This window comes from Netta rufina (genome assembly GCF_964035555.1).
Source record: "Netta rufina genome assembly, chromosome: 29".
NCBI lineage: Eukaryota > Metazoa > Chordata > Aves > Anseriformes > Anatidae > Netta > Netta rufina.
The window spans coordinates 1,519,440-1,635,332 of NC_140153.1; the positions used below are offsets into that span (position 1 = coordinate 1,519,440).

The 115,893-nt window shown below is 50.8% G+C and overlaps 32 protein-coding genes across 32 annotated transcripts; 20 read left to right on the forward strand and 12 right to left on the reverse strand.

The window, feature by feature from the left end:
* Positions 1-8,793: 8,793 nt before the first annotated feature.
* LOC311219747 (claw keratin-like) lies at positions 8,794-9,210 on the reverse strand (the record flags this gene model as incomplete). The annotated part of the gene is made up of 1 exon (XM_084303025.1): positions 8,794-9,210. One exon carries the CDS (start codon positions 9,208-9,210, stop codon positions 8,794-8,796), a length of 417 nt encoding a protein of 138 aa, XP_084159151.1.
* A 1,584-nt stretch (positions 9,211-10,794) lies between these two features.
* LOC311219729 (claw keratin-like) lies at positions 10,795-11,211 on the forward strand (the record flags this gene model as incomplete). The annotated part of the gene is made up of 1 exon (XM_084303006.1): positions 10,795-11,211. The coding sequence occupies one exon, from the start codon at positions 10,795-10,797 to the stop codon at positions 11,209-11,211; it is 417 nt and encodes a 138-aa protein (XP_084159132.1).
* Positions 11,212-13,346: 2,135 nt separating this feature from the next.
* LOC311219731 (claw keratin-like) lies at positions 13,347-13,763 on the reverse strand (the record flags this gene model as incomplete). The annotated part of the gene is made up of 1 exon (XM_084303008.1): positions 13,347-13,763. One exon carries the CDS (start codon positions 13,761-13,763, stop codon positions 13,347-13,349), a length of 417 nt encoding a protein of 138 aa, XP_084159134.1.
* A 1,253-nt stretch (positions 13,764-15,016) lies between these two features.
* LOC311219732 (claw keratin-like) lies at positions 15,017-15,433 on the forward strand (the record flags this gene model as incomplete). Its single annotated transcript, XM_084303009.1, has 1 exon — positions 15,017-15,433. The coding sequence occupies one exon, from the start codon at positions 15,017-15,019 to the stop codon at positions 15,431-15,433; it is 417 nt and encodes a 138-aa protein (XP_084159135.1).
* Positions 15,434-17,569: 2,136 nt separating this feature from the next.
* Positions 17,570-17,986, reverse strand: LOC311219733 (claw keratin-like; the record flags this gene model as incomplete). Its single annotated transcript, XM_084303010.1, has 1 exon — positions 17,570-17,986. The coding sequence occupies one exon, from the start codon at positions 17,984-17,986 to the stop codon at positions 17,570-17,572; it is 417 nt and encodes a 138-aa protein (XP_084159136.1).
* Positions 17,987-19,239: 1,253 nt separating this feature from the next.
* On the forward strand, positions 19,240-19,656 carry LOC311219734 (claw keratin-like; the record flags this gene model as incomplete). The annotated part of the gene is made up of 1 exon (XM_084303011.1): positions 19,240-19,656. The coding sequence occupies one exon, from the start codon at positions 19,240-19,242 to the stop codon at positions 19,654-19,656; it is 417 nt and encodes a 138-aa protein (XP_084159137.1).
* Positions 19,657-21,792: 2,136 nt separating this feature from the next.
* Positions 21,793-22,209, reverse strand: LOC311219735 (claw keratin-like; the record flags this gene model as incomplete). The annotated part of the gene is made up of 1 exon (XM_084303012.1): positions 21,793-22,209. The coding sequence occupies one exon, from the start codon at positions 22,207-22,209 to the stop codon at positions 21,793-21,795; it is 417 nt and encodes a 138-aa protein (XP_084159138.1).
* A 1,253-nt stretch (positions 22,210-23,462) lies between these two features.
* Positions 23,463-23,879, forward strand: LOC311219742 (claw keratin-like; the record flags this gene model as incomplete). Its single annotated transcript, XM_084303020.1, has 1 exon — positions 23,463-23,879. The coding sequence occupies one exon, from the start codon at positions 23,463-23,465 to the stop codon at positions 23,877-23,879; it is 417 nt and encodes a 138-aa protein (XP_084159146.1).
* A 2,135-nt stretch (positions 23,880-26,014) lies between these two features.
* LOC311219736 (claw keratin-like) lies at positions 26,015-26,431 on the reverse strand (the record flags this gene model as incomplete). Its single annotated transcript, XM_084303013.1, has 1 exon — positions 26,015-26,431. The coding sequence occupies one exon, from the start codon at positions 26,429-26,431 to the stop codon at positions 26,015-26,017; it is 417 nt and encodes a 138-aa protein (XP_084159139.1).
* Positions 26,432-27,684: 1,253 nt separating this feature from the next.
* LOC311219749 (claw keratin-like) lies at positions 27,685-28,101 on the forward strand (the record flags this gene model as incomplete). The annotated part of the gene is made up of 1 exon (XM_084303027.1): positions 27,685-28,101. One exon carries the CDS (start codon positions 27,685-27,687, stop codon positions 28,099-28,101), a length of 417 nt encoding a protein of 138 aa, XP_084159153.1.
* A 2,135-nt stretch (positions 28,102-30,236) lies between these two features.
* Positions 30,237-30,653, reverse strand: LOC311219738 (claw keratin-like; the record flags this gene model as incomplete). The annotated part of the gene is made up of 1 exon (XM_084303016.1): positions 30,237-30,653. One exon carries the CDS (start codon positions 30,651-30,653, stop codon positions 30,237-30,239), a length of 417 nt encoding a protein of 138 aa, XP_084159142.1.
* Positions 30,654-31,906: 1,253 nt separating this feature from the next.
* LOC311219739 (claw keratin-like) lies at positions 31,907-32,323 on the forward strand (the record flags this gene model as incomplete). The annotated part of the gene is made up of 1 exon (XM_084303017.1): positions 31,907-32,323. One exon carries the CDS (start codon positions 31,907-31,909, stop codon positions 32,321-32,323), a length of 417 nt encoding a protein of 138 aa, XP_084159143.1.
* Positions 32,324-34,458: 2,135 nt separating this feature from the next.
* Positions 34,459-34,875, reverse strand: LOC311219740 (claw keratin-like; the record flags this gene model as incomplete). Its single annotated transcript, XM_084303018.1, has 1 exon — positions 34,459-34,875. One exon carries the CDS (start codon positions 34,873-34,875, stop codon positions 34,459-34,461), a length of 417 nt encoding a protein of 138 aa, XP_084159144.1.
* A 1,253-nt stretch (positions 34,876-36,128) lies between these two features.
* LOC311219743 (claw keratin-like) lies at positions 36,129-36,545 on the forward strand (the record flags this gene model as incomplete). The annotated part of the gene is made up of 1 exon (XM_084303021.1): positions 36,129-36,545. One exon carries the CDS (start codon positions 36,129-36,131, stop codon positions 36,543-36,545), a length of 417 nt encoding a protein of 138 aa, XP_084159147.1.
* A 2,135-nt stretch (positions 36,546-38,680) lies between these two features.
* On the reverse strand, positions 38,681-39,097 carry LOC311219741 (claw keratin-like; the record flags this gene model as incomplete). Its single annotated transcript, XM_084303019.1, has 1 exon — positions 38,681-39,097. One exon carries the CDS (start codon positions 39,095-39,097, stop codon positions 38,681-38,683), a length of 417 nt encoding a protein of 138 aa, XP_084159145.1.
* Positions 39,098-40,350: 1,253 nt separating this feature from the next.
* Positions 40,351-40,767, forward strand: LOC311219744 (claw keratin-like; the record flags this gene model as incomplete). Its single annotated transcript, XM_084303022.1, has 1 exon — positions 40,351-40,767. The coding sequence occupies one exon, from the start codon at positions 40,351-40,353 to the stop codon at positions 40,765-40,767; it is 417 nt and encodes a 138-aa protein (XP_084159148.1).
* Positions 40,768-42,902: 2,135 nt separating this feature from the next.
* LOC311219941 (uncharacterized protein) lies at positions 42,903-48,572 on the reverse strand (the record flags this gene model as incomplete). Its single annotated transcript, XM_084303297.1, has 7 exons — positions 42,903-43,340; positions 43,439-43,447; positions 43,726-43,772; positions 45,317-45,617; positions 46,419-46,544; positions 47,659-47,716; positions 48,187-48,572. The coding sequence occupies 7 exons, from the start codon at positions 48,570-48,572 to the stop codon at positions 42,903-42,905; spliced, it is 1,365 nt and encodes a 454-aa protein (XP_084159423.1).
* LOC311219748 (claw keratin-like) lies at positions 45,180-45,596 on the forward strand (the record flags this gene model as incomplete). The annotated part of the gene is made up of 1 exon (XM_084303026.1): positions 45,180-45,596. One exon carries the CDS (start codon positions 45,180-45,182, stop codon positions 45,594-45,596), a length of 417 nt encoding a protein of 138 aa, XP_084159152.1.
* A 1,261-nt stretch (positions 48,573-49,833) lies between the features above and the next one.
* Positions 49,834-50,250, forward strand: LOC311219746 (claw keratin-like; the record flags this gene model as incomplete). The annotated part of the gene is made up of 1 exon (XM_084303024.1): positions 49,834-50,250. One exon carries the CDS (start codon positions 49,834-49,836, stop codon positions 50,248-50,250), a length of 417 nt encoding a protein of 138 aa, XP_084159150.1.
* A 2,560-nt stretch (positions 50,251-52,810) lies between these two features.
* Positions 52,811-57,667, reverse strand: LOC311219942 (uncharacterized protein; the record flags this gene model as incomplete). The annotated part of the gene is made up of 6 exons (XM_084303298.1): positions 52,811-53,248; positions 53,347-53,355; positions 53,562-53,566; positions 54,607-54,822; positions 55,922-56,031; positions 57,282-57,667. 6 exons carry the CDS (start codon positions 57,665-57,667, stop codon positions 52,811-52,813), a joined length of 1,164 nt encoding a protein of 387 aa, XP_084159424.1.
* On the forward strand, positions 54,470-54,886 carry LOC311219745 (claw keratin-like; the record flags this gene model as incomplete). Its single annotated transcript, XM_084303023.1, has 1 exon — positions 54,470-54,886. One exon carries the CDS (start codon positions 54,470-54,472, stop codon positions 54,884-54,886), a length of 417 nt encoding a protein of 138 aa, XP_084159149.1.
* A 1,346-nt stretch (positions 57,668-59,013) lies between the features above and the next one.
* Positions 59,014-59,466, forward strand: LOC311219727 (claw keratin-like; the record flags this gene model as incomplete). Its single annotated transcript, XM_084303004.1, has 1 exon — positions 59,014-59,466. The coding sequence occupies one exon, from the start codon at positions 59,014-59,016 to the stop codon at positions 59,464-59,466; it is 453 nt and encodes a 150-aa protein (XP_084159130.1).
* Positions 59,467-61,600: 2,134 nt separating this feature from the next.
* On the reverse strand, positions 61,601-61,945 carry LOC311219761 (claw keratin-like; the record flags this gene model as incomplete). Its single annotated transcript, XM_084303041.1, has 1 exon — positions 61,601-61,945. One exon carries the CDS (start codon positions 61,943-61,945, stop codon positions 61,601-61,603), a length of 345 nt encoding a protein of 114 aa, XP_084159167.1.
* Positions 61,946-63,531: 1,586 nt separating this feature from the next.
* LOC311219730 (claw keratin-like) lies at positions 63,532-63,948 on the forward strand (the record flags this gene model as incomplete). The annotated part of the gene is made up of 1 exon (XM_084303007.1): positions 63,532-63,948. The coding sequence occupies one exon, from the start codon at positions 63,532-63,534 to the stop codon at positions 63,946-63,948; it is 417 nt and encodes a 138-aa protein (XP_084159133.1).
* Positions 63,949-65,814: 1,866 nt separating this feature from the next.
* LOC311219750 (uncharacterized protein) lies at positions 65,815-66,222 on the reverse strand (the record flags this gene model as incomplete). The annotated part of the gene is made up of 1 exon (XM_084303028.1): positions 65,815-66,222. One exon carries the CDS (start codon positions 66,220-66,222, stop codon positions 65,815-65,817), a length of 408 nt encoding a protein of 135 aa, XP_084159154.1.
* Positions 66,223-89,018: 22,796 nt separating this feature from the next.
* Positions 89,019-89,315, forward strand: LOC311219788 (feather beta keratin-like; the record flags this gene model as incomplete). The annotated part of the gene is made up of 1 exon (XM_084303070.1): positions 89,019-89,315. The coding sequence occupies one exon, from the start codon at positions 89,019-89,021 to the stop codon at positions 89,313-89,315; it is 297 nt and encodes a 98-aa protein (XP_084159196.1).
* Positions 89,316-92,455: 3,140 nt separating this feature from the next.
* On the forward strand, positions 92,456-92,752 carry LOC311219772 (feather beta keratin-like; the record flags this gene model as incomplete). The annotated part of the gene is made up of 1 exon (XM_084303052.1): positions 92,456-92,752. One exon carries the CDS (start codon positions 92,456-92,458, stop codon positions 92,750-92,752), a length of 297 nt encoding a protein of 98 aa, XP_084159178.1.
* A 3,062-nt stretch (positions 92,753-95,814) lies between these two features.
* On the forward strand, positions 95,815-96,111 carry LOC311219773 (feather beta keratin-like; the record flags this gene model as incomplete). Its single annotated transcript, XM_084303053.1, has 1 exon — positions 95,815-96,111. The coding sequence occupies one exon, from the start codon at positions 95,815-95,817 to the stop codon at positions 96,109-96,111; it is 297 nt and encodes a 98-aa protein (XP_084159179.1).
* A 3,908-nt stretch (positions 96,112-100,019) lies between these two features.
* On the forward strand, positions 100,020-100,316 carry LOC311219781 (feather beta keratin-like; the record flags this gene model as incomplete). The annotated part of the gene is made up of 1 exon (XM_084303061.1): positions 100,020-100,316. The coding sequence occupies one exon, from the start codon at positions 100,020-100,022 to the stop codon at positions 100,314-100,316; it is 297 nt and encodes a 98-aa protein (XP_084159187.1).
* Positions 100,317-104,051: 3,735 nt separating this feature from the next.
* LOC311219770 (feather beta keratin-like) lies at positions 104,052-104,348 on the forward strand (the record flags this gene model as incomplete). Its single annotated transcript, XM_084303050.1, has 1 exon — positions 104,052-104,348. One exon carries the CDS (start codon positions 104,052-104,054, stop codon positions 104,346-104,348), a length of 297 nt encoding a protein of 98 aa, XP_084159176.1.
* Positions 104,349-108,083: 3,735 nt separating this feature from the next.
* On the forward strand, positions 108,084-108,380 carry LOC311219776 (feather beta keratin-like; the record flags this gene model as incomplete). Its single annotated transcript, XM_084303056.1, has 1 exon — positions 108,084-108,380. One exon carries the CDS (start codon positions 108,084-108,086, stop codon positions 108,378-108,380), a length of 297 nt encoding a protein of 98 aa, XP_084159182.1.
* A 3,735-nt stretch (positions 108,381-112,115) lies between these two features.
* On the forward strand, positions 112,116-112,412 carry LOC311219784 (feather beta keratin-like; the record flags this gene model as incomplete). The annotated part of the gene is made up of 1 exon (XM_084303064.1): positions 112,116-112,412. One exon carries the CDS (start codon positions 112,116-112,118, stop codon positions 112,410-112,412), a length of 297 nt encoding a protein of 98 aa, XP_084159190.1.
* Between the last annotated feature and the right edge of the window lie 3,481 nt (positions 112,413-115,893).

Genomic DNA, 115,893 nt, shown 5'->3' on the forward strand with positions numbered 1-115,893 from the left:
TCAGCACAGTGACCATGAAAAGCCTTTGCTAGTAGGTTATTTGTCTGAAACCATTTGCTTGAAGTACACAGCGTACTCCTGTAGCCCAGGCTGGTGAATTTTCAAACCAGTGTTCGCTGGATGTTTTGGCAGCTCACTCTTGGACTTGTGGGCTTGTTTTCTTCATATTTCTCTTCTGCAGTGTCCTCTGCTGACCTGTTGAATAAGTGTAGGTTCTGATGCATTTCTATGCTCTGCTTTTACGTGGATGCAAATTCACATGAGTCTCACTTCTGCTGGAATCAGTCGCACCTGGCGCTTAAGGGATGAGGCAAGGAACCTGACAGGAGTCCCTTCCCTGAGCGTCTACCCTCCAGGGAACATCAGCACCAAAGTCCCTAAATCTGCCTCCCACACACAGACTGGCGTTGGCTGGAGAGATGAAGTTCCTGCAGATTGGGAGGAAAAATGCCTTCTGTTGGAAATATTTCTTGCTGTCTTTTCATGGCTGCAGGTGGCTCCAGCCTGGGAACCATCCCGGTACGTTCATCCCTTTGTCATCAAGCTGACAGTCACTTTTACTTGAGGGAGCTCTTCTCCCTCCCTGTCACGTGCCCTCCTGTTAATTATGGGGAAGGATGACTTCCCATTGTAGCCTTGTGTTATCGTGGGAATCTGCCTTCTTGTCCTCGCGCGTAAAACAGTTCTTCCCAAAGGTGCGGGCTGGCAGGCAGATGTGTGCCTAAACCCAGCCCAGGCAGGGAAGTGTGCCAGCCTAGGTTGCACAAGTGACATTGGCCATGCAAAATAGTCTCTGATGGAAAAATGGTAATTTTTAAACCTCGTTGTGCACTGGGAACAGGTGAATGTGAGCTCCTACATGGTCTTGTATCAGACATCTGTTTTGGGAGCTGCAGAAAGCTAAGGGAGTCTCTGCGTCTATTTGATTGCTTTTTGAATCCTTAAATGTAGCATAGCTTGGGCTGGATGTAATCAGCAAACACTTATTTAATTTTTGTAAGTTTCCACATTTCTAAGGTAGTGTTTTGGAAGGAAACGGCATTTTGGTGTGTTTTGTGGAAGAGGGGCAGAGTTAAGATGAGATGGATGTGACTTTTCAGGACCGTCTTGAAGGAGACAGAAGTTGAGTTGTCCAATATGTCCTCTGTCACCTCAGACTCCACAGCTGCTTAAAACTGCTGACCTTGAAAGCTAGTGGCTCCTTTTTGCCAAATCTCAGGTAAATAATTAAAAATGCCAAGTATAAAAGAAAAAATAGTTAAAATATGACAGAAAGCAGTAGTGTGATGCAAGATCTTTTAATGAGAATAAGAAGCACTGTATACAGCAGTTACAGCTTGTAGTGAAGCAGACAAGGAGGAGTATCCAGAGATTCATACATTCTAGAAGTAAAGAGTTTCTACATCTCGCAACAGATGCTTTGCTCTGGGGCTGCAGTGGTTCAGTGGACCAGAGCTGTCAGCACAGTGTGTGGCAAGGATCGGCTGCTCTGGTCTGCATCTCCTGACACAAAGCTGCACATCAAACACACAGTATGTCCACAGAGATAGACTATGAAGGAAGAGCTGACCCTAGAAGCAGGTTATTCGAAGCAGAAGAAGACATTATAGAGAGTTGCTAAGTGCTCCAGGACATTCCTGACTGCAGTCGTTGTCATGGGAATATTTTGCAGGTAGAATTCATACAGGAGCCATAAATGACTATTTTGCCTTTAGCAGGGGTAGCAGGGGTAGCAGCTCCCATAGCTGTACCTCCGGGTGTAGCGAGTGGAGCAGGGGTAGTAGCGGGAGCTGTAGCTGGGGTAGCAGTCGCGATACCCGTACAGGCCCCCGTAGCCACGGTAGCCACAGGGGCTCCCACAGTCATAGGTGCGGTAGCTGTACACGGTGCCGTAGCTGCACGGGGAGTAGCAGGAATCCTCACACTGGTTCTGGTAGTAGTAAGTCATCTTGGTGCGATGGAGGGAGGCAAGCCTGGAACACAGCAGAAGGGAAGAGGGTAAGGTCTGCCCCAGAGACCAAGCAGCAGCTTTTGTCTTGTAGCAAACCCCACAGAAGCTACAAGAGGAGACGAGAGCAAGGAGAACACGGGAACCAACCAGACATCACCACTCAGTGCTACACTCTGGTTCCTGCTCACCCAGCTCACTCCTGTCTGCTTCCCTTCTTTTCCTCCTTAATAACATTTCATATTGCTTTTTCTTGTTGCCTTTGCCTTGGAATCAGCAGTCTGATTTAAAACAGCGCTGTACAACTGTTTGGTAGGATTAGGTTCTCTGTGAGGATTTAGCTGTTTCTGCCTCTACCAGTGTCTGACCTTTCCCTGAGGACTGGAAGAGAACAGCCCCCAGTTCAGTAGTGGATCCCACCAGCTCCTGGGGGCAAGAAAAGATGCCAGGGAAGGAATCTTCCCTTTGTGCAAGTTGGCGGCAGGTTCTTTGTTCAGACCTGCATCAATGCATCAATTATGAGTTGAATATATACCTGGCTTTTTGACTGAAATAATTGGAATAAAGTTATACCTTGTCCACTTGAAAATAAAGAAGACAGATGCTTCTGTATAGCATAAAGTAAGGACATTTCTGAGAGCATAGCTAGATGCAACAATCTTGTAAGCTTATACAGCTGTACTGATATGCCATTTTTAACAAAAAGAATTGCACTGGCACAGCTCTGAAATCACAGCCTTTTTTTAACTACCCCTTTACTACAATATAACAAAAAGACAGCATCAATACAGCAATAAAGTTGTTCTAGTAAGTCTCACTTACCAAGCTCAGTGAGAACGTAAGTCCGGAGATGCGAGTAGAGAGCCCTGAATTTCTCTCCCTTTTATATGTTTATCTGACCAAGCCTACTATGCTTTAAACTCGTATTCATCACAAAACAAATTTTCTTGTGCACGTCATTCCTTCAGTTGATGTAATTGTTTTTCTTGGTTTGTGATTATTAGTCAGTTCTTGGCTTCCAAAAGCATGACATCGCATTGTAGTTTCTTTCATGTTCAGACTTCCTGAGTCAATTATATTTCTAGAATTGGTGTGGTGAAATCTGAGCTATAACAGGAAAGGGAAGGAAGGATATTGAGAGCAGAAGTGATTGACACTAGCAATCCCAGTTTTGGAGGAATGGATGGATTTCAGTATATGAAATCTGCAATGATTCTGGATTTTTTTAAGAAGAAATTTCTTTCTTTCTTTCTTTCTTTCTTTCTTTCTTTCTTTCTTTCTTTCTTTCTTTCTTTCTTTCTTTCTTTCTCTCTCTCTCTCTCTCTCTCTTTCTCTTTCTTTCTTTCTTTCTTTCTTTCTTTCTTTCTTTCTTTCTTTCTTTCTTTCTTTCTTTCTTTCTTTCTTTCTTTCAAAAGTAATAGTCCATAGAAAACATTTTTCTTGTTTGTTTGCTTTTGTTTCACAATTGCATTTTTTAGGTCAGAATATTACAATTTTTATTTATTACTTGTTTGTATTATTTCTAGCTCAAAAATAGAAGTACAAGAAAGATGTTTGGAATAGAGGAGAGATCTGAAATGTTTTTGAATAATAATAATTATAAGTAGGAGACAAGGCTTTATGAGAACAGTAAAATGAAGGCTGTAGAAATCTTTAATAAATATAAAGGCTTTCAACCAGAAATACTGATATTTGAAATTTCCAGGCTTTGCACCTTGTACAAAACAAAACAAAACAACAACAACAAAATCTCACAGGCTCAGTCTACCGGAGATCATTTCCTAGCAAGGTAAATGCAAATGTAATTGGATTCAAAAATAATGTCTTTTTTTTTTTTTTTTTTATTGTTTACACCTAGATCAGAAAAATGATTCATGCGTTAAAAGGAACAAGATAAAACACACCGGAACATATCTGTGTAATAACTGTATTTTTCCTGAGAAGTCCCCCAGATGCCAAATATTGTTTAATGGGACAACTTTGTAATGTTGAGGTGTTTAACTTAATGTTGTTAATGACGGTGAATAATGCTGAGCCCTGTGAGCACAATATGACCTGGTAAGCAGCACATCCCAGTCTTTCCCAGTGACCTTCACCTCAAAACTGCTGTTTACTCGCATCTAAAGGTTGGATAATAACAGGCATGACAGATGTTCTGGGCCTTTCTCTAAATTTTGAATATCAAAGCCTTCATTAATACTTATTAAAGATTTCCATGTACAAAGAGATTTATTATTTAAATATTAATGTTATGTTACTGGAAAACGCCCCAGTATTATGTAACACAGTTAACTAAAAACGTATATCGGGTTATCCTATTTCTGTGCGTTATTAAGGTTGTAATTTATAGCTTTGGAATTGGGTCTCTGAAAGATTTTTTCTTCCTAAAAAGACGTCATACACATACCATTTTAAAATTTATAGGCCAATTTTCTAGCTGAATCAATCAGCACAGCAATATCCTATTGCATGATGGCATCAAATCAAAGAGATGGTCTTTTCCCCTTTGCTAGTCACAGGAAATGGTGGAAGGGTTTGGTAGGAACGCGCTGTTTCACAGGTGATTAAAGTTACGAAATACTTGAAATGGAGAGGTCATGTCTTCTACAGGAATTTCAGGAAAAAAATGCACAGGAAGGTGCATTGGGCAAAATGCACAGTGAGGCTGGGCCTCCAGAAAAATGGCATATTTGACAATTCGTATGCCTTTGCGTATTCTTTTGACTTATTGCTGTACGGTACAGGTGAATTCAGCGCGATGATACCAAAGCTTAATTGCTCTATTTTTGAGATGAAAGAAGGAAACCCGCAGGGTGTAGCCTGCATGTCACAGCACCGGACCAATAATCAAAAACCTTGGTGAGAACCGGTATATCAATGAGAGGAGTCATGAAGGAAGCAAAATGTGTTCGGTAATTGGAGCCGACCCAGGCGCAAGCATGCCCTTCATGCGCTGGGCGGGACTGGGTGCTCTATAAAAGCCCGTGCTGCTGACAGCACTGCATTCACTTCTCCTGCCTTAGCCTCTTTGCAGAAGTGGGTAAGTCAGAATAAATTTAAAAAACCTAGTGTCAAATGGATAGATGAGTTCATTACTTTTTTGCCCTCTCCTTTCCCCCATCCCTCTTTAAGCTGCAGATGCTATAAATTAATGCATTGGAAAATAGGGTTGTGATTTGATGAGCATTGTTTACACATAATATTCTTTTCTCCCTGTGTCTTGATAAATATTTTAGTGTTTCAGTCCTGTACATATCTTTCTTTTCCCTTAAAGTCTTTATTTCGGTATGTCTATGAAGGACTTTCCTATTTATTCCCTGACAGCTCCCATCCAATGCAGGCAACATTGTTTGTAATTCCACCTTGCATCAGGATGCTGCAGTCAGTGGGGCTGGGCAGGAGAACTCAGAAAGGCTGACGGGGATGGAGCATTATGGGGAAGACTCAATTAAAATTCAGGATAGAACAATAGACAAGCACAGAGAGTGTCAGGAAGCATGCCTGGGATTGCTGGCTTTTTCTTCTTCTGCGCATTCACAGCATTCATTTGAAATTTGCTGTTAGAAGCATCCCCTTATAGACTTTTTCTTTCCTGCTGTGTTCCAGGCTCGCCTCCCTCCATCGCACCAAGATGACTTACTACTACCAGAACCAGTGTGAGGATTCCTGCTACTCCCCGTGCAGCTACGGCACCGTGTACAGCTACCGCACCTATGACTGTGGGAGCCCCTGTGGCTACCGTGGCTACGGGGGCCTGTACGGGTATCGCGACTGCTACCCCAGCTACAGCTTCCGCTACTACCCCTGCTCCACTCGCTACACCCGGAGGTACAGCTATGGTAGCTGCTACCCCTGCTACCCCTGCTAAACCCAGAAGGATCTGATGGGAAATGAGGACTGAGACTTAATATCTGAATTCACGGACTCTGTTACAGGGATGGCTTGTGGGAGCTCTGAGTCCAGAACAGCAACTGAAAGCAGTAGTGTTTTGGAGAGCTCAGTGTTCCTGTAAAAATTCTTCAGTGTTCTTACAAAATGTTGTTTTGTCTTCTTCCTTTCCTACTGACTTCTTTACTCCTTGGGTTCTGGTAGTATAATGAAACAGGGCATAATGGGAGTGTAAACAACATCTTAACTTATTTATAATTCTTTCCAAGCTAACATTAATGAAAGCTGGAGTGTAGTGCCCTGGTCCTCCTTCGGATATGTTTCTCAGTTCCCTGCTTTTGAAACTATACCAAAAAGAAACTGAATCATTTGATTAATTGAACTAAAAAAAAAAAAAAAAAGGAATTGTTTGAAAATGGAAATTGATAGTAAAATGCTGCTGTAGCAGCTCAAGTGGCACCAATAAAAATAGGTGATTTTCTGCATAAATTCTTCTCTGTATGTATTCTTCCTGCTTCTGCTTTCTGTATCACATTGGATTTTGATTGTGAGCTTTATTCTTATTAAAAATGTTATAGCATCGTTACTTCTCCTTGTTTTTTCCTTTTCTGACTCACATGTATGCAGATTTTTGTCTCCAGCTCAATACATTTTGGTTGGTTTTCCTGAGATATAGTGAGTCCTCTAACTTTTATGTAGTTTTTCAGCTGAACCTGAGCTCACTTTTGTCAAACTAATAACCCCGTAGTACCTTATAAAATGAAGTGACCCATTATGGAATTTCCTAGAAAGGATTTGGAAAGATTTCTTTAAATTTGCCTTAGCATCACACTACATGCCCGGACGTTGAACATAACAGCTACCAGCACCACATCTTAGTGGCTTATAAATGCATAAGTCTGCCTGTGGGCAAACCCATTTTAACTGGTGAGTAAGCCAAAAATTTGGAAGAAAATCATTCTTTTCTCAGCTGCTCTTGTGGTGGCAGTATCTGGAACACTTTCTGGATTTAAAGATCTTACTTGTTATAGAATAGAAAATCGCACACTTTCTGTTCACCTTGCTAACTAATAAAGACAAGTGTTTGCAACTGTTACTGTAAGGCTTCTTTCGAATGACAATGAATTGGCGTGCATTTCCCTGTCTGCACAATCACACTGGTTATTAGGGCGAGATCCCTTGATGCATCCTGAAGTGACTCTATTATTCATGACTGAAGTACCTAACTGGCAGAAGTAGTAACCTCTTAATAGTATGATGCTGTAACAACGTCTAGCCATAAAATAGCCAGTGAAGTGCTTTGAAATCCCCATTAAACCCTAGAACCTGTATTGTGAATGTAATTGCCATTCTTTGAACACACACAGAGGCACTTTGATGGCAGTCTCAAAAGAGGAATAGAGCTCAATTGTGCTATGATACACCTGGGTGCATGAGTATAAATTACATTGAACACCTTTGCAAGAAAGCTGTGGGTTGTGCTTCCAGCAAGTTCCAGGACAGAGCTTTCTCATGGCTTCTGAGGAGCTTGTTTCTGAGAAGGTGCTCACTGACTTTGGTGCCTGACATGTTTGTTCCTGGAGCACAGTGCAGATTGCTGCTCAACCTGTATCTTGACATTAAGGCATATAAATTTAGCTGGTCATTATTCTGACATTATAACTGGCCATAATTTCAATTTTTCAATATCTAAAGCTACAAAATAAAATCTGGAAATTACTAAGTGTCTTACAGTGCAGAAGTAAGAGACTGAGAGCTTAAAATAATCACCATTACAGTATCACAGTGGTTCTACAGATTGTTTATGGACTTAACAGGGGACACAGGTAAAAGAAATGGTTAAAAATGCCCCAAATGCCACATAAGTATGTCTCTTTCTTCAGCTCCAGGAAATGTTAAGATAAGGCTAGAAAGAAATCCAGCTTTCTAAGATGAAAAGACAAAGATACTAATTGAAGGGTCTATTATGGTTGTTTGTACAGACCCACATTTTAATGAAAAATTTGAAGGCTATAAAATCCCATTCTGACTAAAGCATATATAGAAATGTCTCCGTATGCATGTTTGAAGTGACTATTATTCAGTAATGAAGCATGTAATGAGAACAGTAAGCATTCAATACAGTAATAATACACTATGAATGTATTAAATAGTTACAAGCATCTGAGAAGTGCTTTGAACTTCTCAGACTACTTAGCATGAAGAAATCTGGTGATATTGTACACTTCTTGGGAAAAGAATCTCTACATGATAAACAAGTTATATTTTTTCATTTGAAGTCTATCCCTTACAATAAGGATATTATCTTGTTTGCATCTATTGCATGCTACAGCTCAAGGGTCAGTATCACAAGCTGTTCAACCTCCCACAAACTATTTAATAACAAATTTGCCATCTGATTTCTGATAATATGGCTTGAGATTAATTATCAAAAAGTCTCTAACCAATATGGAAAATTAAAAGACAAATTTAGAAACACAAACACACCAAAAGCAAGTTGTTGCTGCAATGGAGATTCTTTAATATGGATGGAAAAGGCAATAGACACTGACAGCAGAAAACAAAACATCACAGAAACAATGAATTAGAATCATAAAAATCACAAGGCAAGACACAGTCCAGGACTTCACCTCAAAGATTTCCCCTTCTTAGCATCATTCAGGAACCCTTGATCTGGGCAGAGGGAAGACACTCACTCGAGGATGAGCGCTGCTCTGCTGTACTGCAGATAGAGGGGAGCTTTTGAAGGCATTGCTGGACACCCTGAAACCCCCAGATATACATCTGCAACGTTATTTTCTGCAAAAAAGCAAGGAGCAGTAGATTAAAGTAGCTGCTTTGTCACAGCTGAAAGAGGGACTGAAATATTTGTTCTGCATCTGGTGGTAGAAATCAAGGACAGCTGTTTGTAAAGGCTCAAGGCAGATGCAGCACTGCATTCCATGGGCCTTTGGAGTTTAGCAGGGCCCGCAGTTGCCACTGAGGTACCTGTGGCTTAGAGCCCAACCTCCGTATCCGCAGCTCCCAAAGGCTCCATAGCCCCCATAGCCGCCAAGGCCTCCATAACCCCCAAGGCCTCCGTAGCCCAAAAGGCCACCATAACCCCCAAGGCCTCCATAGCCCCCAAAGGCACCACGGCCTCCAAAAGTGCCGCCAAAGCCCCCTGCAACAGTCGGGACTCCTGCCGAGCCGACCACGGCGTGCTGAGGGAAGGAGCTGAGGATGGGCCCGGGCAAGGTGAGCACCGTGGCCGGGGGCTGGATCACCACGGTGGAGTCGGGGCACTGCCGCACGCAGGGCTCGTTGGCGCTGTCAGCCAGCGGGGCTGGGGCAGCCACCCCGCACACAGGGGCACACAGGCTGGAGCAGGACATCCTTTGATTTGCAGGCAAAGCTGTGAGAGAAGGCAGAGCTGGGGTCAGAACATAAACGCATTGCAAATACCCTGTGGCTCTCCTGTACTTGGAGCTTCTGCCCCAGGAAATACTCTGCATCATATCAGGCAGTCAGAGTATAAGGACAGTATTCATTTACAAAGCTGGTGTAGACCACTTACTCTCCCTGGCCCTAAGGACACAGGAAAAAACACATCATCCAAAGTACATGGAAAGAGACTGAGCACCCAAAGGACTTAGTTGTGTTGGGAAGCTCAAAGCACCATGCCTAAAAGTTTCAATATCCATCCTTCCCATAGCTGTGAAACACTACCATTACAACCAAGCCTATTCAACACTGCAAAAAGAATGGTAGAACAAACACCAACAGATGCAATTCATGAAATGACTGCTGAGGAATAGAAGAGGCACATAAGACATGGACTTACCCAAGTGATCTGCTAAGAGGCAAATGGAAGATGCAGGATAGAGGCCTGTGAAGCCCTCTGTGCTTTTATACCTGTTTCAGACAGCCTGTGGCATCAAACAGGTGTGGAAGTCCCAGATATTCATGCAATAAAGACAAGGCATGAATCATGACACACGTGGAAATGTGGAGCAATTTTATACCTCCCAACTGGGGACACTGAGGCTTAAACGTACCCTGGGGAAGATGAGCATGATGAAAGGGATAAGCTGTGACAGTCACTTAAAAGACCAGCCACTGCTGAAGCTGACCTCATGGCACCAATAAACCCCAATGAGTTCCAGAACCCCCAGGCAGATCTGGCTTCACCCAAAACACCAACGCAGCTACAGCTCTTTGCTTGGCCTTCAGGCGAATTGGAGAGTGAGGAGTAGCACATGTCCCACAGGGCAGAGAGAAGGTTAATGGTTAGGGATGCTCCTCAACTCCCCCCTGAGTGCCTTGCAGCCCTTGCCTGTACAGGGTGATGGTGAGTGTCTGGAAGCCTCTGCAAGTGGCTGTGATGGCTTCATGCCTTTACCCAAACTTCCACCACCTCTGTTTACCAGCCTGTAAAATGGAGGTAATGACAGGCAGGCTGGCTGTGTACAGGATTGCAAAGCAATTCTTCGACCAATAGCCCATGACTCTTCCACACAAAGTTTGGGATCAGGAAGAAATCAGGCTTTTGGTGTTCCAAGGTCACTTTCAGCAGTGGATGGCCTTTCATGAAGTTATGTGTAATGGCCTATTCATCCCATCAGCATCCTGTTCCCCAGAGCAGGTTTGCATTTCAGTGTCCCCGATGGGGAAGGATATATTTGCCCCAAATCTTCAGATTTGTCATGATTCATGCAGGCTTTTTTGCCTGAACATCTGGGGCTTTCACCTCCGCACGCAGCCTGAAGCTGCAGGCTCTCTGGGACAGGTATAAAAGGCCTGAAGGCTTTGCAGCCCTCTATCCTGCTTCCTCCGCTTGTCTCTAAACAGATCACCTGGGTAAGTCGTGCTCTTGGAGGCTTCTCGGGGCTCTCTCCCTGCCCCCATCAATACAGCCTCTCCCCAGACCCTTGCCTAACTCTGCCTGCCCTTTGCAGTACTCCTTGCCTCCGTGGAGGATGTCCTGCTCCAGCCTGTGTGCCCCTGCGTGCGGGGTGGCTGCCCCGGCCCCGCTGGCTGACAGCGCCAACGAGCCCTGCGTGCGGCAGTGCCCCGACTCCACCGTGGTGATCCAGCCCCCGGCCACGGTGCTCACCTTGCCCGGGCCCATCCTCAGCTCCTTCCCTCAGCACGCCGTGGTCGGCTCGGCGGGAGTCCCGGCTGTTGCAGGGGGCTTTGGCGGCACTTTTGGAGGCCGTGGTGCCTTTGGGGGCTATGGAGGCCTTGGGGGTTATGGTGGCCTTTTGGGCTACGGAGGCCTTGGGGGTTATGGAGGCCTTGGCGGCTATGGGGGCTATGGAGCCTTTGGGAGCTGCGGATACGGTGGCTGGCGTCGGGGCCTCAGGTACCTCAGTGGCAACTGCGGGCCCTGCTAAGCCCACCTCTGGCTCCACTCTGTGATGAAGGAGAGCTCTGGAATTGGCCTGCAATATTCCCACCTGATGTTGCCGTTAAAGGCTCCGCTGTAGCATCATCAAGTTGAAGAGCCTGGAGGTCTTGTGCCTGCATGGGGCTCCTCTGTGCTTCTCCTTCCCGTTTGAGCTTTGCTTTAGGAATCAGTGCCCCACAATGATGCAGCCAAGAATTGGACTCCTCCTGTTGCAAGACTGCTGCTCACCAACGCTCTGCCTTCTGCAAGGAGTCAGGGGCTGCCCTTCTGCCATCTCCCTGCTCCCCTGGACCTGAAATAAAAGCTCTGTTACAACACATTCTGGACCCTGTCTGTTCTGTGACACTTCCTGTGAGGCCTGGGAGCTGCCATCGGGGAGTCCTCAAGAGCACCACAGGCGCTCCCTCAGCTCCTCCAAAGGCCCTGCACACACGGCCATTACATGAGGGTCGTCACAGCCTCCCCAAGGGCAAACGCCTGGTTAGAGTCAACAGGGAGGCCAAGGGGCAGAGGAAGGAGTCTGAGGGTCCCCCACTAGCCTTTCCTCCACCCCCTCCAGTTTCCCTCCTCTTCCTCCCAAATCTCCATGGAGCACTGGCAAGCTTTTCCCCACCACTGGGCCAGAAGCTCTTCCCTGTATACACAGCTTGCCTACCTGTAGCCGGGGGACACAGCTCTGGCCAAGTAGGACAGCAGTGCTCCACACAGCTCCATGCTGCAGACATGCTGCCAGACCTTGGCTGCCCTTCCTCACACACCAGCACACAAAGCAATCTGCATGGCCAGGCCCCCAGAACACCTGGCCATAACAGCTGTGATGAGGCACACCGGCAGCCTCCCACCACTCTGCCCTCACCCAGCATGCATGGGATGCTATGTGAGGCAGCACCCTGTGGTTGGCTGGCGGTCCTTGCACTGGAGCCTAGGGAGTGGTGCGGATGGGCAGAATTGGAAAAGATGTCCCCAAGCACAAGAGGAGACACGCAAACTTCTGCGCAGGTGGTGGAGGAAAGCTGAGGCTGCTTTGACAGTTCACAGCCGTTTTCCCCTTCCCCTGCCTTGACAATTACGGGTTATGCGTGTTCTCCTGAGCCCCCACCACTGACCAACGTGCTGCCCCGCTGCTCTTCTTGATTTCCCTCGCAGGAACAGTCTCAAAGAAAGACCACTGTGCAGAGCCAGGATCACACGATCAGAAGACGTTTGGGAAACGAAGGGACATGAGGCGGGTACGGACACGAACCGCCTACTCAAGGCCTTTGTGCTCCCTGGCTCTGGATGGCTGCAATGGGTACATGGATGTGAGGGGAACCTGGGGCAGACTTGGTTGTGTCTCCTTCACCCCTTCCCAGTGCCACCACCTGCAGCTGTGCACATGGGCACAGTCAGCAGGTAGCAGCAGCCCTGACCATGCAGTGGCCATCTCTCTGTCTCCCCAGACCTCCACAGCTGACCATAGAAAAGGCAATATGAAGAGGTCAAACGTGCTGTGGTGGCTGTGCAAGACGTCCGTTTCTCTGTCATGTTCTCAAAGTAGTATTGGGGATGCGTTGCCTCTCTACCCGGTGAGAGAAGGGAGGAGGTTCAGGGGCCTGTCCTCTACAAGACCCACTGGGGCCTCTGATCTTCAGTCGCAATGCCCTGCCCCAGCAGCCCAAAGACCCCAGGAGCAAAGGCAGGAGTGCAGCCAGCAGCCCAACTGCCCTGGCTCTGAGTTTTGGGGGAAGTCTGGAAGAAGAATGATGAAGAAATACCATGGGTCAAGAATGTGGTGCAACAGAGCTTTTATTGAAGGTCCAGGGAAGCAAGGAGACGGCAGAAGGGCAGCCCCTGGGCAGAGGCAGCCTCCAACTCCTTGCAAGATGCAGAGAGGAGGAGAGCAGCAGCCAGCCACAGGAAAAGGCAGTTCCATGGGGTTGCATTGTCATGGGGCAGCAAGTCCTGAAGCAAAGCCCAACTAGGACATGATAAAGAGAGAGCTGGGCCCCATGAAGGCACAGGACCTCCAAGCTCTGGAGACGAGTGATGCCAAAGCGGAGCTTTTCCTGCTGGTGTCACGTCGGGACGTTCCAGGGCAGCTGAGGAGCTCTCCTTGTTCAGGGGCTGGAGCCAGAGGTGGGCTTAGCAGGGCCCGCAGTTGCCACTGAGGTACCTGAGGCCCCGACGCCAGCCACCGTATCCGCAGCTCCCAAAGGCTCCATAGCCCCCATAGCCGCCAAGGCCTCCATAACCCCCAAGGCCTCCGTAGCCCAAAAGGCCACCATAACCCCCAAGGCCTCCATAGCCCCCAAAGGCACCACGGCCTCCAAAAGTGCCGCCAAAGCCCCCTGCAACAGCCGGGACTCCCGCCGAGCCGACCACGGCGTGCTGAGGGAAGGAGCTGAGGATGGGCCCGGGCAAGGTGAGCACCGTGGCCGGGGGCTGGATCACCACGGTGGAGTCGGGGCACTGCCGCACGCAGGGCTCGTTGGCGCTGTCAGCCAGCGGGGCCGGGGCAGCCACCCCGCACGCAGGGGCACACAGGCTGGAGCAGGACATCCTCCACGGAGGCAAGGAGTACTGCAAAGGGCAGGCAGAGTTAGGCAAGGGTCTGGGGAGAGGCTGTATTGATGGAGGCAGGGAGAGAGCCCCGAGAAGCCTCCAAGAGCACGACTTACCCAGGTGATCTGTTTAGAGACAAGCGGAGGAAGCAGGATAGAGGGCTGCAAAGCCCTCAGCCCTTTTATACCTGTCTCAGAGAGCCCCTGGCATCAAACATAGGTGGAAGCCCTAGCTATTCATGCAATAAAGCTGACACCCTTGACGACACACGTGATGATGTGGGGAAATTATATCCTTCCCCATTGGGGACATCGAGGCGCAAACATACCCTGGGGAAGAGGAATGTGATGGAAGGGACAGACCGTGACATGCAACTACATGAAAGGCCTGTCACTCCTGAAGCTGACCTCATGGCACCAATAAACCCCAATGAATTCCTAATCCTAAACATTTTCTATGTGGAACAGTCACGTGCATTTTGCCGAAGAAGCACTTTGGTACCCTGTGCACAGCCAGCACACCTGTCATTATTCACCTTTTATGGGCTGGTAAACAGAGGTGTTGGAAGTTTGGGTAAAGGCATGAAGCCATCACAGCCACTTGCGGAAGCTTCCAAACACTCACTATCACCCTGTATAGGCAGGGGCTGTGAGTCACTTGGGTGGGAGTTGAGGAGCATCCCTACCATTGCCGTTCTCCCTGCCCCGTGGGACATGTGCTACTCCTTGCTCTCCAATTCACCTGAAGGCCAAGTAAAGAGCTGTGGCTATGTTGGCATTGTGGGTGCAGCCCAATCGGCCCGGAGGATTAGGAACTCATTGGGGTTTATTGGTGCCGTGAGGTCAGCTTCAGCAGTGGCTGGCCTTTCATGTAGGTGAGTGTCATCGTCTGTCCCTCCCATCACCTCCCTATTTCCCAGTGCAAGTTTGCACCTCCATGTCCCAAATGGGGAGGGATATAATTGCCCCACCTCACCACACTTTCATGCAGGCTGTCAGCTTTATTGCAGGAATATCTGGGGCTTCCACCTATGTTTGATGCCAGGGGCTCTCTGAGACAGGTATAAAAGGGCTGAGGGCTTTGCAGCCCTCTATCCTGCTTCCTCCGCTTGTCTCTAAACAGATCACCTGGGTAAGTCGTGCTCTTGGAGGCTTCTCGGGGCTCTCTCCCTGCCTCCATCAATACAGCCTCTCCCCAGACCCTTGCCTAACTCTGCCTGCCCTTTGCAGTACTCCTTGCCTCCGTGGAGGATGTCCTGCTCCAGCCTGTGTGCCCCTGCGTGCGGGGTGGCTGCCCCGGCCCCGCTGGCTGACAGCGCCAACGAGCCCTGCGTGCGGCAGTGCCCCGACTCCACCGTGGTGATCCAGCCCCCGGCCACGGTGCTCACCTTGCCCGGGCCCATCCTCAGCTCCTTCCCTCAGCACGCCGTGGTCGGCTCGGCGGGAGTCCCGGCTGTTGCAGGGGGCTTTGGCGGCACTTTTGGAGGCCGTGGTGCCTTTGGGGGCTATGGAGGCCTTGGGGGTTATGGTGGCCTTTTGGGCTACGGAGGCCTTGGGGGTTATGGAGGCCTTGGCGGCTATGGGGGCTATGGAGCCTTTGGGAGCTGCGGATACGGTGGCTGGCGTCGGGGCCTCAGGTACCTCAGTGGCAACTGCGGGCCCTGCTAAGCCCACCTCTGGCTCCACTCTGTGATGAAGGAGAGCTCTGGAATTGGCCTGCAATATTCCCACCTGATGTTGCCGTTAAAGGCTCCGCTGTAGCATCATCAAGTTGAAGAGCCTGGAGGTCTTGTGCCTGCATGGGGCTCCTCTGTGCTTCTCCTTCCCGTTTGAGCTTTGCTTTAGGAATCAGTGCCCCACAATGATGCAGCCAAGAATTGGACTCCTCCTGTTGCAAGACTGCTGCTCACCAACGCTCTGCCTTCTGCAAGGAGTCAGGGGCTGCCCTTCTGCCATCTCCCTGCTCCCCTGGACCTGAAATAAAAGCTCTGTTACAACACATTCTGGACCCTGTCTGTTCTGTGACACTTCCTGTGAGGCCTGGGAGCTGCCATCGGGGAGTCCTCAAGAGCACCACAGGCGCTCCCTCAGCTCCTCCAAAGGCCCTGCACACACGGCCATTACATGAGGGTCGTCACAGCCTCCCCAAGGGCAAACGCCTGGTTAGAGTCAACAGGGAGGCCAAGGGGCAGAGGAAGGAGTCTGAGGGTCCCCCACTAGCCTTTCCTCCACCCCCTCCAGTTTCCCTCCTCTTCCTCCCAAATCTCCATGGAGCACTGGCAAGCTTTTCCCCACCACTGGGCCAGAAGCTCTTCCCTGTATACACAGCTTGCCTACCTGTAGCCGGGGGACACAGCTCTGGCCAAGTAGGACAGCAGTGCTCCACACAGCTCCATGCTGCAGACATGCTGCCAGACCTTGGCTGCCCTTCCTCACACACCAGCACACAAAGCAATCTGCATGGCCAGGCCCCCAGAACACCTGGCCATAACAGCTGTGATGAGGCACACCGGCAGCCTCCCACCACTCTGCCCTCACCCAGCATGCATGGGATGCTATGTGAGGCAGCACCCTGTGGTTGGCTGGCGGTCCTTGCACTGGAGCCTAGGGAGTGGTGCGGATGGGCAGAATTGGAAAAGATGTCCCCAAGCACAAGAGGAGACACACAAACTTCTGCGCAGGTGGTGGAGGAAAGCTGAGGCTGCTTTGACAGTTCACAGCCGTTTTCCCCTTCCCCTGCCTTGACAATTACGGGTTATGCGTGTTCTCCTGAGCCCCCCACCACTGACCAACGTGCTGCCCCGCTGCTCTTCTTGATTTCCCTCGCAGGAACAGTCTCAAAGAAAGACCACTGTGCAGAGCCAGGATCACACGATCAGAAGACGTTTGGGAAACGAAGGGACATGAGGCGGGTACGGACACGAACCGCCTACTCAAGGCCTTTGTGCTCCCTGGCTCTGGATGGCTGCAATGGGTACATGGATGTGAGGGGAACCTGGGGCAGACTTGGTTGTGTCTCCTTCACCCCTTCCCAGTGCCACCACCTGCAGCTGTGCACATGGGCACAGTCAGCAGGTAGCAGCAGCCCTGACCATGCAGTGGCCATCTCTCTGTCTCCCCAGACCTCCACGGCTGACCATAGAAAAGGCAATATGAAGAGGTCAAACGTGCTGTGGTGGCTGTGCAAGACGTCCGTTTCTCTGTCATGTTCTCAAAGTAGTATTGGGGATGCGTTGCCTCTCTACCCGGTGAGAGAAGGGAGGAGGTTCAGGGGCCTGTCCTCTACAAGACCCACTGGGGCCTCTGATCTTCAGTCGCAATGCCCTGCCCCAGCGGCCCAAAGACCCCAGGAGCAAAGACAGGAGTGCAGCCAGCAGCCCAACTGCCCTGGCTCTGAGTTTTGGGGGAAGTCTGGAAGAAGAATGATGAAGAAATACCATGGGTCAAGAATGTGGTGCAACAGAGCTTTTATTGAAGGTCCAGGGAAGCAAGGAGACGGCAGAAGGGCAGCCCCTGGGCAGAGGCAGCCTCCAACTCCTTGCAAGATGCAGAGAGGAGGAGAGCAGCAGCCAGCCACAGGAAAAGGCAGTTCCATGGGGTTGCATTGTCATGGGGCAGCAAGTCCTGAAGCAAAGCCCAACTAGGACATGATAAAGAGAGAGCTGGGCCCCATGAAGGCACAGGACCTCCAAGCTCTGGAGACGAGTGATGCCAAAGCGGAGCTTTTCCTGCTGGTGTCACGTCGGGACGTTCCAGGGCAGCTGAGGAGCTCTCCTTGTTCAGGGGCTGGAGCCAGAGGTGGGCTTAGCAGGGCCCGCAGTTGCCACTGAGGTACCTGAGGCCCCGACGCCAGCCACCGTATCCGCAGCTCCCAAAGGCTCCATAGCCCCCATAGCCGCCAAGGCCTCCATAACCCCCAAGGCCTCCGTAGCCCAAAAGGCCACCATAACCCCCAAGGCCTCCATAGCCCCCAAAGGCACCACGGCCTCCAAAAGTGCCGCCAAAGCCCCCTGCAACAGCCGGGACTCCCGCCGAGCCGACCACGGCGTGCTGAGGGAAGGAGCTGAGGATGGGCCCGGGCAAGGTGAGCACCGTGGCCGGGGGCTGGATCACCACGGTGGAGTCGGGGCACTGCCGCACGCAGGGCTCGTTGGCGCTGTCAGCCAGCGGGGCCGGGGCAGCCACCCCGCACGCAGGGGCACACAGGCTGGAGCAGGACATCCTCCACGGAGGCAAGGAGTACTGCAAAGGGCAGGCAGAGTTAGGCAAGGGTCTGGGGAGAGGCTGTATTGATGGAGGCAGGGAGAGAGCCCCGAGAAGCCTCCAAGAGCACGACTTACCCAGGTGATCTGTTTAGAGACAAGCGGAGGAAGCAGGATAGAGGGCTGCAAAGCCCTCAGCCCTTTTATACCTGTCTCAGAGAGCCCCTGGCATCAAACATAGGTGGAAGCCCTAGCTATTCATGCAATAAAGCTGACACCCTTGACGACACACGTGATGATGTGGGGAAATTATATCCTTCCCCATTGGGGACATCGAGGCGCAAACATACCCTGGGGAAGAGGAATGTGATGGAAGGGACAGACCGTGACATGCAACTACATGAAAGGCCTGTCACTCCTGAAGCTGACCTCATGGCACCAATAAACCCCAATGAATTCCTAATCCTAAACATTTTCTATGTGGAACAGTCACGTGCATTTTGCCGAAGAAGCACTTTGGTACCCTGTGCACAGCCAGCACACCTGTCATTATTCACCTTTTATGGGCTGGTAAACAGAGGTGTTGGAAGTTTGGGTAAAGGCATGAAGCCATCACAGCCACTTGCGGAAGCTTCCAAACACTCACTATCACCCTGTATAGGCAGGGGCTGTGAGTCACTTGGGTGGGAGTTGAGGAGCATCCCTACCATTGCCGTTCTCCCTGCCCCGTGGGACATGTGCTACTCCTTGCTCTCCAATTCACCTGAAGGCCAAGTAAAGAGCTGTGGCTATGTTGGCATTGTGGGTGCAGCCCAATCGGCCCGGAGGATTAGGAACTCATTGGGGTTTATTGGTGCCGTGAGGTCAGCTTCAGCAGTGGCTGGCCTTTCATGTAGGTGAGTGTCATCGTCTGTCCCTCCCATCACCTCCCTATTTCCCAGTGCAAGTTTGCACCTCCATGTCCCAAATGGGGAGGGATATAATTGCCCCACCTCACCACACTTTCATGCAGGCTGTCAGCTTTATTGCAGGAATATCTGGGGCTTCCACCTATGTTTGATGCCAGGGGCTCTCTGAGACAGGTATAAAAGGGCTGAGGGCTTTGCAGCCCTCTATCCTGCTTCCTCCGCTTGTCTCTAAACAGATCACCTGGGTAAGTCGTGCTCTTGGAGGCTTCTCGGGGCTCTCTCCCTGCCTCCATCAATACAGCCTCTCCCCAGACCCTTGCCTAACTCTGCCTGCCCTTTGCAGTACTCCTTGCCTCCGTGGAGGATGTCCTGCTCCAGCCTGTGTGCCCCTGCGTGCGGGGTGGCTGCCCCGGCCCCGCTGGCTGACAGCGCCAACGAGCCCTGCGTGCGGCAGTGCCCCGACTCCACCGTGGTGATCCAGCCCCCGGCCACGGTGCTCACCTTGCCCGGGCCCATCCTCAGCTCCTTCCCTCAGCACGCCGTGGTCGGCTCGGCGGGAGTCCCGGCTGTTGCAGGGGGCTTTGGCGGCACTTTTGGAGGCCGTGGTGCCTTTGGGGGCTATGGAGGCCTTGGGGGTTATGGTGGCCTTTTGGGCTACGGAGGCCTTGGGGGTTATGGAGGCCTTGGCGGCTATGGGGGCTATGGAGCCTTTGGGAGCTGCGGATACGGTGGCTGGCGTCGGGGCCTCAGGTACCTCAGTGGCAACTGCGGGCCCTGCTAAGCCCACCTCTGGCTCCACTCTGTGATGAAGGAGAGCTCTGGAATTGGCCTGCAATATTCCCACCTGATGTTGCCGTTAAAGGCTCCGCTGTAGCATCATCAAGTTGAAGAGCCTGGAGGTCTTGTGCCTGCATGGGGCTCCTCTGTGCTTCTCCTTCCCGTTTGAGCTTTGCTTTAGGAATCAGTGCCCCACAATGATGCAGCCAAGAATTGGACTCCTCCTGTTGCAAGACTGCTGCTCACCAACGCTCTGCCTTCTGCAAGGAGTCAGGGGCTGCCCTTCTGCCATCTCCCTGCTCCCCTGGACCTGAAATAAAAGCTCTGTTACAACACATTCTGGACCCTGTCTGTTCTGTGACACTTCCTGTGAGGCCTGGGAGCTGCCATCGGGGAGTCCTCAAGAGCACCACAGGCGCTCCCTCAGCTCCTCCAAAGGCCCTGCACACACGGCCATTACAAGAGGATCGCCACAGCCTCCCCAAGGGCAAATGCCTGGTTAGAGTCAACAGGGAGGCCAAGGGGCAGAGGAAGGAGTCTGAGGGTCCCCCACTAGCCTTTCCTCCACCCCCTCCAGTTTCCCTCCTCTTCCTCCCAAATCTCCATGGAGCACTGGCAAGCTTTTCCCCACCACTGGGCCAGAAGCTCTTCCCTGTATACACAGCTTGCCTACCTGTAGCCGGGGGACACAGCTCTGGCCAAGTAGGACAGCAGTGCTCCACACAGCTCCATGCTGCAGACATGCTGCCAGACCTTGGCTGCCCTTCCTCACACACCAGCACACAAAGCAATCTGCATGGCCAGGCCCCCAGAACACCTGGCCATAACAGCTGTGATGAGGCACACCGGCTGCCTCCCACCACTCTGCCCTCACCCAGCATGCACGGGATGCTATGTGAGGCAGCACCCTGTGGTTGGCTGGTGGTCCTTGCACTGGAGCCTAGGGAGTGGTGCGGATGGGCAGAATTGGAAAAGATGTCCCCAAGCACAAGAGGAGACACACAAACTTCTGCGCAGGTGGTGGAGGAAAGCTGAGGCTGCTTTGACAGTTCACAGCCGTTTTCCCCTTCCCCTGCCTTGACAATTACGGGTTATGCGTGTTCTCCTGAGCCCCCCACCACTGACCAACGTGCTGCCCCGCTGCTCTTCTTGATTTCCCTCGCAGGAACAGTCTCAAAGAAAGACCACTGTGCAGAGCCAGGATCACACGATCAGAAGACGTTTGGGAAACGAAGGGACATGAGGCGGGTACGGACACGAACCGCCTACTCAAGGCCTTTGTGCTCCCTGGCTCTGGATGGCTGCAATGGGTACATGGATGTGAGGGGAACCTGGGGCAGACTTGGTTGTGTCTCCTTCACCCCTTCCCAGTGCCACCACCTGCAGCTGTGCACATGGGCACAGTCAGCAGGTAGCAGCAGCCCTGACCATGCAGTGGCCATCTCTCTGTCTCCCCAGACCTCCACGGCTGACCATAGAAAAGGCAATATGAAGAGGTCAAACGTGCTGTGGTGGCTGTGCAAGACGTCCGTTTCTCTGTCATGTTCTCAAAGTAGTATTGGGGATGCGTTGCCTCTCTACCCGGTGAGAGAAGGGAGGAGGTTCAGGGGCCTGTCCTCTACAAGACCCACTGGGGCCTCTGATCTTCAGTCGCAATGCCCTGCCCCAGCGGCCCAAAGACCCCAGGAGCAAAGACAGGAGTGCAGCCAGCAGCCCAACTGCCCTGGCTCTGAGTTTTGGGGGAAGTCTGGAAGAAGAATGATGAAGAAATACCATGGGTCAAGAATGTGGTGCAACAGAGCTTTTATTGAAGGTCCAGGGAAGCAAGGAGACGGCAGAAGGGCAGCCCCTGGGCAGAGGCAGCCTCCAACTCCTTGCAAGATGCAGAGAGGAGGAGAGCAGCAGCCAGCCACAGGAAAAGGCAGTTCCATGGGGTTGCATTGTCATGGGGCAGCAAGTCCTGAAGCAAAGCCCAACTAGGACATGATAAAGAGAGAGCTGGGCCCCATGAAGGCACAGGACCTCCAAGCTCTGGAGACGAGTGATGCCAAAGCGGAGCTTTTCCTGCTGGTGTCACGTCGGGACGTTCCAGGGCAGCTGAGGAGCTCTCCTTGTTCAGGGGCTGGAGCCAGAGGTGGGCTTAGCAGGGCCCGCAGTTGCCACTGAGGTACCTGAGGCCCCGACGCCAGCCACCGTATCCGCAGCTCCCAAAGGCTCCATAGCCCCCATAGCCGCCAAGGCCTCCATAACCCCCAAGGCCTCCGTAGCCCAAAAGGCCACCATAACCCCCAAGGCCTCCATAGCCCCCAAAGGCACCACGGCCTCCAAAAGTGCCGCCAAAGCCCCCTGCAACAGCCGGGACTCCTGCCGAGCCGACCACGGCGTGCTGAGGGAAGGAGCTGAGGATGGGCCCGGGCAAGGTGAGCACCGTGGCCGGGGGCTGGATCACCACGGTGGAGTCGGGGCACTGCCGCACGCAGGGCTCGTTGGCGCTGTCAGCCAGCGGGGCCGGGGCAGCCACCCCGCACGCAGGGGCACACAGGCTGGAGCAGGACATCCTCCACGGAGGCAAGGAGTACTGCAAAGGGCAGGCGGAGTTAGGCAAGGGTCTGGGGAGAGGCTGTATTGATGGAGGCAGGGAGAGAGCCCCGAGAAGCCTCCAAGAGCACGACTTACCCAGGTGATCTGTTTAGAGACAAGCGGAGGAAGCAGGATAGAGGGCTGCAAAGCCCTCAGCCCTTTTATACTTGTCTCAGAGAGCCCCTGGCATCAAACATAGGTGGAAGCCCCAGATATTCATGCAATAAAGCTGACACCCTTGACGACACACGTGATGATGTGGGGAAATTATATCCTTCCCCATTGGGGACATCGAGGCGCAAACATACCCTGGGGAAGAGGAATGTGATGGAAGGGACAGACCGTGACATGCAACTACATGAAAGGCCTGTCACTCCTGAAGCTGACCTCATGGCACCAATAAACCCCAATGAATTCCTAATCCTAAACATTTTCTATGTGGAACAGTCACGTGCATTTTGCCGAAGAAGCACTTTGGTACCCTGTGCACAGCCAGCACACCTGTCATTATTCACCTTTTATGGGCTGGTAAACAGAGGTGTTGGAAGTTTGGGTAAAGGCATGAAGCCATCACAGCCACTTGCGGAAGCTTCCAAACACTCACTATCACCCTGTATAGGCAGGGGCTGTGAGTCACTTGGGTGGGAGTTGAGGAGCATCCCTACCATTGCCGTTCTCCCTGCCCCGTGGGACATGTGCTACTCCTTGCTCTCCAATTCACCTGAAGGCCAAGTAAAGAGCTGTGGCTATGTTGGCATTGTGGGTGCAGCCCAATCGGCCCGGAGGATTAGGAACTCATTGGGGTTTATTGGTGCCGTGAGGTCAGCTTCAGCAGTGGCTGGCCTTTCATGTAGGTGAGTGTCATCGTCTGTCCCTCCCATCACCTCCCTATTTCCCAGTGCAAGTTTGCACCTCCATGTCCCAAATGGGGAGGGATATAATTGCCCCACCTCACCACACTTTCATGCAGGCTGTCAGCTTTATTGCAGGAATATCTGGGGCTTCCACCTATGTTTGATGCCAGGGGCTCTCTGAGACAGGTATAAAAGGGCTGAGGGCTTTGCAGCCCTCTATCCTGCTTCCTCCGCTTGTCTCTAAACAGATCACCTGGGTAAGTCGTGCTCTTGGAGGCTTCTCGGGGCTCTCTCCTTGCCTCCATCAACACAGCCTCTCCCCAGACTCTTGCCTAACTCTGCCTGCCCTTTGCAGTACTCCTTGCCTCCGTGGAGGATGTCCTGCTCCAGCCTGTGTGCCCCTGCGTGCGGGGTGGCTGCCCCGGCCCCGCTGGCTGACAGCGCCAACGAGCCCTGCGTGCGGCAGTGCCCCGACTCCACCGTGGTGATCCAGCCCCCGGCCACGGTGCTCACCTTGCCCGGGCCCATCCTCAGCTCCTTCCCTCAGCACGCCGTGGTCGGCTCGGCGGGAGTCCCGGCTGTTGCAGGGGGCTTTGGCGGCACTTTTGGAGGCCGTGGTGCCTTTAGGGGCTATGGAGGCCTTGGGGGTTATGGTGGCCTTTTGGGCTACGGAGGCCTTGGGGGTTATGGAGGCCTTGGCGGCTATGGGGGCTATGGAGCCTTTGGGAGCTGCGGATACGGTGGCTGGCGTCGGGGCCTCAGGTACCTCAGTGGCAACTGCGGGCCCTGCTAAGCCCACCTCTGGCTCCACTCTGTGGTGAAGGAGAGCTCTGGAATTGGCCTGCAATATTCCCACCTGATGTTGCCGTTAAAGGCTCCGCTGTAGCATCATCAAGTTGAAGAGCCTGGAGGTCTTGTGCCTGCATGGGGCTCCTCTGTGCTTCTCCTTCCCGTTTGAGCTTTGCTTTAGGAATCAGTGCCCCACAATGATGCAGCCAAGAATTGGACTCCTCCTGTTGCAAGACTGCTGCTCACCAACGCTCTGCCTTCTGCAAGGAGTCAGGGGCTGCCCTTCTGCCATCTCCCTGCTCCCCTGGACCTGAAATAAAAGCTCTGTTACAACACATTCTGGACCCTGTCTGTTCTGTGACACTTCCTGTGAGGCCTGGGAGCTGCCATCGGGGAGTCCTCAAGAGCACCACAGGCGCTCCCTCAGCTCCTCCAAAGGCCCTGCACACACGGCCATTACAAGAGGATCGCCACAGCCTCCCCAAGGGCAAATGCCTGGTTAGAGTCAACAGGGAGGCCAAGGGGCAGAGGAAGGAGTCTGAGGGTCCCCCACTAGCCTTTCCTCCACCCCCTCCAGTTTCCCTCCTCTTCCTCCCAAATCTCCATGGAGCACTGGCAAGCTTTTCCCCACCACTGGGCCAGAAGCTCTTCCCTGTATACACAGCTTGCCTACCTGTAGCCGGGGGACACAGCTCTGGCCAAGTAGGACAGCAGTGCTCCACACAGCTCCATGCTGCAGACATGCTGCCAGACCTTGGCTGCCCTTCCTCACACACCAGCACACAAAGCAATCTGCATGGCCAGGCCCCCAGAACACCTGGCCATAACAGCTGTGATGAGGCACACCGGCTGCCTCCCACCACTCTGCCCTCACCCAGCATGCACGGGATGCTATGTGAGGCAGCACCCTGTGGTTGGCTGGCGGTCCTTGCACTGGAGCCTAGGGAGTGGTGCGGATGGGCAGAATTGGAAAAGATGTCCCCAAGCACAAGAGGAGACACACAAACTTCTGCGCAGGTGGTGGAGGAAAGCTGAGGCTGCTTTGACAGTTCACAGCCGTTTTCCCCTTCCCCTGCCTTGACAATTACGGGTTATGCGTGTTCTCCTGAGCCCCCACCACTGACCAACGTGCTGCCCCGCTGCTCTTCTTGATTTCCCTCGCAGGAACAGTCTCAAAGAAAGACCACTGTGCAGAGCCAGGATCACACGATCAGAAGACGTTTGGGAAACGAAGGGACATGAGGCGGGTACGGACACGAACCGCCTACTCAAGGCCTTTGTGCTCCCTGGCTCTGGATGGCTGCAATGGGTACATGGATGTGAGGGGAACCTGGGGCAGACTTGGTTGTGTCTCCTTCACCCCTTCCCAGTGCCACCACCTGCAGCTGTGCACATGGGCACAGTCAGCAGGTAGCAGCAGCCCTGACCATGCAGTGGCCATCTCTCTGTCTCCCCAGACCTCCACGGCTGACCATAGAAAAGGCAATATGAAGAGGTCAAACGTGCTGTGGTGGCTGTGCAAGACGTCCGTTTCTCTGTCATGTTCTCAAAGTAGTATTGGGGATGCGTTGCCTCTCTACCCGGTGAGAGAAGGGAGGAGGTTCAGGGGCCTGTCCTCTACAAGACCCACTGGGGCCTCTGATCTTCAGTCGCAATGCCCTGCCCCAGCGGCCCAAAGACCCCAGGAGCAAAGACAGGAGTGCAGCCAGCAGCCCAACTGCCCTGGCTCTGAGGTTTGGGGGAAGTCTGGAAGAAGAATGATGAAGAAATACCATGGGTCAAGAATGTGGTGCAACAGAGCTTTTATTGAAGGTCCAGGGAAGCAAGGAGACGGCAGAAGGGCAGCCCCTGGGCAGAGGCAGCCTCCAACTCCTTGCAAGATGCAGAGAGGAGGAGAGCAGCAGCCAGCCACAGGAAAAGGCAGTTCCATGGGGTTGCATTGTCATGGGGCAGCAAGTCCTGAAGCAAAGCCCAACTAGGACATGATAAAGAGAGAGCTGGGCCCCATGAAGGCACAGGACCTCCAAGCTCTGGAGACGAGTGATGCCAAAGCGGAGCTTTTCCTGCTGGTGTCACGTCGGGACGTTCCAGGGCAGCTGAGGAGCTCTCCTTGTTCAGGGGCTGGAGCCAGAGGTGGGCTTAGCAGGGCCCGCAGTTGCCACTGAGGTACCTGAGGCCCCGACGCCAGCCACCGTATCCGCAGCTCCCAAAGGCTCCATAGCCCCCATAGCCGCCAAGGCCTCCATAACCCCCAAGGCCTCCATAGCCCAAAAGGCCACCATAACCCCCAAGGCCTCCATAGCCCCCAAAGGCACCACGGCCTCCAAAAGTGCCGCCAAAGCCCCCTGCAACAGCCGGGACTCCCGCCGAGCCGACCACGGCGTGCTGAGGGAAGGAGCTGAGGATGGGCCCGGGCAAGGTGAGCACCGTGGCCGGGGGCTGGATCACCACGGTGGAGTCGGGGCACTGCCGCACGCAGGGCTCGTTGGCGCTGTCAGCCAGCGGGGCCGGGGCAGCCACCCCGCACGCAGGGGCACACAGGCTGGAGCAGGACATCCTCCACGGAGGCAAGGAGTACTGCAAAGGGCAGGCGGAGTTAGGCAAGGGTCTGGGGAGAGGCTGTATTGATGGAGGCAGGGAGAGAGCCCCGAGAAGCCTCCAAGAGCACGACTTACCCAGGTGATCTGTTTAGAGACAAGCGGAGGAAGCAAGATAGAGGGCTGCAAAGCCCTCAGCCCTTTTATACCTGTCTCAGAGAGCCCCTGGCATCAAACATAGGTGGAAGCCCCAGATATTCATGCAATAAAGCTGACACCCTTGACGACACACGTGATGATGTGGGGAAATTATATCCTTCCCCATTGGGGACATCGAGGCGCAAACATACCCTGGGGAAGAGGAATGTGATGGAAGGGACAGACCGTGACATGCAACTACATGAAAGGCCTGTCACTCCTGAAGCTGACCTCATGGCACCAATAAACCCCAATGAATTCCTAATCCTAAACATTTTCTATGTGGAACAGTCACGTGCATTTTGCCGAAGAAGCACTTTGGTACCCTGTGCACAGCCAGCACACCTGTCATTATTCACCTTTTATGGGCTGGTAAACAGAGGTGTTGGAAGTTTGGGTAAAGGCATGAAGCCATCACAGCCACTTGCGGAAGCTTCCAAACACTCACTATCACCCTGTATAGGCAGGGGCTGTGAGTCACTTGGGTGGGAGTTGAGGAGCATCCCTACCATTGCCGTTCTCCCTGCCCCGTGGGACATGTGCTACTCCTTGCTCTCCAATTCACCTGAAGGCCAAGTAAAGAGCTGTGGCTATGTTGGCATTGTGGGTGCAGCCCAATCGGCCCGGAGGATTAGGAACTCATTGGGGTTTATTGGTGCCGTGAGGTCAGCTTCAGCAGTGGCTGGCCTTTCATGTAGGTGAGTGTCATCGTCTGTCCCTCCCATCACCTCCCTATTTCCCAGTGCAAGTTTGCACCTCCATGTCCCAAATGGGGAGGGATATAATTGCCCCACCTCACCACACTTTCATGCAGGCTGTCAGCTTTATTGCAGGAATATCTGGGGCTTCCACCTATGTTTGATGCCAGGGGCTCTCTGAGACAGGTATAAAAGGGCTGAGGGCTTTGCAGCCCTCTATCCTGCTTCCTCCGCTTGTCTCTAAACAGATCACCTGGGTAAGTCGTGCTCTTGGAGGCTTCTCGGGGCTCTCTCCTTGCCTCCATCAACACAGCCTCTCCCCAGACCCTTGCCTAACTCTGCCTGCCCTTTGCAGTACTCCTTGCCTCCGTGGAGGATGTCCTGCTCCAGCCTGTGTGCCCCTGCGTGCGGGGTGGCTGCCCCGGCCCCGCTGGCTGACAGCGCCAACGAGCCCTGCGTGCGGCAGTGCCCCGACTCCACCGTGGTGATCCAGCCCCCGGCCACGGTGCTCACCTTGCCCGGGCCCATCCTCAGCTCCTTCCCTCAGCACGCCGTGGTCGGCTCGGCGGGAGTCCCGGCTGTTGCAGGGGGCTTTGGCGGCACTTTTGGAGGCCGTGGTGCCTTTGGGGGCTATGGAGGCCTTGGGGGTTATGGTGGCCTTTTGGGCTACGGAGGCCTTGGGGGTTATGGAGGCCTTGGCGGCTATGGGGGCTATGGAGCCTTTGGGAGCTGCGGATACGGTGGCTGGCGTCGGGGCCTCAGGTACCTCAGTGGCAACTACGGGCCCTGCTAAGCCCACCTCTGGCTCCACTCTGTGATGAAGGAGAGCTCTGGAATTGGCCTGCAATATTCCCACCTGATGTTGCCGTTAAAGGCTCCGCTGTAGCATCATCAAGTTGAAGAGCCTGGAGGTCTTGTGCCTGCATGGGGCTCCTCTGTGCTTCTCCTTCCCGTTTGAGCTTTGCTTTAGGAATCAGTGCCCCACAATGATGCAGCCAAGAATTGGACTCCTCCTGTTGCAAGACTGCTGCTCACCAACGCTCTGCCTTCTGCAAGGAGTCAGGGGCTGCCCTTCTGCCATCTCCCTGCTCCCCTGGACCTGAAATAAAAGCTCTGTTACAACACATTCTGGACCCTGTCTGTTCTGTGACACTTCCTGTGAGGCCTGGGAGCTGCCATCGGGGAGTCCTCAAGAGCACCACAGGCGCTCCCTCAGCTCCTCCAAAGGCCCTGCACACACGGCCATTACAAGAGGATCGCCACAGCCTCCCCAAGGGCAAATGCCTGGTTAGAGTCAACAGGGAGGCCAAGGGGCAGAGGAAGGAGTCTGAGGGTCCCCCACTAGCCTTTCCTCCACCCCCTCCAGTTTCCCTCCTCTTCCTCCCAAATCTCCATGGAGCACTGGCAAGCTTTTCCCCACCACTGGGCCAGAAGCTCTTCCCTGTATACACAGCTTGCCTACCTGTAGCCGGGGGACACAGCTCTGGCCAAGTAGGACAGCAGTGCTCCACACAGCTCCATGCTGCAGACATGCTGCCAGACCTTGGCTGCCCTTCCTCACACACCAGCACACAAAGCAATCTGCATGGCCAGGCCCCCAGAACACCTGGCCATAACAGCTGTGATGAGGCACACCGGCTGCCTCCCACCACTCTGCCCTCACCCAGCATGCACGGGATGCTATGTGAGGCAGCACCCTGTGGTTGGCTGGCGGTCCTTGCACTGGAGCCTAGGGAGTGGTGCGGATGGGCAGAATTGGAAAAGATGTCCCCAAGCACAAGAGGAGACACACAAACTTCTGCGCAGGTGGTGGAGGAAAGCTGAGGCTGCTTTGACAGTTCACAGCCGTTTTCCCCTTCCCCTGCCTTGACAATTACGGGTTATGTGTGTTCTCCTGAGCCCCCACCACTGCCCAACGTGCTGCCCCGCTGCTCTTCTTGATTTCCCTCGCAGGAACAGTCTCAAAGAAAGACCACTGTGCAGAGCCAGGATCACACGATCAGAAGACGTTTGGGAAACGAAGGGACATGAGGCGGGTACGGACACGAACCGCCTACTCAAGGCCTTTGTGCTCCCTGGCTCTGGATGGCTGCAATGGGTACATGGATGTGAGGGGAACCTGGGGCAGACTTGGTTGTGTCTCCTTCACCCCTTCCCAGTGCCACCACCTGCAGCTGTGCACATGGGCACAGTCAGCAGGTGGCAGCAGCCCTGACCATGCAGTGGCCATCTCTCTGTCTCCCCAGACCTCCACGGCTGACCATAGAAAAGGCAATATGAAGAGGTCAAACGTGCTGTGGTGGCTGTGCAAGACGTCCGTTTCTCTGTCATGTTCTCAAAGTAGTATTGGGGATGCGTTGCCTCTCTACCCGGTGAGAGAAGGGAGGAGGTTCAGGGGCCTGTCCTCTACAAGACCCACTGGGGCCTCTGATCTTCAGTCGCAATGCCCTGCCCCAGCGGCCCAAAGACCCCAGGAGCAAAGACAGGAGTGCAGCCAGCAGCCCAACTGCCCTGGCTCTGAGTTTTGGGGGAAGTCTGGAAGAAGAATGATGAAGAAATACCATGGGTCAAGAATGTGGTGCAACAGAGCTTTTATTGAAGGTCCAGGGAAGCAAGGAGACGGCAGAAGGGCAGCCCCTGGGCAGAGGCAGCCTCCAACTCCTTGCAAGATGCAGAGAGGAGGAGAGCAGCAGCCAGCCACAGGAAAAGGCAGTTCCATGGGGTTGCATTGTCATGGGGCAGCAAGTCCTGAAGCAAAGCCCAACTAGGACATGATAAAGAGAGAGCTGGGCCCCATGAAGGCACAGGACCTCCAAGCTCTGGAGACGAGTGATGCCAAAGCGGAGCTTTTCCTGCTGGTGTCACGTCGGGACGTTCCAGGGCAGCTGAGGAGCTCTCCTTGTTCAGGGGCTGGAGCCAGAGGTGGGCTTAGCAGGGCCCGCAGTTGCCACTGAGGTACCTGAGGCCCCGACGCCAGCCACCGTATCCGCAGCTCCCAAAGGCTCCATAGCCCCCATAGCCGCCAAGGCCTCCATAACCCCCAAGGCCTCCGTAGCCCAAAAGGCCACCATAACCCCCAAGGCCTCCATAGCCCCCAAAGGCACCACGGCCTCCAAAAGTGCCGCCAAAGCCCCCTGCAACAGCCGGGACTCCCGCCGAGCCGACCACGGCGTGCTGAGGGAAGGAGCTGAGGATGGGCCCGGGCAAGGTGAGCACCGTGGCCGGGGGCTGGATCACCACGGTGGAGTCGGGGCACTGCCGCACGCAGGGCTCGTTGGCGCTGTCAGCCAGCGGGGCCGGGGCAGCCACCCCGCACGCAGGGGCACACAGGCTGGAGCAGGACATCCTCCACGGAGGCAAGGAGTACTGCAAAGGGCAGGCAGAGTTAGGCAAGGGTCTGGGGAGAGGCTGTATTGATGGAGGCAGGGAGAGAGCCCCGAGAAGCCTCCAAGAGCACGACTTACCCAGGTGATCTGTTTAGAGACAAGCGGAGGAAGCAGGATAGAGGGCTGCAAAGCCCTCAGCCCTTTTATACCTGTCTCAGAGAGCCCCTGGCATCAAACATAGGTGGAAGCCCCAGATATTCATGCAATAAAGCTGACACCCTTGACGACACACGTGATGATGTGGGGAAATTATATCCTTCCCCATTGGGGACATCGAGGCGCAAACATACCCTGGGGAAGAGGAATGTGATGGAAGGGACAGACCGTGACATGCAACTACATGAAAGGCCTGTCACTCCTGAAGCTGACCTCATGGCACCAATAAACCCCAATGAATTCCTAATCCTAAACATTTTCTATGTGGAACAGTCACGTGCATTTTGCCGAAGAAGCACTTTGGTACCCTGTGCACAGCCAGCACACCTGTCATTATTCACCTTTTATGGGCTGGTAAACAGAGGTGTTGGAAGTTTGGGTAAAGGCATGAAGCCATCACAGCCACTTGCGGAAGCTTCCAAACACTCACTATCACCCTGTATAGGCAGGGGCTGTGAGTCACTTGGGTGGGAGTTGAGGAGCATCCCTACCATTGCCGTTCTCCCTGCCCCGTGGGACATGTGCTACTCCTTGCTCTCCAATTCACCTGAAGGCCAAGTAAAGAGCTGTGGCTATGTTGGCATTGTGGGTGCAGCCCAATCGGCCCGGAGGATTAGGAACTCATTGGGGTTTATTGGTGCCGTGAGGTCAGCTTCAGCAGTGGCTGGCCTTTCATGTAGGTGAGTGTCATCGTCTGTCCCTCCCATCACCTCCCTATTTCCCAGTGCAAGTTTGCACCTCCATGTCCCAAATGGGGAGGGATATAATTGCCCCACCTCACCACACTTTCATGCAGGCTGTCAGCTTTATTGCAGGAATATCTGGGGCTTCCACCTATGTTTGATGCCAGGGGCTCTCTGAGACAGGTATAAAAGGGCTGAGGGCTTTGCAGCCCTCTATCCTGCTTCCTCCGCTTGTCTCTAAACAGATCACCTGGGTAAGTCGTGCTCTTGGAGGCTTCTCGGGGCTCTCTCCCTGCCTCCATCAATACAGCCTCTCCCCAGACCCTTGCCTAACTCTGCCTGCCCTTTGCAGTACTCCTTGCCTCCGTGGAGGATGTCCTGCTCCAGCCTGTGTGCCCCTGCGTGCGGGGTGGCTGCCCCGGCCCCGCTGGCTGACAGCGCCAACGAGCCCTGCGTGCGGCAGTGCCCCGACTCCACCGTGGTGATCCAGCCCCCGGCCACGGTGCTCACCTTGCCCGGGCCCATCCTCAGCTCCTTCCCTCAGCACGCCGTGGTCGGCTCGGCGGGAGTCCCGGCTGTTGCAGGGGGCTTTGGCGGCACTTTTGGAGGCCGTGGTGCCTTTGGGGGCTATGGAGGCCTTGGGGGTTATGGTGGCCTTTTGGGCTACGGAGGCCTTGGGGGTTATGGAGGCCTTGGCGGCTATGGGGGCTATGGAGCCTTTGGGAGCTGCGGATACGGTGGCTGGCGTCGGGGCCTCAGGTACCTCAGTGGCAACTGCGGGCCCTGCTAAGCCCACCTCTGGCTCCACTCTGTGGTGAAGGAGAGCTCTGGAATTGGCCTGCAATATTCCCACCTGATGTTGCCGTTAAAGGCTCCGCTGTAGCATCATCAAGTTGAAGAGCCTGGAGGTCTTGTGCCTGCATGGGGCTCCTCTGTGCTTCTCCTTCCCGTCTGAGCTTTGCTTTAGGAATCAGTGCCCCACAATGATGCAGCCAAGAATTGGACTCCTCCTGTTGCAAGACTGCTGCTCACCAACGCTCTGCCTTCTGCAAGGAGTCAGGGGCTGCCCTTCTGCCATCTCCCTGCTCCCCTGGACCTGAAATAAAAGCTCTGTTACAACACATTCTGGACCCTGTCTGTTCTGTGACACTTCCTGTGAGGCCTGGGAGCTGCCATCGGGGAGTCCTCAAGAGCACCACAGGCGCTCCCTCAGCTCCTCCAAAGGCCCTGCACACACGGCCATTACATGAGGGTCGTCACAGCCTCCCCAAGGGCAAACGCCTGGTTAGAGTCAACAGGGAGGCCAAGGGGCAGAGGAAGGAGTCTGAGGGTCCCCCACTAGCCTTTCCTCCACCCCCTCCAGTTTCCCTCCTCTTCCTCCCAAATCTCCATGGAGCACTGGCAAGCTTTTCCCCACCACTGGGCCAGAAGCTCTTCCCTGTATACACAGCTTGCCTACCTGTAGCCGGGGGACACAGCTCTGGCCAAGTAGGACAGCAGTGCTCCACACAGCTCCATGCTGCAGACATGCTGCCAGACCTTGGCTGCCCTTCCTCACACACCAGCACACAAAGCAATCTGCATGGCCAGGCCCCCAGAACACCTGGCCATAACAGCTGTGATGAGGCACACCGGCTGCCTCCCACCACTCTGCCCTCACCCAGCATGCACGGGATGCTATGTGAGGCAGCACCCTGTGGTTGGCTGGCGGTCCTTGCACTGGAGCCTAGGGAGTGGTGCGGATGGGCAGAATTGGAAAAGATGTCCCCAAGCACAAGAGGAGACACACAAACTTCTGCGCAGGTGGTGGAGGAAAGCTGAGGCTGCTTTGACAGTTCACAGCCGTTTTCCCCTTCCCCTGCCTTGACAATTACGGGTTATGCATGTTCTCCTGAGCCCCCACCACTGACCAACGTGCTGCCCCGCTGCTCTTCTTGATTTCCCTCGCAGGAACAGTCTCAAAGAAAGACCACTGTGCAGAGCCAGGATCACACGATCAGAAGACGTTTGGGAAACGAAGGGACATGAGGTGGGTACGGACACGAACCGCCTACTCAAGGCCTTTGTGCTCCCTGGCTCTGGATGGCTGCAGTGGGTACATGGATGTGAGGGGAACCTGGGGCAGACTTGGTTGTGTCTCCTTCACCCCTTCCCAGTGCCACCACCTGCAGCTGTGCACATGGGCACAGTCAGCAGGTAGCAGCAGCCCTGACCATGCAGTGGCCATCTCTCTGTCTCCCCAGACCTCCACGGCTGACCACAGAAAAGGCAATATGAAGAGGTCAAACGTGCTGTGGTGGCTGTGCAAGACGTCCGTTTCTCTGTCATGTTCTCAAAGTAGTATTGGGGATGCGTTGCCTTTCTACCCGGTGAGAGAAGGGAGGAGGTTCAGGGGCCTGTCCTCTACAAGACCCACTGGGGCCTCTGATCTTCAGTCGCAATGCCCTGCCCCAGCGGCCCAAAGACCCCAGGAGCAAAGGCAGGAGTGCAGCCAGCAGCCCAACTGCCCTGGCTCTGAGGTTTGGGGGAAGTCTGGAAGAAGAATGATGAAGAAATACCATGGGTCAAGAATGTGGTGCAACAGAGCTTTTATTGAAGGTCCAGGGAAGCAAGGAGACGGCAGAAGGGCAGCCCCTGGGCAGAGGCAGCCTCCAACTCCTTGCAAGATGCAGAGAGGAGGAGAGCAGCAGCCAGCCACAGGAAAAGGCAGTTCCATGGGGTTGCATTGTCATGGGGCAGCAAGTCCTGAAGCAAAGCCCAACTAGGACATGATAAAGAGAGAGCTGGGCCCCATGAAGGCACAGGACCTCCAAGCTCTGGAGACGAGTGATGCCAAAGCGGAGCTTTTCCTGCTGGTGTCACGTCGGGACGTTCCAGGGCAGCTGAGGAGCTCTCCTTGTTCAGGGGCTGGAGCCAGAGGTGGGCTTAGCAGGGCCCGCAGTTGCCACTGAGGTACCTGAGGCCCCGACGCCAGCCACCGTATCCGCAGCTCCCAAAGGCTCCATAGCCCCCATAGCCGCCAAGGCCTCCATAACCCCCAAGGCCTCCATAGCCCAAAAGGCCACCATAACCCCCAAGGCCTCCATAGCCCCCAAAGGCACCACGGCCTCCAAAAGTGCCGCCAAAGCCCCCTGCAACAGCCGGGACTCCCGCCGAGCCGACCACGGCGTGCTGAGGGAAGGAGCTGAGGATGGGCCCGGGCAAGGTGAGCACCGTGGCCGGGGGCTGGATCACCACGGTGGAGTCGGGGCACTGCCGCACGCAGGGCTCGTTGGCGCTGTCAGCCAGCGGGGCCGGGGCAGCCACCCCGCACGCAGGGGCACACAGGCTGGAGCAGGACATCCTCCACGGAGGCAAGGAGTACTGCAAAGGGCAGGCAGAGTTAGGCAAGGGTCTGGGGAGAGGCTGTATTGATGGAGGCAGGGAGAGAGCCCCGAGAAGCCTCCAAGAGCACGACTTACCCAGGTGATCTGTTTAGAGACAAGCGGAGGAAGCAGGATAGAGGGCTGCAAAGCCCTCAGCCCTTTTATACCTGTCTCAGAGAGCCCCTGGCATCAAACATAGGTGGAAGCCCCAGATATTCATGCAATAAAGCTGACACCCTTGACGACACACGTGATGATGTGGGGAAATTATATCCTTCCCCATTGGGGACATCGAGGCGCAAACATACCCTGGGGAAGAGGAATGTGATGGAAGGGACAGACCGTGACATGCAACTACATGAAAGGCCTGTCACTCCTGAAGCTGACCTCATGGCACCAATAAACCCCAATGAATTCCTAATCCTAAACATTTTCTATGTGGAACAGTCACGTGCATTTTGCCGAAGAAGCACTTTGGTACCCTGTGCACAGCCAGCACACCTGTCATTATTCACCTTTTATGGGCTGGTAAACAGAGGTGTTGGAAGTTTGGGTAAAGGCATGAAGCCATCACAGCCACTTGCGGAAGCTTCCAAACACTCACTATCACCCTGTATAGGCAGGGGCTGTGAGTCACTTGGGTGGGAGTTGAGGAGCATCCCTACCATTGCCGTTCTCCCTGCCCCGTGGGACATGTGCTACTCCTTGCTCTCCAATTCACCTGAAGGCCAAGTAAAGAGCTGTGGCTATGTTGGCATTGTGGGTGCAGCCCAATCGGCCCGGAGGATTAGGAACTCATTGGGGTTTATTGGTGCCGTGAGGTCAGCTTCAGCAGTGGCTGGCCTTTCATGTAGGTGAGTGTCATCGTCTGTCCCTCCCATCACCTCCCTATTTCCCAGTGCAAGTTTGCACCTCCATGTCCCAAATGGGGAGGGATATAATTGCCCCACCTCACCACACTTTCATGCAGGCTGTCAGCTTTATTGCAGGAATATCTGGGGCTTCCACCTATGTTTGATGCCAGGGGCTCTCTGAGACAGGTATAAAAGGGCTGAGGGCTTTGCAGCCCTCTATCCCGCTTCCTCCGCTTGTCTCTAAACAGATCACCTGGGTAAGTCGTGCTCTTGGAGGCTTCTCAGGGCTCTCTCCCTGCCTCCATCAATACAGCCTCTCCCCAGACCCTTGCCTAACTCTGCCTGCCCTTTGCAGTACTCCTTGCCTCCGTGGAAGATGTCCTGCTCCAGCCTGTCTGCCCCTGTGTGCGGGGTGGCTGCCCCGGCCCCGCTGGCTGACAGCGCCAACGAGCCCTGCGTGCGGCAGTGCCCCGACTCCACCGTGGTGATCCAGCCCCCGGCCACGGTGCTCACCTTGCCCGGGCCCATCCTCAGCTCCTTCCCTCAGCACGCCGTGGTCGGCTCGGCGGGAGTCCCGGCTGTTGCAGGGGGCTTTGGCGGCACTTTTGGAGGCCGTGGTGCCTTTGGGGGCTATGGAGGCCTTGGGGGTTATGGTGGCCTTTTGGGCTACGGAGGCCTTGGGGGTTATGGAGGCCTTGGCGGCTATGGGGGCTATGGAGCCTTTGGGAGCTGCGGATACGGTGGCTGGCGTCGGGGCCTCAGGTACCTCAGTGGCAACTGCGGGCCCTGCTAAGCCCACCTCTGGCTCCACTCTGTGGTGAAGGAGAGCTCTGGAATTGGCCTGCAATATTCCCACCTGATGTTGCCGTTAAAGGCTCCGCTGTAGCATCATCAAGTTGAAGAGCCTGGAGGTCTTGTGCCTGCATGGGGCTCCTCTGTGCTTCTCCTTCCCGTTTGAGCTTTGCTTTAGGAATCAGTGCCCCACAATGATGCAGCCAAGAATTGGACTCCTCCTGTTGCAAGACTGCTGCTCACCAACGCTCTGCCTTCTGCAAGGAGTCAGGGGCTGCCCTTCTGCCATCTCCCTGCTCCCCTGGACCTGAAATAAAAGCTCTGTTACAACACATTCTGGACCCTGTCTGTTCTGTGACACTTCCTGTGAGGCCTGGGAGCTGCCATCGGGGAGTCCTCAAGAGCACCACAGGCGCTCCCTCAGCTCCTCCAAAGGCCCTGCACACACGGCCATTACATGAGGGTCGTCACAGCCTCCCCAAGGGCAAACGCCTGGTTAGAGTCAACAGGGAGGCCAAGGGGCAGAGGAAGGAGTCTGAGGGTCCCCCACTAGCCTTTCCTCCACCCCCTCCAGTTTCCCTCCTCTTCCTCCCAAATCTCCATGGAGCACTGGCAAGCTTTTCCCCACCACTGGGCCAGAAGCTCTTCCCTGTATACACAGCTTGCCTACCTGTAGCCGGGGGACACAGCTCTGGCCAAGTAGGACAGCAGTGCTCCACACAGCTCCATGCTGCAGACATGCTGCCAGACCTTGGCTGCCCTTCCTCACACACCAGCACACAAAGCAATCTGCATGGCCAGGCCCCCAGAACACCTGGCCATAACAGCTGTGATGAGGCACACCGGCTGCCTCCCACCACTCTGCCCTCACCCAGCATGCACGGGATGCTATGTGAGGCAGCACCCTGTGGTTGGCTGGCGGTCCTTGCACTGGAGCCTAGGGAGTGGTGCGGATGGGCAGAATTGGAAAAGATGTCCCCAAGCACAAGAGGAGACACACAAACTTCTGCGCAGGTGGTGGAGGAAAGCTGAGGCTGCTTTGACAGTTCACAGCCGTTTTCCCCTTCCCCTGCCTTGACAATTACGGGTTATGCGTGTTCTCCTGAGCCCCCACCACTGACCAACGTGCTGCCCCGCTGCTCTTCTTGATTTCCCTCGCAGGAACAGTCTCAAAGAAAGACCACTGTGCAGAGCCAGGATCACACGATCAGAAGACGTTTGGGAAACGAAGGGACATGAGGCGGGTACGGACACGAACCGCCTACTCAAGGCCTTTGTGCTCCCTGGCTCTGGATGGCTGCAATGGGTACATGGATGTGAGGGGAACCTGGGGCAGACTTGGTTGTGTCTCCTTCACCCCTTCCCAGTGCCACCACCTGCAGCTGTGCACATGGGCACAGTCAGCAGGTAGCAGCAGCCCTGACCATGCAGTGGCCATCTCTCTGTCTCCCCAGACCTCCACGGCTGACCATAGAAAAGGCAATATGAAGAGGTCAAACGTGCTGTGGTGGCTGTGCAAGACGTCCGTTTCTCTGTCATGTTCTCAAAGTAGTATTGGGGATGCGTTGCCTCTCTACCCGGTGAGAGAAGGGAGGAGGTTCAGGGGCCTGTCCTCTACAAGACCCACTGGGGCCTCTGATCTTCAGTCGCAATGCCCTGCCCCAGCGGCCCAAAGACCCCAGGAGCAAAGGCAGGAGTGCAGCCAGCAGCCCAACTGCCCTGGCTCTGAGTTTTGGGGGAAGTCTGGAAGAAGAATGATGAAGAAATACCATGGGTCAAGAATGTGGTGCAACAGAGCTTTTATTGAAGGTCCAGGGAAGCAAGGAGACGGCAGAAGGGCAGCCCCTGGGCAGAGGCAGCCTCCAACTCCTTGCAAGATGCAGAGAGGAGGAGAGCAGCAGCCAGCCACAGGAAAAGGCAGTTCCATGGGGTTGCATTGTCATGGGGCAGCAAGTCCTGAAGCAAAGCCCAACTAGGACATGATAAAGAGAGAGCTGGGCCCCATGAAGGCACAGGACCTCCAAGCTCTGGAGACGAGTGATGCCAAAGCGGAGCTTTTCCTGCTGGTGTCACGTCGGGACGTTCCAGGGCAGCTGAGGAGCTCTCCTTGTTCAGGGGCTGGAGCCAGAGGTGGGCTTAGCAGGGCCCGCAGTTGCCACTGAGGTACCTGAGGCCCCGACGCCAGCCACCGTATCCGCAGCTCCCAAAGGCTCCATAGCCCCCATAGCCGCCAAGGCCTCCATAACCCCCAAGGCCTCCATAGCCCAAAAGGCCACCATAACCCCCAAGGCCTCCATAGCCCCCAAAGGCACCACGGCCTCCAAAAGTGCCGCCAAAGCCCCCTGCAACAGCCGGGACTCCCGCCGAGCCGACCACGGCGTGCTGAGGGAAGGAGCTGAGGATGGGCCCGGGCAAGGTGAGCACCGTGGCCGGGGGCTGGATCACCACGGTGGAGTCGGGGCACTGCCGCACGCAGGGCTCGTTGGCGCTGTCAGCCAGCGGGGCCGGGGCAGCCACCCCGCACGCAGGGGCACACAGGCTGGAGCAGGACATCCTCCACGGAGGCAAGGAGTACTGCAAAGGGCAGGCAGAGTTAGGCAAGGGTCTGGGGAGAGGCTGTATTGATGGAGGCAGGGAGAGAGCCCCGAGAAGCCTCCAAGAGCACGACTTACCCAGGTGATCTGTTTAGAGACAAGCGGAGGAAGCAGGATAGAGGGCTGCAAAGCCCTCAGCCCTTTTATACCTGTCTCAGAGAGCCCCTGGCATCAAACATAGGTGGAAGCCCCAGATATTCATGCAATAAAGCTGACACCCTTGACGACACACGTGATGATGTGGGGAAATTATATCCTTCCCCATTGGGGACATCGAGGCGCAAACATACCCTGGGGAAGAGGAATGTGATGGAAGGGACAGACCGTGACATGCAACTACATGAAAGGCCTGTCACTCCTGAAGCTGACCTCATGGCACCAATAAACCCCAATGAATTCCTAATCCTAAACATTTTCTATGTGGAACAGTCACGTGCATTTTGCCGAAGAAGCACTTTGGTACCCTGTGCACAGCCAGCACACCTGTCATTATTCACCTTTTATGGGCTGGTAAACAGAGGTGTTGGAAGTTTGGGTAAAGGCATGAAGCCATCACAGCCACTTGCGGAAGCTTCCAAACACTCACTATCACCCTGTATAGGCAGGGGCTGTGAGTCACTTGGGTGGGAGTTGAGGAGCATCCCTACCATTGCCGTTCTCCCTGCCCCGTGGGACATGTGCTACTCCTTGCTCTCCAATTCACCTGAAGGCCAAGTAAAGAGCTGTGGCTATGTTGGCATTGTGGGTGCAGCCCAATCGGCCCGGAGGATTAGGAACTCATTGGGGTTTATTGGTGCCGTGAGGTCAGCTTCAGCAGTGGCTGGCCTTTCATGTAGGTGGGTGTCATTGTCTGTCCCTCCCATCACCTCCCTATTTCCCAGTGCAAGTTTGCACCTCCATGTCCCAAATGGGGAGGGATATAATTGCCCCACCTCACCACACTTTCATGCAGGCTGTCAGCTTTATTGCAGGAATATCTGGGGCTTCCACCTATGTTTGATGCCAGGGGCTCTCTGAGACAGGTATAAAAGGGCTGAGGGCTTTGCAGCCCTCTATCCCGCTTCCTCCGCTTGTCTCTAAACAGATCACCTGGGTAAGTCGTGCTCTTGGAGGCTTCTCAGGGCTCTCTCCCTGCCTCCATCAATACAGCCTCTCCCCAGACCCTTGCCTAACTCTGCCTGCCCTTTGCAGTACTCCTTGCCTCCGTGGAAGATGTCCTGCTCCAGCCTGTCTGCCCCTGTGTGCGGGGTGGCTGCCCCGGCCCCGCTGGCTGACAGCGCCAACGAGCCCTGCGTGCGGCAGTGCCCCGACTCCACCGTGGTGATCCAGCCCCCGGCCACGGTGCTCACCTTGCCCGGGCCCATCCTCAGCTCCTTCCCTCAGCACGCCGTGGTCGGCTCGGCGGGAGTCCCGGCTGTTGCAGGGGGCTTTGGCGGCACTTTTGGAGGCCGTGGTGCCTTTGGGGGCTATGGAGGCCTTGGGGGTTATGGTGGCCTTTTGGGCTACGGAGGCCTTGGGGATTATGGAGGCCTTGGCGGCTATGGGGGCTATGGAGCCTTTGGGAGCTGCGGATACGGTGGCTGGCGTCGGGGCCTCAGGTACCTCAGTGGCAACTGCGGGCCCTGCTAAGCCCACCTCTGGCTCCACTCTGTGGTGAAGGAGAGCTCTGGAATTGGCCTGCAATATTCCCACCTGATGTTGCCGTTAAAGGCTCCGCTGTAGCATCATCAAGTTGAAGAGCCTGGAGGTCTTGTGCCTGCATGGGGCTCCTCTGTGCTTCTCCTTCCCGTTTGAGCTTTGCTTTAGGAATCAGTGCCCCACAATGATGCAGCCAAGAATTGGACTCCTCCTGTTGCAAGACTGCTGCTCACCAACGCTCTGCCTTCTGCAAGGAGTCAGGGGCTGCCCTTCTGCCATCTCCCTGCTCCCCTGGACCTGAAATAAAAGCTCTGTTACAACACATTCTGGACCCTGTCTGTTCTGTGACACTTCCTGTGAGGCCTGGGAGCTGCCATCGGGGAGTCCTCAAGAGCACCACAGGCGCTCCCTCAGCTCCTCCAAAGGCCCTGCACACACGGCCATTACATGAGGGTCGTCACAGCCTCCCCAAGGGCAAACGCCTGGTTAGAGTCAACAGGGAGGCCAAGGGGCAGAGGAAGGAGTCTGAGGGTCCCCCACTAGCCTTTCCTCCACCCCCTCCAGTTTCCCTCCTCTTCCTCCCAAATCTCCATGGAGCACTGGCAAGCTTTTCCCCACCACTGGGCCAGAAGCTCTTCCCTGTATACACAGCTTGCCTACCTGTAGCCGGGGGACACAGCTCTGGCCAAGTAGGACAGCAGTGCTCCACACAGCTCCATGCTGCAGACATGCTGCCAGACCTTGGCTGCCCTTCCTCACACACCAGCACACAAAGCAATCTGCATGGCCAGGCCCCCAGAACACCTGGCCATAACAGCTGTGATGAGGCACACCGGCTGCCTCCCACCACTCTGCCCTCACCCAGCATGCACGGGATGCTATGTGAGGCAGCACCCTGTGGTTGGCTGGCGGTCCTTGCACTGGAGCCTAGGGAGTGGTGCGGATGGGCAGAATTGGAAAAGATGTCCCCAAGCACAAGAGGAGACACACAAACTTCTGCGCAGGTGGTGGAGGAAAGCTGAGGCTGCTTTGACAGTTCACAGCCGTTTTCCCCTTCCCCTGCCTTGACAATTACGGGTTATGCGTGTTCTCCTGAGCCCCCACCACTGACCAACGTGCTGCCCCGCTGCTCTTCTTGATTTCCCTCGCAGGAACAGTCTCAAAGAAAGACCACTGTGCAGAGCCAGGATCACACGATCAGAAGACGTTTGGGAAACGAAGGGACATGAGGCGGGTACGGACACGAACCGCCTACTCAAGGCCTTTGTGCTCCCTGGCTCTGGATGGCTGCAATGGGTACATGGATGTGAGGGGAACCTGGGGCAGACTTGGTTGTGTCTCCTTCACCCCTTCCCAGTGCCACCACCTGCAGCTGTGCACATGGGCACAGTCAGCAGGTAGCAGCAGCCCTGACCATGCAGTGGCCATCTCTCTGTCTCCCCAGACCTCCACGGCTGACCATAGAAAAGGCAATATGAAGAGGTCAAACGTGCTGTGGTGGCTGTGCAAGACGTCCGTTTCTCTGTCATGTTCTCAAAGTAGTATTGGGGATGCGTTGCCTTTCTACCCGGTGAGAGAAGGGAGGAGGTTCAGGGGCCTGTCCTCTACAAGACCCACTGGGGCCTCTGATCTTCAGTCGCAATGCCCTGCCCCAGCGGCCCAAAGACCCCAGGAGCAAAGGCAGGAGTGCAGCCAGCAGCCCAACTGCCCTGGCTCTGAGGTTTGGGGGAAGTCTGGAAGAAGAATGATGAAGAAATACCATGGGTCAAGAATGTGGTGCAACAGAGCTTTTATTGAAGGTCCAGGGAAGCAAGGAGACGGCAGAAGGGCAGCCCCTGGGCAGAGGCAGCCTCCAACTCCTTGCAAGATGCAGAGAGGAGGAGAGCAGCAGCCAGCCACAGGAAAAGGCAGTTCCATGGGGTTGCATTGTCATGGGGCAGCAAGTCCTGAAGCAAAGCCCAACTAGGACATGATAAAGAGAGAGCTGGGCCCCATGAAGGCACAGGACCTCCAAGCTCTGGAGACGAGTGATGCCAAAGAGGAGCTTTTCCTGCTGGTGTCACGTCGGGACGTTCCAGGGCAGCTGAGGAGCTCTCCTTGTTCAGGGGCTGGAGCCAGAGGTGGGCTTAGCAGGGCCCGCAGTTGCCACTGAGGTACCTGAGACCCCGACGCCAGCCACCGTATCCGCAGCTCCCAAAGGCTCCATAGCCCCCATAGCCGCCAAGGCCTCCATAACCCCCAAGGCCTCCGTAGCCCAAAAGGCCACCATAACCCCCAAGGCCTCCATAGCCCCCAAAGGCACCACGGCCTCCAAAAGTGCCGCCAAAGCCCCCTGCAACAGCCGGGACTCCCGCCGAGCCGACCACGGCGTGCTGAGGGAAGGAGCTGAGGATGGGCCCGGGCAAGGTGAGCACCGTGGCCGGGGGCTGGATCACCACGGTGGAGTCGGGGCACTGCCGCACGCAGGGCTCGTTGGCGCTGTCAGCCAGCGGGGCCGGGGCAGCCACCCCGCACGCAGGGGCACACAGGCTGGAGCAGGACATCCTCCACGGAGGCAAGGAGTACTGCAAAGGGCAGGCAGAGTTAGGCAAGGGTCTGGGGAGAGGCTGTATTGATGGAGGCAGGGAGAGAGCCCCGAGAAGCCTCCAAGAGCACGACTTACCCAGGTGATCTGTTTAGAGACAAGCGGAGGAAGCAGGATAGAGGGCTGCAAAGCCCTCAGCCCTTTTATACCTGTCCCAGACAGCCTGCAGCATCGAACAGTTTGAAGCCTCAGATATTAATGCTTTAAAGCTAACAAGCAACATGACACGTGGAGATGTTGTGCAATTATGTCCTTCCCCATCACAGACATGAGTCGCTAAACATGTCCTGAGGAATAGGGCGGTGATGGGAGGGACAGACCATGATACTCACCTACATGAAAGGCTAGGAGCCGCTAAAGCTGACCTCATAGCACCAGTAAATCCCAATGTGTTCATAATCTGAAACTTTGTCTATGAGGAAGTATCAGGGGGTATTTTACGGAAGAAGCTCTTTGCAACTCTGCGCAAAGCCAGCACACCTGTCATTACCTCTCTTTTACGGGCTGGTAAACAGAGGTGTTGGATGTTTGGGTAAAGGCATGAAGCCATCCCACCCACTTGCAGAAGCTCCCTAACACTCACCATCACCCTGTACAGGCAAGGGCTGTGAGGCACTCAAGTGGGAGTTGAGGAGCATCCCTGCGATTGCCCTTTTCACTGCCCTGTGGAACATGTGCTACTCCTTGCTCTCCAATTTGCCTGAAGGCCAAGCAAAGAGCTGTGGCTATGTTGGAATTGTGGCTGAAGCCACATCTGCCTGGGGAATTAGGAATTCATTGGGGTTTCTTGGTGCCACAAGGTCAGTTTTGCAGCAGCTTGTCTTTCATGTAGAAGAGTGTCATGGTCTGTTCCTTCCAGCAACTCCCAGTTTCCCATGGAACATTTGTACCTCAGGGTCCACAATGGGGAGGGATATAATTGCCTCGCATCTCCACGTGTGTCATGATTTGTGCTGGCTTTATTGCATGAATATCTGACTCTTCCACCTCCGCCCCCTGCCTGATGCTGCAGGCTGTCTGGGACAAGTATAAAAGGGCTGAGGGCTTTGCAGCCCTCTATCCTGCTGTCGTGGTTTAACCCGACCGGCAGCTAAACACCACGCAGCCGTTCGCTCACCCTCCCCCCTCCCTCTCTGGGACGGGGGAGAGAAATGGAAAGTGAAGCCCGTGAGTTGAGATAAAGACAGTTTAATAAGACAGGAAAAAAAAATAACAAAAATAATAATAACAATAATAATAATGATGATACAATGGGGATAATACGAAAGTAATAATAGTATGTACAAACAAGTGATGCACAATGCAATTGCTCACCACCCGCTGACCGATGCCCAGCCTAACCCCGAGCAGTCCGGCCCCCCTCCCCCCGGCTAGCCACCCCTATATATTGTTTAGCATGACGTCAGATGGTATGGAATACCCCTTTGGCTAGTTTGGGTCACCTGTCCTGGGTCTGTCCCCTCCCAGCTCTTACTGCACCCCCCAGCCTGCCCGTTGGCAGGACAGAGCAAAGGCTGAGATGTCCTTGGCTTAGTATAAGCACTGCTCTGCAACAATTAAAGCATCGGGGTGTTATCAGCACTCTTCTCATTCTAAGCCAAAACACAGCATTCCACCAGCTACTAGGAAGAAAATTAATTCTGTGCTAACTGAAACCAGGACACCTGCTTCCTCCGCTTGTCTCTAAACAGATCACCTGGGTAAGTCGTGCTCTTGGAGGCTTCTCGGGGCTCTCTCCCTGCCTCCAACATTACAGCCTCTCCCCAGACCCTTGCCTAACTCTGCCTGCCCTTTGCAGTACTCCTTGCCTTCGTGGAAGATGTCCTGCTCCAGCCTGTGTGCCCCTGTGTGCGGGGTGGCTGCCCCGGCCCCGCTGGCTGACAGCGCCAACGAGCCCTGCGTGCGGCAGTGCCCCGACTCCACCGTGGTGATCCAGCCCCCGGCCACGGTGCTCACCTTGCCCGGGCCCATCCTCAGCTCCTTCCCTCAGCACGCCGTGGTCGGCTCGGCAGGAGTCCCGGCTGTTGCAGGGGGCTTTGGCGGCACTTTTGGAGGCCGTGGTGCCTTTGGGGGCTATGGAGGCCTTGGGGGTTATGGTGGCCTTTTGGGCTATGGAGGCCTTGGGGGTTACGGAGGCCTTGGCGGCTATGGGGGCTACGGAGCTTTTGGGAGCTGTGGATACGGCGGCTCGCGTCGGGGCCTCAGGTACCTCAGTGGCAACTGCGGGCCCTGCTAAGCCCACCTCTGGCTCCAGCCCCTGAACAAGGAGAGCTCCTCAGCTGCCCTGGAACGTCCCGACATGACACCAGCATGATAGGCTCCCCTTTGGCGTCACCTGTCTCCAGAGCTTGGAGGCCTCGTGCCTGCATGCGGCCCAATTCTGACTTTTACCTGCCCCAATTGAGATTCTTTTCAGGACTTGCTGCCCCGTGACAGGCAGCACAGTATCTTCCTCCTGTTCATGTAGCATGGTTACTGGTCACCTCCTCTGTGCCTTTTCCAAGGAGCTGATGGATGCCTCTGCCCAGGGGCTGCCCTTCTGTCAACTTCTTGCTCCCATGGACTTTTAATAAAAGCACTGTTGCACCACATTCTTGACCCATGGTATTTCTTCATTGTTCTTCTTCCAGACTTCCCCCAAAACTCAGAGCCAGGGCAGTTGGGCTGCTGGCTGCACTCCTGCCTTTGCTACTGGGACCCTTGCTCCTGCACGTTAAGCTGAAGCAGGGGAGGTTTAGCTTGCACATCAGGAAGAGGTTCTTCACCACGAGGGTGGTCACACACTGGAACAGGCTCCCCAGTGAATTAGTCACTGCACCGAGCCTGTCTGAATTTATGAAGGAACTGGACTGTGCAATTAGTCACATGGTCTAAAACTTTGGAAAGACCTGTGCAGTGTCAGGTTTTGGACTTGATGATCCTTATGGGTCCTTTCCAACTCGAGATACTCTATGATTCTATGATTCTTTGTGCAGCTGGGACAGGGCATTACGACTGAAGCAGAGGCCCCAGTGGGTCTTGTAGAGGACAGGCCCCTGAACCTCCTCCCTTCTCTCACCGGGTAGAAAGGCAACGCATCCCCAATACTACTTTGAGAACATGAAAAAGCAACAGCCATCTTGCACAGCCACCACAGCATGTTTGACCTCTTTATATTGCCTTTTCTATGGTCAGCTGTGGAGGTCTGGGGAGACAGAGAGATGGCCACTGCATGGTCAGGGCTGCTGCCACCTGCTGACTGTGCCCATGTGCACAGCTGCAGGAGGTGGCACTGGGAAGGGGTGAAGGAGACACAACCAAGTCTGCCCAAGGTCCTCCACATGGCCATGAACACATCACAGCCATCCAGAGCCAGGAAACACAAAGGCCTTGAGTAGATGGTGCGTGTCTGTACCCACCTCATGTCCCTTCATTCCCTAAGTGTCTTCTGATCGTGTGATCCTGGCTCTGCACAGTGGTCTTTCTTTGAGACTGTTCCTGCAAGGGAAATCAAGAAGAGGAGCGGGGCAGCACGTTGGTCAGTGGTGGGGGCTCAGGGGAACATGCATCACCCATAATTCTCAAGGTAGGGGAAGGGAAAATTGGCATTTCTGCCCATCCACACAACTCCCCAGCCTCCAGTGCGAGGGCCGCCAGCCAACCACTGGGTGCTGCCTCACATAGCATCCCGTGCATGCTGGGTGAGGGCAGAGTGGTGGGAGGCAGCTGGTGTGCCTCATCACAGCTGTTATGGCCAGGTGTTCTGGGGGCCTGGCCACGCAGGTTGCTTTGTGTGCTGGTGTGTGAGGAAGGGCAGCCAAGGCCTGGCAGCATGTCTGCAGCATGGAGCTGTGTGGAGCACTGCTGTCCTACTTGGCCAGAGCTGTGTCCCCCGGCTACAGGTAGGCAAGCTGTGTATACAGGGAAGAGCTTCTGGCCCAGTGGTGGGGAAAAGCCTGCCAGTGCTCCATGCAGATGTGGGAGGAAGGGAAACTGGAGGGGGTGGAGTAAAGGCTGGTGGGGTCCCTCAGCCTCCCTCCTCTGCCCAGTGGCCTCTCAGGTGGCTCTAACCAGGTCTTTGCCGTTGGGGAGGCTGTGACAGTTCCCAGAGACATAAAAGTCCAAGGCCTTCAGGAAGCCCCTAGGGAGCTGCCAGAGTAGACAAGAAGTGCTTTTCGTTACCAACCTCTCATCTTGGGCTGTAGCTGTTAATTGCCCAGGATGAGGGTGAGATGGTGTGAGCGCTGAGGGAGCAGTGGTTGGTGATGGTTCTGTGTGTGGCCCCACTGTGGTGACCCTTCACTGACGGCTGCTCTGACCATCAAGGTCATCTTCTGATGGTCATGGCCGTAGAGGTGAGGGAGTTCCTGAGGGCCTCTGAGAATGTCCCAGGATTGCAGCTCTCAGGAATGGACCCTGGGGGCCTGCATGGGCTCACAGCAAGGAGCAAATGCATTAAGGGTCATAGAAAAGACAGGATCAAGAATGTGGCAAAACAGAGCTTTTATTGCAGGTCTAGGGGAGAAGGGAGATGGCAGAAAGGCAGCCCCTGGCACGTGGCAGCCCCTGACTCCTTGCAGATGGCGGCAGAAGCAGTCACGATGCAGAAATAGGCAGACAGCTGTGGGCTACATCGTCACGGGGCAGCAAGTCCTGAAGCAAAGCTCAGTTAGAGCAGGAGAAGGAAGAATCTGGGGCCCCCAATCAGTGGAGACGAGTGATGATGAAGGGGAGCCTTTCCTGGCAATGAACGTTGGGAAGGTTCCAGGGCAGCTCCAGAGTTGTCCTTCATCAGGGGCAGGAGCCAGTGGTGGGCTTAGCAGGGCCCGCAGTTGCCACTGAGGTACCTGTGGCTCCGACGCCAGCCACCGTATCCGCAGCTCCCAAAGGCTCCATAGCCCCCATAGCCGCCAAGGCCTCCGTAACCCCCAAGGCCTCCATAGCCCAAAAGGCCACCATAACCCCCAAGGCCTCCATAGCCCCCAAAGGCACCACGGCCTCCAAAAGTGCCGCCAAAGCCCCCTGCAACAGCCGGGACTCCTGCCGAGCCGACCACGGTGTGCTGAGGGAAGGAGCTGAGGATGGGCCCGGGCAAGGTGAGCACCGTGGCCGGGGGCTGGATCACCACGGTGGAGTCGGGGCACTGCTGCACGCAGGGCTCGTTGGCGCTGTCAGCCAGCGGGGCCGGGGCAGCCACCCCGCACACAGGGGCACACAGGCTGGAGCAGGACATCTTCCACGAAGGCAAGGAGTACTGCAAAGGGCAGGCAGAGTTAGGCAAGGGTCTGGGGAGAGGCTGTATTGATGGAGGCAGGGAGAGAGCCCCGAGAAGCCTCCAAGAGCATGACTTACCCAGGTGATCTGTTTAGAGACAAGCGGAGGAAGCAGGATAGAGGGCTGCAAAGCCCTCAGCCCTTTTATACCTGTCCCAGACAGCCTGCAGCATCAGGCAGGGGGCGGAGGTGGAAGCGTCAGATATTCATGCAATAAAGCCAGCACAAATCATGACACACGTGGAGATGCGAGACAATTATATCCCTCCACACTGGGGACACTGCGGCTCATACGTGTCCTAAGGAACAGGGAGGTGATGGGAGGGACAGACCATGACACTCACATACATAAAAGGCTAGACACTGCTGGAACTGACCTCATGGCACCAATAAACCCCAATGAGTTCTAATCCCCCAGGTTGATTGGGCTTCACCCATGATACCAACACAGCCACAGCTCTTTGCTTGGCCTTCAGGCGAATTGGAGAACAAGGAGTAGCACATGTTCCACAGGGCAGGGAGAAGGGCAATGGTTAGGGATGCTCCTCAACTCCCACTTGAGTGCCTCACAGCCACTGCCTGTACAGGGTGATGGTGAGTGTTTGGGAGCTGCTTCACGTGGGTAGGATGGCTTCATCCCTTCACCCAATTTTCCACCACCTCTGTTTACCAGCCCATAAAAGGGAGGTAATGACAGGTATGCTGGTTGTGCACAGAGATAAAAAGGCACTTCTTCAACAAATTGCCCATGACACTTCTACATAGACAAAGTTTGGGATTAGGAAGAAATCAGGGTTTATTGGTGCCGTGAGGTCAGTTTAAAAAACAGCTGGCCTTTGATGTAGTTGCGTGTCATGGTCTGTTCCTCCCATGACCTCCTGTTCCTGAGGGCATGTATGCGTTTCGGTGTCCCCGATGGGGAGGGATATAATTGCCTTGCATCTCCACATTTGTCATGATTCATGCTGGCAACATTGCAGGAATATCTGGGGCTTTCACCTATGTTTGATGTCAGGGGCTCTCTGAGACAGGTATAAAAGGGCTGAGGGCTTTGCAGCCCTCTATCCTGCTTCCTCCGCTTGTCTCTAAACAGATCACCTGGGTAAGTCGTGCTCTTGGAGGCTTCTCGGGGCTCTCTCCCTGCCTCCATCAATACAGCCTCTCCCCAGACCCTTGCCTAACTCTGCCTGCCCTTTGCAGTACTCCTTGCCTTCGTAGAAGATGTCCTGCTCCAGCCTGTGTGCCCCTGTGTGCGGGGTGGCTGCCCCGGCCCCGCTGGCTGACAGCGCCAATGAGCCCTGCGTGCGGCAGTGCCCCGACTCCACCGTGGTGATCCAGCCCCCGGCCACGGTGCTCACCTTGCCCGGGCCCATCCTCAGCTCCTTCCCTCAGCACGCCGTGGTCGGCTCGGCAGGAGTCCCGGCTGTTGCAGGGGGCTTTGGCGGCACTTTTGGAGGCCGTGGTGCCTTTGGGGGCTATGGAGGCCTTGGGGGTTATGGTGGCCTTTTGGGCTATGGAGGCCTTGGGGGTTATGGAGGCCTTGGCGGCTATGGGGGCTACGGAGCTTTTGGGAGCTGTGGATACGGCGGCTCGCGTCGGGGCCTCAGGTACCTCAGTGGCAACTGCGGGCCCTGCTAAGCCCACCTCTGGCTCCAGCCCCTGAACAAGGAGAGCTCCTCAGCTGCCCTGGAACGTCCCGACATGACACCAGCATGATAGGCTCCCCTTTGGCGTCACCTGTCTCCAGAGCTTGGAGGCCTCGTGCCTGCATGCGGCCCAATTCTGACTTTTACCTGCCCCAATTGAGATTCTTTTCAGGACTTGCTGCCCCGTGACAGGCAGCACAGTATCTTCCTCCTGTTCATGTAGCATGGTTACTGGTCACCTCCTCTGTGCCTTTTCCAAGGAGCTGATGGATGCCTCTGCCCAGGGGCTGCCCTTCTGTCAACTTCCTGCTCCCATGGACTTTTAATAAAAGCACTGTTGCACCACATTCTTGACCCATGGTATTTCTTCATCGTTCTTCTTCCAGACTTCCCCCAAAACTCAGAGCCAGGGCAGTTGGGCTGCTGGCTGCACTCCTGCCTTTGCTACTGGGACCCTTGCTCCTGCACGTTAAGCTGAAGCAGGGGAGGTTTAGCTTGCACATCAGGAAGAGGTTCTTCACCACGAGGGTGGTCACACACTGGAACAGGCTCCCCAGTGAATTAGTCACTGCACCGAGCCTGTCTGAATTTATGAAGGAACTGGACTGTGCAATTAGTCACATGGTCTAAAACTTTGGAAAGACCTGTGCAGTGTCAGGTTTTGGACTTGATGATCCTTATGGGTCCTTTCCAACTCGAGATACTCTATGATTCTATGATTCTTTGTGCAGCTGGGACAGGGCATTACGACTGAAGCAGAGGCCCCAGTGGGTCTTGTAGAGGACAGGCCCCTGAACCTCCTCCCTTCTCTCACCGGGTAGAAAGGCAACGCATCCCCAATACTACTTTGAGAACATGAAAAAGCAACAGCCATCTTGCACAGCCACCACAGCATGTTTGACCTCTTTATATTGCCTTTTCTATGGTCAGCTGTGGAGGTCTGGGGAGACAGAGAGATGGCCACTGCATGGTCAGGGCTGCTGCCACCTGCTGACTGTGCCCATGTGCACAGCTGCAGGAGGTGGCACTGGGAAGGGGTGAAGGAGACACAACCAAGTCTGCCCAAGGTCCTCCACATGGCCATGAACACATCACAGCCATCCAGAGCCAGGAAACACAAAGGCCTTGAGTAGATGGTGCGTGTCTGTACCCACCTCATGTCCCTTCATTCCCTAAGTGTCTTCTGATCATGTGATCCTGGCTCTGCACAGTGGTCTTTCTTTGAGACTGTTCCTGCAAGGGAAATCAAGAAGAGGAGCGGGGCAGCATGTTGGTCAGTGGTGGGGGCTCAGGGGAACATGCATCACCCATAATTCTCAAGGTAGGGGAAGGGAAAATTGGCATTTCTGCCCATCCACACAACTCCCCAGCCTCCAGTGCGAGGGCCGCCAGCCAACCACTGGGTGCTGCCTCACATAGCATCCCGTGCATGCTGGGTGAGGGCAGAGTGGTGGGAGGCAGCTGGTGTGCCTCATCACAGCTGTTATGGCCAGGTGTTCTGGGGGCCTGGCCACGCAGGTTGCTTTGTGTGCTGGTGTGTGAGGAAGGGCAGCCAAGGCCTGGCAGCATGTCTGCAGCATGGAGCTGTGTGGAGCACTGCTGTCCTACTTGGCCAGAGCTGTGTCCCCCGGCTACAGGTAGGCAAGCTGTGTATACAGGGAAGAGCTTCTGGCCCAGTGGTGGGGAAAAGCCTGCCAGTGCTCCATGCAGATGTGGGAGGAAGGGAAACTGGAGGGGGTGGAGTAAAGGCTGGTGGGGTCCCTCAGCCTCCCTCCTCTGCCCAAGTGGCCTCTCAGGTGGCTCTAACCAGGTCTTTGCCGTTGGGGAGGCTGTGACAGTTCCCAGAGACATAAAAGTCCAAGGCCTTCAGGAAGCCCCTAGGGAGCTGCCAGAGTAGACAAGAAGTGCTTTTCGTTACCAACCTCTCATCTTGGGCTGTAGCTGTTAATTGCCCAGGATGAGGGTGAGATGGTGTGAGCGCTGAGGGAGCAGTGGTTGGTGATGGTTCTGTGTGTGGCCCCACTGTGGTGACCCTTCACTGACGGCTGCTCTGACCATCAAGGTCATCTTCTGATGGTCATGGCCGTAGAGGTGAGGGAGTTCCTGAGGGCCTCTGAGAATGTCCCAGGATTGCAGCTCTCAGGAATGGACCCTGGGGGCCTGCATGGGCTCACAGCAAGGAGCAAATGCATTAAGGGTCATAGAAAAGACAGGATCAAGAATGTGGCAAAACAGAGCTTTTATTGCAGGTCTAGGGGAGAAGGGAGATGGCAGAAAGGCAGCCCCTGGCACGTGGCAGCCCCTGACTCCTTGCAGATGGCGGCAGAAGCAGTCACGATGCAGAAATAGGCAGACAGCTGTGGGCTACATCGTCACGGGGCAGCAAGTCCTGAAGCAAAGCTCAGTTAGAGCAGGAGAAGGAAGAATCTGGGGCCCCCAATCAGTGGAGACGAGTGATGATGAAGGGGAGCCTTTCCTGGCAATGAACGTTGGGAAGGTTCCAGGGCAGCTCCAGAGTTGTCCTTCATCAGGGGCAGGAGCCAGTGGTGGGCTTAGCAGGGCCCGCAGTTGCCACTGAGGTACCTGTGGCTCCGACGCCAGCCACCGTATCCGCAGCTCCCAAAGGCTCCATAGCCCCCATAGCCGCCAAGGCCTCCGTAACCCCCAAGGCCTCCATAGCCCAAAAGGCCACCATAACCCCCAAGGCCTCCATAGCCCCCAAAGGCACCACGGCCTCCAAAAGTGCCGCCAAAGCCCCCTGCAACAGCCGGGACTCCTGCCGAGCCGACCACGGTGTGCTGAGGGAAGGAGCTGAGGATGGGCCCGGGCAAGGTGAGCACCGTGGCCGGGGGCTGGATCACCACGGTGGAGTCGGGGCACTGCTGCACGCAGGGCTCGTTGGCGCTGTCAGCCAGCGGGGCCGGGGCAGCCACCCCGCACACAGGGGCACACAGGCTGGAGCAGGACATCTTCCACGAAGGCAAGGAGTACTGCAAAGGGCAGGCAGAGTTAGGCAAGGGTCTGGGGAGAGGCTGTATTGATGGAGGCAGGGAGAGAGCCCCGAGAAGCCTCCAAGAGCATGACTTACCCAGGTGATCTGTTTAGAGACAAGCGGAGGAAGCAGGATAGAGGGCTGCAAAGCCCTCAGCCCTTTTATACCTGTCCCAGACAGCCTGCAGCATCAGGCAGGGGGCGGAGGTGGAAGCGTCAGATATTCATGCAATAAAGCCAGCACAAATCATGACACACGTGGAGATGCGAGACAATTATATCCCTCCACACTGGGGACACTGCGGCTCATACGTGTCCTAAGGAACAGGGAGGTGATGGGAGGGACAGACCATGACACTCACATACATAAAAGGCTAGACACTGCTGGAACTGACCTCATGGCACCAATAAACCCCAATGAGTTCTAATCCCCCAGGTTGATTGGGCTTCACCCATGATACCAACACAGCCACAGCTCTTTGCTTGGCCTTCAGGCGAATTGGAGAACAAGGAGTAGCACATGTTCCACAGGGCAGGGAGAAGGGCAATGGTTAGGGATGCTCCTCAACTCCCACTTGAGTGCCTCACAGCCACTGCCTGTACAGGGTGATGGTGAGTGTTTGGGAGCTGCTTCACGTGGGTAGGATGGCTTCATCCCTTCACCCAATTTTCCACCACCTCTGTTTACCAGCCCATAAAAGGGAGGTAATGACAGGTATGCTGGTTGTGCACAGAGATAAAAAGGCACTTCTTCAACAAATTGCCCATGACACTTCTACATAGACAAAGTTTGGGATTAGGAAGAAATCAGGGTTTATTGGTGCCGTGAGGTCAGTTTAAAAAACAGCTGGCCTTTGATGTAGTTGCGTGTCATGGTCTGTTCCTCCCATGACCTCCTGTTCCTGAGGGCATGTTTGCGTTTCGGTGTCCCCGATGGGGAGGGATATAATTGCCTTGCATCTCCACATTTGTCATGATTCATGCTGGCAACATTGCAGGAATATCTGGGGCTTTCACCTATGTTTGATGTCAGGAAAAGGGCTGAGGGCTTTGCAGCCCTCTATCCAGCTTCCTCCGCTTGTCTCTAAACAGATCACCTGGGTAAGTCGTGCTCTTGGAGGCTTCTCGGGGCTCTCTCCCTGCCTCCATCAATACAGCCTCTCCCCAGACCCTTGCCTAACTCTGCCTGCCCTTTGCAGTACTCCTTGCCTTCGTGGAAGATGTCCTGCTCCAGCCTGTGTGCCCCTGTGTGCGGGGTGGCTGCCCCGGCCCCGCTGGCTGACAGCGCCAACGAGCCCTGCGTGCGGCAGTGCCCCGACTCCACCGTGGTGATCCAGCCCCCGGCCACGGTGCTCACCTTGCCCGGGCCTATCCTCAGCTCCTTCCCTCAGCACGCCGTGGTCGGCTCGGCGGGAGTCCCGGCTGTTGCAGGGGGCTTTGGCGGCACTTTTGGAGGCCGTGGTGCCTTTGGGGGCTATGGAGGCCTTGGGGGTTATGGTGGCCTTTTGGGCTATGGAGGCCTTGGGGGTTACGGAGGCCTTGGTGGCTATGGGGGCTATGGAGCCTTTGGGAGCTGCGGATATGGTGGCTGGCGTCGGAGCCACAGGTACCTCAGTGGCAACTGCGGGCCCTGCTAAGCCCACCTCTGGCTCCTGCCCCTGACGAATGAGAGCTCTTCAGCTGCCCTGGAACATCCTGACATGACATCATTACGAAGAGCTCCCCTTCAGCGTCACCTGTCTCCAGAGCTTGGAGGTCTTGTGCCTGCATGGGGCCCCTCTGTCCTTCTCCTCCCTGTTTGAGCTTTGCTTCAGAACTCACTGCCGCACGGCGATGCAGCCAAGGAATGGACGCCTCCTGTGGCATGGCTGTTTCTCAGTACAGCTCTGCCTTCTGCAAGTAGACAGGAACTTCCTTCCTGCCGTCTCCCTGATTCCCTACAGTCCCCTACAGCAGTAATAAAAACTGTTATACCACATTCTTGAGCACAGTTTTTCCTTGACACTTCCTATTCTCCCCACTTGCCATATGGACGCACCATCTTTCTGGGTCCAACCCTACCAGTTGCCACCCGGGGCATTCTCAGAGGTCCTGCAGTCATTCCTTCACCTCCACGCCCTACCCCGAGCAGCACAGCTCTTAAAAGAGAGTTGACACAGCCTCCCCAGGTGAAAAGACCTGGTTGGAGCTGCTGGAGAGGCCATGGGGCATCCAAAAGAGGCTGAGGGTCCCACACCAGCCTTTCCTCCACCCCCTCCAGTTTCCCTCCTCTTCCTCCCAAATCTCCATGGAGCACTGACAAGCTTTTCCCCACCACTGAGCTAGAAGCTCTTCCCTGTATACACAGCTTGCCTACCTGTAGCCAGGGGACACAGCTCTGGCCAAGTAGGACAGCAGTGCTCCACACAGCTCCATGCTGCAGACATGCTGCCAGGCCTTGGCTGCCCTTCCTCACACACCAGCACACAAAGCAACCTGCATGGCCAGGACCCCAGAACACCTGGCCATAACAGCTGTGATGAGGTACGCCTGTTGCCTTCCACCACTCTGCCCTCACCCAGCATGCACGGGATGCTATGTGAGGCAGCACCCAGTGGTTGGCTGGCGGCCCTCGCACTGGAGGCTGGGGAGTTGTGTGGATGGGCAGAAATGCCAATTTTCCCTTCCCCTACCTTGAGAATTATGGGTGATGCATGTTCTCCTGAGCACCCACCACTGACCAACGTGCTGCCCCACTCCTCTTCTTGATTTCCCTTGCAGGAACAGTCTCAAAGAAAGACCACTGTGCAGAGCCAGGATCACACGATCAGAAGACACTTAGGGAATGAAGGGACATGAGGTGGGTACAGACACGCACCATCTACTCAAGGCCTTTGTGTTTCCTGGCTCTGGATGGCTGTGATGTGTTCATGGCCATGTGGAGGACCTTGGGCAGACTTGGTTGTGTCTCCTTCACCCCTTCCCAGTGCCACCTCCTGCAGCTGTGCACATGGGCACAGTCAGCAGGTGGCAGCAGCCCTGACCATGCAGTGGCCATCTCTCTGTCTCCCCAGACCTCCACAGCTGACCATAGAAAAGGCAATATAAAGAGGTCAAACATGCTGTGGTGGCTGTGCAAGATGGCTGTTGCTTTTTCATGTTCTCAAAATAGGATTGGGTACTCACTGCCATTCTACCTGGTGAGAGAAGGGAGGAGGTTCAGGGGCCTGTCCTCTACAAGACCCACTGAGGCCTCTGCTTCAGTCGTAATGCCCTGTCCCAGCTGCACAAAGAATCATAGAATCATAGAGTATCTCGAGTTGGAAAGGACCCATAAGGATCATCAAGTCCAAAACCTGACACCGCACAGGTCTTCCCAAAATTTTAGACCATGTGACTAATTGCACAGTCCAATTCCTTCATAAATTCAGACAGGCTCGGTGCAGTGACTAATTCACTGGGGAGCCTGTTCCAGTGTGCGACCACCCTCGTGGTGAAGAACCTCTTCCTGATGTGCAAGCTAAACCTCCCCTGCTTCAGCTTAACGTGCAGGAGCAAGGGTCCCAGTAGCAAAGGCAGGAGTGCAGCCAGCAGCCCAACTGCCCTGGCTCTGAGTTTTGGGGGAAGTCTGGAAGAAGAACGATGAAGAAATACCATGGGTCAAGAATGTGGTGCAACAGTGCTTTTATTAAAAGTCCATGGGAGCAGGAAGTTGACAGAAGGGCAGCCCCTGGGCAGAGGCATCCATCAGCTCCTTGGAAAAGGCACAGAGGAGGTGACCAGTAACCATGCTACATGAACAGGAGGAAGATACTGTGCTGCCTGTCACGGGGCAGCAAGTCCTGAAAAGAATCTCAATTGGGGCAGGTAAAAGTCAGAATTGGGCCGCATGCAGGCACGAGGCCTCCAAGCTCTGGAGACAGGTGACGCCAAAGGGGAGCCTATCATGCTGGTGTCATGTCGGGACGTTCCAGGGCAGCTGAGGAGCTCTCCTTGTTCAGGGGCTGGAGCCAGAGGTGGGCTTAGCAGGGCCCGCAGTTGCCACTGAGGTACCTGAGGCCCCGACGCGAGCCGCCATATCCACAGCTCCCAAAAGCTCCGTAGCCCCCATAGCCGCCAAGGCCTCCGTAACCCCCAAGGCCTCCATAGCCCAAAAGGCCACCATAACCCCCAAGGCCTCCATAGCCCCCAAAGGCACCACGGCCTCCAAAAGTGCCACCAAAGCCCCCTGCAACAGCCGGGACTCCTGCCGAGCCGACCACGGCGTGCTGAGGGAAGGAGCTGAGGATGGGCCCGGGCAAGGTGAGCACCGTGGCCGGGGGCTGGATCACCACGGTGGAGTCGGGGCACTGCTGCACGCAGGGCTCGTTGGCGCTGTCAGCCAGCGGGGCCGGGGCAGCCACCCCGCACACAGGGGCACACAGGCTGGAGCAGGACATCTTCCACGAAGGCAAGGAGTACTGCAAAGGGCAGGCAGAGTTAGGCAAGGGTCTGGGGAGAGGCTGTATTGATGGAGGCAGGGAGAGAGCCCCGAGAAGCCTCCAAGAGCACGACTTACCCAGGTGATCTGTTTAGAGACAAGCGGAGGAAGCGGGATAGAGGGCTGCAAAGCCGTCAGCCCTTTTATACCTGTCTCAGGGATCCTGTGGAATCAGGCAGGAGGTGGAAGCCCCAGATATTCATGCAATAAAGCAGACACCATTGATGACATGCATGTAAATGCAGGGCAATTATATCCGTCAGTTATTCATGCAATTATAAGCCTCAGACATTCATGTAGTAAAGCCAGCACTAATCATGGGAAACGTGGACTCAGGGCAATTGTATCCCTCCCCACCAAGGACACTGAGGCAAAAGCATGCCCACAGGAACAGGAGTTGATGGGAGGGACAGACTGTGACATGCAACTACGTGAAAGTCACCAACTGCTGAAGCTGACCTCACAACACCAATAAACCCTGATTTCTACCTAATCCCAAACTTTTCTATGTGGAAGAGTCAGAGGTATTTTGCTAAAGAACCACTTTGCTACACTGTGCACAGTCAGCACGCCTGTGATTACTTCCGTTTCAGAGGGTGGTAAACGGAGGTGGTAGAAGTTTGGGTAAACAGATGAAGCCATCCCACCCACTTGCAGAAGCTTCCAAACACTCACCATCACCCTGTACAGGCAAGGGCTGAAGGGCAGTTGGGTGGGAGTTGAGGAGCATCCCTAACCATTGCCCTTCTCCTTGCCCTGTGGGACATGTGCTACTCCTTGCTTTCCAATTCATCTGAAGGCCAAGTAAAGAGCTGTGGTTTTGTTGGTACTGAGGGTGAACCCCGATCAACCTGGGGGATTAGGAATTCTTTGGGATTTATTCATGACATGAGATCAGCTTCAGCAGTGGCTGGCCATTCATGTATGTGTATGTCATGGTCTGCTCCTCCTGTCACGGTCCTGTTCCCCAGGGCACATTTGTTCCTCAGTGTCCCCAATGGGGAGAGATATAATTGCCCTGCATCACCACGTGTGTCATGAGGGGTTGTCAGCATTGTTGTATGAACATCTGAGGCTTCCACCTCCTGCCTGATTCCACAGGCTCCCTGAGACAGATATAAAAGGGCTGAGGGCTTTGCAGCCCTCTATCCAGCTTCCTCCGCTTGTCTCTAAACAGATCACCTGGGTAAGTCGTGCTCTTGGAGGCTTCTCGGGGCTCTCTCCCTGCCTCCATCAATACAGCCTCTCCCCAGACCCATGCCTAACTCTGCCTGCCCTTTGCAGTACTCCTTGCCTCCGTGGAGGATGTCCTGCTCCAGCCTGTGTGCCCCTGTGTGCAGGGTGGCTGCCCCGGCCCCGCTGGCTGACAGCGCCAATGAGCCCTGCGTGCGGCAGTGCCCCGACTCCACCGTGGTGATCCAGCCCCCGGCCACGGTGCTCACCTTGCCCGGGCCCATCCTCAGCTCCTTCCCTCAGCACGCCGTGGTCGGCTCGGCAGGAGTCCCGGCTGTTGCAGGGGGCTTTGGCGGCACTTTTGGAGGCCGTGGTGCCTTTGGGGGCTATGGAGGCCTTGGGGGTTATGGTGGCCTTTTGGGCTATGGAGGCCGTGGGGGTTATGGAGGCCTTTTGGGCTACGGAGGCCTTGGGGGTTATGGAGGCCTTGGCGGCTATGGGGGCTATGGAGCCTTTGGGAGCTGCGGATACGGTGGCTGGCGTCGGGGCCTCAGGTACCTCAGTGGCAACTGCGGGCCCTGCTAAGCCCACCTCTGGCTCCAGCCCCTGAACAAGGAGGGCTCCTCAGCTGCCCTGGAACGTCCCGACGTGACACCAGCAGGAAAAGCTCCGCTTTGGCATCACTCGTCTCCAGAGCTTGGAGGTCCTGTGCCTTCATGGGGCCCAGCTCTCTCTTTATCATGTCCTAGTTGGGCTTTGCTTCAGGACTTGCTGCCCCATGACAATGCAACCCCATGGAACTGCCTTTTCCTGTGGCTGGCTGCTGCTCTCCTCCTCTCTGCATCTTGCAAGGAGTTGGAGGCTGCCTCTGCCCAGGGGCTGCCCTTCTGCCGTCTCCTTGCTTCCCTGGACCTTCAATAAAAGCTCTGTTGCACCACATTCTTGACCCATGGTATTTCTTCATCATTCTTCTTCCAGACTTCCCCCAAAACTCAGAGCCAGGGCAGTTGGGCTGCTGGCTGCACTCCTGCCTTTGCTCCTGGGGTCTTTGGGCCGCTGGGGCAGGGCATTGCGACTGAAGATCAGAGGCCCCAGTGGGTCTTGTAGAGGACATGCCCCTGAACCTCCTCCGTTCTCTCACCGGGTAGAAAGGCAACGCATCCCCAATACTACTTTGAGAATATGACAGAGAAACGGACGTCTTGCACAGCCACCACAGCACGTTTGACCTCTTCATATTGCCTTTTCTGTGGTCAGCCGTGGAGGTCTGGGGAGACAGAGAGATGGCCACTGCATGGTCAGGGCTGCTGCCACCTTCTGACTGTGCCCACTGGGAAGGGGTGAAGGAGACGCAACCAAATCTGCCCCAGGTTCCCCTCACATCCATGTACCCATTGCAGCCATCCATAGCCAGGGAGCACAAAGGCCTTGAGTAGGCGGTTCGTGTCCGTACCCGCCTCATGTCCCTTCGTTTCCCAAACGTCTTCTGATCGTGTGATCCTGGCTCTGCACAGTGGTCTTTCTTTGAGACTGTTCCTGCGAGGGAAATCAAGAAGAGCAGCGGGGCAGCACGTTGGTCAGTGGTGGGGGCTCAGGAGAACACGCATCACCCGTAATTGTCAAGCAGGGGAAGGGGAAAACGGCTGTGAACTGTCACAGCAGCCACAGCTTTCCTCCACCACCTGCGCAGAAGTTTGTGTGTCTCCTCTTGTGCTTGGGGACATCTTTTCCAATTCTGCCCATCCACACAACTCCCTAGGCTCCAGTGCAAGGACCGCCAGCCAACCACAGGGTGCTGCCTCACATAGCATCCCGTGCATGCTGGGTGAGGGCAGAGTGGTGGGAGGCAGCTGGTGTGCCTCATCACAGCTGTTATGGCCAGGTGTTCTGTGGGCCTGGCCATGCAGGTTGCTTTGTGTGCTGGTGTGTGAGGAAGTGCAGCCAAGGTCTGGCAGCATGTCTGCAGCATGGAGCTGTGTGGAGCACTGCTGTCCTACTTGGCCAGAGCTGTGTCCCCCGGCTACAGGTAGGCAAGCTGTGTATACAGGGAAGAGCTTCTGGCCCAGTGGTGGGGAAAAGCTTGATAGTGCTCCATGCAGATGTGGGAGGAAGTGGAGGGAAACAGAACAGGCTGGAGTAAAGGCTGGTGGGATCCCTCAAACTCCTTCCTCTGCCCCTTGGCCTCCCTGTTGTCGCTAACCAGTTGTTTGCCCTTGAGGAAGCTGTGGTGACCCTCTTGTAACGGCCGTGTGTGCAGGGCCTTTGGAGGAGCAGAGGGAGCGCCTGTGGTGCTCTTGAGGACTCCCCGATGGCAGCTCCCACACCTCACAGGATGAAACGAATGGAGGAAGTGTCACAGAAAAGACAGGGTCCAGAATGTGTTGTAACAGAGCTTTTTTTTTTTTTATTTCAGGTCCAGGGGAGTAGGGAGATAGCAGAAGTGTAGTCCCTGACTCCTTGCAGAAGGCAGAGCATTGGTGAGCAGCAGTCTTGCTACAGGAGGCATCCAATTCTTAGCTGTATCATCATGGGGCACTGATTCCTAAAGCAAAGCTCTAGCAGGGAGGAGAAGCACAGAGGAGCCCCATGCAGGCACGAGACCTCCAGGCTCTTCAACTTGATGATGCTACAGCAGAGCCTTTAACGGCAACATCAGGTGGGAATATTGCAGGCCAATTCCAGAGCTCTCCTTCATCACAGACTGGAGCCAGAGGTGGGCTTAGCAGGGCCCGCAGTTGCCACTGAGGTACCTGAGGCCCCGACGCCAGCCACCGTATCCGCAGCTCCCAAAGGCTCCATAGCCTCCATAGTCCCCAAAGGCACTACGGCCTCCAAAAGTGCCGCTAAAACCCCCTGCAACAGCCGGGACTCCTGCCGAGCCGACCACGGCGTGCTGAGGGAAGGAGCTGAGGATGGGCCCGGGCAAGGTGAGCACCGTGGCCGGGGGCTGGATCACCACAGTGGAGTCGGGGCACTGCTGCATGCAGGGCTCGTTGGCGCTGTCAGCCAGCGGGGCCGGGGCAGCCACCCCGCACACAGGGGCACACAGGCTGGAGCAGGACATCCTCCACGTAGGCAAGGAGTACTGCAAATTGCAGGCAGAGTTAGGCAAGGGTCTGGGGAGAGGCTGTATTGATGGAGGCAGGGAGAGAGCCCCGAGAAGCCTCCAAGAGCACGACTTACCCAGGTGATCTGTTTAGAGACAAGCGGAGGAAGCAGGATAGAGGGCAGCAAAGCCTTCAGCCCTTTTACACCTTTCCCATAGAGCCCATGGCATGGGGCACGATGACGTGGTGGAAGCCCCAGATATTCATACAATAAATCTGAAACTCTTTTTTAAACATGTGAAGATGTGAGGCAATTATATCCTTCACCACTGGGGATACTGAGGTACAAACCTGCCCTTGGGATCAGGGAGGTGATGATAAGAAGAAACCATGATTGCCGCTAATATGAAGGGTTATTGGCTTCTAAAGCTGACCTCACAGTAACAAGAAACATCAATGAATTTCTAATCCCCAGGTTGATTGGGCTTCAACCATAATGCCAACACTGCCAGAGTTCTTTGCTTGGTCTTTAGGTGAACTGGAGAACAAGGAGTACCGCATTCCCCATAGGGCAAGAAGAAGGGCAATGGTTAGGGATGCTCCTCAACTCCCACCCAAATGCTTTGCAGCCCTTGTCTGTACATTGTGATGGTGTTTGGTAGCTTCTTCAAGTGGGTGGGACAGCTTCATCCCTTTACCCAAACTTATACCACCTCTGTTTACCAGCTCATAAAAGGGAAGTAATGACAGGCATGCTTGCTGTGCAGAGGGTTTCAAAGCACTTCTTCTGCTAAATACCCATGACTCTTCCACATAGACAAAGTTTGGGATTAGGAAGAAATCAGAGTTTATTGTTGCCATGAGGTCAGGTTCAGGAGTGGCTGGCCTTTCATGTAGTTATGTGTCGCAGCCTGTTCCTCCCATCACCTCCCCATTCCCCAGGATGCGTTTGAGTCTCAAATTCCCCAATGTGGAGGGATATAATTGCCCTGCATCTCTACGTTTGTCATGATTCGTGATGGCTTTATTGCATGAATATCTGGGGCTTTGTCCAATGCCACCTGCCCGATGCTGCAGGCTGTTTCTAGCAGGTATAAAAGAGCTGAGGGCTTCACAGCCCTCTATCCTGTGTCCTCCACTTGTCTCTTACTGCATCACTCAGGTAAGTCCATGCTTTATGTGCCTCTTCTATTCCTCAGCAGTCACTTCATCAATTGGATGTATTGGTGTGGGTTCTGCCTTTGTTTTTGCAGTGTTGTATAGGCTTGGTTTTAATGTAGTGTTTCATAGCTACAGAAAGGATAGATATTGATTTTTTTAGGCATGGTGCTTTGAGCATTCCAATGCAATTGAGTCCTTTGGCTCTCTTTCTTTGTGCTTTGGATGATGTGGTTTTTCCTGTGTCCTCTGTGTCAGGGAAATCAAGTTGTTCACACCAGCTGTCCAAGTGAAAACTGTGCTTATGCTCTGACTGATTTACTTGGTGCAGAGCATTTCCTGGGGCAGAAGCTCCAAGTACAGGATGGCAACAGGGTATTTGCAATGTGATGATGTTCTGACCCCAGCTCTGCCTTCTCTCACAGCTTTGCCTTCAAATTGAAGGATGTCCTGCTCCAGCCTGTTTGCCCCTGTGTGCGGGGTGGCTGCCCCGGCCCCGCTGGTTGACAGCGCCAACGAGCCCTGCGTGCGGCAGTGCCCCGACTCCACCGTGGTGATCCAGCCCCCGGCCACGGTGCTCACCTTGCCCGGGCCCATCCTCAGCTCTTTCCCTCAGCACACTGTGGTCGGCTCGGCGGGAGTCCCGGCTGTTGCAGGGGGCTTTGGCGGCACTTTTGGAGGCCGTGGTGCCTTTGGGGGCTATGGAGGCCTTGGGGGTTATGGTGGCCTTTTGGGCTACGGAGGCCTTGGGGGTTACGGAGGCCTTGGTGGCTATGGGGGCTATGGAGCCTTTGGGAGCTGCGGATACGGTGGCTGGCGTCGGGGCCTCAGGTACCTCAGTGGCAACTGCGGGCCCTGCTAAACTCCAAAGGCCCATGGAATGCAGTGCTGCATCTGCCTTGAGCCTTTACAAAGAGCTGCCCTTGATTTCTACCACCAGATGCAGAACAAATCTTTCAGTCCCTCTTTCAGCTGTGTCAAAGCAGCTACTTTAATCTACTGCTCCTTGCTTTTTTGCAGAGAATAACCTTGCAGATATGTATCTGGGGGCTTCAGGATATTAACAATGCCTTTTTAAAGCTCCCCTCTATCTGCAATGCAGTAGAGCAGTGCTCATCCTCGGGTGAGTGTCTCCCCTCTCTGCCCTGATCAAGGGTTCCTGAATGGTGTTAAGAAGGGGAAATCTTTGAGGTGAAGTCCTGTGTTGTAACTTGCTGCAGCTTTAGTATTTCTGTGATTCCATTTCATTGTTTCTGTGTTTTCTCTTTTCTCTTGTTTTCTTGTTTTCTTTTTTTTTTTTTTTATTTCAATTTCTACTGCATTTTCCATTCATATTAAAGAATCTGTATTGCATCAATAAAATTTCTTGTCTGAATTTTGTCTTCACTTTGACGCGAGATATCTTTATACATTGGTGATGATGTGAAATACCAGATGGCAAGTGGGTTTGGTTATATTTTTGTGGAAGCACTGTTTTTCTCTTAGAAAACATTTTGAAATAAAATGTGGGAAAGTTTAAGGGCAAAATTCAGATTTATGCTTTTAATGATTAATAGAGGAATGGAAACTAAACTAGTTAAGCGTTTCTTTCTTGTTGATCCTGTGGGAAAATTATGCACATTTTCACATTAAAAACAATTTAGTATAGAGGAAATTGATACACTTTTCCTTTCCTCTCGATGGAAAGACAAAAGAAAATGTTTATTGGGACACAAAGCAATGTTTTTTCAGCTCATTGGAAACTTCTGCTTATCGTTGCCACCCACCAGTTGTGATGCACCAAGTTTTCACCCTGCAGCATGTCTACTGCCTTTGCTTTCCTCTGCAGGTATCTCTGGAGCTTCCTTTCAGTCTTATGGCCTCAGGGAAGCTTCTTGCTATGTGTTGGAAGGCTATGCCTAGGCCCTGGATTTCTCCACCTGGAGAGCTGCATCCAGCAAGGCATGCCTTGCTTGGGGCTTGGGTCCAAGTGTTGGAAAGTTGCTCTGTCCTGAGATGGACACGGGAAATTTGGCACAGATCATTACCTGAGAAGTGGCAACTGTCAGGGACTCAGGTTGGTCCTGGGGGCTGTCAAATATTAAGCTCATATCTAATGAGATCATGTAGAAAAGTGTGTGTGTGATTTTGTGATACTTGTGCACAAAGAGGAAACATGAAATACCTATGACAACGAATAAATATACTATAAATTCAATTGAGAAGTGAAAGAAAAAAGCAGCAATTATGTTGTAATGAAAACCAAAAGTCATAGTTTGGTATAGAAAATTTATTTGGAAGGAGACAGCTTTTCTACAATTCTGGAACAAAATTGTACATAATGTAAAGATTATCTTTCTGGGGGTTCACTGTAGTCTGGTTTATCACCAGGACCAAAGTGATGCAGCCTATATATATACATATATATTTTTTTTTCCTTCGGTGCAGTTGCTGTGTGCAATTTCTAGCATCCTAAGTCACCTCTCTAGACTCAGTGTCAATAACGTAACTGAAGTAAACAAAGCACAACGTAAGCAGATGACTAAACCAGAAAGCCAGAGGCTAACAAACCTAAGCTAAAGGCAAAAGGAGAAACTGCACATATGAGCTGCCTCTCACAGGTGCTGAGTGTTCACAGCTCTCCTTCAGCTGGAGCCAGGCAATGCCCAATGCTGAGCTCCTGCCTGGCCGCTCAGCCCTCCTGCATTGCCAGGGGCTTGAGCTACCTGAAGCCGCTCCACATCCCAGCTCAGTATGTCCACCGTTTTCCAGAGCGGTACAAGTTGCATGGATGTGTCCATTGGGAAGAATATGTGTAGGAGTATTTAGGAGCGCACCGAGGCTCTGGGCGAGCAATAACCTGCGGGGTGAGTTTCTCCACTGCAGCCTCCAGCCTCCCCTGGGCCTCTGCTGGCAGGGGGGCTGCAGCAGGGGGCTCCGCTAGGGCCACCTCGGAGGGCTCTGAGGCTCCCACCACTGTTTGCTGGGGGTAGGTGGTGAGGATGGGCCCTGGGAAGGTGACGACGACGGGTGGTGGGTAGATGATCACCCGGGAGTCGCCGCAGGCAACCACGCAGGGCTCGTTGCTGCTGGCAGCCAGGGGCTGAGGACACTTCGCCTCGCAGGGGTTGCTGCATGCCAGCTGCTCGGAAGCCATTGCCTGGCTGCGGAGGAGGGTCCTGCAATTTCATTGTGAAGTTAGAAGGGAGGAAAATAGGGGAAAAAAACCCCAAATATACCCCGTGTGCTTGGCTGCTGATACTTCTGTGCTTGACTCCAAGAGATCTTAAGAGAGATAATTTGAATAAAGAAAACAGCATAGCTTCTCTCCCCAGCTCAACAACATTTTACTTAGCCTGCATCTATTTATCTTTTCTAATTTGCTGCTTTAATCGTGCTCCCTCCTCATCCTCTAGGAGCGAAAATCTGGCCCTTTTCCTGTGTGCCAATTCCAAACCACACATGTGCTCTAAAAGCTCCCCGTCTCTTGCAGTATTTCCTGGAGACGGGTTGGGTCTTGTTCCAGCAGCCTCCCTCCTCCTCCCACAGGCAGCCTCTCAAGGCAGTGCCTACATTCTTTGTTTTACAGAGAGGGGTGCAAAGGGCGGGGAGAGCCAGGTTTTCAATAGAAAACCTGAGTACCGAGTGATCTGTTTAGCAGCCTGCTTAACGTCTTCTATTTTCCATGCAAATTTCTGGTATTACCGAGCATTGTTCCATTAAAGCACAGAAGAAATAAAGGCTAAGAATAAAAGGGGGATTAAAAATACCGTTTTAATAAGTAAAACACCACACTGACAATATTTAAATTGTGGATGAATGGTTTTGCCAACCCGAATGCAAAACTTGCAGCTCTAGATTGGGGCTTGGGTACAGACAAATTTAATAATGGTTATTTCTTTCTTCACATTAAATCTCTACACACAAGCTAGTTCTCCGTGGTATAGCATCACACTAATTTTTAAACTTGTAAATCAAAGACATGGTACAGTGAAGAATAAGGAAAAAGTATTAATTTGTTCTCAGTTAAGCCCTGTGTGTTGCAGTGTATTAAATTACTGTCCTTAAACGTTTGAAAATGAGGACTAGGGGATATGGCAGCTTTAAAGCACTCCTCACAGTAAGTAAATGCAGAATGCTTCTAAAGGTAGAGGGAGGATAATTTGGAGCTAATCTATAAAATCAGTAAGTCTTATGTATGGAGAAGTGATATACAGGTTCTTAAATTATGTAGCCAAAAACACTTTATAATAAACAATTAAACCACAAAGCATAAAATGAAAGTATCTTAAAAGCTACTTTCCCTGACTTCAGGAGCTCAGTGCTACCTTGTACAAGATGCTAGCACAGGGAATAGGCAGGGCAATGAGCTCCCATCTATTTACTTGTCTCAGCTGTATTCTCAAAAGTAATTTCAAATATACTCAAAAGGATTCTTAAATACATCATTCTTCAGGGAGAGGGGAAGCATGTCTGCTATTTTTCCCCAAATACCTTTAGGTTAGAATTTAGCTTTGACCCAAAAAAATGCTTACCTCCATCTTTGTAAGAGCACATTAAAATGCTAGCAAAGTCACATTTTATTAGTTAGAAATGAAAGCTTATTTTCCACAGTTACATTATGTAATAGTATCGAACCATCACCAGGTGTAATTTGTTGGGACTCCAAATAAATTAGCTAAGATTAGCTAAAACAGATTAAGAATAAAAGCAATGCTGCATCTCTGTAGTTACACCAAACTACCTTCAAACAATGAGGTTTTACTTCAACAGTTGTCTAGAAAATTCCCCCACTTAACAACTGACAAATTTCTTATGCATGGCATATATGTAAAAACAGAGCTAAAATCTATTCTTAGTACTTTTCTGAGAAATTTTCTAAATGGAGAGTAAAATTTCCCAATTCTCTCATAAAATTAGTAGCCCAAAGGAGTCTTGAAAAACTCTTCCTTTTATTTTACAGCCTTTATCCAGCAGACAAAAAAACATCTGTAGAAAGATGCTTACTAATGTCTCTGATAGAGGATTTAGTCCCAAGTTTAACAAAACTTACGCTAAAATAACATTAAACTCAAGATTTTTATAGTTGTCAAATCAGACTTACTCAGTGTACCGCAGAGAACAAGTCAAGAGAAGTAGTGAGAAGAACCTTGCACGGAAAGTGTATTTATATCCTTTCTCAGATTGCCTGGAGGATCTGAGACGCCCTTTGTGTAAAGGGCCTTAATTACTTATGAAGCAAACTTTGTTGCATGTATTACTCCTGTACTTGCTGTAATTGTTTTGCTCACTGTTTATGATTATCTAAAGCTAAGTTAGGTAATAATTCAAAATGCAGACTGTAGCCTGCAAGTTCCTTTCATCCTGAAATTTCCTTGTTTTACTCTACTGATTTCATTAGGAATTAAAAATACATGAATGAATAGGCTTCTAGTGACTTACCTTTGCTAAAAACAGGATTGCACCGGGAGTTTTAGAAATGTCAGTGACAAATTGTGTCAACACATGCAAGATTTATTTTCCATATTGGAAATACAAGTAACATCTCCTAACATTCTCCATGCCTAGATAAATCTCTAGAAGCACAGGGCTTCTTCCTCATCTGATATAATGTTAGTGAGGCTGATGGATGTGTTCTTACCCAAGCCAGAGGAGTTATCTGGTGCAAAAACTTTAAACAGCAGAACTATCACAAAACTATCTATTAAATAAAAATGAAGTCATCTCCAATTATGAAGTCTAAAATGAGGAGTTGATTAAATAAATGTTTTACACTTTTCATTCTGTATGAGGTCAGAGCAGTCCAAATCCACTAGGATATTATTACTATTAACATAAAATAACTTCCAAGTTTGGCATACTAACATGTTTGTGAAGTACTTTGAAATCTTGTTTCCCCATGTCTCCAGAATATTCCTGATAAGCTTTACAGCCTGGGGGATGTTTAGGGTGTCTTCATTAAAAAGAATTAAACCCACTGTCATGGTGTTTATGACATGAAATTCTTTTTTAATGTACTTGGTGTCTTTATGCACAAAGCTTCCCTCCAGAGGGAAGAGAGTGGACCGATTTCTCAGAAAATGGGTTTCCCACCCACGCCTGTCACTGAGGTCCTCCCCCGCCCTGGAGACTGCCTCCACCAGAGGGAGCCTCCATGTGTTTGGGAGCCTCCATGTATTCAGGAGCCTCCCCTCGTGCACTGCTCCTCTGTGCACATGAGGGCAGAGTTCAGGTATTGGGAATACTGGGGCAGTCTTTGAGCTGTGGATATAGGCCACAGCAGAGGTGGCCTCAGGTTTTCATGGTTTGGTTCTTGCGAGGTGGTGTCAATACGGAGTATGCATCAAAGGAACTCACAATTCAACTGCAAATAGTGTTTTTTTCTTTCTTTTTTTTTTTTTTTCTTTTTTTTCTTTTTTTTCCTTTTCCTTCTCCGATGTTCTCAAGGTTTCCTGGTTCTAAGTTATGCATAATTTGTAGCTAGAAGACTGCTGCCCCCCCCCCCCCCCCCCCCCCCCCCCCGTATTGCTATTTCAAAACATGACTTTTAAAGCACATGTAACAAGAGTGAAATTCATCCCAATAAAAGTATTCTAGCTAAGCATACTGGATTTTTGCTTCATCTCCACAGCATTTGGGAGATACCCATGAGTACAGGAAATAAGTAGGAACTGAATTCTGGCTGTCATATTAAGATGTAGTCCCTTTGCCCCACAGGAAAATGAACTCTTCAGAATTCCCTCATAATTTAGCAATATTCTACAGATTTATTTTTATTTTTTTTCCCTTCTGGTTTTCATGTTGTACTCTGGAGTGACTCATAAAGGCAACAAAAGGTAAAGAGGAAAGAAGACTGCATACACCACAATATACAATGTTAATATTGTGAGCATCTATTAATTTTAAAATTATTTTAGAAAATTACACCCTTGTGTAAGGCAGGGCCATCATTAATAATAGCTCTTGCCTAGCTAAGATATGATCTATGTGGTCAAACCTGTTCTGTTCAACTTCAGAGCACAGAAGTCTTCTTTGTAAAGCTGAGTCAGGGGCACTTGCTAATGAAGAAATAATCAAAGGAAAATGCTTGTGGATGGATGCTCTGCTGATGTAGATCTGCAACATTCATTCCGGGTACTTCAAAGAAGCTCTACATGCTTACATCATCTGTAAACACATTGTATCAGCAAAAATTCTGCCCATTAGGCATGTAAGAATTAAAATATAAGTTCAGATCATTAGCAAATGTTAATCAATTATGTATTAATGTATAGATCCAACATTTCTTATGCTAGCCGAATCTCTGGCTTTCTGGTTTTATACAAACTACAAGTGAAAGTTGAATAATTCAAAATTTGAGGCAGGGCATCAGAGTCTAATTAGGATAATGCCAGAAATGACCTTGATATCTCTCCTTTAAGGTGATACTATTGCCCAACACTAGGCGTCACCGATGGCTATTATTATTATAGACCTATTTGCATAAGCCACATATTCATAAATGATTATGAAACATTTGCAGTCCTCAGCATTCTCATGGCGCTAACTACATAGGGTGTTTCCAGAAACACCTCATAAATCCCAATGTATGGCAGAAGGAGAACAATTGAATAAAGGTGCACAGATACTGGAAAAGTCCACCAGGATGCGTATCAGGCTTCTCCAAGCATGTTTGTCAGTTCAGCAGAACAGGCACTTTTCTGAAGGTCTTTCAATAGCACTAGTGGATTAAAAAAGGGAAATTTTTCTTGTGTAATGGCCTTGTGACAAGTGGTTGCTTGCTGGCTCTCTGCTTTCCAGGCTTGTCAGGACCAGTGACGTGGGGTCCAGGGCTCCCTGGATATTCCATGTCTTCACCAATTCATTACTTGTGTTTAACAGCCCAGGAAACAGGGTACAAGAAGCAAAGACTTCTACTTTTTCTTCCCTGCTATGTGGGATTAACCTAGGTTTTGAGCATTGAAAAACAACAAAGAAATGTAAACAAATTGAAGTCTGTGTGAGAAACTCAGAGGAAATAGGTGTTCAAGGAACACAGAAGGAAGCAGAGGGAGCAGGGCAGATGAGACACCTCCTTCACTACGTGCTGACCAGAACAGTGTTGAAATGTATTGTAATACAAGAAAGTCTAAGTGCTAATTTATTAGGAGCAGGAAAGCAAAAGAAATCATTTAAATGATGTAAAATGCGTTTGGAGTTTATGCAGGTTGTGTGTTGTCTCTGATCCTACCATGGATCTTATTTATTTTTCCTGCTAATGCTGTGTTTTGTTATTTGTTTTGTTTTGTTATTTTTATTTTTAACATTTAGATAGAAACGTGAACCCTGCAGACAGGTTTAGAAGACACCGAGTCAACCCTGGTTTATTTAGCCTCCACAGCTCCCTCTAGTTGCCCTGTGTGTCATTACATAACCTGCCTCAGTTTCCCTTTGTTTTGAGTTTTCTTTATTTTTCTCATCTGCTTCCCAAACACTGGCCCCCAGCCCCTCATTGCACAGTGTCAGGCAGCAGCACAGATGGTACCTGGCAGAAAAGCAGCAAGCTGCTTTCCTTCTGCCACAGGTAAGGTGCACAGCCCTAGTCTTAAGTGACTTGTTGCCTTCAACACGACTATAAATATGGATGCTGAAGATGCTGTTTGGTTTCTTAGAATTAAAGAGCAGACCAGATTAAATTGTAACGGTGTACATCCAAATTTCACTACATGAAATGTCATAATCAAGCTGAAGCCTGCCTGGTGTTGACTATGAAATAGCAATGTAAGGGATGGTCCCTGAATGGGACCATATCTGGGATCATCAGACTGATCTGTCGAAAGGTTTAGAAGGAGCTACTGTTGCTATGTATTTGTCACTATAGATGAGCAGATGCACAAAAGTAAAAGGCTGAACTGCCATTCTAGGTGAGCACAAGTTATAGAGAAAATGGAGCCAGACCCTTTATGGAGACAGATTGCAGGTATATGAGGAGCAATATGTGTAAACAATGAGAGGTGTTCTGATAGGAGGAAAAAAATTCCTGAGAAAGAACAAGAGTTTGGATCAGAGACCTAAGAAAAATCTTATATTAACCAATAATTAGATCTGAGTCTGGTGCAATTTGGCTCTATCAAACTCTAACATCCCTCTGCTATTCTGAATGATGTTATATGAAATAACTGTACATATCTGAAACTTCACTTTAAAGCAGTTATTTCTCAATGAAAATTGAATGAAGAACATGCAGAATGGGTTTTGGCATATAGGAAGAGGGGGGGGGGGGGGTGTCAATCTTGTGGTAGTAGAGTTTACTGAAACACTGATTATTTCTAATAATGCAGTGTGGTGCATATAGAAGATTTTGTAGAGCCTTCACAAAATTCTTTGAAAGTATTTGCTCTCAGCATTCCGCAGGATATATTTAACAAGTGAGTTTCCCCTCAGGGACATCCCACATATTCACCTCAAAATTTAAGGACAATTTATGGTATGGAAACCTGAAGTTATTTAATCAGGATCAAACCACAGGAATGTAAACAAATTATACAGGAGAATGAAGAAAGTATTTTTAGCAATCTGTGGGTGTAGCAGCTTAATTCATTGCGAGTCATCCTATGTCCTCCCTGGCAGACCTCAGAGTTGGGATGGTTACAGGGTGAGAAATGCTGTCTGGCACACAGACCTCTGCTGCCACATCACAGCCTGGGGGTCTGGCCCTTAGTGGCAGTAAAAATAGTTAGAGCTCAGGGGCTGGAAGTGAGGATTACTTTGTCAGTAAAGTGCCACAAATGAAGTTTGTACATGTAATTTAAAGTGCTCTTTTTTACTTGATATTTTTGTGCAGAGCCTGATAAGGTAGGGTTCAATTTGTTTTGTTCCTGTGGTTGGTGCAGAAAAAGTAAAAACAAGTATGAGATGAGAATTTTGAACTTGTTTCTTCTAAAACAGCCATAGATAGGTGTTATTACTGAACAGTTCCTTTAGAGGGCAGACCAGAAATTAGGGATAAAGAATGTAGAAGTAGCAATTTAGGGAATAAAGAGAAGACAAGAATACGAATAGTATGAGTAGATTATTATGGTCCTGCGTGCACATAGAAGACCTCTGAAATGGAAGAGGGGTAGAAGAGAATGTTAGGGAGAATCAGGAACATAACCTACCTCATGGGAAAGTTTGAAGTGATGAACTTTTGCATACTCAGGGTTTATTATTGAATGCATCTGATCCAGATAAATAGCTACTTCTTAGTAAAGATCGGATCCCAGGGCATCAAAGTTGAGTTAAGTGATATTAACTTTATAATAGGCACTTTGCCTATGTAAATCAATACAAAGCACTTTGGAATTATTTTGAAACTCTTTCCCTGAGGGCATTTTGGAGATTTCCCAGTGAATGATTTTCTCTGAGACCCTCAGAGAAGCACCTCCCAAACTGCAGGGAGCAGTTGGGAGTATAAATCTGATTAAGCCAAAGCCCAGGTAGTACAGAAACAGTATGCAGCAATAGAAGCAGGCTTCTAGTACACAACCTGGACCCCAGCAGTCCTTCCCCTTCCTAGAGCGCATAGTTCCATGGAGCTTCCCAGTGCTGACATCAGTACTGTGCACACCTGCCCTCCTTTTTAGGATGGCTGTTTTTTGAGTGTTGGGACCACGTAGCAACTGACTGCATCAGCAGCAAAGTTACACCTATATGCCAGGTCACTTATGGGTCTGTGACCAACACAAGCCTTGCACAGATCCTTGGGAAAGGAATAGCAAGGAACATATACACTCTCCCCTTGTTGTGGGGTTTGGCCTGAAGGATCCGGGATCCTCCATCACCAATGCTAGGACAAGTGTCACAGCTAAATCTGTAGGACGTGTGGTGGTAGCAGGTTTGCAGGTGAGAAGTAGCTACTAGTGCCTGACTAGCTGATCTGCTATTACATAAACCACTATGTGAGATATGTTCATGGGGCTGGACTATTGCAGGGAGCAGATATTCAAAATACATGAATATTTTGTATTCATGCCCAATGTAAGCTGAGTATAACACATACTGGGTTGCTAAAGGGGAGAGAGAGGGAGATGCCTGGATTCCACTTTCTTGGTGTTTGTCCCATGCACTTCAAAAAGCCTTAGGGTATGCGAGAGGTGGTTTGTTTTAAATGGAGGGGAAAATAAAATAAAAAAAAGAAAAAAAAAAGCTTGTTTTCATGAAAAGCTGTAAAATAATGATCTCACCTGCAAAATACTTCTTGAAATCCTCACACATTTCTAAAGTGTGGATGTTACTCAACATCTGGATGTCTAAATCTGAAGGCATACACTTAGTTTTGTAACACTGCATGTGTACAAACATAATTAATGTTTATGAAATAACCTGGAAACTTCAGAGATACGTGCTATTACTGCAAGGATCACATAGAATCCATCAGAAGTGGGTCTAATTTATGGGAATAGAAGCTACGGCTTTAATTTGCAGACTCCAAGAGTTCGAGTAGATTAGTATGGAGAGGATGTCCTGGGGGATGGGGAGGGCTGTTGGAAATAGTCCTCTGGGAATTACAATGAGGGAAGAAGGTTTCCACTTGAAAAATCTTGTGAGGCATCAGCATTTGTCTCTGACTTCAGGGTACAAATTTTTATGTAATTTTTCATGGATTTACTCCTACAGGCCTAGCCTCAAATCCACCCCCTTCTACTTGTCTTTTTTTCCAAACATTTTGGAAACACAGGATAATGGGGTAGGGGAGAAGTAGATGATCCTTCCTAGTCACAGAATATAGACAATTTAAAAGCAGAATCACTCCCCTGCTTGGCTTCTTCAGCACATTAATACTTAGCCTAATAGCACATGAGTTCTAGCTGTTGTTGTCTGTTGGCCAATTGATGTTTGCTTTGCATTTTTAAGTTGCATGTATCCAGGTTGCAGGTGATTTTTGCACAAGTTGTCCCAACAGAGTGACCCAGAGACTGCCACAGTGCCCTGCTGTTGCGAGTGCTCAGCTGACGATTTTACGCAGTTTTGGGAGAATAGACTTGCTAGTTTGCTAGGAAACTCATGGTGGCACTCAAGACAATCTGAAAATCTGCATGTGTTGTGCATCTCTGAGCTCCTAACAACCGGGGAAGGAGTGTGGAGGGTACTTCATGGTGCTCTATGCTGCTGTAGCCAGGTGGATTCCAGTGAACCACTGTGCTGCTGTGCAGGGCATGGCCCCCTCTGAATACAACAGCATTTTTCTTCCACGCAAAAATGCAGTTGGGATGGATGCTTTAAAAAATGCAAAGGTTTCTAAACATCAGGTAGTGATTTAGTTAATGCTGGTGTGGGTGGTGCACCTCAGGCAGGTGACAGCACAGCTTGAGGTGGGACTCATAAGGGTTCAAAAATAGAGTGTAGGGGAAAAAAAGGAAAAACAAAAAGTGCATGCTGCATGATAATGTTTAATGCGAATGAAAAGCTGAATATACATGCACAAAATTAGATGGATAGGATATAATCAGAAGAGTTCCAGGACTTCATGAGGATCTACAGTGAATCTCCAGTTCCATGGTTCTGCATAGGTTGTTGTTTTTTTGCTCACAAATATTTCACAATGAAATCTGCTGTTACAAGTGCTTGAACGTTTTTTTTTTTGCCCTGGTTTGCATTAAATGAGATATAGGCAGAAAAATAAGCTGGTAAGCCAGTACATCATGGGTCTTAAGCAGAAATAAAGTATAACGAAGACTTACTAATGCCTAAGAGCTAACTTTTTTTTTTTTTTTTTTTTTTTGGGGGGGGGGGGGGAGGGGTGGTAAATGCTGGTTCAGCAAAGTATACACGTGAATGTCAATTTTGATTAAAAAAAATCTTTTGGGAACCCAAGATTTTCAGTCGTATAATTTTAAGAAATTGTGTTTTCAAGATGAATTGATAATAAAAAGTCAATGTTGGCATAAAATCTTTAATTTATTGAGAGATACAGTTTTGTCAAACCAAAAATATTTTTTTGAAAATCTTGTTTCTTGGAGAATTCTTTTTCATTTCATCCTAATTTTGGATAAAATCAATGGTGAAATTCCAATTTCTTGTAGTTTGGAAATTCTAGTCCTCATGCAGGTCTAGTGCCAGGAAGCCATGCTTTTATCGACTCCACTGGGAACTGTGGGAGCTCAGCACTTCTACAACCCATTATCCATAAACTTAGTCATGATCTGTCTTTTCAGTTCTCGTTTTTACTTAATCCAGCATGGATATCCATGGATTTAGGCTGGCCTGCAAGTTTTATAACAAAATGGCTTGGAGAAGTGAGGAGACAAAGTATTACAGTTTCCTGTATCAAAAAATGGTAATCCTGAGTTACATGCTGTCCCAGAACCACACATGCCCCTGAACCCAAGAGATCCCCTGGAACCAAGTAAATTCCCGATATCGAACAGTGCAGTAGATCCCACTATGGTTTGCTGAGGGAAAGTGGTGAGAGTTGGGCCTGGATAGATCACAGAATATGGTGGTGAGTCAGGTTCCACTATGTCCACTATCGTGTCGGGGTATTTTATGACACAGGTCTCATTGGAGGTGAGGGCAAATGGCTCAGGGCATACCACCCCCGGCGGCAGGCAACACTCGTCGTAGGGAGACATGTGATGGATCCAGACCTGAAACACAGCAAGAGGGGAGGAGAGAAAAGGCAGTTGTCAGTCCAGCAAGAAGATAACATATTGGATGTCAAGATTTTTGGAAGACAGGGTTGTGTGCTAGATATAGCAATTGGGAGTATTCCAAGTTGCAAGTATTTTAGGTGACTGGATGTCCAGTATCCTCTTTTTGCAATCGTTTGTCTCCCTCCCACTGCCTGTTCAAACCTTCCTGAGAGCTGTAACCAAAGCCCAACTCTGTGTTAAAACTCCAGTTTTAATCCCCAGCACTGGCAAAATCAAAATACAGGGATGAAGCAAGTTACCTCACCTCACCTGGTTAAAAGTGGAACAGTAAGAAATGGGATGGAGATCCACCCATCTTTTATTAGTCTCATTAGTTATCCTCCAGATTACAGATTCTTTTATTTGAAATCACACAGCTCTTTAAAACTGCTCCTGATATCAAGGTCAGGTTTTCTTGGGCATTGTTTAATTATAGATTAACAAGCAGTCCTTGCCCTGAATTGTGCCCACACTAATTAGGTGCGGCAAACACAGTGAGGGAGAAGTGATAATTTTCTTCACTTGATCAGTGTGGAACTGATGTGGAAGAGATTAAGGGTTGGCAGAAAGGGTGGGCCTAAACTGATTTCCCAAATGAATCCCAACATTTACTCCATGAGTCTACAGGAAAAAGAAAATTCAGGGGAGATTTCTTGTCTCCATCTAAATGTCTTGTTTTAGCCACGCGTCTGTGTTGTCCTCTCCCAACCTCAGGGCTGCATCTTCAGCTTTTGCCAATTGACCCCATGCCTTTGACTTGAAGGTAAGACAAAGGCAACAACAGGCTATTTTGTCAGCTGAAGTGCTGGATCTGGAATGGCTCGTTTTCCTCTGACCGGGTAAGAATCACTACCACAGATCAGTCTAAGGGCAGGGATCCCCAAGTGGTGTGAAGGAGACCAACAACTTGTGGAAGCTCACCCTAGAACCCATGAAGAGAGGTGAAGGAGAATTTGTATGATCCTTCTAGATTAGTAATTCAGCACTGCTTAAAATATATTTTAAACAAAACCAGCAGTAAAGTGACTCTTTAATAGGAAAAAAAATGAGCTCCAGTCACCGTAGGCTTTTAAAAATATTTAGGGCAGCTTCAGCTGTTAAAAGACACTACTTTCTGTGAAGACAGCTGAAGGTGAGAACATCAAAAAAAAAAAATATTTTTTTCCAATGTTAATTTGTTTAATGTGACATAGTCTTTATAGTATGAAAAGAATGCTTGCCAGTATGAAATTATTGAGACTTTCTAGAGTTCTGAGGGAATTTTATATACCATTCCTAGTCTAAATGAACAGTTGTCCTGAACACTAACATAGTTTGCAAATGCCAGCTTCCACCTCTGAAATATAAAACTTCAATTGACTTAAAACTAAAGGTCAATAGAAAGTATATTTCTGGAAGAATACCCCCTTAATATTTCCTAAGTTTAACCTATCATTTGATAATATTTAGATAGCAATAAGTAATTGATTCAAAATTGACTTACCCGGATCACCAAGGAGAAGAGTTTAAGAAAAGTGATTAGAAGAGTTCTACGTAGCAAATGCTTTTATACACTTAGTCAAATTGCCTGAAGGATGTGACACCCTTTTTGCATGCAGTCTTAATTAGTTGCAAAACAAAGTTTGCTGCATGCATAACTTCATGCAAGTAATGAAACTGTTTTGCTCGCTGTTTGTGTTTGCTAGCTATTGGACATTCACGTAGTGTGCTAACATGCTACTACACCCTGCAGGCAGGATTCACTAACATTTCATGGGTCAAAAAGAACTAGATATACTTCATTAGCCACATTTCAGTTATATCATAAGTTGACCACACATTCATGTATTTTCTCTATCTCCCTGCTGCCCCCCATCAAATTCAATTTGTGAAAGAAAATTAAGGGAGCACCAGCAGTACCATTTGCTGTCAGGGAATAGGATTTTATTGTTTTTTTTTCCCTAATTTGTGCTGGTGTGCAGCATGGAAAAGAAGAGTTTGCCCGTAAAATTCCTTACAGGGAGCTTAACCTGAAGCTGTTATGACTCTAAGTGAATATTCACATTTAAGGAGAACTAAATACATCTGTAGTCATCTTCCGAGTAAGACTGCCTTTGAATAGGATTGGTTTCTAGGGAGAGACCTCTGTTATTTAACATCCACTTTACAAATAGTGCTCGCATAGGATTTGAGTGGAGCATGTAGATTTATTTCAGCTTTCTTTGTAGGGTTTGACCATGTTACAATTAAAGACAGGCAGGTGTCACCCACGTTTTTTTGCCACTGACTCAAAGTGAAGTCATAGAGCATCATGGTAGTATGTTTTTAGGGTGTTTTTTTTTTTTTTTTTTTTTTTTTTTGACTGGGTTGAAAAGGGCAATACTACAGAAAAGGGAAGATTGCAACAGGGAAGATTGTACTGTACTATGAAACTGGTGTTTCCATCCAGCCTTTGTTTTTTTCAGTGACAGTACCAAGGTGATGACTGGAAAGAACATACACAAAAAATAGCTCTATCCTGATTAGAAATTAATTTAACACATGAGAGACATAAGCTTAATATAAGACTACTGAAGAATCAGAGAAAATGAGGGCTGTCAGTTTGTCAAGATTTTTATGAGTGAGACAAAGATGTGGAATTAAAAATGTTTTTCTAGTTACTTTAAAGAGAAAATCAGTATAACAGAAGCATGTTAAATGAGGAGAAGGAAACCGGGATTCACTGGGAGCAGACTTCTGGAGAAGTTAGTATAGATAGAAGAGTTTTTGATGTCAGTCACATGACACAGCAGCTCATAACTCAGAATGTTCTTAATTAAAATAGTTAAAATACATATAAGTTCTTAATTAAAATCTTTTAGCAATACTAAGGATATGGATCATTTACATGTTTGGAAACACACTTGGGTAGTACAATAGAACTTGCTGTGTTGCATTAGCATACCTGAAGCAAAGCATGATGTTTTATCTGCATAAATGACTGGGAATTGGACTGAAATCTTTTGTTCTGTTCACAAGTCTCTGTAAATGCTTTTGCCTTAGGACCCCTGTGAACATCCTCCCAAGCTACAGATAGCTTATGATATGAAGGAAAACTTTGGGTAGATAATTACAAACAAAAGAATCCTTCATCAAGTTTGTAAGGCAAGGGAGGCAGGCATGTCATCTTCCTAGCACCACACAATGGTTCCCTTTCACTTGGAATATAAATCTTGTGAAAGAGAAATAGTAGTTTTTGATAGCAGGGTCTTTGTTGTAGGGTTCCATAGCCTGACATCTACTTTAAAACAATGAAGTTTATTACAGGAATAAGAAGCTTTCTGGGACTGGAGTAACAAGAGAAGTGACCCAGTTGAGAGGACTCTAGGAAAGACCTCCCTGTCCAGATGAAAGGTAACATCACTGAACATCACTGCTTTATGAAGATATGTGAGGAGCCCTGACAGGTCCTCCTTTGAGAGAAGAGATGCACCAGCCGCGCTGGAGATAGTAAAGATCTAAAGCTGAAATACATTATTTCATTAGCACTTCACAGTCCTGAAGAAGGACTGAAGTCAAGGTTGGCGACCGGACGCTTCAAGTTTGCATAATGCAGTATATTTATTTGGAGACAATTTTCCCATTTTCGGTCCCCTTTTGCTTCTCTTCTTCATCCTTGTTAGGAAACTTTAAACTCCGACTGACTCCCTGCCAGATATATTGTGCTCTTGCATGTGCATCATCATGCCTTCAGTCTTTGCAGAGATTACCAGAGCATTTACCATGATTTGTCTAAAATATTTCAAAATCAAATGTCTGCTTGAAGCTACGGGGAAAAAAATTTGCCTATTCCTTCTGCATAACATATGTAAGATATAGCTTCTATTCACTGAAGGCAAATGTTTTATTGTACAGATTAAGAGCTAAATTTCTTGATCATCTTGTGTTGATCTTTATTGTATGAATAGGCATTTGTGGGGAATGCCACTGAGTGAAATGGGTGCTTCCCTTCTGCCAGAAGGTGGCAAGTTTGGAGTAAAAAGGTGGATTTGTGTTTAACCCTTAGAGCTGCCTTTATATTTATTTTTCCTCCCCAGCACAGTGTTGTTACCTCTTAGACAGGTTGTTTTTTAAGACCATGTTAAGAAATGAGAAACATAATTTTTCTGATTAAAAATAGGAAATAGGATTTCTGAGCACAGCAGGAAGAAGAGAGTAAAGGCAAATAAGAATGTCCTAAAATCTACCCATGTAATTAAACTGCCTGAGCACTCAGCTGAAGAGCTGCAGGTATGGTCACACACATATATGGAGAGTCATATATATTTTGAATGAATCTACTAAATAAATTATTTTAACAAAATTCTGTTTCTTGCAAGTTGACCACAATATAAAATTCACACAATGTGCTTCTCATATGCCAAGTCAGGATAAACCTGAAAAACTTTTTTTTTTTTTTAAAAAAAGACAGTTCTTAACGAACTATAACACACCACTGGTGCCATTCTTAGCAATGAAAGCTGTTGTATGCAGAAGATCCCTTAATTACTGGAAGTGCCCATTTATTTAGTTCTATAAGCAGAGAACAAGAATCCCTGTGATGGTCCAGACATGGAGCCCCCCGGTGAGAGACACTCATGTGGGTGCCATGCAGGAGCCCAAGAGCAGCAGTGGCTGTTCCTTCCCTGGGGCTGGGGTTCTGGTTATCCTTGGACCTTGCTTGAACCAGGGCAATGCCCTATGGAGGCTTTGCTGCAAGCGCTTCAGGCAAACTGGATATGGTCTTTAGTAAACAGTACAGGAAGATAACTGGAAGTATCCAGTAAACAAAAACACAAACACCTTAGCTGCCAACTATGCTCATCTTCTGTGGTTTCAGCACTTTGTGACATTAATCCAGGCTTAGCATAGCCACTACTCATTTTATGCATCTTCTGACTCCTTTCTAAATGCTGTCCCAGAGACTGGTCAATGCTTTGTGCTCATTGCATCCTCTTTTTCCAGTGCCTTGTCACATTATGTCGTGGGGCTCCTTGAGACTTTTACTTTCTTTGCAATTTTGGGCACTATATTGAATGCTACTTGACATCCCTCACAGCTTAATTTTTCATTGCCTTGAGCAAATTTTAATTCTAGTTATTATCTAGATTTAATAAAGTGAAGCACAGAGGCTAAATGAATCACCAGAGGTCACTTGGTGAGCAAATGGAACAGCCTGGAGTAAAACAGGCTTTCTTCCTTGGCATTTATCGTATTTATAATTTGAATTCCAGCAACTGTTTGAAGTCTTCACTAAGATTGTGTTGTATCAGGCAAACAAAGAACAAGTCCATGCACTGAACAGCAAGTATTGGAACTGATTAGACCTGGGAAACAAAAGAGAAGGGATTATTATCTCTTACAAATGCAACTTTAATGCACAGGGATTAAGGGAGGGGCCGTCAGTTGAGAAAAGCACAGTGAGCAATTTTTGACATGTCCTGAAATGACACAGGAAATCTGTGGCAGTCAGGAAGTAAACACAGACCTGAGTTTTAATAAATGATTGAACTCCAAGAGTACCCATTATAGTCATATTTTCCCAGTGCTGTTTCTACAATAAAACTGAGGATTTGGTGCAAAAGCTCAGTCCCTAAGATGTCAGAAGTGTGTGTGACCGTGACTAGGCCAGTGTTTTGGGTAACGGAGTGTCCTTCTCTCTGGGGTAACTACTTCTAGAGAAAAGAGACCTGAATTTGAATCTGAGGGAATAAGCATCCAAAGGGATTATAAATACTAGCTTTGTGGAGACATTCTTGGTCTGGACAAAACGTAACTTTTCAAGAAGGCTGCAGACTCAAAACTGCTTCTTTTTCCTTTGCTTGGAAAAAATAGTGAGCACTGCTTTTTTTCATAAAACAGAAAAAAATTCCAAGTTTTTCAAAGCTAAAGTATTGTTACCATCCGTGTAACAGTAGTTAAAATCCGTGGCTTCCTTTATGTTTTTTGAAACCTAAGTTGTCATTTAACAAATCTGCAATTATCAATGCATGCAAATTAATGCCTATGGAATAAAATGATCTTTATTAAAAAGAAATCCCCTTAAAGAAAAATATACATTCAAAATCATCCTTTAATAGTTGGTTACCAGGGAACAATTTCTTTAAGGTGGATTTATATGCTTTTCTGAGCAGAATAGCTAAAGAGAAACAAATCAAGGAAACAAGTAAAGGAAACAATAAGTTGAGAATAAGTTGGGAAATAGGAAGCCTCTGTTTTGGGGACTTTCTTAAATTAACTGAAGGATTACAATTTTTATTTTATTTTATTTTATTTTATTTTATTTTATTTTATTTTATTTTATTTTATTTTATTTTATTTTATTTTATTTTATTTTGTGTGTGTGTGAGTTATTTACCTACCCAGAATTTTATTTCTACAAGTAAGCTCTTCATGCACATTTTCTGACCTTCATATTCTGCCTTTAGGTTTCTTTCATTTGAAATTCAGAAGAACCTAGAATATCACTTGAATCATTCTCCTAACTCCGAAAACAGCCTCTGGAATTGAAAGGTGTTTATTTTGTCACTCATTTTTCAATCTGAGTCTATGAATGTTTCAGATTTTTCTGAGACTCTCCCTGCAAATGCAAACAAAACTAAACTATACGTGCAAATCATGTACTCTTACACAATTCTTATTCTTTCTTGTTTGCACATACATACAAGAGGGCAAGCAAGGAGGTGCTCATTTGTGTAATTTCTGAGAAAATAATTCTGTATGAGAAGGTTCAGGTTTTCTTTGTAACACTTTTTTTTTTTTTTTTTTTTTTTTTTTTTTTTTTTGTTTTGGTTGCGTATTTTGAGAAACCTGACAGCAGTGCAAAGCTACTTTTCAAATGAAAATCAAACAAAAATGCATATGTTGCAAACACCTTAATACAGAACTAGAGAATGTATATTAATAACCTTGACACATTTCAGGGTGACTTTGTAACTCTTTTAAAACACTGCAATCATTCTGGATACTTAAAATATGATAATAAGTGTTTTGCATGTATAAATCATTAATGAGGATTTGCAGAGTGCTTTGAAATCCTTTAATATGAAACTTCCGCAGGCTGTTTCCAATGACTGTCATTGCTTTGGGACCTTTACAAAGACATCTACTGTATAGGAATGCTTTAGAAGATGAGGACCACAGATTGAAAGATTATTAACAAAGAAAAAAAAAAAAAGGAAAATAGTAAGAAAATTAAACAGTTTTTAGAGAAAAGTGGTGGAGCATAAACACTTTCTATGCTGAAATCTTCTCATATTTCACGAGATAAGATGGTACCTCAGATATATTACTTTCAACATCTTGTCCAAAGAGATTTACTCATATAGTTCAGGAGTTTATACATTCAAGTTGCTGAGAGAGTTTTCACACACAACTATAAATGTAATTCAAGTATTATGAGAGAGTCCTCTTTACTGCTTATCAACATTGTCCAAAGAGCTGATTGCTAAGACCACATGCAACCACATTATACCACTCATCTGAGGGTAGGAGCCAGCTCTCTTAGAGTATAAGATTATAAAATTAGGGAGCATAGAATATATAAAAATTTCTTCTCCTTGTACATCAGTTCCTGTGCACTCATTCCCCTGAGCATACAGATTCCCTGAACATGGCCAGTGACAGAGGGCACTAAAGTAATAACCACTGCCTTCAATATTGCTTCGTATGGAGCCTGGTGGTTCCCTGTAATCCTTTCTCTGAGATCCTCAGGAGTCTGACTTTGAAAGTGGGTAAAAGTTGTGAGAGACATCCAGGGAGAAAGAAGGGGAAAGAAGTCGACCAAATGCCTCCTGCTTTACAGCGAAAGCTAATGTTCACTCCAATTGAAAAATGATCAGAGGTTTTGGTTGCCAAAGCCACAATGCCTCAAATGAGAAAGAGTTTTAGAAATGATTTGACTTGAAAGCCAAGACATATCTGAGCAGCTCCAAATTTAAATCCAGAAGTAACTAGTCACCGTGATGATCTGTTTATCTTTCCAAGCAGTGGGCTCCAACTCCCAGCCCATCTGTCTGTTGTCCTTAAGAGTACCACAGCTAAATTATGATTTGAAGGGAGAGATGAATGGAGAACAAGAGTATTGGACTGATGACAGGCAGCCTGCTAAATACACTAGTAATTGTGCCATTGATAAGCGACCAGTCCTTCAAATACGTTTATAAAAAGAGAAAATCTGTCAGTGATATGACTTTTATCCTGAGACAATATGATTAACATTATTATTTCTAACCTTGGTGGTAAAAATCATTGCAATGACAGAAATCTATGGAATGGTGTTTATTTGCATCTACGGGGGTCACCCAAGATTCTTTAAGGTGGGAGTGGGATCTAATGAGAATGCAGTGTAGGAAAAAAATTGCATTATGAGGCAAGAAATCATGACCTGATTAAGACCTGATTGGTGGTATGACATGCGTGACTTTGATCTGTTTATCATAAAGGGATTCTATTACTCAATTCATGGGTGTCTGAAGCCTGTACCACACTTTAAGTATAATAACACAGCACTTTGCATGTATAAATCATTAATGAATACTTGTGATATGACATTTGATCCAAGGAGGCCACAGAGCTTCCTGATAAGAGTTACTGCCCCAGGGATCCTTCTAACACACCTTATAATTTAGAAGGGATTTACAGATTTTTTTTTTTTTTACCATTCTATTAGAGAAGGAAACAAGTAGCAGGTAAACAACTCCAGATAGGAAATCTGTCTGTGGGGAAGGGCAGATCTCAAGGTATGTGAGGCACTTTCCCTGATGAGCTTGTTCTGTGGGCTGTCAGCTACACCTTCTGACACAACAACCCAAGAATGTATTATGCAGGAGAGGAAAAAACTTTGTCATCCTTTGTGGCTGCAACTTTTCACCCTCATACTGACTGACAGACCCTTTAATCAGGATCAGTGCCCAAACAAGCATCCTGGGGGGCAACCAAAGCTTGTGTTCAGAATGATGCTATCCATCAGAAAGGGCGAGGAAGGCCAGAAAGATCTTTTTCTTAAAACAAAAACAAAAACAAACAAACAAAAAAACACTGAAGTACCATTTTCTGTCTAGACAACACACTGATGTAGAAGCAATTACAATGTAGCAGCCTCTTCAGTCTCATGGCAAGTCTCAAATCCTTCCTTCTCTCACCTGAAGAAGTCTACTTGCCTTGGGATCACTGGGTGTAAATTTTTACTATGAATCTGGAGCAGACATATGGCGCTAGCTATGCAGGTAAATGCTTTAATTAGTATTCTCTTAGTAGAACTGAGGAAATAATTTTTCACCGAGATGGACAAGCTGGTGAAAGACAAACAGAGAGAAGCAATAAGTCACAGAATTTGTATAAAATGCAAATTATGCAGTAATGACAGGAACAGACACAGAAGTTGTGGCAGCAGGCTAATGCTCAGGAAAGTGGGTGGTTTGTGTTGGTGGTTTAAAAAAAAACAACATACCATATTCCAGCTTTATTTTGTTGCCTGGTGCTGCTGCACTACATAGTCATAAGAATTTAGAGTAGATGAAGATCTGCTCCAGAATTTTTATAAAAGGTTACTATTATGACACACAAAACTACTTTTTAATGAAAAATGTAATAACTCTGGTTTGAAGCTATTAAATGCTGTCTGCTTATGGAGTAACCATGACTCTCAAATTTAAAGTGATGTTATTATCCAAGTGACATATCTGTTTAAATTTTGTCATATACTTGGAATATTTACATACTATATGTACTTTGTATGTCTCAACCATTAATGAATATTTGAGACTAGCTTTGAAGTTCTAATTTTAAAGAAGCCAAAGAAGAAGCTTCAATATTGTTATACAGCCCTAGGGATCTGTAGACAGACACACCTCACTGGCTTCTAAACGTATAATAGAGGTAAATGAAAGATCAAGATGGTGATATTGCTAGGTAGAAAATTTTATTTTAAGTGAAATACACTTTTAAAAATGAAATTATATTTTATAAAACATTTCCATCAATCAGGTAATTGATCACCTATTTCACCTCAAAGATCACCATTGGATGAATTCCCAATTAATTTGTTTTTGTTTCTCAGTTGCAGTGAAATATGTTTTGGGGATGATAGTGGGCTTGACTCATGCTCTAATGTAGACAGAGAAATAAGTACTGAACTCAGAATAATAATCATAAAATAACAAAACTGGATGTGATGTTTTGTAGGAACACTGATAGATATATAATTTGATCCCTTCATAGTCAAATTCTTGTTTTGCTGTAGTCATGATGCATTAGGCATGATTTTAATGAACAAAATTAAAACATTTCTCAGAAATGTTTCATACAATGGAGAAAAAAAAAAATCAAGCTTCAGACTTTGTTCATTTTTCTTCATTTGGTTAGCCAAAATTACCAACTCAAATTATTTGAATCTAATATAAGTAATTGTTTAGTACACCACCTCAATGTAGCACTTGGTTTTCTGTGTTTTGTTATGGTAATAAATCAACAGAAAGTATGTGTCCAAGCAATTACATGGATGCCATCTTCTCATGATGTCAATTGATTTAATGTCTTTCCTATAGGAGAGGTGTCTGAATACTTTAAGTGGATGTTCTGCATACAAAATTGTTATTCAAGTACATGAAATCTTAGTGTATTACATCCATAACTAGATAAGGAAAACAACTGTTTCAATAACCCATATCCAACATCAGATGAGAAATGCTCTGTAGAGTAATTTTGGATTACTTTAAAAAATCAGCTAATTTGCTGTGCTAAATCCCTAAATCAGCGTCTCTTAAGGTGCAACACTTTAACCTTTGAGTTTCATCTCAAATATTTAATGAGTTTTTTTTTTTTTTTTTTTTTTTTTTCTTGTACTGTCATGGTCTCTACTGCTGCCAGTGCATGGATGATTCAAAGTCCTGTTGTGAGAACAGTTTTGTCTGTACTTCACAGGTGCCTGGACTGCCTGATGATGCACAATGGACTGTGATTGATATCTTGAATGTGCAATTCAGTCTCTGCCCTGAAGAAACTGCTGAACTGTGTAGTTCATTGTCCTTGAATGGTTCGAACAAGAGTCCAAAAGTCTGAAAGTTTTTGGTCTCAGCTTATTGAGACAATTCTCACTCTGACTGATATCAGGAAAGGATTCAGAAATCTAACTACTAGTGGCTTCTTTTTCTGACTACATCCCAAAATATGAGATTTCCTTCAAGAATTCATTGGTTTACTGTTGGAAGTCAGAAAAAAAAAGGGAAACATACTCCTTAAGATGTTTTACAGAAATTAAAGGATTGAAGTTTTAAGTTGCCTTGGAGAATAGATTATAAACCACAATACGATTTCTGAAATAAAATAGTTAATTTGACCAAAAAAAAAAAAAAAAAAAGTTCATATTACACAGGGGATGTGTTGTAGTTATGATTTACTAAAAAAAAGTAATTCACTGTAAAATATATATCAAGGCCATATACGAACTTGATTTCTACAACAAATCTAAGAACTACATAAAAATACCTGGAAAATATTTTCTGCAGATGATGTAAATTTTCTCATTTTATAGCTGCTTAGGATGAGTCTGGCATCATTCTAATTTCTAAATGACCCCAAGACAAGTAGGTGACTAAACTAACAGAGAGAGGAGGAAAAGACCAGTGCTTTTCAAGCAGAGTGCCATAAATGGCCAAATTACATTAATAAAGTATACTGTGATCAAAATTAATTTGATCTGCAATTATGATGCAAAAGACAAAGATCTAAGGTAGAAGAGACATACCATTAGCAAGGAATTGCACTGGGAGCATTGCAAACACCAACCCCAAAGACTGTGTCACTAGCACTGACTGCTTTGCATTCAAGACGAACTTGTTGGTACACAAATGACAAATGCATGGGGTGCCTCTGGGCCTGGGGCAGCCTGGAAGAGTATAAAAGCCCATCCAACATTAAGCTCCCTCATCCACTTCTCTTGCCTTCTCCTCCTTGGTGAAAAAGGTGAGCTGCAAGAGCCTTCTCCTCACTCCCCTCATTCTCTTCTTCTCCTCTTGGCCTTCTGACCCTGACTGAGTCTGCCTCCATGTAGCTTTGATGTGGGCCTTGCTACTCACTCCATCATTGTTCTGCTTGTCACTGAGAGAAGAGGTGGGAGAAGGACTTAGGCTGTCTTTGCAGGGGTCCTTGAGCACCCAGGCCCCCAAGCCCCTCTCTGTCATTGTGCACCCTGTGCTCCCCAGACTATGTCTTCCATCTTGGCCAGCAGGCTGTCAGGCTGCTGCTGACATGCTGCATGTGTTTTCCCTGCTCTCTCTCCCAGGTGCGCCTCCATCCCGCAGCCATGTCCTGCTACGATCTGTGCCGTCCCTGTGGGCCAATCCCACTTGCCAACAGCTGCAACGAGCCCTGTGTCCGGCAGTGCCAGGACTCCCGTGTGGTGATTGAACCATCTCCCGTGGTGGTGACCCTGCCTGGTCCCATCCTCAGCTCCTTCCCCCAGAACACCGCTGTGGGATCCACCACCTCAGCTGCCGTTGGCAGCATCCTGAGTTCTGAAGGAGTTCCCATCTCCTCCGGGGGCTTTGGCCTCTCTGGCTTTGGTGGCCGCTACTATGGCAGGAGGTGCCTGCCCTGCTAAAGCCCACGAGGATGTCCAGTGAGCGCATCGACCAGGAAGCCCGAAGCCAGGTGCTGGACTGAGGACGGAGCTGCTGGCCAGAGTTTCCAGATGGGCTGAACACCCTCGTGGCCTCCTGCAGAGCAGAGAGGGAAGCCAGGGTGCTAGCCTGCGCTGTCTGGAAACATGGCCAGCAGACATCTTCTTCTCCCACTTTCTTCATTGCATGACAAGTCCTTGTTTTCTGCTGCTGTCCTGTGCCATGGGTTCATCTGGAAGCAAGTCAAGAGTGTTCTGTTTGTTCTTCCTCTTCCCATGTGAGGGAGGAAGACATGCAACCCATTGTGTTGAAGTGGGATCTGACTGCCAGCTGTCCTTGTGGCAGCTTGGACTGGATCCCTTCCTCCTAGTGCTGCTTTGATTCCTTCTTCAGACTCATTAAAGTTTATGCTGCATTGTAATCTGTGTCTCCTCATATTCCTTCCCTATTGGGATTCCCAGCCATTCTCTGTAGAGGGAATGGGCATGTCCTGAATTGTAATATTCTGGTTAGCCACCACATCATCTCTCTGTGCATACACTAATGTTTCTGAATCACTCAATGAGTCCAGCAGAGCCGCACAGTCACTGTTTCCGTGTCTGCAAGACCATTCTCCAGCAGCATTCAAGTGAGGGATTTTGGCAAGTCCGTCTGACCCTCTCCTACCACAGCAAGGAGAGGAAGAAATCATCCTGGATGCATCTGTTGTGCTTTTCTACCGTTCTGCCCCAACCTGCAAGAGCACCAGCATCAGGGAGGAAAGTAGCATGGTTTGTGTGTGGTTGTTGTGTCCAATTACAACAGGCTCTGGTGATTGCTCCTGCCATGGGGGATGCAGGTGACAATGAGCTCCATAGCCCTACTTCCCATATGCTCTATTCCTCAACAGGAGATTTGTTTGTCTGTGTCACCCACTCCTGCTTGAGGCAGAGTGCGGGGCACCTCTCATGCTATCCTCTATACTGGGGAAATCCTACAACACTTTACACCATAGCTAAAGGCCTGCCTTCCCTGACTGACTGCTTTTTCAGGCAAAGTCCTGAGTCTTGCTGTGTGGGAAGACCCTCAGGAAACACACTCTTTGTTAATAATCCTTATCTACCCTGAGCTGACAGTGGGAGAAAAGTGCTGTGAACAGCTGATATCTGGGAGAGAAGGCAACAACTGCAGCAGGTGATCAGGGAACGTAGGGAACTGCAGGGAACTGGAGCTTTGGGGCAGAGTAGCATTCTGAAGACTGACTGCTGGGTAGCACTGGCCAGTGGGAAACCACATATGTGTGAGTGTGCTGCGATGCATGGGGAGAGGAAATTGAGGGAAATGATTGTTGTGCTTTGCACTGTGCTGGTGCGGCCTCACATTGAGTGTTGAGTTTTGGCTGCCACAGTATAAGAAGGTTATAAAACTATTAGAGTGTCCAAAGGAGGGCTACAAGTTGGTGAAAGGTCTCGAGGGAAAGACATACGACCAGTTTTCTCAGTCACCTGTGTTTTTCAGCCTAGAGAATAGGAGACTGAGGGGAGGCCTCCTTGCGGCCTACAGCTTCTTCACGAGGGAAATTAAAGGTAGGCCCTGTTCACTTCTCTGTGGTGACAGTGGCAGGACCTGAGGGAATGGCATGGATCTGCAACAAGGGAGGTTCAGGCTGGATGTTAGGAAAAGCTTCTTCACTCTGAGAAGGCAGTCAGCACTGGAACAGGCTCCTCCTGGGAGTGGTCATGGCACTGAGGCTGCCGGCATTCAGGAAGCGTTTGGAAACCACTCTCAGACGTATATTCTGATTGTTTGGTGGTCCTGTGTGGAGATAGAAGTTGTACTTGATGATCCTTGTGGGTCCCTTCTAACTCAGGATATTCTAGGATTCTATGAAGCAGAGGTCGTGATGCATACTTTCCTCTATAGACATCCTGCTGTCATTCTCAGGCCGTGCCAGCTTGTGATGAGTTTTCGTGTTGCATGGAAAGTTTTCCAAGCATTTTGCAGTGGAGGTTATTGAATTAGCATGCAGTTTGAAAGCAGAAGTTGCAGGAAGCCTTGAGGAGGAGGAAGGAGGAGTTGTGAAGCCACTACATCACTGCACTGACCTTTGGTAGTGTGAGGGGTGTAGACTTAGCATGTGTTGGAAAGGGGTGTCTCTCCTCAAACATCCTTCTTCTGTTGACTGGGGACTTCAGGAGGCTGCCCAGCCAAAGGAGGGAAGGGCAAAGAACATGTGAATTTCTCCTATGTGAGATTGCAGACAGTCTAAAACCCAACGGGTATCCAACCTGACTCGCATGTTCAGACCTAACATAGAATTATTTATTATGTGAAGCATTGGCAATGGCCACTCCTATCATAGAAAGCTGTTTTTAAGTCATACCTTGTGTTTTAGTATGGGAAGGAAATGTGAGTTAAGCATTTTTGAAATCGTCAAAGTAAGGCTCTTTAGGATATGAGGCTGTCATCAAACACTGTAGCTGAATACCCCTCATCACTACTGTATCATTTCCATGTGCTGATGCATCATTTCCAATGGAAATATTTTGGTCTATAATTCTGTCCATTTAAAGGAGTGTGCATGGCAAAATAGTCATGTCATGAAAAGGGTGCATTAATTGGAACAAAAAATAGTGTCCCCATTTACTTTGACTTCACAGTTTTGCATAGAAGATGAGCTTGTTGTGAAACATATTCAAGCCCAAAAGGTGTCTCTGCGCCTGGGGCAGTCTGGAACAGTATAAAAACCCATCCAACAACAGGCTCCCTCATCCACTTCTCTTGCCTCCTCCTCCTTGGTGAACAAGGTGAGCTGCAAGTGCCTTCTCCTCACTCCCCTCTTGCTCTTCTCCTCTTGCCCTTCTGGCCTCCACCAAGGCTCTGCCTCCATTAGGTTTGGTGTGGGCCTTGCTCCTTGACTCTGCTCCCTCTGCTGCTGTTCTGCTTGTCACTGAGGGGGAAGGTGGGAGGAGGTTTGGAGTGTGTTTGCAGAGGCCCTTGGACCCCTCTCTGTCCTTGTCGACTGTGTCCCTGTTCCCCAGACTACGCCTTCTGTCTTGGCCAGCAGGCTGTCAGGCTGCTGCTGACATACAGCGTGTGCTTTGCCTGCCCCCTCTCCCAGGTGTGCCTCCATCCCACAGCCATGTCCTGCTACGATCTGTGCCGTCCCTGTGGGCCAACCCCGCTTGCCAACAGCTGCAACGAGCCCTGTGTCCGGCAGTGCCAGGACTCCCGTGTGGTGATTGAACCATCTCCCGTGGTGGTGACCCTGCCCGGCCCCATCCTCAGCTCCTTCCCCCAGAACACCGCTGTGGGATCCACCACCTCAGCTGCCGTTGGCAGCATCCTGAGTGAGGAGGGAGTGCCCATCTCCTCCGGGGGCTTTGGCCTCTCTGGCTTTGGTGGCCGCTACTATGGCAGGAGGTGCCTGCCCTGCTAAAGCCCACGAGGATGTCCAGTGAGCACATCGACCAGGAAGCCCGAAGCCAGTTGCCGAACTGAAGATGGAGCTGCTGGCCAGAGTTTCCAGATGGGCTGAGCACCCTCGTGGCCTCCTGCAGAGCAGAGAGGGAAGCCAGGGTGCCAGCCTATGCTGTCTGGAAACACGGCCAGCAGACATCTTCTTCTTTTCCCACTTTCTTCTGTGCATCATGAGCCGTTGTTGTCTCCTGCTGTCCTATGCCATGGGTTCATCTGGAAGCAAGTCAAGAGTGTCCTGTTTCTTCTGCCTCTCACCATGTGAGGGAGGAAGACATGCATCCCATTGTGTTGAAGGGGGGTCTGACTGCCAGCTGTCCTTGTGGCAGCATGTACCAGATTCTTTCCACCATGAGCTGCTTTGATTCCTTCTTCAGACTCATTAAAGTTTACACTGCATTGTAATCTGTGTGTCATCATGTTCCTTTTCTTTATGGATGCCCAGTGAAGCTGTCCAGGGAGAAATGTGATGTCTTGGAGTGGAAAAGCATGGGTGAATATGGCCCTAATATGGACCTCCTTCATGTCTGGAGGAGTTAGCTAGCCTGAAGAAAGATGGTCATTAGTGGAGATATGGAGAGGTGGAAGGGTGTCTGGTGTTTGCAAGCTAAAATGAGAGTGTCCAAGATGTAACCCAAGAGATTTGTCACCAACATGGGAGGTTTGCTGCTGTCTTCCAATTCATGAGGCAAACCTTTGAATTTGTGGAAGGTATGCTTGTGAAGGCCAGTGCCCATCTGGATGAAGCTCTGGTGGTATATTACAGCTCTAAATATTTTGTTCTGCCCATCTCTCCCCACGCATATCTGCCAAAGCCTCAGATTGGAAAGAGTCCCAAAGAAGATAAAGGGAGAAGTGGAAGCTAGGGCAATCTATTAGAGGATGGTGTGAGCTCCTATTTTTGGGTTTAAGTCCCTCCCTCCTCTGCTATTTTTCTCTGTGGGCAATCCCTTACTCCAGGCCCTCCAGTCCTCACTGAGGTTGAGTGGGAAGCTTCTCTTTTGCTCTACCCTCTGGAGGACAGTATAATTTTGCACCAGATGGGTATATTCTCTTAAAGACAGCAACCACCAAAAAGATCCATGCATCTGTCCTTGATGGGAGACCCTCTAAAATGCACTTTGCTCTATGTTTTTAAGGCATCTTGTTTCATCTCCAGAATACAGGAGTTGTTAAAAGATACAACTGGGGATAGAAGTCAACATCCTCAGTATGCCGTCTGAGAGTAGTGTGTTACAAGATGCTTGAGGTCTTGTATAGACCCTCTGTATGTGATTCTGCATTGGAGACTATGGAGAAATGATAGAAAAATGTATTTTTGCATGCAATGTCTTTCTTGTGGAGAGTTTTTAATGAAAGCAGCATGTATGGGAAACTGGTGCCCTGTATAGTTTAAAGATGATTAAAATTCCTTTGTATATGGAGATCCTTATTTTCCGTGCAGCAATGCTGTGTTGCAGTCACACTGTGGATTTATTCTGCATGCAGATTTGCTTAGATGAACATGCCCTGTCACCTTAAAAGCTCCTTTCATCTTCTTAAATGAGGAATTTGGTTGGACCTCTGTGATCAGAGAGTTGCCTATGTCTGGTGGAGTCCCAGCCTCACTGGGGAAGGCATTTTGTCCACCCCGTGGGATGAGGTCGTGAGCTGTGTACATGTATGCTTAATATCCCAAGCTGGGCTGTTTTTCCCCTGAGAAATGTGCTGCCTCAGGAAAGCACAGGGTGTGGCTTGGTGTTGCCCCCTTGGCACATATCCGCAGGGAGGTCCTGATACCTGCTGCTCACCCAGATGCCCTTGGTGGACCTCCCAGACCTCCCTTGTTTCTGGGCAGGGTTGTGTGTAGCATGGAAATGTTGCCGTGTGTTTTTGTTAGAGTGGTTTCTTCAAGAAAGCAGCATATCTAGATAATACTGACTTTGGAAAAGCAAAATCATTCTTTCTGAAGCATGCTTGGTCTGGTTATTGGGGACTAACAGACAACAGTGAAGGAGGTGAGAAAGCAAAACAGCCAGGATAACTGGACTGTGCAATGCCAGTTCAAAAGGAGAGTACAAAACACCTGACAGCGCAGTCATTCTGCTGTAAAAATAATGCCTACGAAAGATTTAAAAGCCTTGGAGTCACAGAGAGCAACAGATTTGACCAGTCCTTGGATAAGGATCTGCTCTCTAATCAAATGAAAATATTGGAAGAAAAAACAAAAACAAAAACAAAAGCAAACAACAAACAAACAAAACAACAACAACAAAATCAAAAAGCACCAAAAAAAATGCCACATTCATAACAGTCTAATATGCCTAAGAAGGGGAAAATGCTGATGTCAACTAAAAACATGGCAAAACTCCTCTGACGTGGTTGAAACATCTGCCTGATTTCAACTATAATTTCCAATGGAAATATTGGCCTATAATACTGGAGCTTGAAAGGAGACTGCATGATGGAATGGACATGTCATGAAACAGCAAAATGAAAAGGGAGCATTGCAGGGAAAATAAACAATGAGCCAATTTACTTAATTTGGAAGCTCAGCATAAAATATGAGCTTGTTGGTAAACACATTAAAAGTGCAAATGGTCCCTCTGTGCCTAAGGCAGTCTGGAACAGTATAAAAACAAATCCAACAGTAAGCTCCCTCATTCACTTCTCTTGCCTTCTTCCCTGGTGAACAAGGTGAGCTGCAAGTGCCTTCTCCTCGCTCCCCTCATTCTCTTCTTCTCCCCTTGGCCTTCTTGCCTTAAAAAACTCTTTGCCTCTGTTAAGCTCTTGCTGTGGCCCTTCATCCTTGACACTCCTCGCTCCATTGTTGACCTCCTTGACACTGAGAGGGGAGGTGGAGGAGGTCTTGGACTGTCTTTGCAGGGGCCCTTCGGCCCCTCTCTGTCCTCGACCTGGACTCAAGCCTGTCCCTGCTCCCCAGACTATACATTCTGTCTTGGCCAGCAGGCTGTCAGGCTGCTGCTGACATGCTGCGTGTGCTTTGCCTGCCCCCTCTCCCAGGTTCGCCTCCATCCTGCAGCCATGTCCTGCTACGATCTGTGCCGTCCCTGTGGGCCAACCCCGCTTGCCAACAGCTGCAACGAGCCCTGTGTCCGGCAGTGCCAGGACTCCCGTGTGGTGATCCAGCCCTCTCCCGTGGTGGTGACCCTGCCCGGCCCCATCCTCAGCTCCTTCCCCCAGAACACCGCTGTGGGATCCACCACCTCAGCTGCCGTTGGCAGCATCCTGAGTGAGGAGGGAGTGCCCATCTCCTCCGGGGGCTTTGGCCTCTCTGGCTTTGGTGGCCGCTACAGTGGCAGGAGGTGCCTGCCCTGCTAAAGCCCACGAGGATGTCCAGTGAGTGCATCGACCAGGAAGCCCGAAGCCAGGTGCCGGACTGAGGACGGAGCTGCTGGCCAGAGTTTCCAGATGGGCTGAGCACCCTCGTGGCCTCCTGCAGAGCAGAGAGGGAAGCCAGGGTGCCAGCCTGCGCTGTCTGGAAACACGGCCAGCAGACATCTTCTTCTTCTCCCACTTTCTTCTCTGCATCACGAGTCCTTGTTATCTCCTGCTGTTCTGCGTCATGAGTTCATCTGGAAGCAAGTCAAGAGCATCCTCTTTGTTCTTCCTCTGGCCATGTAAGGGAGGAAGAAGTGCTTCCCGTTGTGGTGAAGGGGGGTCTGACTGCCAGGTGTCCTTGTGGCAGCGTGGGCTGGATCCTTTCCTCCATGTGCTGCTTTGATTCCTTCTTCAGACTCATTAAAGTTTTTGCTTCCAAGTAATCTGAGTCTCCTTATGTTCCTTTTCTATTGGGATGTTCCGTGAAGATGTACAGGGAGAAATGTGATGTCTTGGAGTGGAAAAACATGGGTGGATATGGTCCTAATATGGATCTCCTTCATGCCTGTAAGAGATGAGTACCCTTAAGGAATTTGGTCTTTGTAGGAGTGACTGAGAGGTGTGGTATTGGCAAGGTCTTAGAAGGATGTCCAGGAGCTCCCGCTCTCTAATTGTCGTATCACCAACAACCAAGGTTTGATCCTGTCTCCCCGTTGATGAAGCAAACCTTTGAATTGCTGGAAGGTATGTTTGTGCAGGCCAATGCCCAACTGGATGAAGCGCTGATGGTATAGAATCATAGAATCATAGAATATCCTGAGTTGGAAGGGACCCTTAAGGATCATCAAGTCCAACTCTTGACACCGCACAGGTCTACCCAAAAGTTCAGACCATGTGACTAAGTGCACAGTCCAATCTCTTCTTAAATTCAGCCAGGCTCGGTGCAGTGACCACTTCCCTGGGGAGCCTGCACTCTAAACATTTTGTATTGCCCATCCCTCCTCCAAGCACACCTGCCAAAGCCACAAAGAGGAGGGAGTCCCAAAGAAGTCAAAGGGATAGGTGGCATCCAGGACAGCTTTTAGAGGGTGATGTGAGGCCCCTTTAGATCTTGGCAGGACGCAGATAAATTCAGCCTTGGTGTGTATAATGGCGGCGGAATGCGAATGGCGATGCAAAGATTGTTTTCTCTCCTCCGAAAGGGCTTATGCAGAATCTTTCACTTGTCCTGAAAACACTGCAGAGGACAGGAATAGCGCAGGACAAGTATCATCTTCCCCACTGGAGCATTCCTGTGGTGAAAAGTGTTATGTCTTTCAGGGTACTACGTGTGCATCCCTGTGTCCTGAAGCCAAGTGGGTCTGGAGAAGCCCTGCAGGACCCCTCCAAAAATCCCATTCTGATGCTGTGCAGGCTAGGCTGTGCCTGGGTTGGTCCCAAGCCAATGATTGCTTTGTCCCTCCACCCTGGCCTCAAGCTGGGGAGACCGAGGTTGTGGTAGAGCAACAGCTCTGTTCTCAGTCCCCCCTTCCCACACGCTTGTCCTGCGCAGGCAGTGCTGTGCTCCTGCCACTCTGATCCTGCCTCAGGCAGAGTTAGGGGCACGTCTGGTGCCCTTGCTCATCTGGCTGCCCTTGTGAGGACTCCCAGAGCATGCGTGCTGCTGAGCCGGGTGGGTGGGGTGTCCTGGGGAAATCCTACCAAATATGTGCTTGTGCCTGCTGTGCAGGCAGAATGATGTGTATCAATTGCTCAGCATGTGCTTTTGTTATTGAAGCTCTTGTAGTGGCTTTATGTGACAAGGTTTTGGTAGCAGTGGCCCACAGGGGTGGCTTCTGCGAGAAGAATCTAGAAGATGCCCCATTTTAGGTAAGGGCCCACTGCTGGCCAGAGTAGATCCAATAAGCAACGCTGTTTGCACCTCTCTGTGAGCATAATTAAGAAAGGGACACACACACACACACAAAAAGGTGGTGCTACACAGCATCTGGGGGAGTGAGTCGTGAGAAAGAGCCTTGCAGGCGCCATGGTCAGTGAAGAAGGAGGGGGAGAGGTGCTCCAGGTGCTGGAGCCCAAGTTCCCTTACGGCCTATGGTGTGGACCATGGCGAAGAAGGCTGTCCCTCTGCAGCCCATGGAGTACCACGGTGGAGCAGGGGTCCATGCTGCAGCCCGTGGAGGAGGCCACGGTGGAGCAGGTGGACCTGCACTGAAGGAGGCTGCAGGCTGTGGAGGACCCCTGCCGGACCCAGATCCCGGGCCAGACCTGTGGCCTGTGGAGAGGAGCCTATGTAAGAGCAGGTGACCTGGCAGGAGCTGTTGCCTGTGGGGGACTCATTTTGGAGCAGTTTGCTCCTGATGGATTGACCCTGTGGTACGGACCCATATCTGGAGCAGTTCTTGAAGAGCTGCTGCCTGTGGGAAGTCCACGCACAATCAGTTCAGGAAGGACTGCATCCTGTGGGAGGGACCCCAACGTGCAGGTTACGAGAGTGACTGTGAAGGAGCGGCAGAGACAAATGGTATAGACTGACCACAACACCCGATCCCCCATTCCCCTGGGCCGCTCGAGGGGAGGAGGTTGAAGAGGGCAGATGGGAGGAAAGCATGTTTGGTTTCTTTTCTTTGTTTCTCACTCCTCTAGCTTGTTAGTAATAGGCAATAAATAGTAATAGGCAATAAATCTTACTATCTCCCTATGTTGAGGCTCTTTTGCCCATCACAATAATTATTGAGCGATCTCCCTGTCGTTATCTCAAACCTTGAGCCCTTTTTATCCTATTTTCTCCACCTCTCCCTTTGAGGAGGGGGAGTGAGGGAGCGGTTGTTGTGGAGCTCGGCCGCCCACCCAAGTAAAACAACCACAGCTCTCCAACAGAAACTCTTGGGAGGGCAGCAGCCTTCATTCCCAATTCTTGGAGTTAAGAGGTGTAAAGCAGGAAGGTACAAAGGGGAGAAGTACGATTACAAAAGAAGAGCCAGGCACATTTCTCCCAAGAGAATTGTTAATCTGAGGGAGTCTAAAACCAAGATTAGAGGTGCTCTGCCTAGAAATACAATGACTAAAAGAACCTGAGTAAGCACTGTGTTAAGGAGGGAGATTGATAATGCTGACCCTCACACCTGGAAGTCCATCCTGAAACTTCAAGGCTAGGGAGGAGATGTACACCAGAAATCAGGATGAGTGTTGGAGCAAGGCTCCAGGGAGTAAGAGGCTCCCATTCCCTAAAGAGGTAGGACAATCCGCATCATTGTCTTCATCATCTCTTTGTGCTGATGTGTATTTTTGCCCGGAAACATTCTGGCCTCTAATCCTGTGACTTGAAAGAAGCCAGCGTGGCAGAATGGCTATGACATGAGCAAGGAAATGAAAAGGGAGCATTGCAGGGAACAAATAAATGCCAGAGATTCTTAAATTGTAATATTTTGCATGTGAGATGAGCTTGCTAGTAAAAACACTACTTGTGCAAATGGTGCCTCTGGGCCTGGGGCAGTCTGGAACAGTATAAAAACTCATTCAACAGCAAGCTGCCTCATCCACTTCTCTTGCCGTCTCCTCCTTGGTGAACAAGGTGAGCTGTAGGAGCCTTCTGCGTACTCCCCTCTTGCTCTTCTCCCCTTGGCCTTCTGGCCTCCACCGAGGCTCTGCCTCTGTGAAGGTTTGGTGTGGGCCTTGCTCCTTGACTCTGCTCCCTCTGTTGCTGTTCTGCTTGTCACTGAGGGGGAAGGTGGGAGGAGGTCTTGGACTGTCTTTGCAGGGGCCCTGGGACTTCTCTCTGTCCTTGTCGACTGTGTCCCTGTTCCCCAGACTGTGCCTTCTGTCTTGGCCAGCAGGCTGTCAGGCTGCTGCTGACATGCTGCGTGTGCTTTGCCTGCCCCCTCTCCCAGGTTCGCCTCCATCCCGCAGCCATGTCCTGCTACGATCTGTGCCGTCCCTGTGGGCCAACCCCGCTTGCCAACAGCTGCAACGAGCCCTGTGTCCGGCAGTGCCAGGACTCCCGTGTGGTGATCCAGCCCTCTCCCGTGGTGGTGACCCTGCCCGGCCCCATCCTCAGCTCCTTCCCCCAGAACACCGCTGTGGGATCCACCACCTCAGCTGCCGTTGGCAGCATCCTGAGTGAGGAGGGAGTGCCCATCTCCTCCGGGGGCTTTGGCCTCTCTGGCTTTGGTGGCCGCTACAGTGGCAGGAGGTGCCTGCCCTGCTAAAGCCCACGAGGATGTCCAGTGAGCGCATCGACCAGGAAGCCCGAAGCCAGGTGCCGGACTGAGGACGGAGCTGCTGGCCAGAGTTTCCAGATGGGCTGGGCACCCTCGTGGCCTCCTGCAGAGCAGAGAGGGAAGCCAGGGTGCCAGCCTGCGCTGTCTGGAAACACGGCCAGCAGACATCTTCTTCTTCTCCCACTTTCTTCTCTGCATCACGAGTCCTTGTTATCTCCTGCTGTTCTGCGTCATGAGTTCATCTGGAAGCAAGTCAAGAGCATCCTCTTTGTTCTTCCTCTGGCCATGTAAGGGAGGAAGAAGTGCTTCCCGTTGTGGTGAAGGGGGGTCTGACTGCCAGGTGTCCTTGTGGCAGCGTGGGCTGGATCCTTTCCTCCATGTGCTGCTTTGATTCCTTCTTCAGACTCATTAAAGTTTTTGCTTCCAAGTAATCTGAGTCTCCTTATGTTCCTTTTCTATTGGGATGTTCCGTGAAGATGTACAGGGAGAAATGTGATGTCTTGGAGTGGAAAAACATGGGTGGATATGGTCCTAATATGGATCTCCTTCATGCCTGTAAGAGATGAGTACCCTTAAGGAATTTGGTCTTTGTAGGAGTGACTGAGAGGTGTGGTATTGGCAAGGTCTTAGAAGGATGTCCAGGAGCTCCCGCTCTCTAATTGTCGTATCACCAACAACCAAGGTTTGATCCTGTCTCCCCGTTGATGAAGCAAACCTTTGAATTGCTGGAAGGTATGTTTGTGCAGGCCAATGCCCAACTGGATGAATCGCTGATGGTATATTTGCACTCTAAACATTTTGTATTGCCCATCCCTCCTCCAAGCACACCTGCCAAAGCCACAAAGAGGAGGGAGTCCCAAAGAAGTCAAAGGGATAGGTGGCATCCAGGACAGCTTTTAGAGGGTGATGTGAGGCCCCTTTAGATCTTGGCAGGACGCAGATAAATTCAGCCTTGGTGTGTATAATGGCGGCGGAATGCGAATGGCGATGCAAAGATTGTTTTCTCTCCTCCGAAAGGGCTTATGCAGAATCTTTCACTTGTCCTGAAAACACTGCAGAGGACAGGAATAGCGCAGGACAAGTATCATCTTCCCCACTGGAGCATTCCTGTGGTGAAAAGTGTTATGTCTTTCAGGGTACTACGTGTGCATCCCTGTGTCCTGAAGCCAAGTGGGTCTGGAGAAGCCCTGCAGGACCCCTCCAAAAATCCCATTCTGATGCTGTGCAGGCTAGGCTGTGCCTGGGTTGGTCCCAAGCCAATGATTGCTTTGTCCCTCCACCCTGGCCTCAAGCTGGGGAGACCGAGGTTGTGGTAGAGCAACAGCTCTGTTCTCAGTCCCCCCTTCCCACACGCTTGTCCTGCGCAGGCAGTGCTGTGCTCCTGCCACTCTGATCCTGCCTCAGGCAGAGTTAGGGGCACGTCTGGTGCCCTTGCTCATCTGGCTGCCCTTGTGAGGACTCCCAGAGCATGCGTGCTGCTGAGCCGGGTGGGTGGGGTGTCCTGGGGAAATCCTACCAAATATGTGCTTGTGCCTGCTGTGCAGGCAGAATGATGTGTATCAATTGCTCAGCATGTGCTTTTGTTATTGAAGCTCTTGTAGTGGCTTTATGTGACAAGGTTTTGGTAGCAGTGGCCCACAGGGGTGGCTTCTGCGAGAAGAATCTAGAAGATGCCCCATTTTAGGTAAGGGCCCACTGCTGGCCAGAGTAGATCCAATAAGCAACGCTGTTTGCACCTCTCTGTGAGCATAATTAAGAAAGGGACACACACACACACACAAAAAGGTGGTGCTACACAGCATCTGGGGGAGTGAGTCGTGAGAAAGAGCCTTGCAGGCGCCATGGTCAGTGAAGAAGGAGGGGGAGAGGTGCTCCAGGTGCTGGAGCCCAAGTTCCCTTACGGCCTATGGTGTGGACCATGGCGAAGAAGGCTGTCCCTCTGCAGCCCATGGAGTACCACGGTGGAGCAGGGGTCCATGCTGCAGCCCGTGGAGGAGGCCACGGTGGAGCAGGTGGACCTGCACTGAAGGAGGCTGCGGGCTGTGGAGGACCCCTGCCGGACCCAGATCCCGGGCCAGACCTGTGGCCTGTGGAGAGGAGCCTATGTAAGAGCAGGTGACCTGGCAGGAGCTGTTGCCTGTGGGGGACTCATTTTGGAGCAGTTTGCTCCTGATGGATTGACCCTGTGGTACGGACCCATATCTGGAGCAGTTCTTGAAGAGCTGCTGCCTGTGGGAAGTCCACGCACAATCAGTTCAGGAAGGACTGCATCCTGTGGGAGGGACCCCAACGTGCAGGTTACGAGAGTGACTGTGAAGGAGCGGCAGAGACAAATGGTATAGACTGACCACAACACCCGATCCCCCATTCCCCTGGGCCGCTCGAGGGGAGGAGGTTGAAGAGGGCAGATGGGAGGAAAGCATGTTTGGTTTCTTTTCTTTGTTTCTCACTCCTCTAGCTTGTTAGTAATAGGCAATAAATAGTAATAGGCAATAAATCTTACTATCTCCCTATGTTGAGGCTCTTTTGCCCATCACAATAATTATTGAGCGATCTCCCTGTCGTTATCTCAAACCTTGAGCCCTTTTTATCCTATTTTCTCCACCTCTCCCTTTGAGGAGGGGGAGTGAGGGAGCGGTTGTTGTGGAGCTCGGCCGCCCACCCAAGTAAAACAACCACAGCTCTCCAACAGAAACTCTTGGGAGGGCAGCAGCCTTCATTCCCAATTCTTGGAGTTAAGAGGTGTAAAGCAGGAAGGTACAAAGGGGAGAAGTACGATTACAAAAGAAGAGCCAGGCACATTTCTCCCAAGAGAATTGTTAATCTGAGGGAGTCTAAAACCAAGATTAGAGGTGCTCTGCCTAGAAATACAATGACTAAAAGAACCTGAGTAAGCACTGTGTTAAGGAGGGAGATTGATAATGCTGACCCTCACACCTGGAAGTCCATCCTGAAACTTCAAGGCTAGGGAGGAGATGTACACCAGAAATCAGGGTGAGTGTTGGAGCAAGGCTCCAGGGAGTAAGAGGCTCCCATTCCCTAAAGAGGTAGGACAATCCGCATCATTGTCTTCATCATCTCTTTGTGCTGATGTGTATTTTTGCCCGGAAACATTCTGGCCTCTAATCCTGTGACTTGAAAGAAGCCAGCGTGGCAGAATGGCTATGACATGAGCAAGGAAATGAAAAGGGAGCATTGCAGGGAACAAATAAATGCCAGAGATTCTTAAATTGTAATATTTTGCATGTGAGATGAGCTTGCTAGTAAAAACACTACTTGTGCAAATGGTGCCTCTGGGCCTGGGGCAGTCTGGAACAGTATAAAAACTCATTCAACAGCAAGCTGCCTCATCCACTTCTCTTGCCGTCTCCTCCTTGGTGAACAAGGTGAGCTGTAGGAGCCTTCTGCGTACTCCCCTCTTGCTCTTCTCCCCTTGGCCTTCTGGCCTCCACCGAGGCTCTGCCTCTGTGTAGGTTTGGTGTGGGCCTTGCTCCTTGACTCTGCTCCCTCTGTTGCTGTTCTGCTTGTCACTGAGGGGGAAGGTGGGAGGAGGTCTTGGACTGTCTTTGCAGGGGCCCTGGGACTTCTCTCTGTCCTTGTCGACTGTGTCCCTGTTCCCCAGACTGTGCCTTCTGTCTTGGCCAGCAGGCTGTCAGGCTGCTGCTGACATGCTGCGTGTGCTTTGCCTGCCCCCTCTCCCAGGTTCGCCTCCATCCCGCAGCCATGTCCTGCTACGATCTGTGCCGTCCCTGTGGGCCAACCCCGCTTGCCAACAGCTGCAACGAGCCCTGTGTCCGGCAGTGCCAGGACTCCCGTGTGGTGATCCAGCCCTCTCCCGTGGTGGTGACCCTGCCCGGCCCCATCCTCAGCTCCTTCCCCCAGAACACCGCTGTGGGATCCACCACCTCAGCTGCCGTTGGCAGCATCCTGAGTGAGGAGGGAGTGCCCATCTCCTCCGGGGGCTTTGGCCTCTCTGGCTTTGGTGGCCGCTACAGTGGCAGGAGGTGCCTGCCCTGCTAAAGCCCACGAGGATGTCCAGTGAGCGCATCGACCAGGAAGCCCGAAGCCAGGTGCCGGACTGAGGACGGAGCTGCTGGCCAGAGTTTCCAGATGGGCTGGGCACCCTCGTGGCCTCCTGCAGAGCAGAGAGGGAAGCCAGGGTGCCAGCCTGCGCTGTCTGGAAACACGGCCAGCAGACATCTTCTTCTTCTCCCACTTTCTTCTCTGCATCACGAGTCCTTGTTATCTCCTGCTGTTCTGCGTCATGAGTTCATCTGGAAGCAAGTCAAGAGCATCCTCTTTGTTCTTCCTCTGGCCATGTAAGGGAGGAAGAAGTGCTTCCCGTTGTGGTGAAGGGGGGTCTGACTGCCAGGTGTCCTTGTGGCAGCGTGGGCTGGATCCTTTCCTCCATGTGCTGCTTTGATTCCTTCTTCAGACTCATTAAAGTTTTTGCTTCCAAGTAATCTGAGTCTCCTTATGTTCCTTTTCTATTGGGATGTTCCGTGAAGATGTACAGGGAGAAATGTGATGTCTTGGAGTGGAAAAACATGGGTGGATATGGTCCTAATATGGATCTCCTTCATGCCTGTAAGAGATGAGTACCCTTAAGGAATTTGGTCTTTGTAGGAGTGACTGAGAGGTGTGGTATTGGCAAGGTCTTAGAAGGATGTCCAGGAGCTCCCGCTCTCTAATTGTCGTATCACCAACAACCAAGGTTTGATCCTGTCTCCCCGTTGATGAAGCAAACCTTTGAATTGCTGGAAGGTATGTTTGTGCAGGCCAATGCCCAACTGGATGAATCGCTGATGGTATATTTGCACTCTAAACATTTTGTATTGCCCATCCCTCCTCCAAGCACACCTGCCAAAGCCACAAAGAGGAGGGAGTCCCAAAGAAGTCAAAGGGATAGGTGGCATCCAGGACAGCTTTTAGAGGGTGATGTGAGGCCCCTTTAGATCTTGGCAGGACGCAGATAAATTCAGCCTTGGTGTGTATAATGGCGGCGGAATGCGAATGGCGATGCAAAGATTGTTTTCTCTCCTCCGAAAGGGCTTATGCAGAATCTTTCACTTGTCCTGAAAACACTGCAGAGGACAGGAATAGCGCAGGACAAGTATCATCTTCCCCACTGGAGCATTCCTGTGGTGAAAAGTGTTATGTCTTTCAGGGTACTACGTGTGCATCCCTGTGTCCTGAAGCCAAGTGGGTCTGGAGAAGCCCTGCAGGACCCCTCCAAAAATCCCATTCTGATGCTGTGCAGGCTAGGCTGTGCCTGGGTTGGTCCCAAGCCAATGATTGCTTTGTCCCTCCACCCTGGCCTCAAGCTGGGGAGACCGAGGTTGTGGTAGAGCAACAGCTCTGTTCTCAGTCCCCCCTTCCCACACGCTTGTCCTGCGCAGGCAGTGCTGTGCTCCTGCCACTCTGATCCTGCCTCAGGCAGAGTTAGGGGCACGTCTGGTGCCCTTGCTCATCTGGCTGCCCTTGTGAGGACTCCCAGAGCATGCGTGCTGCTGAGCCGGGTGGGTGGGGTGTCCTGGGGAAATCCTACCAAATATGTGCTTGTGCCTGCTGTGCAGGCAGAATGATGTGTATCAATTGCTCAGCATGTGCTTTTGTTATTGAAGCTCTTGTAGTGGCTTTATGTGACAAGGTTTTGGTAGCAGTGGCCCACAGGGGTGGCTTCTGCGAGAAGAATCTAGAAGATGCCCCATTTTAGGTAAGGGCCCACTGCTGGCCAGAGTAGATCCAATAAGCAACGCTGTTTGCACCTCTCTGTGAGCATAATTAAGAAAGGGACACACACACACACACAAAAAGGTGGTGCTACACAGCATCTGGGGGAGTGAGTCGTGAGAAAGAGCCTTGCAGGCGCCATGGTCAGTGAAGAAGGAGGGGGAGAGGTGCTCCAGGTGCTGGAGCCCAAGTTCCCTTACGGCCTATGGTGTGGACCATGGCGAAGAAGGCTGTCCCTCTGCAGCCCATGGAGTACCACGGTGGAGCAGGGTTCCATGCTGCAGCCCGTGGAGGAGGCCACGGTGGAGCAGGTGGACCTGCACTGAAGGAGGCTGCGGGCTGTGGAGGACCCCTGCCGGACCCAGATCCCGGGCCAGACCTGTGGCCTGTGGAGAGGAGCCTATGTAAGAGCAGGTGACCTGGCAGGAGCTGTTGCCTGTGGGGGACTCATTTTGGAGCAGTTTGCTCCTGATGGATTGACCCTGTGGTACGGACCCATATCTGGAGCAGTTCTTGAAGAGCTGCTGCCTGTGGGAAGTCCACGCACAATCAGTTCAGGAAGGACTGCATCCTGTGGGAGGGACCCCAACGTGCAGGTTACGAGAGTGACTGTGAAGGAGCGGCAGAGACAAATGGTATAGACTGACCACAACACCCGATCCCCCATTCCCCTGGGCCGCTCGAGGGGAGGAGGTTGAAGAGGGCAGATGGGAGGAAAGCATGTTTGGTTTCTTTTCTTTGTTTCTCACTCCTCTAGCTTGTTAGTAATAGGCAATAAATAGTAATAGGCAATAAATCTTACTATCTCCCTATGTTGAGGCTCTTTTGCCCATCACAATAATTATTGAGCGATCTCCCTGTCGTTATCTCAAACCTTGAGCCCTTTTTATCCTATTTTCTCCACCTCTCCCTTTGAGGAGGGGGAGTGAGGGAGCGGTTGTTGTGGAGCTCGGCCGCCCACCCAAGTAAAACAACCACAGCTCTCCAACAGAAACTCTTGGGAGGGCAGCAGCCTTCATTCCCAATTCTTGGAGTTAAGAGGTGTAAAGCAGGAAGGTACAAAGGGGAGAAGTACGATTACAAAAGAAGAGCCAGGCACATTTCTCCCAAGAGAATTGTTAATCTGAGGGAGTCTAAAACCAAGATTAGAGGTGCTCTGCCTAGAAATACAATGACTAAAAGAACCTGAGTAAGCACTGTGTTAAGGAGGGAGATTGATAATGCTGACCCTCACACCTGGAAGTCCATCCTGAAACTTCATGGCTAGGGAGGAGATGTACACCAGAAATCAGGGTGAGTGTTGGAGCAAGGCTCCAGGGAGTAAGAGGCTCCCATTCCCTAAAGAGGTAGGACAATCCGCATCATTGTCTTCATCATCTCTTTGTGCTGATGTGTATTTTTGCCCGGAAACATTCTGGCCTCTAATCCTGTGACTTGAAAGAAGCCAGCGTGGCAGAATGGCTATGACATGAGCAAGGAAATGAAAAGGGAGCATTGCAGGGAACAAATAAATGCCAGAGATTCTTAAATTGTAATATTTTGCATGTGAGATGAGCTTGCTAGTAAAAACACTACTTGTGCAAATGGTGCCTCTGGGCCTGGGGCAGTCTGGAACAGTATAAAAACTCATTCAACAGCAAGCTGCCTCATCCACTTCTCTTGCCGTCTCCTCCTTGGTGAACAAGGTGAGCTGTAGGAGCCTTCTGCGTACTCCCCTCTTGCTCTTCTCCCCTTGGCCTTCTGGCCTCCACCGAGGCTCTGCCTCTGTGTAGGTTTGGTGTGGGCCTTGCTCCTTGACTCTGCTCCCTCTGTTGCTGTTCTGCTTGTCACTGAGGGGGAAGGTGGGAGGAGGTCTTGGACTGTCTTTGCAGGGGCCCTGGGACTTCTCTCTGTCCTTGTCGACTGTGTCCCTGTTCCCCAGACTGTGCCTTCTGTCTTGGCCAGCAGGCTGTCAGGCTGCTGCTGACATGCTGCGTGTGCTTTGCCTGCCCCCTCTCCCAGGTTCGCCTCCATCCCGCAGCCATGTCCTGCTACGATCTGTGCCGTCCCTGTGGGCCAACCCCGCTTGCCAACAGCTGCAACGAGCCCTGTGTCCGGCAGTGCCAGGACTCCCGTGTGGTGATCCAGCCCTCTCCCGTGGTGGTGACCCTGCCCGGCCCCATCCTCAGCTCCTTCCCCCAGAACACCGCTGTGGGATCCACCACCTCAGCTGCCGTTGGCAGCATCCTGAGTGAGGAGGGAGTGCCCATCTCCTCCGGGGGCTTTGGCCTCTCTGGCTTTGGTGGCCGCTACAGTGGCAGGAGGTGCCTGCCCTGCTAAAGCCCACGAGGATGTCCAGTGAGCGCATCGACCAGGAAGCCCGAAGCCAGGTGCCGGACTGAGGACGGAGCTGCTGGCCAGAGTTTCCAGATGGGCTGAACGCCCTCGTGGCCTCCTGCAGAGCAGAGAGGGAAGCCAGGGTGCCAGCCTGCGCTGTCTGGAAACACGGCCAGCAGACATCTTCTTCTTCTCCCACTTTCTTCTCTGCATCACGAGTCCTTGTTATCTCCTGCTGTTCTGCGTCATGAGTTCATCTGGAAGCAAGTCAAGAGCATCCTCTTTGTTCTTCCTCTGGCCATGTAAGGGAGGAAGAAGTGCTTCCCGTTGTGGTGAAGGGGGGTCTGACTGCCAGGTGTCCTTGTGGCAGCGTGGGCTGGATCCTTTCCTCCATGTGCTGCTTTGATTCCTTCTTCAGACTCATTAAAGTTTTTGCTTCCAAGTAATCTGAGTCTCCTTATGTTCCTTTTCTATTGGGATGTTCCGTGAAGATGTACAGGGAGAAATGTGATGTCTTGGAGTGGAAAAACATGGGTGGATATGGTCCTAATATGGATCTCCTTCATGCCTGTAAGAGATGAGTACCCTTAAGGAATTTGGTCTTTGTAGGAGTGACTGAGAGGTGTGGTATTGGCAAGGTCTTAGAAGGATGTCCAGGAGCTCCCGCTCTCTAATTGTCGTATCACCAACAACCAAGGTTTGATCCTGTCTCCCCGTTGATGAAGCAAACCTTTGAATTGCTGGAAGGTATGTTTGTGCAGGCCAATGCCCAACTGGATGAAGCGCTGATGGTATATTAGCACGCTAAACATTTTGTATTGCCCATCCCTCCTCCAAGCACACCTGCCAAAGCCACAAAGAGGAGGGAGTCCCAAAGAAGTCAAAGGGATAGGTGGCATCCAGGACAGCTTTTAGAGGGTGATGTGAGGCCCCTTTAGATCTTGGCAGGACGCAGATAAATTCAGCCTTGGTGTGTATAATGGCGGCGGAATGCGAATGGCGATGCAAAGATTGTTTTCTCTCCTCCGAAAGGGCTTATGCAGAATCTTTCACTTGTCCTGAAAACACTGCAGAGGACAGGAATAGCGCAGGACAAGTATCATCTTCCCCACTGGAGCATTCCTGTGGTGAAAAGTGTTATGTCTTTCAGGGTACTACGTGTGCATCCCTGTGTCCTGAAGCCAAGTGGGTCTGGAGAAGCCCTGCAGGACCCCTCCAAAAATCCCATTCTGATGCTGTGCAGGCTAGGCTGTGCCTGGGTTGGTCCCAAGCCAATGATTGCTTTGTCCCTCCACCCTGGCCTCAAGCTGGGGAGACCGAGGTTGTGGTAGAGCAACAGCTCTGTTCTCAGTCCCCCCTTCCCACACGCTTGTCCTGCGCAGGCAGTGCTGTGCTCCTGCCACTCTGATCCTGCCTCAGGCAGAGTTAGGGGCACGTCTGGTGCCCTTGCTCATCTGGCTGCCCTTGTGAGGACTCCCAGAGCATGCGTGCTGCTGAGCCGGGTGGGTGGGGTGTCCTGGGGAAATCCTACCAAATATGTGCTTGTGCCTGCTGTGCAGGCAGAATGATGTGTATCAATTGCTCAGCATGTGCTTTTGTTATTGAAGCTCTTGTAGTGGCTTTATGTGACAAGGTTTTGGTAGCAGTGGCCCACAGGGGTGGCTTCTGCGAGAAGAATCTAGAAGATGCCCCATTTTAGGTAAGGGCCCACTGCTGGCCAGAGTAGATCCAATAAACAACGCTGTTTGCACCTCTCTGTGAGCATAATTAAGAAAGGGACACACACACACACACAAAAAGGTGGTGCTACACAGCATCTGGGGGAGTGAGTCGTGAGAAAGAGCCTTGCAGGCGCCATGGTCAGTGAAGAAGGAGGGGGAGAGGTGCTCCAGGTGCTGGAGCCCAAGTTCCCTTACGGCCTATGGTGTGGACCATGGCGAAGAAGGCTGTCCCTCTGCAGCCCATGGAGTACCACGGTGGAGCAGGGGTCCATGCTGCAGCCCGTGGAGGAGGCCACGGTGGAGCAGGTGGACCTGCACTGAAGGAGGCTGCGGGCTGTGGAGGACCCCTGCCGGACCCAGATCCCGGGCCAGACCTGTGGCCTGTGGAGAGGAGCCTATGTAAGAGCAGGTGACCTGGCAGGAGCTGTTGCCTGTGGGGGACTCATTTTGGAGCAGTTTGCTCCTGATGGATTGACCCTGTGGTACGGACCCATATCTGGAGCAGTTCTTGAAGAGCTGCTGCCTGTGGGAAGTCCACGCACAATCAGTTCAGGAAGGACTGCATCCTGTGGGAGGGACCCCAACGTGCAGGTTACGAGAGTGACTGTGAAGGAGCGGCAGAGACAAATGGTATAGACTGACCACAACACCCGATCCCCCATTCCCCTGGGCCGCTCGAGGGGAGGAGGTTGAAGAGGGCAGATGGGAGGAAAGCATGTTTGGTTTCTTTTCTTTGTTTCTCACTCCTCTAGCTTGTTAGTAATAGGCAATAAATAGTAATAGGCAATAAATCTTACTATCTCCCTATGTTGAGGCTCTTTTGCCCATCACAATAATTATTGAGCGATCTCCCTGTCGTTATCTCAAACCTTGAGCCCTTTTTATCCTATTTTCTCCACCTCTCCCTTTGAGGAGGGGGAGTGAGGGAGCGGTTGTTGTGGAGCTCGGCCGCCCACCCAAGTAAAACAACCACAGCTCTCCAACAGAAACTCTTGGGAGGGCAGCAGCCTTCATTCCCAATTCTTGGAGTTAAGAGGTGTAAAGCAGGAAGGTACAAAGGGGAGAAGTACGATTACAAAAGAAGAGCCAGGCACATTTCTCCCAAGAGAATTGTTAATCTGAGGGAGTCTAAAACCAAGATTAGAGGTGCTCTGCCTAGAAATACAATGACTAAAAGAACCTGAGTAAGCACTGTGTTAAGGAGGGAGATTGATAATGCTGACCCTCACACCTGGAAGTCCATCCTGAAACTTCATGGCTAGGGAGGAGATGTACACCAGAAATCAGGGTGAGTGTTGGAGCAAGGCTCCAGGGAGTAAGAGGCTCCCATTCCCTAAAGAGGTAGGACAATCCGCATCATTGTCTTCATCATCTCTTTGTGCTGATGTGTATTTTTGCCCGGAAACATTCTGGCCTCTAATCCTGTGACTTGAAAGAAGCCAGCGTGGCAGAATGGCTATGACATGAGCAAGGAAATGAAAAGGGAGCATTGCAGGGAACAAATAAATGCCAGAGATTCTTAAATTGTAATATTTTGCATGTGAGATGAGCTTGCTAGTAAAAACACTACTTGTGCAAATGGTGCCTCTGGGCCTGGGGCAGTCTGGAACAGTATAAAAACTCATTCAACAGCAAGCTGCCTCATCCACTTCTCTTGCCGTCTCCTCCTTGGTGAACAAGGTGAGCTGTAGGAGCCTTCTGCGTACTCCCCTCTTGCTCTTCTCCCCTTGGCCTTCTGGCCTCCACCGAGGCTCTGCCTCTGTGTAGGTTTGGTGTGGGCCTTGCTCCTTGACTCTGCTCCCTCTGTTGCTGTTCTGCTTGTCACTGAGGGGGAAGGTGGGAGGAGGTCTTGGACTGTCTTTGCAGGGGCCCTGGGACTTCTCTCTGTCCTTGTCGACTGTGTCCCTGTTCCCCAGACTGTGCCTTCTGTCTTGGCCAGCAGGCTGTCAGGCTGCTGCTGACATGCTGCGTGTGCTTTGCCTGCCCCCTCTCCCAGGTTCGCCTCCATCCCGCAGCCATGTCCTGCTACGATCTGTGCCGTCCCTGTGGGCCAACCCCGCTTGCCAACAGCTGCAACGAGCCCTGTGTCCGGCAGTGCCAGGACTCCCGTGTGGTGATCCAGCCCTCTCCCGTGGTGGTGACCCTGCCCGGCCCCATCCTCAGCTCCTTCCCCCAGAACACCGCTGTGGGATCCACCACCTCAGCTGCCGTTGGCAGCATCCTGAGTGAGGAGGGAGTGCCCATCTCCTCCGGGGGCTTTGGCCTCTCTGGCTTTGGTGGCCGCTACAGTGGCAGGAGGTGCCTGCCCTGCTAAAGCCCACGAGGATGTCCAGTGAGCGCATCGACCAGGAAGCCCGAAGCCAGGTGCCGGACTGAGGACGGAGCTGCTGGCCAGAGTTTCCAGATGGGCTGAACACCCTCGTGGCCTCCTGCAGAGCAGAGAGGGAAGCCAGGGTGCCAGCCTGCGCTGTCTGGAAACACGGCCAGCAGACATCTTCTTCTTCTCCCACTTTCTTCTCTGCATCACGAGTCCTTGTTATCTCCTGCTGTTCTGCGTCATGAGTTCATCTGGAAGCAAGTCAAGAGCATCCTCTTTGTTCTTCCTCTGGCCATGTAAGGGAGGAAGAAGTGCTTCCCGTTGTGGTGAAGGGGGGTCTGACTGCCAGGTGTCCTTGTGGCAGCGTGGGCTGGATCCTTTCCTCCATGTGCTGCTTTGATTCCTTCTTCAGACTCATTAAAGTTTTTGCTTCCAAGTAATCTGAGTCTCCTTATGTTCCTTTTCTATTGGGATGTTCCGTGAAGATGTACAGGGAGAAATGTGATGTCTTGGAGTGGAAAAACATGGGTGGATATGGTCCTAATATGGATCTCCTTCATGCCTGTAAGAGATGAGTACCCTTAAGGAATTTGGTCTTTGTAGGAGTGACTGAGAGGTGTGGTATTGGCAAGGTCTTAGAAGGATGTCCAGGAGCTCCCGCTCTCTAATTGTCGTATCACCAACAACCAAGGTTTGATCCTGTCTCCCCGTTGATGAAGCAAACCTTTGAATTGCTGGAAGGTATGTTTGTGCAGGCCAATGCCCAACTGGATGAAGCGCTGATGGTATATTAGCACGCTAAACATTTTGTATTGCCCATCCCTCCTCCAAGCACACCTGCCAAAGCCACAAAGAGGAGGGAGTCCCAAAGAAGTCAAAGGGATAGGTGGCATCCAGGACAGCTTTTAGAGGGTGATGTGAGGCCCCTTTAGATCTTGGCAGGACGCAGATAAATTCAGCCTTGGTGTGTATAATGGCGGCGGAATGCGAATGGCGATGCAAAGATTGTTTTCTCTCCTCCGAAAGGGCTTATGCAGAATCTTTCACTTGTCCTGAAAACACTGCAGAGGACAGGAATAGCGCAGGACAAGTATCATCTTCCCCACTGGAGCATTCCTGTGGTGAAAAGTGTTATGTCTTTCAGGGTACTACGTGTGCATCCCTGTGTCCTGAAGCCAAGTGGGTCTGGAGAAGCCCTGCAGGACCCCTCCAAAAATCCCATTCTGATGCTGTGCAGGCTAGGCTGTGCCTGGGTTGGTCCCAAGCCAATGATTGCTTTGTCCCTCCACCCTGGCCTCAAGCTGGGGAGACTGAGGTTGTGGTAGAGCAACAGCTCTGTTCTCAGTCCCCCCTTCCCACACGCTTGTCCTGCGCAGGCAGTGCTGTGCTCCTGCCGCTCTGATCCTGCCTCAGGCAGAGTTAGGGGCACGTCTGGTGCCCTTGCTCATCTGGCTGCCCTTGTGAGGACTCCCAGAGCATGCGTGCTGCTGAGCCGGGTGGGTGGGGTGTCCTGGGGAAATCCTACCAAATATGTGCTTGTGCCTGCTGTGCAGGCAGAATGATGTGTATCAATTACTCAGCATGTGCTTTTGTTATTGAAGCTCTTGTAGTGGCTTTATGTGACAAGGTTTTGGTAGCAGTGGCCCACAGGGGTGGCTTCTGCGAGAAGAATCTAGAAGATGCCCCATTTTAGGTAAGGGCCCACTGCTGGCCAGAGTAGATCCAATAAGCAACGCTGTTTGCACCTCTCTGTGAGCATAATTAAGAAAGGGACACACACACACACACAAAAAGGTGGTGCTACACAGCATCTGGGGGAGTGAGTCGTGAGAAAGAGCCTTGCAGGCGCCATGGTCAGTGAAGAAGGAGGGGGAGAGGTGCTCCAGGTGCTGGAGCCCAAGTTCCCTTACGGCCTATGGTGTGGACCATGGCGAAGAAGGCTGTCCCTCTGCAGCCCATGGAGTACCACGGTGGAGCAGGGTTCCATGCTGCAGCCCGTGGAGGAGGCCACGGTGGAGCAGGTGGACCTGCACTGAAGGAGGCTGCGGGCTGTGGAGGACCCCTGCCGGACTCAGATCCCGGGCCAGACCTGTGGCCTGTGGAGAGGAGCCTATGTAAGAGCAGGTGACCTGGCAGGAGCTGTTGCCTGTGGGGGACTCATTTTGGAGCAGTTTGCTCCTGATGGATTGACCCTGTGGTACGGACCCATATCTGGAGCAGTTCTTGAAGAGCTGCTGCCTGTGGGAAGTCCACGCACAATCAGTTCAGGAAGGACTGCATCCTGTGGGAGGGACCCCAACGTGCAGGTTACGAGAGTGACTGTGAAGGAGCGGCAGAGACAAATGGTATAGACTGACCACAACACCCGATCCCCCATTCCCCTGGGCCGCTCGAGGGGAGGAGGTTGAAGAGGGCAGATGGGAGGAAAGCATGTTTGGTTTCTTTTCTTTGTTTCTCACTCCTCTAGCTTGTTAGTAATAGGCAATAAATAGTAATAGGCAATAAATCTTACTATCTCCCTATGTTGAGGCTCTTTTGCCCATCACAATAATTATTGAGCGATCTCCCTGTCGTTATCTCAAACCTTGAGCCCTTTTTATCCTATTTTCTCCACCTCTCCCTTTGAGGAGGGGGAGTGAGGGAGCGGTTGTTGTGGAGCTCGGCCGCCCACCCAAGTAAAACAACCACAGCTCTCCAACAGAAACTCTTGGGAGGGCAGCAGCCTTCATTCCCAATTCTTGGAGTTAAGAGGTGTAAAGCAGGAAGGTACAAAGGGGAGAAGTACGATTACAAAAGAAGAGCCAGGCACATTTCTCCCAAGAGAATTGTTAATCTGAGGGAGTCTAAAACCAAGATTAGAGGTGCTCTGCCTAGAAATACAATGACTAAAAGAACCTGAGTAAGCACTGTGTTAAGGAGGGAGATTGATAATGCTGACCCTCACACCTGGAAGTCCATCCTGAAACTTCATGGCTAGGGAGGAGATGTACACCAGAAATCAGGATGAGTGTTGGAGCAAGGCTCCAGGGAGTAAGAGGCTCCCATTCCCTAAAGAGGTAGGACAATCCGCATCATTGTCTTCATCATCTCTTTGTGCTGATGTGTATTTTTGCCCGGAAACATTCTGGCCTCTAATCCTGTGACTTGAAAGAAGCCAGCGTGGCAGAATGGCTATGACATGAGCAAGGAAATGAAAAGGGAGCATTGCAGGGAACAAATAAATGCCAGAGATTCTTAAATTGTAATATTTTGCATGTGAGATGAGCTTGCTAGTAAAAACACTACTTGTGCAAATGGTGCCTCTGGGCCTGGGGCAGTCTGGAACAGTATAAAAACTCATTCAACAGCAAGCTGCCTCATCCACTTCTCTTGCCGTCTCCTCCTTGGTGAACAAGGTGAGCTGTAGGAGCCTTCTGCGTACTCCCCTCTTGCTCTTCTCCCCTTGGCCTTCTGGCCTCCACCGAGGCTCTGCCTCTGT